At 35.1% G+C, this 144179-nt stretch overlaps 5 protein-coding genes and 1 non-coding gene across 11 annotated transcripts; 3 read left to right on the top strand and 3 right to left on the bottom strand.

Moving 5' to 3' along the window:
* Positions 1-24244: 24244 nt before the first annotated feature.
* Positions 24245-57982, bottom strand: rel (v-rel avian reticuloendotheliosis viral oncogene homolog). The gene is made up of 11 exons (XM_030155746.1): positions 57819-57982; positions 57345-57383; positions 51393-51532; positions 51159-51307; positions 48136-48227; positions 36549-36689; positions 31510-31614; positions 29953-30171; positions 29775-29840; positions 28016-28090; positions 24245-25476 (listed from the first exon to the last, which is right to left on the bottom strand). The coding sequence occupies exons 1-11, from the start codon at positions 57823-57825 to the stop codon at positions 24620-24622; spliced, it is 1890 nt and encodes a 629-aa protein (XP_030011606.1). The 5' UTR covers positions 57826-57982; the 3' UTR covers positions 24245-24619.
* Positions 57983-63320: 5338 nt separating this feature from the next.
* On the bottom strand, positions 63321-90353 carry papolg (poly(A) polymerase gamma). Of its 3 annotated transcripts, none has more exons than XM_030155743.1 (24): positions 89988-90353; positions 87929-88087; positions 87746-87812; positions 87421-87502; positions 85980-86089; positions 84397-84450; positions 83787-83898; positions 81487-81576; positions 79999-80137; positions 79727-79799; positions 77307-77427; positions 77135-77219; positions 74539-74592; positions 74288-74407; positions 72065-72174; positions 71043-71164; positions 70783-70940; positions 70545-70645; positions 69456-69658; positions 69261-69344; positions 68540-68599; positions 68324-68427; positions 68128-68228; positions 63321-64348 (listed from the first exon to the last, which is right to left on the bottom strand). In XM_030155743.1, exons 1-24 carry the CDS (start codon positions 90002-90004, stop codon positions 64107-64109), a joined length of 2568 nt encoding a protein of 855 aa, XP_030011603.1. In that variant the 5' UTR covers positions 90005-90353; the 3' UTR covers positions 63321-64106. The 3 variants fall into 3 exon arrangements, with proteins under 3 accessions (XP_030011603.1, XP_030011605.1, XP_030011604.1); XM_030155745.1 differs by having other exon boundaries at positions 63321-64261; XM_030155744.1 differs by having other exon boundaries at positions 70572-70645.
* Positions 90354-97455: 7102 nt separating this feature from the next.
* Positions 97456-110011, top strand: haao (3-hydroxyanthranilate 3,4-dioxygenase). The gene is made up of 10 exons (XM_030156340.1): positions 97456-97670; positions 97797-97875; positions 100408-100491; positions 100574-100680; positions 103381-103470; positions 103550-103593; positions 103678-103823; positions 106795-106863; positions 106959-107041; positions 109665-110011. The coding sequence occupies exons 1-10, from the start codon at positions 97582-97584 to the stop codon at positions 109735-109737; spliced, it is 864 nt and encodes a 287-aa protein (XP_030012200.1). The 5' UTR covers positions 97456-97581; the 3' UTR covers positions 109738-110011.
* A 3820-nt stretch (positions 110012-113831) lies between these two features.
* LOC115434404 (transmembrane protein 229B-like) lies at positions 113832-123498 on the bottom strand. Of its 3 annotated transcripts, none has more exons than XM_030156343.1 (2): positions 123345-123498; positions 113832-114611 (listed from the first exon to the last, which is right to left on the bottom strand). In XM_030156343.1, exons 1-2 carry the CDS (start codon positions 123379-123381, stop codon positions 114127-114129), a joined length of 522 nt encoding a protein of 173 aa, XP_030012203.1. In that variant the 5' UTR covers positions 123382-123498; the 3' UTR covers positions 113832-114126. The 3 variants fall into 3 exon arrangements, with proteins under 3 accessions (XP_030012203.1, XP_030012202.1, XP_030012201.1); XM_030156342.1 differs by having other exon boundaries at positions 123333-123431; XM_030156341.1 differs by having other exon boundaries at positions 113832-114622; positions 123345-123409.
* Positions 123499-129571: 6073 nt separating this feature from the next.
* Positions 129572-135356, top strand: hcar1-3 (hydroxycarboxylic acid receptor 1-3). Of its 2 annotated transcripts, XM_030156337.1 has the most exons (4): positions 130161-130436; positions 133611-134603; positions 134723-134725; positions 134964-135356. In XM_030156337.1, the coding sequence occupies exons 2-4, from the start codon at positions 133642-133644 to the stop codon at positions 134986-134988; spliced, it is 990 nt and encodes a 329-aa protein (XP_030012197.1). In that variant the 5' UTR covers positions 130161-130436; positions 133611-133641; the 3' UTR covers positions 134989-135356. The 2 variants fall into 2 exon arrangements, with proteins under 2 accessions (XP_030012198.1, XP_030012197.1); XM_030156338.1 differs by lacking the exon at positions 130161-130436 and adding an exon at positions 129572-129762 and having other exon boundaries at positions 133611-135356.
* Positions 135357-142223: 6867 nt separating this feature from the next.
* trnai-uau (transfer RNA isoleucine (anticodon UAU)) lies at positions 142224-142317 on the top strand. Its single transcript has 2 exons — positions 142224-142261; positions 142282-142317. It is a non-coding gene; the product is annotated as a tRNA-Ile (tRNA).
* The last annotated feature ends 1862 nt before the right edge of the window (positions 142318-144179 follow it).

Raw genomic sequence — 144179 nt, 5'->3', positions numbered from 1 at the left:
ATTGGCCTGAAACTTATCTGGGTACTTTTCACAAAAACTGGTTTCCTCTTTTTCTGGGCGAGTGCCTGTTCTCTTTATGGTGTGTTTGACAGAACTGCACTAAAAACACATGACAGAAGGGAAGACGGACAGTGTAGAAAAGTGGAACTGTCGAGAGAAAATATTGGTGGAGCATACAGTGTTTAACTGAATGTCAACATGTTACTGCCTGTTAAAAAGGAAATAGATGCTGCTGCAGAAAACCAGAACTGAAAACTAGTGTTGTTAAGACTGTTAAGTTGGTTTGTTTCTTCTTCTTAATATATTAGTTTAGGGTTCTGTTGCAGATTAGTTGGATATAGGCAGCAAGAGACAGAAAACAAGAAATTTACAACATAGAGAGGAAGGAAAAGTGTAAAAAAAAAAATAAAAAAAAATGGAACTGTCTGATGAAAATATTGCCATTTAGTTGAAATGTGTGTGTATGTTGACAAGTGTGAATGTAAAACTAAAAAGCAAACAGATGAGTCAAAACAGTATTCAAAATCTCTCTGACGGGACATTTTAGAGACAATTTGACAGAGTAGTGTCGCTAAATGACCCACATTTTAACTTTTAAATTCATTTTTGCTTTAGTTGGACCATTAGGAATTATCCAAAACAAAGAGCTACTTTATATTGACATAAATGTTTGAATGGCATCAATTAAAGTTTGCTCTCTGATGGGACATTACTGTGTTTTGACCCAGATTGTAGCTACAATAAATCAGCATTTAACACTTTTTTGTGTGAAATTTCTTGGCAGAAGAACATCAGATGTCAGCAGCATAAATGTAAATATGATATGAAACACAAAACAGTCAAATACCAGCCACTTGGTTGAGTTTGTAGTTCATGTATTTTTGCTCTAAATAAATAGATGTATATTACACCTTTTCAAGAGTGTAAACTCTGTTTCTCAGAATACCTTTACTATATTTATTGTATGTATTAATATATAGTTTTCATCTGTTTTGTTTTGTATGAAATAAAATCAATCATCATTGTGACTAAAAACAAGAATATTAGTGCTTTTTAAAATGTTATGGTACCTATTTGTATGAAGCACGCCAACAAAAACATTTTTATTTAACCTTTATTTAACCAGGAAGTCCCCAAGTGGTCCCATGAAAAAAACAGCACATACTATGTGTTGATATGAGTTTCCTATTTTTAGCATTTTATCTGTTTCATCTTTTTACATATTACGAGCAGGTAATGACCAAAAGGAATTCCTTGTTACACCACAACAATCTTACAGTTTAGAGAAAAAAAATACACAAATCTGTAATTATTTTAGTCTGACAAAATCTTGGAAAGTGAAAATGTTCCTTTTCTTTTGGCATGTTGCTGTTTTTTGCGACATAGTTTTGTCAGTTCAGCGATTCAGTGTGATCCACTTGGTTAAGTTGGGTCAGAGTGATTCTGTCCATGGCTCCATGACTTATTTTTGATAGTGTGCTGAAAACGCTCTTTTATACTTATTTTATATAAAGTTCAAAATGAGATGCTGCCTGACAGATGGAGGAAAAAAACAGAGGAAGGGGGTCGATAAATGTGGAGAAACAACGGTGAAAAATCGTACAGAAAGAAGCTGGAATTACATTCACATGACAAACTGGTATTTTCATTTGCTTTGATTGAATTTCATCCTACTTTTCTTTTTTTTTCGTTTTAAATGTGCACAAGAGGTTCAGAATTTACTCTTTGTTTCAATACTAGAAATGCCAAAAGTTCACATTTATGGCAACATTTATGCTATGGCTGATTTTCAGGTGTATATTGCTATATGACAAACAGGAAGAAAACTCCAAGGCACTCTCTTTAAGCATTAAAATGTCTTTATTCTCATGGCATGGTCATATATAGACCTTCAAAAACACTTCAACGCGTTTCAGCTTCAAACCTTCAATAGCCTTTACCTTTATGCCCAGTTGGCAGGTTCCTATTGGTCAGGACCGACTTTAAAAGAACCTACACTTTTCCAAGCTTCTGTTTTGTTTGATTCCCTGACGAAGGCTTCAAGTAAGGTTATAATAGTTTGGGATTTTTCATTATAGTTTAATTTTATTTAGTTTTGACTTTTTTTTTTCTCTAATTCAGTTAGTTTTAATTAGTTTTTAGAGCAGGTTTGCTAGTTTTTATTAATTTTAGTTTTTTTCTAAATGCTTAGTTTTAGTTTAGTTTTAATTTCGTCATATCTTTTATCTTTCTCACCGTCATATTCAAATAAATCCCATACAGGACTCTGCTGCTTTCTCCCAACTTCAGTCTCTGTTTCCAAGTAAAGTTAGGACGAGAAGACAACTAAACAACAAGTGATGAGAAGTGACGGACCGTGAAGTGTCATACGGTGCCGCTAGCTAAAATTGCTTGAATGAAATAAATCGATTTCGTATCAATCCAACATTGACAAAGATGAAAACTAAGGGAATTTTATCCATCATTTTTATACATTTTAGTTAGTTTTGTAAACACACAATACAGTTTCAGTTAGTTATCATTTTTTTCTTTTAATTTAGTTTTTATCTATTTTAGTTGACGAAAATGTTTTTTCAATTCTAGTTTTCATCATTTCATTAGCTTTCGTTAATGATAATAACCTTAGTCAGGACCTACTTTAAAAGAACCTATACTTTTCCAGGCTTCTGTTTTGTTTGATTTCCTGATGAAGAATTGAAGCTGAAACGCGTTGAAGTGTTTTTTAAGGTCTATATATGACCATGCCATGAGAATACAGGCATACTAATACTTAAAGAGAGTGCTTTGGAGTTTTCTTCCTGTTTGTCATCTACTTCATGAATGCCTTTTTCCAAAGAACACCTCGAACAAACTCTTTTTTTTCGTCCTAGAAGCATTCCTTCCCGTGATTTTATGTATACTGCTATATTTTGATAAAATACTGAAGCCCACTGGTGTTTGACTTTTCCTAAAACGGGTGGAATTTCACTCATTATTATTAGACAAGACATAGAACCATTTGTGTGACGCCTTTTAAGTTTTTACTTTGTTGTATATTTTCAGCTACTATGAGAAAATCCATTTTGTGTTCTAGCTAAAAAAAGGTATGTTGATTTTTTGTTATTATTATTATTATTATTATTATTATTATATGACAAACATGAGAAATATAATCATCATTGATTCCATTTTATTCTTTATACTCCTTGCTCTTCTGTTACCTCATGGCATATTCATTGTACAGTCATTTCATCTCATTATTGCAGCCTCATTCACTGTTATTACTACACTGCTATTATGCCAGTCATATTATTGCAGTCTTATTGCATTACTGTTTACACTGTTCATATAATTCATATCATTGCCACTTTATTTTGTATGCTGTGTACACTCTTTTTTATTTTTTCTATAGATCTGTTATCTTTCTATTCTATTTAGCATCATGAACCATTATAGTTGCTGAAAAGCTACATTAAAAGCAAAATTTTAAAGAGTCTAAAAATGAAAACAAAGTAAATTTTACATCCAATTCCAGCTCTAACTTTATTTCCATGCTTTCCAGCTTTATATTAGTACACATTATTTTGTAATGTCTAATTTTACTGTAGTTAGTCTTGGTTTCTATTAATTGTAATAAAAACCCGAAAAGTACCAAAACTAACATTTTAACTCCATGTAGTTTACTGCTTCAATACTCTAGTTAACTGATTTTTAAGGATGATTGCATCTTTTGTCTGTTCCTTAAATATGAAATCATTTCCTCCTAATCCATATAAACACACAGTATGTTATTGTTTACTGGCATGACTCACACAACTATAGAATCTGATTTTTACATATTTTAGAGCCATATATAAACACCCAAGAGCCACAGTGCACACAGAATATACCGCTTCTGGTCAAACATTCACAGTACAAGCGTAGTGGGATTTTCCCTCGTTCTGAAACATGAGTTCGGTCTTGCATGAGGAACCTTTCTATCTGCACACAAGGCACAATACCTATAATTAAAATGTGCTGCAGGAAGTTTGCAAATTGTAGGATCAGGGAAATTGCACTCAGAGAATGAAAGTAATGACTGCTCTCCATTTTTCATAGAGGTGTGGAAAAGATGACGGTGTGTGGTTGTGACATTGTTTGGACATCATTCCACAAGGTAAGTCAAAAACAAACAGGTTTATTTAAGCAGTTTACAGTCTGACGGGACCTGTTTTGTCAAATATCGCCCAGAATTCGGGAAGATCTTCAGTATCCTTTATGTATATTTTGAGAAATATAGTAAACAAAATGAAAACAAAAGGAAATGTGCATACAGTAAGACACAAAATACATATGAGTGCTTCTATGAAACTGGGTACATTTTGGTACCTGGCACTTTTCCAGCTTTTTAGACCCAATAATAAAAGGTAAATTCAGACATAGTTCCACTCAAGTGTCCCTAATGATGACCTCAGATAAATGCAAAAAAATTTATACTCCTGCTCTGAGCCATCCCAAAATAATTTTTTTTTTAAATAAAATATTGGGGCCAAAAATAGGACCAAAATTGGGACAGGAAAAACTACCTAGGTGTCAGTGCATTTTATCTGGATCACATGGTTTGAAATGGTCTTATACGCCGCTATAAATAAAGACACTGTGTTAAATTTGATGATCCTAGTGGTTTTTCTAATCTAGACATGCAGGTTTTTCATGAATCTCAGTCTCATTCCAGGTTTTGTATGTAACCCATCGTGTCCACTTGTGTTACATGCAGAACTTGCGCAGTTAAATGCATATAAATCGCGAACGATTTTGCATTTTTGTGAAACACTCTGCCTTGCATTATTAGTTGAATTCCCAAAATTTACCTGTGAGAGAATAAAAAGATACTCGAAAAAATAGTAGTGTGTAATTTTTGTGTCCTTCTGACCGTGTTACACGCGGATTTTTGGATTAAAAATAATGTAAAATAACATAAAAATGGGTTTTATCTGAAAAATAGTTTCTCTTTTATCTCAGCAAGTATTTATTTTTTAAACAGACCAAAAGTGCTTCCAAACTTGCTTCATAACATTAGTCTACATCTGGTTTGAATTTTTAGCCCCCATGTCCTGTTTTTAGGGACTAGTTTCATAGAAGCACCGATATGTATCTTAATATTTATGCATAAGGTGGTTCTATATAGTATTAGTACTACATACTCTCAATATCAGGGAGAATTTTTGCACCAGAGCCCCCTTAGGACTAACAAAACCACCAGCGAATCAACACCATGTATCCACTGACTATATCACTCACTTTAAACAAATTTAATGCCCATGTCCAACTGCAGATACAGTTTTATATACAGTTTATATGACAGTTTACTGTCGACAGGCTTTAGCCAGGCTCTGAATAGTTCCTCCTCCAATCACTTCTGCTGAAACTTGCATTTTCCCATTTTTCTGACATTTGCTAATATTCCCTCCACTCTTTCGCCACAGCATGAGCACGCTCACAGCACGTTGCATTCCAAGCATCCGGTGTTGTGACTTCGTGTATCGGCCATAAACAATAGCCAATTAAAGGGTTCATTGTCAATGTGATATCAATCATCACACTTTACTTCTGATCAAAATTATTAAATATTTATAAAATCAAAATAAATCGAGAACAATGCTTTTTTTCCCCATCAAGTGTATTTAATTTTTTAATGCCTCTGGACATCGAATTTAATGTTTTTTAATGCCATTTAAGGCTCTAATTTTCACAAAATCTGTTTAATGACTTTTAATGCATTTTAATGAGCTGCAGAAACCCTGGTTCAGCACACTGAAAAAGTATCATCATGATAATTTTATGCTTAATCAGTTGTCCCCATCAAATTAGTAAAAGTCTGAGACAGCAGTTGCAATATTTGGCATTACATCATATTCTTTTCATTTTAACGAAAAATTTAAAAATCTAATTGCCTTCACCACTCTTCTAGCTTGTAGACTATTCATTCATTCACTCATTCATTTTCTGAACCCGCTTTATCCTCACTAGGGTCACGGGGGTCGCTTGGAGCCTATCCCAGCTACACAGGGGCGAAGGCGGGGTACACCCTGGACAAGTCGCCAGTTCATCGCAGGGCTGAACATATAGAGACAAACAATCACTCTCACATTCACACCTATGGGCAATTTAGATTAACCAATTAACTTATCAGTGCATGTCTTTGGATGGTGGGAGGAAGCCGGAATACCCGGAGAGAACCCATGCAGACACGGGGAGAACATGCAAACTCCACACAGAAAGGTCCCACCCCCCGTCGACTGGTGTTGGAATCGAACCCAGGACCTTCTTGCTGTGAGGCACGAGTGCTAACCACTGCACCACCGTGTCACCCTAGCTCGTAGACTAATATTATTGGCACATTCTCTTATAGACTATCGGATTTTTTCCAATGTTAAATGATGTAAAAGATCCAGAAACCAAGATTTAAATGTTGGAGGTTGTTTATCTTTCCATTTCAGTAGTATTAGTCTACGAGCTACTAATACTACTAAAATGGAAAGATAAACAACCTCCAACATTTAAATCTTGGTTTCTAGATCTTTTACATCATTTAACATTGGAAAAAAATCCGATATTCTATAAGAGGATGTGCCAATAAGTCTTTCAGTACCTGGCAACCTGTTCTGAATCTCATAAAAAAGGTAGATCCCTCAGTTATTCCACAATAGTCTTATTAATACAAGTCTGTGACTAACATCTGTATTCCTTATTTATTTATTATTCTTACTGTCAATTTTTATTTATTTTTTGGTGCAACAGGGTGGGAATGTTCATGGGTTTGGGTTTAAAAACAAAAAAACAATGACTATTATATTTTTCTGTGACTCGATATGTAATAAAAAAAAACACTTTGAACAAAAAAAAAATTAGTAAAAGTCATGAAATACGAAGTAAAAAAAAAAGAAAAAAGACAACTATTATTTTTTAAATGATAAACATTGACTGGGGTCAAATTGACCCCAAGTATACAAAGGTTAATGAATGTCTTTGTTGTGTACACTTGCTCCTCTGTGTGTTCACTTGTTGCACTGTTTGGGTTCATCAGTGTCAGATCTGCCCTCTAGCAACCCTCAGCCACATTTGATGACACAGACTTTCATTCAGGTGAAGCGTGACCGGATGCCAACATCGTCATCTACTCTGCAGAGAGAGAGGCTTCAAAGAAAGGGGAGCAGAGGAAAGGGGGAGGAGCCTGAGCAGCAGAGGTGGGGCATTACTGGAAATGTGTGGCTAAACAGGTCTGGCTCGCCTTTTCCAGGACACGGTGAGGAAATATTGACAGAAACAGATGCATTACAGCGTCTGGGACACACACTCTGCATGTGTGCACAGAGACGCAAACATGACAGCATGCACATACACGACATACGACCTGCTGAGTAACTAATGTCACTGTGCAGCTCCATGGAGAAGTCAAATGCAAAGTGAAATGTCCTGTGACTGTGTAAGAATTACTTAACTGTTCAAGTTCTTCAGGAACATTTGGTTCTCTGAACATTAACCAATACATATGATGTCATGTTGCAACACATTGTTTCATTAGAGACTGTTTTTTTATGCTACAGAATGTCTAGGTTCACCTTTTTACCTTTGTATTCATTGTTTTCAGACAACAATAACTGGGTGAAGGGGAAGTCTTCATTGTTACCTGAAAAGCTTTGATGTTAGCGTGTGTCTCCATGAAGCTGTCGTAATCTGATGCACTTCACACTTTTCTCCCTGAGAGAAAAAAAATAATGTAAAAGGAGGAAATCAGCCACACAGTGACATCACTTTCAACGGTCTTTTCCAACTGGACAGTTTATGTGGTTTCTTTCTGATATGCATACATGTGTAAATGAGCATCTTGCAGTGACTAAATTAAACCAACAGTCATTTGTGCAGTTGTCTCATTTGTTACCAAAGGGAAAATGCCATGAGCTAAAAAAAAAAAAAAACACAGATTTGATATTAGCTCCGTTTAACCCATAAAGACCCAGTGTCATTTCTGCGGCAGCTCCTATATTAATTTTTCTGCCTATTTAACCTTTCTGATTTGGTTTATCACCATTTATTATAGTTTTATCTTCTGTATTTTTGCTTTTTTTTCAGTGAAAGCCTGTTATTTTCCTATATTTAATTTATTAATCATGTAGATGTTCATTAGTGTTCAGACTAAAGTAGACGGTTATACCAAAAACAGGGGAAACTGAAGAAAAAGTGACTTTTTCAGTAAAATATATCACTAACTGAACTTAAACCAAGTGTCTCCATCCACTGTCATTGACCCAACTCCATGGGTTTTACTGGTGAATCAATGTTGTAGAAGATGACGGTGTTTCCACGTTCACTACGGAGCCTCTGAACGTCCAAATGGGTCATATCTGATGACCATGAAAAGATGAAAAACTGCATTTGCATGTATTTATAGGATTATTGGATCAACAGGTATTAAACAGTTTAGATCAGTAGATGCCTTTGGTTGATGGCGGATGTTTGGGTCTTTATGAGTTAAAAATGCAGCTCCATCCCTCCTCCTAAAATATGAGTAAATGCAGACTTTACATGCATTAAATCAAAAGTAAAACTACGAATGAGCTCCAACGTTGCTCTAAATCTATGAGATCTGAAAATATGGTCCAGTAGGAACACATTAAATGCTAAATTTCTGAGGTTGTAATGAGAGCGTCTCCAGGCTACTTCGATATTCTTGTTCATTTATTCTTCCTAAAAGAAGATGTGAGCTTGTGATTACAAATGGGAAGTTGTGGCTAACAATGAAACGAGTTAACGCAACATAGAGGATGCAAAGACACAATGAATGGATGGAGCCATAGGTCCAGGTTTCTTAAATGTTTTAAGTTGTACTGCTGTGCTTCTGACGTTAGAGATTTAGGTTTACTGGTTGTTTCCGTGGGAACGCTGACTCTAAGATGGATGCCTACCTTAATATTATCACCTGTAAGTGCAGTGGGAGTTTCAGGCACAGGGTGGCGTTGCGGGGGGGGGGTCAGTAAATAAAATATAGGAAAACTAGCATGTTGACCCATGGGAAACCACGGGTTCTAGATCCTCAGATACAGCTCATTCCTTTACTTTCTTGTCAAATTCCACTGGCATTTTCAGCTGAATAACCTCTCAGTCTGTCTGTTTCTGCAGATGAAATTTGGCACCATGGCAATGTGCCCCTATTGTTTATCTGTTGCTAGGTAACCCACTTTAATAATGATTCTATGATTCTGGGCATTTGTAAAGCTACTGTATTACCAAAATGACTAATATCTCCCAAAACACTGGTCTCATCAACTTGCCATTTTTGCTAGTCTCCTCCTAAACCAACAATACATAAGTATGCCAAACTGCAGCAGTCAGCTCTTTCTGAATTTTGTGTAATGCCCGAGATACACAGACAGAGTCCACTTCTCTTTTATTATATAAATACCTGATGTTCACTGAAAAAATTGAAAGTATAATGTCATAATAAATGGTGATAAATCACATATGAAAAGTTAAATATATACAAAAAAAAATGTTTTGGAACTGCCACAAAGGTAGCACTGGGTCTTTATGGGTTAAAATAACATTTACAAGACTAAACATGAAATATGTAGTGGTCATACCATCTACGGAATGCTTGTACTGCTTTATTTTTGTTTCCATTCTATTTTGTTATGTCATTATTTCCATCTTAACCCTGACTTTTTCGACTGAATTTGCAAAGAAGATGGGACGGACCTAAACCAAAAGCTGTTGCTTGTTGACAGTATCCTGTGTGTGAGCTGAGGTTAAATCAGGGTTTAGAGTGTTTCCTTACAACAAGACAGGAAGGAAGCCACATACAGCAGCTTCACCTCAGTCTCCCGGTACAAGAGAAAGCAAACAACTAACAACTCCAATGTAGCACATCCTGGGTTCCTAGGTAATGACGCTGCAGCACGCAGGGCCTGAAAAGTACCTCTGCCACAACGAACGTTTTCAAGAAACAAGATTAGAATCTCAATTTTCTGTCAATGCATAAACATTTATCGATAAATTGTGATGAAAATGTGATGCAAATATGAAACACTACCACAAATTCACAGGGTTTATTGGTGTATCTGATCAGCGAGTGGAAATGGAGGGAGTATTTTTGTATTTGCCGGTAAGCCTTCACCGTAAATTCATGGTTTTTGGCCAAATGAGTAATCAATCGCCTTATGGTTTGGAAAAAGAACAGCTTCAACTTGAATTGGACATCTTGATATTTCCCACTTTCATGCTGCCAGAGCACTGAAACATCATTTTATATGATGTAACATGACACATATCAATTTGCGATCCAGCTCTGAAAAAAAACCCAGATACATTACTTTAATCTGACATGAGGTGGAGTCTGGAAAATTTCAAGTGAGTTGCATCATGGTTCAACATTCATAAGGAACAAAGACACATGAAGCCGCTCTTTAGTGATTCAACCATTAACAAAACTCTGCTAGGAAAAAGTGCATTCATTTACTTTCTGATATGGATTTATATTAACTCAAGAAGACCCAAACATCCACTACTGACCAAAACCATCAACTGATCTAAACTGATTTAAAATCTGTTGATCCACTAATTCTATCAATACATGTAAATAATTGGTGTGTAATACAGTTTGTCATCTTTTCATGGTCATCAGATATGACCCATTTGGACGTTCAGAGGCTCTGTATTTACCGTGGAAAAACCATTATCTTCTACAACATTGATTCACCAGTAAAACCCATGGAGTTGGATCAATGACAGTGACTGAACATACTTGGTTTATGTTCAGTTATTGATACATTTGTTGAAAAAGTTACTTTATCTTCAGTTTCCTCTATTGCGGATATAATACAACTTTAATCTGAGATTTCTTGAAAATCTACATGATCAGTAAATGAAATATAAGAAAATACTTGAAATTCATTTGAGATCTACCACAAAAATCACACCAGGTTTCTATGGGTTAATATTATGGGTGTCAACTAATATATATATATATATATATGCATGGAATGGACTCTGTCTTTTACTTCAGCATTTCATTAAAGTTATAAAGATGGAATAATAAAGATTTAAAAAGTTTTTGCCTAAATGCTGTGTCCACTTACTCAACTGATGTTGCTTAACAGTTGCTGCTTCTTTTCCTTTATTATGCAACTACTGACAATTACATCCGACCATTTTCTGATACAGAGATCCGGATGTTAATCAGTGGACACACAGTTTAATCTAATATCAGGCGGGTGTAAGTATGGATTTTAGATAAAAACTGTTAAATTTGTTCAAAATACTTCATTTTTCTGTGATTTCCAACTAGTGATCTTGTTTACTGAAGCCACAAATGGCTGTATTTACAATAATTTCAGAAAGTTTATAATATTGAGATCAGTGACCACAGTCTGAAACACACTCAAGGCCGTTTGGCAACTCAGTGGAAATTTTACATTCGCATAAGAAAAAAAAAAAACCTTCAATGAGTGTTAAGCCTTGTGTCACCTACTCGAAAACAGATGTAGAAGCCACAAATACAGACGTTTTAGCAGCGCACAGCAACCAGGAAGTGAACATATTCTCACAGAAATGAACAAATACAGTTAAAAACAAATTCAATAAATGCTGATATGAACTACACGACACAGGATGAGTATTATATCATAATCGTTGAATTTTTTTGTTTGTTTAATTTCCGATAGATAAGGCCTTTCTGTGCTGGGTTTGCAAGGTTTTCCCTGCAACAGTCAGCAATGACGTCACAGCTGGGGGCGGGTAAATCTGAGGGGGAAAACAACCCCCTCCACCACTATACTGTAAAAATGCAGAATTTAAACTTCTTCTTAAAAATGACTTAAAATGATAAATTAAACATAAAATAAACATCAAAACAGTTGGTGACAGATTCAAAAGTTGTTGGTCCAATATGACGTGAGGTTCTTTTAGCTTTGCACAGAAATAGGCAATAAAAATGTCCTTCAGAGGGCTATATTTTGTGTGTGTATATATATATATATATATATATATATATATATATATATATTTTTTTTTTTTTTTTTTTTTTTTTTTTACATATACCGTACTCAATAAAGAACTTTAATCAGTACTTCTACTTTTACCAGACTTTTGTACACAAGTATCTGTATTTAAACTTAGCTACTGAATTAGGATGTCCCATTTTTGGGACTTCTTTTCCCATCAAGCTCATAATTTGACCAGTTAATCTCATATATTAGTAACTCCTGCTGAACTGAAGAAATGGGAGGGTACCAGATGGGTAATCTAGGATAAAATGTTCTCCAGTGAAAGCCCTGAGTGCATATCTTCGAAATAAAACTAGGCAATAAAGAAATCAGCAAAAACGTGTGATACTACTCATTTTTCAGAGTCAAATGACCTTGACCTTGTCTAAAATCATGTGATCTCGACCTGTACATGATTTGAGACCTTCATAAAAGACAGTGGCCTCGCCCAAAACCTCTAATATGACATTTGCATGAGCAAATATGGCATAACGAACCGACAAATGCTTGATTTTCCATTAAAAAATTGGTTTTCTGCACTTGGCTGATGGGCACCCTAAAGATGGCAGTAGGAGGGGTCCAAAATGTTACAGATTGGGCCAATTTTTTTTTTTTTTTTTTTTTTTTGGGGGGGGGGGGAGTTACTAATATATAAGAGATTAACTGGTCAAATTAAGAGCTTGATCAGAAAAGAAGTCCCAAAAATGGGACGCCCTGTACTGAATGTGTACTTTAGCACATGTTGCGAGGAAATTTTCACAAATTACAAATGTAGTACAAGGTTCACAAGCATTTCAACAATTAATCTAATACTCCTGATACCCCTGATATAGTCTACGATTGTTTGGAAATGGTTCACATCACATTAAACTTACCTGAAATGAAGTGCTGATTGCACACATACTCGTTTCGTTGTTGGGTCCAATAATCTGCCAAACTCGTCCTCTGTTCTGACAGCTTGGAGCCATTTTGTCCTCCTTTGTGGTTCCGTTTTAATATTTGGTAAAATGTAAAACTTTAAGTGGTGATTTGTTTTATTTATTTGCAGTGCAAAAGGGCACACAGCATCTCTTCGGCATTATGGCTAATAGCAGACACCGGTTTGTTTTCCCCCCTCGGCTCTAACCGGATGTGACGTTTATGGGCGTTCCCGGTGTTGCCGACTGTATCTATCCGGATGTGACGTTTGTAGGCGTTCCCGGTGTTGCCGACCGTATGCTAGCTTGGATCTCCTGTCGGTGCTAGTTACATAGGCACCGTTTTGTTTGTTTGTTTGTTTGTTTGTTTGTTTTCTCAACTTTATCAAAATTTGGACATACATTCTAAAGAATTCCATAGAGAAATGCTTTTTTTTTTTCAGACTGAGCATCAACATCAAACATATGCTGAACAGTCTTTGTAAACAACATTATATATATATATATATATATATATATATATATATATATATATATATATATATATATATATATATATATATATAAGATAAATAAAATAAATAACAAAAATAAAGTCAGAGGTCTAATCAGGTATCAGTATATTCAAATTTTCACAAACAATCAAGGCTTGTTTGGTAAATTCAGTATTACATAGGTACAGGTTTGGTTCTAGAGTTAGCGCTGGATTAAATGCAGTGGCAGAATTTCCCAACAGACATTAAAACTGAATTTTACTTTGAAGTAGATAACACGTCATTTGAAAACTCATTTCCTCCTTAAAATGTTGTACAAGGTCCCTTCTCACATACTGATGCTATTTATTTTATTTATTTAACCGGGTTTAACTGGGTTATAGATAGACATGAGTATACTCAGGCATCGTATGAAATAAAAGACAAATATGAAATGATAAATGTAAAGAAAACCGATGACAGACACCAGGAAGTGTTATGGATGAGGATGGTTAATTCAAAACACTAAAGTTTATTCCTATAATGATGTTTTCATTTTTACATTTATTTGGTCAAGAAGGTGCAGGACTAGAAAAGCTTTTGCTTCTTTCTGTCCCTTCTCAAACTGTGCATTATGAGTATATGTTACATTTATTATATTTTGTTACATTTTCTGTGATTAATGACCATTGATGGGTGCATATGTAACTGATGTCTTCCTTTTATTGTTTTTTTTTTTCTTCAAAGTTTGAGACAAATAAACTAAACATTTGCTCTGTCTTTCTTATTTCAACCCTTTAAAAAAAAAAAAAAAAAATCAAACATCAAGCACCCGACCCTCAGTTTCTCCATAATAACCCCATCTCGAGAAAACACAAGTGACATTCTGGTGATAGATGATCTTTTTTGTGAAGATAATGACATAATAAACCTGTTACCAATGGAATAGTAGCTCTAATATTAAAGGTTCAATGTATAATATTTAGTCAAATCAAGATGTGGATTCGCATGTTGTTTTCTCCATCCTGGGATTTTCACTTTCCACATTCAACCCTCAACTTTCGATGCTGAGATTATGGAATTAAAAGCATAATTGCAAGCACCGTTGTCATGCTCATAAATATTTGCTGTAAATGTCACTGAGTGAAATCATTTGTTTGGAAAAGATAAAACTCATTCGTACAGTCATCAGATATTTTATACGATAGCGGCCTTGACAGGAAAGCAAAAGCGCTTTTCTGCTTACATGGTTTTGTTGCAGTTGCTGTTTGGTTTTATTAGAAAGGGAAGAGGGTTTTTTGACCACGGGACAGGAGTGTGCATCTCAAAATGAAAGTGCAAAGTCATGCGGCTCCTTCTGATCATGTTATTGTGGTGATGTAGGAACATTGAGAGCCTTGTGATCAATGTGTGAAACAGATAATCACACCTGAAGACCACAAATACTTTAACCCACACAAATTACGGACATATTGAGGCCATATTTAGGAAATCTACTTTCCTGTGATAAGTAATAATCTCTATACCTATCTTGTCTATTCCCACAAATGCTCTTGTTGTCATGAAATTATTCAGAATTACAATTCAGAATTATTCAGATGCTTTTCTTGTCACAGGTTATGTCATTGGTCATATTAGGAAGTACAATTTTCAGCCACTTCCAAAACATAACTATGAGGACATCACTGAATTACTTGAATCTTATTGCTTTTAGTTACTTGTAGACTCATAATATTCATATAACATAATAATATAATAGTGATCATGTACATTGTAATGAATTATTTCTTGATTGAGCCATGAACACTATATACCAGGGGTTTCAAATATATGGCTCACGGGCCAAAACCAGCCCACCTAAGGGTCCAATCTGCCCCATGAGATGAATTTGTAAAATGCAAAAATTACACAAAGATATTAACAATCAAGGATCGCAAACTCAGTTTAGTTCAGGGGCCACATACAGACAAATTTGATCTCAAGCGGGTCAGAATAGCAGAATAATATCAGTGAATGTTAATTATTTCATTCATTCATTTTATTTTATTTTGCTCATCACCAAATACATGGTATGGAGCACAAACACCATGTCATAACAGAAAAAAACAATATATATTCAACAATAAGAAAAATTCATTAAAAAAGAAGTAAAGTAAATCAAATTACATGAAAATGTTTATATTTACAAACTATCCTTTCACAAAAAATGTGAATAACCTGAACAAATATGAACAATGTGAAAAGTCTTAACTCTATATAGGGCACTCATTGAAACTGAAATTCAAAATTTCAACTTTAGTGTGTTATTGGATATCATCATCTATCTCCTCATAACAACAGCCTCCCTCCTCTTGCCATGAAACATCCAAGCAGCACTTGCTAAAAAGTGAACACATGCAATAAAACATAAACTGGCAAAAAAATTACTCATATTCACTATTTACAGCTTCAAACTGTGTATAAAATCTCTCTGAATCACTGTAGAGTTTTATAAAAACCAACATGCCATCCCCTTATTTAATGTTTGTGGAAATTCCCAAGAATAGTCACTCGTCCGATAAAAGGTTAACAAAAATAAATGCAATTTTAACAATATTCTGCCTGTTACTAAATGTTATGTGCATTTATAGATCCACTGTGAACTGTAAGTTGTCATATACATGTGTAAATGATAAACTCAGACAAAATATTAAGAAATCTCCCATTGTTCAGGATATTCAGATTTTATGAATGAAAGGATAGTTTGCAAATACGAACATTTTCAGAATGAAATTTATTTTTTTGGACTAAAACAAAGAATAATTTGGAGTTCTTATTATTTATAAGCTGTAATTTTATTCGTCTGACCCCCTTTAGATCATATTGGGCTGAGTGTGGCCCCTGAAATAAAATGTATAGACACCTCTGGTCTAAACTCAGCTCATTATCAGTTGAAGGGGTAGGAAGAGCTGACACTGAATGATCAAAAAATGACATCAGTATGAACACATGGATGATACAAGACAGTTATCGCTGTGGAAACTTTTCTGACACCTCCTGCTTAAAACCTAAAAGTCAGAAGGATCCCACTTTCATCCTTTATTCATCCTGAGCATCAAGATGAAGTGAGCTTTAATATTTAATTTATTTTTTTTGTATTTTTTTTTACCCCGTCCTCCAAAGGGGAGGCAAGGGGTACTGTTTTTGGTTTGGTTTGCTTTGTTTGTTTATTTGTCAACACTTTAGCAGCAAAATCATGGGTTGAATTCATACCAAACTGGGTTTATAGATTAACAGTGACCCAGAATAGATCTGGTTACATTTTGGGAAAAGTAGGTCAAAGTTGTTGTTTTTTTTTGTTTGTTTTTTTTTTTAATTTCTTGAATCTTTTTTCTTCTCTCATTTACTTATAATGGGCAGAATTTCACATGTCTATAAAAACATCAATTTTGCTTCAATTTACTTCAAACTTGGCACATATATAGAGGCAACTGATATGCTGACATCAGCACACACAGACATAATGACATCAGCTGGATCGATGCCAAAATAAGATGTATGAAAGGCGGCGTTTGTTGTGCCTGGCACCACTTCTTAATTTTTAATTCAAATTCTTCAAATAAATTTTTATATAAATATTCTTTTTTTTTCTTTTATATTTTTCATTTTCACTTGTATGGTTTTTCTACCTGACTTTTCTCTTCTCTTCTCTTCTCTTCTCTTCTCTTCTCTTCTCTTCTCTTCTCTTCTCTTCTCTTCTCTTCTCTTCTCTTCTCTTCTCTTCTCTTATTTATTTTGAACATTTAAAGAAACAAAATAAAACAAACCGAAGCAAATTAAGACAAAAACAAAATAACATTTAAATGAACAGAATCTATCTTCAAGTACATACAAGTCTGAATTTTACATGGTTGAAAAGGAGTAGGAAGAAGTGTAAACTTATTTAATCCCACCCCTCAAGTGCTTTTACATCTTTATCACTAACTTAATACAACAGTCGAACAATTCATTTTTCCTAATTTTTGCATCGAACCACAACAAATACATAATGCAGTAATTGAATTACACACAACAATATGATCATGGCAGTACAGTCATACAAACAGACTCAACAATTTAACAATTTTCTTCAATAATTACAGCAGATTAATCAATACAACATCATCCATAAACAAACAGCCCTCATTGTCATTATTAAATACTGGACCTCACATGAACCTCTTTATATCTTTTTTTTAAACGGAATTGTCAGATATTTGTTTTATCTCCACACATCTTATCTTATCTTATCTTATCTTATCTTATCTTATCTTATCTTATCTTATCTTATCTTATCTTATCTTAACTTATCTTATCTTATCTTATCTTATCTTATCTTATCTTATCTTATCTTATCTTATCTTAACTTATCTTATCTTATCTTATCTTATGCCACAGGAGGTTTCTGTCCTCTCTGAGCTCACCTTAGGACACCTCTGTTACTGTTTGACAGGTTTACTGCCCCAGTCAAACTCCCAGCATGCCTCTGTGGTTCACACTGGACCCAAAAACCGTCACTGGGTTAGTGGAAAAACAAAGCAGTACTTCTGATCACCTCTTTAAGCCAAGAAACCTGAATACTCCCTCAACCACTGAACATTTTATTTTAACCCTTTCATGCATGAATTATGAGAACCTCAGTCAATATTTTTTTCTTGAGTGTTTTATTCCTCTTTAGGCATGAAAAAAACAATGCAAATGATTTTTTTTTTTTTTTTATGAACCTATTTTTTATGGAGTTACAAAAATGTCCACTCAGCTGGACACCATGCGTTTAATTTTTGAAGCAAAGAAACATGTATTTAAAACTCATCATCAGAAAGTGATATACTGTGTGAAAACTATGAAATAAAAACATTTTTAATGCCACTAATTGCTAAATCGTTAATGTTTTCTCACATTTTATCATACCCTAATATTAGTTATTACTCATTTCATGGAGATAATATCCTCCTGAGACCCAGGAATTTGACAGTTTTAGCTTTTTTACATTAAAAAAAATGTCTTGATTGGAAACTGCATAATGCAACAGTTTTTTCAGATACATTTTTAAAATTATTTGTATTTACGGATTGATTTTTTTAATGGAATGTCCTTCATAATGCACAGCATTTTTAAAGTAAACTGTCATACTTTTGTCCCCTACAGAAGACAAAATGCATCGCTGGGTCTCAGGAGGAAATGCAAATAAAAAACAAACAAACAAAAAAAACAACTTTTTGTTTCAGAAAATTGTTAATTAGTCTAATCAGTCTACAGCAACTGATTTACACTAAAATGTGTTACTGCAGATCAGGGTTTATCATGAGCAGCAAAGTTACAATAAGTGTATGAACTGCAGTGTTTGAGATGATGCATAAGTGTCCACTGTGTTGGCTGATATGGAACTAAAACAATAAAACCCATGAATATACAAGAGAGCAGCTGTGAAATATCTGTCCACTGTAGTGACCACTATGAATGAAAGGGTTAATCATCATTCATCCAACTAGTGTCTGTACATTCTGTTGGGGGTCAATATAACAATAAAAGTTCTATTATGTGAACATGAATTGACTCATAAGCAACCATCACAGAATGTGATAGAGTTCCCTGTTAGTCTTCTCATGAAATGACTGTGACAATATGATTTATTCCTGTTAAATAAAGTGTAACTGGGACTCAGTTTGTAATTATTGTACCTGGTCAAAGATGTGTGATGTATGACGAATAGAAATAAAAAGAGGAACAAAATTATTCCAACTTTATGGGCATTAGTGTATCATAAATAGTCTCATAAAATACGTCACTTGTATTGTTTTACATTGTAGGTGGAGAGATGAAATATAACGTCAGTGGAATGTATTTAAATCATGATAATTAAAGGACAAACAATGTGGGAAAAAGATTCCGTTTATTAAGAATTTTATCCTGTAGAAAAATCCAAAAATAGCAAATCTTACAAAGTAGTCATCAAAATATTTCAGGACAAAACATTTCAGGAGGTGAACGAGTAATAAACAATGATAAAGGCTGAAGGTGACGGAGAAGCCCTGCAGGTTAAACAGTGACCTGAACCTGAATAAAAATCATCAGCCATGTGTCTCATTGAGCAAGACGCTCTCTGTAAGGATCCTCAAGAGCAAATAAAACACAATAGATACACCTGTACCTATAAACACATCTGTTAAATGCTCAGAGAACTGTGGACAACACATGTGATCACTGGTATGACATAGTCATTACAAAGGAAAGACACCACTGATGTGCTTCCTCCCACTTCCTCAATGGAAATTTCAGTACCTTGCCAGTTCTTGAGCGCTTTAGCATCGTTATTGCGTTCAACTGTGGCTCAACTATGGCTTATAGAGTGCACTAGACATTAAAAATACTCTGATATAAAACAAAAAACAACAATAACAAACCAGAAAACACACTTTAACCGATGTGAATACGTATAAATCTTTCACAAAGCAATCAAAATTAAATCCATAATTACGCCATAATGTCCATTTAAACCCCACCCACCCACCCATCCACTTTTATTACAAGACAAAAAAAACCCCTAAACCATTTCTCACTATACAGTATGTTGACAGTGAATCAAACTTCACCTGAGAAATAAAAATAAAAATAAAAACAAAACAGTAGTACATTCACTTCATCATAAATCTGACTCTGGCTTGGAAAACAAAGGGTTAGTCCATGTACTGGTCTTAATCTTGCTGAAACCAAAAGTAGAATCCAATGAGAAACACCAACAGGAGGAGAAACAATCAGTAAATGTTAAGGGATACTTTAAATAACAACGATCCTCAAAAGTCTACAATAATGAGCTTTTTAAACATTTAACGGCATTTTTTTGGTCGTATTTGTACTGTTTTTAAAATGTCTTGAGGGGAGTTTGAGATGAATCCAACCAGATTTTGAGAAATTTGTTACTGTCTGGACGCTTTGATTAAATTTGATTTCCAAGTTTATTTTTACATTATTTGAAATGCGACGTTGACTGATAGAAATACTGAGAAGAATCCATAGTGCTACAAGTAGAACTCTATTAGCTACCTGGTGATTCAACCCTCAAAGACCTGAACAAGCACAAGTGACTAGAAACATATACTGATCTAAAATGTTTCATAATTTAAGAATCACTAATCTTATCAATACATGGAAATAAATCAGTTAAAAAAGCAGTTTTTCAGCTTTTCAGTTTTTTGTCGTCATCATATATGACCCATTTGGACGTTCAGACGCTCTCAAATGAATGTGAAAGCACCCTCATTTTAAACCCATGTAGTTTGAAAAATGTCAAACATGTGGCCCGGGGGCCAAATCCGGCCCTCCAAAGGGTCCAGTCCGGCCCTGGGGATGAATTTGGGAAATGCAAAAATTACACTAAGATATTAACAATCCTTTTAGTTCAGGTTCCACATTCAGACCAATTTAATCTTCAGTGGGTGGGACCAGTAAAATTCGATCATAATAACATATAAATAATGACAACTCCAAATGTTTCTCTTTGTAAATGTAAAATATTTTCATGTATTTACACTAAAACAAAGTATAATTTTGCAAAAAAAAAAAAAAAAAGAATAACCTGAACAAATATAAACATGAAACCTGAAAGAGAAGTAAGTACAATTTTAACAATATTCTGCCTGTTATTAAATGTTTTGTGTGTTTGTAGATCCACTGTATCTGTAAGTTATACATGCACATGTGTAAATAATACACTGAGGCAGAATATTATTAAAATTACACTAATTTTTTCAGTTTGTTCATGTTATTCGCATTGTTTGAAAGGATAGTTTGTAGATGTAAACCTTTTCATAATGTAAATTTACTTTTTTCGCTCTAAAACATAGAGAAAAGTTTGGAATTGACATTATTTATATATTATTATGTTATATCGTTATATATGTTATGCTATTTTACTGGTTGGGCCCACTTCAGATCAAATTTAGCTGAATGTGGCCCCTGAACTAAAATGAGTTTGACACTCCTGTTGTACACGCTTTGTTTTATGTTCAATTTATGATGTATTTGTTTAAAAAAATGTCACCTTTGCTTCAGTTTCCTCTGTTCTGATACAATAACCTTTCATTTTAATCGGAGCTTTTAGGAACATCTGCATTGTCAGTAAATTAAATGTTGGGAAATATCAGATTTTTACTTAAAGATGCAATGGATAAAATCATAAGTAGTAATAAATCGCATTGGGAAAGGTTAGATCTAGAGAAAATTTCATTTCACTAGTAAAAGTTGCTTATAGTACCTGTTATTATCAGTACCCCAGAGAATTATCACAATAAATGCTACTTTATTGTACAAAACAGGACTGATCAATCCTACCATTTTTAAATAGCTTACTATGTCCATCTATTAGCTACTGTTATATTCATTCATTAACTTAAAACCCATAATCACTGCAGATTACATCATGGTGGTTTCATGTGCTGTTGTGATCATCTACTAAAACAGGTGTCAAACATGCGGCCCGCGGGCCAAAACCGGCCCGCCAAAGGGTCCAATCTGGCCCATGGGATGAATTTGTAAAGTGAAGAAATTACACTGAAGGTATTAACAATCAATGATGTTAAAATCATTCTAGGTCAATTTAATCTAAAATGGGTCAGATCATCATTATAACCTATAAATAAAGAAAACCACAAATTTCTCTCTTTGTTTTAGTGTAAAAAAGGTAAAATTACACAAAAATGTTTACATCTACAGACTAGCCCTTTACAAAAAATGTCAATAACCTGAAATGTCATAAGAGAAGTATGTAGAATTTTACCAATATTCTGCCTGTTACTACATGTTTTGTGTATTTGTAGATCCACTGTGATCTGTAAGTTATAATGCACATGTATAAATGATAAACTAAAGTGTAATATTGCTAAAATTGCACTTATTTTTTGTGAGAATTTTCGGGCTGTTCATATTTGTTCATGTTATGTTCAAGTAGAGTTTGTAGATGTAAACATTTTCATTATGGGATTTGACTTTTCTCACTCAAAAACACAGAGAAAACTTTGGTGTCGACATCATTTATCAGTTCTTATCCTATTATTTATATTATTTTACTGGTCCGGCCCGCTTTATAACATATTAGTCTGTATGTGACCCCTGAACTCAAATGAGTTTGACACCACTGATCTACTATATCTGCAGTGGAAATGAACCAAGTACCAGGTCTCATGTTTTTTGGAATAAGTGCCATTAACTTGAATATTCACTTTCATTTCAGCTCTGTTTTTGGTCTCCACCCACTCCTGAGTTAAACAGTAAGCTCTTTTGCTGCTAAAGGCTCCACTGTGTTTATGCATAGGCAGGTAGGTCCTTCTTTATTGAAAACTACTGGCTGTTGCAGCTAAATGTTACATTTCAAAAGATTTTATTTGATCTTAACAAAGCAAAATTGTGCCAAACATGTTGAAACGGCCAAAACCATTCACACATATACACATTATTGTAGTTATGTGGAGCTGTGAAGTACTTATACACTCTGAAACCAATGACATAAAGTTTTTAAAACCTTATCAAATGAAGCCTAATTTTGCAGAAAATCCATTTTTAACTTGGCTAGATCACTTTCACAATGAAGGCAACTGTCATGTCATTATCAGAAAAAAACATGACACTGATATGACATTTAGTTTCTGTGTCATTTGTGTTTATGTTTCAACTAAAAAAGAACTTCTCCTTATTTAATATGTTAGCCTGGCCAGCCATCCGGTTTTCTCAGTATATTCAATACTGAGAAAACAGTCTAAAATTGGGCCAGTCACTGTGAAATATGCATAATCTATTCTATACCGAACCAATCACAAGTCTGGGGAGGGTGTTTCGCAATGACTCATACGCGCCGACTTCTTTTTTTGTCACGAGTCAAAGTCAAAACTCTTTGCAACTGTTGTCGGTTGTTTACTTGATTCAAAAATAAGGACTGAATTACAGATTACACCCTGTATTCTTAGAGTTCTCTGACAAAAGTATCACGTTCGTCTCATCTGTGATTGGTTTACTCGGCACTAGGGATGTAACAATTACCGGTATAACGATGAACTGAGGTAAAATTCCCGACAGTTAGTATTACCGTTTAAATTCTAATTATCATGATAACCGTGTTTGATTACCACACTATCTATCTACCTATCTATCTATCTATCTATCTATCTATCTATCTATCTATCTATCTATCTATCTATCTATCTATCTATCTATCTATCTATCTATCTATCTATCTATCTATCTAAAAGGAACTCAAACCACTCAAACTTGATATGGAAAATGGTCAAACAGTGGCCATAATGTTCCATATTTAATGCACATTTGTATATTTGATTGTTTATAAGTTAATATTTTAATGTTTCTACCAACAGAAAGTACAGTGTGGCTATTATTTTATTTAATTAATTTATTTATTAATTTATTTTTCAAAATACAACTTGGTTAAATTATTTCAGTGTGTGTATTAGTAGTTTTTGAACATTTTGAGGACAATTTCAACAATATCGCGATAATAATGATAACAATAACCGTGATATGAAATTTTCATATCGTTACATTCCCTACTCAGCGCCTGTTAGTCCCGCCTTCATATTCAGATTCAAGTCCTGAGATTCCTGTTGAATTTCTCATTGAGAAAGATGGATGGCTGGTCAGGCTATTCATATATGTCCAAGATGTCATATGTCATAAAACACTCATGGTATTTATCACAATAGAAGTTTATATCATGATAAACTCCATTATTGTAAAGTATATTTCTGTAGTCTTTAGGGTTTACTGTATGTACATTTTCAGTTAAAATAGTTACAAAATGTTTCAGTTTTTTCTGTCTTTCGCATTTTTGTGTAGCTGAAAAAGAAATCCGATTTCTTTCATTTCTGCTATTTTGAGCACTGAATCATAAAATCTTTGTTCCATATTGTCACGTCTTTTCTATTCTTTGTGCAATTTTTATCTTGCATCTTTTATCTAGTTTTTACCCTGTCACGTCTTTTACATTTCCCTGTTGCGTCTTCGATGTTTTAGTCTTGTTCTGACATTTAACATGTAATTTATTGGTCGAATCGCCCCGTTCTACAATAGAAGGACGACGATAAATTTAGTCTGAGTGCAAATGAACGCAAATGCTCACAGACTTTTGCGACGCCAGAATAAAAGAGGTTAAAATTCTGACTTTGCAAAGCGGATCCAGACCAGCGTATTTGTGGAGCTGCTGTCGTCACTCCTTGTAGTCATTGTGTTGTCCGGCTTTAAACCACTCCACCAAATTTGCATAGTGGCCCTCAGATGCCATGCCGTTGTTTGAGTATGGATTATGCAGGTTTTTAAGAGACTGGCCTCTGCCTTCTTGTCTCATCGGATCCATGTTTGTTCCGTTGCTCATGGGACGAGGAAGCAGGTTGGTGTAAGTGTTTCCTGGACTTTCTCGTGGCGAATGCATGAGGGAGCCGTGAGTCTCTGCAATCTGAGGCTCTTGCTTCATCTGGAACACAGGTGGAGACCCTCCTCCCACCAGGCCCTTCAGAAACTCCTCCCCCTCTTCTAGCAACGGGAAAGACGAAACCAGACCCTGTGACCCCCCTCCGCCTCCAGGCACAGACCCGTTGAAGGTGTTCTGGATTGGATTCAGGGTGCTGTAATTGGGCCACATAGTCTGGAGACCCTGGTTGGGGTTTGCGAGCTGGTTCTGGACCCGGCTTTCAGACACCAGGTCTTCCCTTTGGTGTGGGAGGTGGTAGAGGGGCTGGGACTCTGGCTGGCTCATCACAGGGGCCTGGGGGCCCGGGTCCAAGCACTGCAGGTCCCTTATGGAGAGTTGAGGGAGGGTGTTGGTATCACAGCTGCTCTGGTCCATTCTGGTGGTGACGTCAGATCCACGGGTGGCCTGCTGTTGCCGAACGTGGCGTGGCATGTTGTTCATGGCACCCGGCTGGTTGATGGTGACCGTATCCATTGAGAGAGCTGGGTTGGGAGATGCCCAGGACACATTCGGAAGGCCTGGTTGGTAGGTTTGGTTGAAAATAGGTGACGGTTGCTGTTGCATCGGAGATTGCCTCAGGTACATGTTGCTGAGATCTGGAAAAAATGTAGTGACTTTAATCCTTTGATGCATGAATTATAAGAACCTTGGTCAAGATTTTTTTTTTCCTGAGTGTTTTTATTCCTCTTTAGGCATGAAAAAAACAATGTGACTGAATTTTTTTTAACCCTTTCATGCATGAATTATGAGACCCTTAATCGAGATTTTTTTTTTACTGAGTGTTTTTATTCCTCTTTAGGCATGAAAAAAACATGCCTAAAGAAAATTTTCTTCAGAACCTATTTTTCATGGAGCCGCAAAAATGTCTGCTCAGCTGGATACCACATGTTTAATTTTTGGAGCAAAGAAACATATATTTACTGATATATTTTGTGAAAACTATGAAATAAAAACATTTTAATGCTCATTGTAGGTAATTCATTTATCAGACAGGGGTAGTTGTTTGTTTACCTGCTTTACTAGTTTGTCTGATAAATGAATTATCTGCAAAAATTATATGCGGAAGAGAGTATGAACCTTTACCAGACATTTTTAATGCTGCTAATCTGATGCTTTCTCACATTTTAACATGCTAATACCAGTCATTACTCACTTCGTGAAGATAATATGCAAAAAAAAAAACAACAACTTTTTACAAAAACTGTTAATTACAGATTAATAACAATAACAAGCAACTGATTTACACTTGAACATGTTACTCTAGATCAGGTTTATCAAGAACTGCAAAGTTACAGTAATGGTATGAATTGCAGTGTATGGGATGATGCATAAGCGTCCACTGTGTTGGCTGATATCAAACTAAAACAACAAAATCCATGAATATATAAGAGAACAGCTGTAGAATCGCTGTCCACTGTAGTGACCACTATGCATGAAAGGGTTAATACGACAGCAGATCTGGATCTCACCTCACTGACTATGGTTACATACAGAAAATTCAACAAGTTCTGTCAAGCCCTGAGAGGCGACTTTGTTGTGATATTGGGCTCTATACATGAAATTGAATTGAATCTCATTCTGAAGGAGCTAATATTCCTACGAGTGTATTATTCATTTTCATATCTACTAAAAATTAATAATACCCAAATGCTCTTTCCACTGTTTGTTCTAAGTGTTTTAAATTCAGATAAATGTCTCTTAAAGGGTCATATTTTGCTAAACCCGCTTTTATTAGTCTTTGGTGCATTTATTTGTGTATTTGGGGACCTTAATAGTTCAAAAAGTTGGATTTTGAACCCTCCAGGTGCTGCAAAGCTATCTTTATATTCATTTTGGCAAAAATCGAGTGGATTTCTACAACCCGTTTTAATTCCTGTTTAATTTGTTACATCTATAACTAGTTACATCACAATATTTGCACATATAAGGTCAAGACTTCCGATGAACATTTCTCCGAGTACGACATAATTGTTTGTCAGCAGCAGCGGTTGTAGTAAAAACTGAAAATATGTCCAAACTTGGAGCCGATTATGTAAAATGTTCAGTTGTTGGTTGAACAGGACAGAGCAGCACAGTCAACAACCTGGAGGGGGTGGGGCATGTGAATTTAAAGGGCCAGCGCTCAAAACAACCTTTCTGGTGTCATTACTCAGAAATAGGGTTGAAGATGGACCTGTGGAGTTGAGTTAATAAAGAATTCAAACCCAAGAATAGCATTTACAGTTTATCTAGAACACAGGGAAATGTTTTAAAATGCATAATTCCATTTAAAAAAGCTAAATATCACTCCTTTAAAGTCGGTAATAAACTGCCTGCAGATGAGTTTGACTTTCTGTTTTATACATGTACTTCCACTTCCTTTTTCACACTGAATGTCATCTGAATTGTTTTCAAATACAAGGATGGAAGGACTGGGTGGAATTTGTGGCTTATAGTGCCTTTCATTCCATCTAGCCCAAGAAGAGGTGAAAATCCCCAAGTCGGCCCAAGCTGATAGATATCTGTGACCACGATCGAGTCATTTGACCCTGGAATGAAAGCTGATTGTTGCCAGTTGTACTCTTTCACACTGAAGACAGAAGCCAGGTTATGGTTCTGTTGGAGGGTTTTCCTTCTGCAAAAGAAGTTCTAGAGGATTTGCTGGGTTTTCTTTCCATAGAGTATTTTTTAAGGCTTTGACCTGAATTCACGCCTTGAGATAATCATGTATTGTGACTGTCGCAATATCACTAACCCAGAACTGAACTGAACTTGTGATGTTTCTATTAATATTCCTATTTGCATGACTGTGAACCCCACCTAACTATTTGGTCAGTGTTGCGATGCAGAACAAATCCATAACCAAACACTTGTTGATATACAAGGAAGTTTGTTTCTCATCTTAAACTCAAATATGGGCTTTTTTCTTTAGGCATGCATCCCTATTACAGCCTAAAAAACACTTAGCTACTTACTTTTGTGTGTAATGCACAGATCGAAATGAAAACAGGTAGTAGTATGTCACAAACCGCCATAAAAACCCCAGTTCAGATACCTACTCTGGACATGCTACATGTATTTCCCCTTGTGCCCTTTATATATTCATAAAAATAGTGAAATAGCAGTGAGGATGTGCTGATTATCTGTTCTACTCACCTTTTCTCATGTGACTCATGGTAGTCTGTGGTACTGCTTTTGGCCGGTTCATGGCCAGGCTGCTAAAAGGACCAGCTAACAATGAAAAAAAAAAAAAGAGTAGAAACAGTTATTTAAGTATGCAATTTGTGCTTCATATTAACAAATAACCATTATTTTCCTGGAATGTACATCAATCAGCTGTAATATTTTGACCGGTAAAGTGGTATTAATGTTGATTATCTCATTATAGTGGGACCTGTCAGTGGGTGGGACATATATTAGGTAGTGAGTGAACATTTAGCCCTTGATGTTTTGTGAGAAACAGAAAAATGGACAAAAGTAGGGGTCTGAGCAACTGTGACAAGGGAGAAATTCAGTGGGTCAGACCATCTCCAGATCGTGTTGTTCATTACCTCCGCCAAGGAGGTTATGTTTTTGCCAGGGTTTGTTTGTTTGTCTGTTTGTTTGTTTGTTTGTTTGTTTGTTTATCTGTCCGTTAGTGTGCAACATAACTCAAAAAGTTATGGACAGATTTGGATGAAATTTTCAGGGTTTGTTGGAAATGGGATAAGGAAGAAATGATTAAATTTTGGTGGTGATCGGGGGTGGGGGGGCCCACGGGGGGGGCCACTGATCAGCCTTGGCGGAGGTCTGCGCTCTCCGAGTGCTTCTAGTTCTCAATGTAAAGTGTTAAGTATTGACCAAAAAATCAGAAGAACAAAAAAAAGATCGAGCATCTATGGGAGCAGAACATTGTCACCACCTGTCCTAGACTCCACCAGACCACTGCAGGTGTGTGTGGTATCTGGACTAAGATCCCTGAAGTCCTGCATGGTAGAGATGTGGACCTCCATGGATTGTATTTATTTGTCCTGCACCTCCCACAGATTATCAGTTATCAACAAAATGAACAAAAATGACAAAAAATGGACAAATACTGACCAAACTATCCAACAAAATAATAACAAATGAATGCAAAAGAATATGATACTTAACGGAATGAACTCAATAGTCAACACAACGAACAAAATGGAGAAAAATAAATAATAAATAAATAAATAAATAAACAGAAACTAACCACAATATACAACAAAATTAACCAAAAATTATATAAAAAGGACCATGACCGTCAATAAAATGAACTAAATCGCCAACATCCTGAACAAAATTAACAAAAAATGAATGCAATCATAAACTAGAAGCACTCGGAGAGCGCAGACCTCCGCCAAGGCTGATCAGTGGCCCCCCCCCCCCGTGGGCCCCCCCATTCCCGATCACCACCAAAATTTAATCATTTCTTCCTTATCCCATTTCCAACAAACCCTGAAAATTTCATCCAAATCTGTCCATAACTTTTTGAGTTATGTTGCACACTAACGGACAGACAAACAAACAAACAGACAAACAAACAAACAAACAAACCCTGGCAAAAACATAACCTCCTTGGCGGAGGTAATAAAATGAACCAAAGTTACATAAAAACAAACAAAATAATCAGCATTCATGGATTAGATGTTTTCGTCCAACACCTCCCACAGATGATTAATTGTCCTGAGATTATGACGTCCTTCCTTAGTCCATGTTTGGTCGGTACTAACCACTGCAGACCAGGAACTAAAACATTACCTTCGAAGACTAAATGTTCACTTGCTGCCTGATGTATCCAACCCAGTGAAAGGTACAATTATAATAAAATAATCAATACTATAACCACTTCTCCTTTCGGTGGTCAGACTGTTATGGCTGATTGGTGCATGTCATACAGTATATGTCTTACTTGATAGTGCTGAGATCTTTATCAGATGTTCTCTTCTGCGCTTTTTCTCATTGTAGCCGTACGGATCTAAACGGAACACAAAATATTTAGAACAGAATGAAACGTGCCCACTGAGATACATTCAGTTCAGGCTTGGAAAAGCAAACACCACAGTATAATCTAACCTGATCATTCTTACCTTTGTCGTCTGGCAGATATCTGAAATCCATGGGTTCGCTCACTTCCTGATCAGACGGACGGCGCAGCTGCATGTGCACGGTGACCGACTCGGTGATGGAAGTGTTATAGTAGGGCGGAGTCTTGAAGACGATGGCCACTTGGCGATGGACGTCGGCCTGCGAGAAGGAGCCTTTGGCCTCCCAGCCGTCGGAGGAGAAAAACCGCACCTCAATGTCATCTGGGAAGAGTGATGATGGATGACAGGAATGGAAAACTGAATGAGTATGAACGGATGAGGACTATTTCGAATGAGTGTAGATAGAAAATTGATGTATATGAACAGGAAAGAGAAGACCGTTTTAATGATTAAGACCACAGGTGCCAAACATGCGGCCCGGGGGCCAAAACCGGCCCGCTAAAGGTTCCAATCCGGCCCGCAGGATGAATTTGCACAGTGCAAAAATTACACTGAAGATATTAACAGTCAAGGGCGTCAAACTCGAAAATAATAGCATAATAACCTATAAATAATTACTAAAATTTTCATCTTTAATATGAAAAAAAAAAAAATAATATGACAGTGTTCCTCTAAATAATGGCAACACCAATTTTTTTCTCTTTGATTTATTGCAAAGAACATTAAATTCTGATATCCTTTAACAATAAAATGTCAACAAACGGAACAAATATGAACAACCTGAAAAAAATAAAGAAAAAAAAGTTCAATTTTAAAAAATGTTTTGTGCCGTAGTAGAGCTGATCTGTAATGCACATGTAGAAGTCATGAGTTGAAGCAGAATATTGAAAATTGTGCTTATTTGTCTTCAGAAATTTCTTTTTTTTTTTTTAGATTATTCACATCTTTTTTGTTTTGGATAGTTTGTAAAATGTAAACATTTTTGGAATTTAAGTTATTTAAGTTATTTTTTGCACTGAAAAATTTGGAGTTGTGATTATTTATGGATTTTTATGCTATTATTTTATTGGTTTGGCCCGCTTGAGATCGAATTGGGCTGAATGTGGCCCCTGAACTAAAATGAGTTTGACACCCCTGATTTAGACTGTTTTAGGCTGTAAATCAACTAGTGAATGTTAACCTCTCAACAAAAAGCATCTACTGATCCAAAATAATGAATAACTTTTGACTCACTAATCATACCAATATATTTGAAAAAATAAAAATAAAGGCAGTTTCTCAGCTTTTTAACAGCAACGTTCTTGTGTAACATTGATTCATCAATAAAACCCATGCATTTTGACAACGACAGTGGTTGTAGACACTTGTTTTTATGTTCACTTACTGATATATTTGAACTATATATATTGGTATTTGACTTGGAAAGAGTCACTTTTGCCTCAATTTTTTCTGTTCTGATTTAATAGCCTTTGAATTAACTCTGAGCTTTTATATACATCTACACGATCAGTAAATTAAACATAATTTTTTACTGAAAAATGCAAACTTCAGGGGATAATACCATAACAAATGCTATTAAATGAAGAGGAAATTTCTTTGAAAGTCGTCACAAAAACAGTCTTTAAGTGTTAAAGCCAGGTAGTCTATGTATTCATGTACCTTTTTGTACTTTGTCGCACAATAAGAAGATCTCGTCTCCTCCTCGAACGCTGCCGCTGTTCCTGTTGACCCGACAGATCCTCAGTTCTGCTGTGTTTGGAGCTCCTGTTGACGCACAAACGCAAAACGGTAAACATGCAATGCAACAAATCTGTCAAATCAAATCACTTTGTTGTCTCAATTTGTCGGGGCTTAAGCTACTTGTTATTTAAGCATTTTTATGAAGAGAAGTGGGTATTGAACTCATTTTTACTGAATCAATTCAATTCCAGTTCACAAGGCATCAATTCAATTAGCATTAAAATTTGATTTGATTTCATTCAGTTTGGGACACGAAAAGCAGCAAAATCAATTTTACTTGGGCATGAAAGTGATTCTCAGATAAATTCCACAAACTGTGCGAGGAAATATCTAACTTATTTTATTGATGAAATATTAATATTTATAGTAAAGGAGCTGCATGTATGTGCTTTTATTCACTAACACCAAATGCAAATCAGTGCTGTCTTTAGTACCAAGGTGACGAATGAGGTTAAGGCTCAAATTTTACTCATTCACAAGGTAATGCATGTGTTAAAAAACTGACTTTAAGTTTTATTAATTCATATCAGATCATTCTAATGAAAATTTAGTAGAATCTGAAAACACAGCCCAAATCAACCACTGAATTTCACTTTCTTGTGTTAATGTTTATACAGAATGATACCAGGCAGATTTCTGTTTCTCTGACTTTATGCGACACTCTTAATTCCATTCAATGCTTCAAGTTCATTATTTTTAACAGACAAATGTGAATTTACTAGGGGGGTGTACTGGCAAGAATCTGGCGATATGATACAAATCACAATACTAGGATCACGATACGATATATCACGATATATCATGATACTGTTAAAAAAGGCAATTTTTTTAGTTGTTTCTTTTCTTTTTAAAGATTATTTCCCGGAAGAATTGAATTACACCAGAAATATGCATAAATATTAAACACATTTTTATTTGATCAGAACAGGATCTAATGCTATATCACAAAATGTTTCTAATTCTCCTAGTTTCCAAAGGAACTAAGATCTGCCACTCTTAGTAAAAAAAGTAAAAAGTGCTATTAGGATGTTTTAAATAACCATTATTTAATAAAACAGGGTTCAATAATAATAAATAAGATATAAACAATAAAGAAAAACAAAAAACAAAAATGAACCTCCACAATATCTGCATTTGAATAAATACCTAAAAATATCGATACAGTACTTTTTAATATCAATACAGTATTGTGAAATGAAATACCACGATATATTGCAGAATCGATATTTTCTAACACCCCTAGAATTTACACATAGTAACTGAACACTGAGCGCTTTTTGTCCTGTCTGGAAGCTCGATCAAGTACCTGCCTAACCGGTTCAATGTATGTCTTGCTGTAACGCAAAAAGCAATCACCTCATCTGCAAAACAAATCTATCCACAGGTACAAATAAAGTAACCTTGAACCTTGAACCTTGAATACAGGTTAACATAGACACAAATGTCTTTCAATGATGGCAACGATTATTATTCTGAAATCATAAAAGGGCTTTAAGATTTGTTTAATACTGGAGGTTTTAACGTCTTTCCTACACTGATTTTTTGCAGAATCAGCCTGCAATCTGGGCTTCAGTTTGTTAATTATGGGCCAGTCTTGTAAAATACAAACTTGGAACCAAATATTTTTTACCCGTTCTAATGAAATGATTGTGACAATGTGATTTATTCTTGACAGATAAAGTGTAACTGGGACTGATGTGAATTTAAAGAGAGGAAGGTGCCTGTAAACAAAATTGTTCCAACTTTATGGGCGTCAGAGTGTTATAGGTTCATTTTTGTTTTTCCAGCTCTTTTATTTGTATATTCACACGGGTATTTTGTTCTGTTGTTTGTATACGACAAAAGTAGTACTGCGATATTGCAGGTCATAAATGTAGTTTTTTGAAATTGATAATGCTGTTTTGTTAAATAATGGATAATTCAGTTCATCCTAAAAGCACTTTTTACTGTCTGAAAGAGGCAGATTGTTTGTTTTTTATTGGGAATGCACAAAAATAATGTTCTGATGTTGGATGGTTCAGAGACTGAACACGATGTATTCTTTTCGCAATGGAATATGAACATTTAAGCAGGATCTTTAACTGTAATGTCTGTAAATATTTATTTATTTATTTGTGTGTGTGTGTTTTTGTACTGGTAAAGCCGCATGTTCAAACTTTGTTTATCCAAATGCTGCACTAAAGGTTTTTCCAGGAAATAATGTTTTAAAAAAGAAACAAAACAAAAAATATCACCTTGTTAACAGTATCGTGATATATCGTGATATATCGTATTGGGAACCTATTATTGTGATTTGTATTGTATCGCCTGATTCTTGCCAATACACAGCTCTATGTATAAATAACAGCTTCTAGTCTTGAAAATCAGCAAAACGCTTATTCTGTACAGCTGATTAAACCAACACAGGTTAACATAGACACAAATGCCTTTCAATGATGACAACGATTATTATTCTGAAATCACAAAAGGGCTTTAACATTTGCTTAATATTGGAGGTTTTAACATCTTTCCTACATTGATTTTTGTTGCAGAATCAGCCTGCAATCTAGGATTCAGTTTGTCAATTATGGGCCAGTCTTGTAAAATACAAACTTGGAACCAAATATTTTTACCTGTTCTCATGAAATGATTGTGACAATGTGATTTATTCTTGATAGATAAGGCGTAACCAGGACTGATGTGAATTTAAAGAGAGGAAGGTGCCTGAAAACAAAATTGTTCCAACTTTATGGGCGTCAGAGTGTTATAAAAAGTAATAAACAGTAATTTAACATTACTGTACAGTCATTAAGCTTTAAGCCGTATTCCCAATTTAGAAACATTATCCAAATCCAATACATTACATCACTAAAATAGTAAGAATTACATTTTTTATCTTGTAGCTAATAATCTACGGCCTATAGCGTTTTTTAAAAATCATCATTGACACCGGATATAAAATACTTAGCTAATCTGTGATGAACTCCCAAATGCAACAAGCATCACAGGTCGACAGATCATGGATTTTCAAAGGTCATTATATATAATAATACTGATAATTTGGAGCTGATCAAACATTTCACATTTAAGTAAAACCTTCCCATCACTGCATAGGTAGCTGAATTTCAGAGCTAATCTTTCCTGCAAATATTATGATTTATAATAGTTGAATCATAATAATGTTAATAATAAAATGTGATTTGAAGTCACAAAGTTTATTCTATTGACTGATGAACTGTCAACAAGTACATTAATCGCTGGCTGTATTAACTGATCAACTAGTTTGAGGAATTTGAATCAGGGAGTCAGGGATTTTCAAAGTGTACCTGCCTAACTGGTTCAATGTATGTCTTGCTGTAATGTAAAAAGCAACCACCTTATCTGCAAGACAAATCTACCCAAAAGTACAAATAAAGTAACCTTGAACCTTGAACCTTGAACATAACATTGAAAGACACACTCCAGGTATTTTTCGCTGAACTCTGTGTTTGCCTACAGACCATTTCATGACAAAGTGCTGCACAGTTTGTAAGTTATTAGCTCGTTAGGTTTCATTGTTTTCGTTTTGTGACAGAATTATCAATTACTGAGTTTTCCATAAAAACATTAAAAAGATACTAAAGTTAGTATAAAAAGTAAAATAAAAGTAAAGTCACCTTCATAACCTAATCTCTGTAAAAATCCCATTAGATATACTATAGCCTTTCAATTCATATAATGGGATTTCTTTTCTTCAAGTCACGTGGATGTGTCAGAATCCTTCATCACATGATAGACTGTGTTTATGCTCTGATCTGTGCTTCAGCTGCTTATCGTAGAAAACACCACGATCAGTTTTACAGTTGAAGCCTCACCAGGTTGAGTCACATGTCACATGTCTGCTGCCAGAAGAGGAAGTGCTCCATGGTAACGCTGTTGTTTGAGGGTTAGAGCTTGTAAAGAACTTCCCTTTTTCTGTCTGAGTGTGAGGAAGACTGAGCTGGTTTACTGAACGTAACACTTGAAGTACTCTATGTTTGATCAAATGCTGGACACACGTGTGCACGTCTTGCAACAAACGGCTGGAGAAACACACATACTAATGCAACTTCCCAACTGCTGCATATCAAAAGGATTGTACAATATATTGTAGGTCTAGAGTAAAACCTGTTTTCAATATTTGCACAAAATACATGCAGGTTAAGTTGTAACTGTGCTTTTTAAATCCAATATAAGTTGAGCACCCTTAACCTTATAATAAAAATCACAAGAAATTACAAATTATTTATAGTTAAGATAGAATTTATTCCTTAGTTTTTTGTTTGTTTTTTTCTGTTTTTAATTTGATTTTGCTAAATACTGATATTGCAGTATTGTTATTATTGTTAATGTTGTTTTGTTTGACTGTTGAGTGCTCTTAAGAAGGAAATATAAGGGTGAATCACATTGTTTTTATGCTTGTAAATGGATACTGTATATGTGTTTGGAATGGGAGGACTCCAGGAAGAGTAGTTGATGTCCTGCATCAGCTAATGGGGATCCAAATAAATAAATAAATAAATAAATTTAAAAAATAAAATAAAATAAAATGCAAAGGAGGATAAAACAAGAAGGTGAAAAAATTGATAATTGATCATTAATTCAATTGATAACCGAAAAAGGAACCACTAGAAAAGCTGCAAAATTGCAAAAAACAAACCGTTTCAAACAGAATAAAGGATGCAAAATGGTAAATTTCACATGCTAAGACAAGAAGAAGAGATTAAAAAAATGCCCAATCTTAAAATTGAACCATGCAGATATGAGAATTAAAGCAACAAAAAGGTGGCCTCGAATAAAAGGAAGTGGACAAACAAGGCCTTTAGAAGTGGTTTTTTGAAAAAGTCACTGTGAATCTTATCTTCACATACAGGTTGTTCTAAAACGGACCCGTACGTGTCATTAAACGGTGATTCTGACATGCCATCATCACTGTAAATGCCTGAGATGATGTCACTCACTGTTGTCGTAGATGGGGTTGGTGATAACGGGGTTGAGCTTGCGGGTGTAGTGGCCGTTCTCGTCCTGCAGGAAAATCTGGATGCACAGACGAACCACGTTCAGGTCGTACTCCTCTGTCTGCAGCAGCTGCTCTCGAGGAACTGAGGACAAACATACAACAAAACACTTCAACACACTGGGGTAACACGTAATAATAAACAGAACAGAGAGACAACCGATAAACACAACCCTATGTTACGCACTTGTTATTCGGCTAAAATTTACTTAGGGGTCAAATGAGTGGCCATTTTTGTCAAAAAAAAAAAAAAGTTGTAAGAAATGCATAGAACTGTGTTGAAATAATGCTAATCCATTTGTGCACAGACTACTGATATTATTTGACAGTGGAAGCTCTATTTTCAGAAATATTGGATTTTGAATAGCACGTGTATGTGAAAACTTTTGCTGGTGGACAGACGTGACATTACCCATGATGCTCTGGTCAGTACCAGTACTTTATTAGGAATAAACTTATATACTTACTATTGCTAATTCTCCTCTTATTCATAAATGTTAGTATTGTGGATCTAAAACAATAACAGCTGACACAAAAACAGAAAATGTGGCAGTGGATGGATGTGACATTGTTGTTACAGATCCCATCATGCTGATGCTCGGCAGCCATGTCACCGTTTCCACAAATGATCCCTGTGCAAAAACTAGTATCAGAATTATTTATTATATAGTTTATCATCATACTAAAGAGTAAATAACAACATAGAATTATTTCTTCATAAAAATGCTTATTATTAGAAAACTGTTGATTTAAAAAGCGACGTGTGACATTCTTAATGTATGTATTGGCGTAACATAAGCAGGATGGATCAGCACCATACTCCATATTGCAACCTGTAAAAATAAAACATGTGATATGTAGTTTATAATCTTGTAAGAAAAATTGGGGAATCTAAAAGAATAGAATATTTGTTTTTCAGGTAAATTCAGTTAAAATATAACTTGGCCATTTGTGACATGAAAATATAGCATTAATTGTGATGAAATTGGAAATTTTTGACCTGAAAAGATAGTTCATATGACCATCAACATGTTGCAACAGAACAGAAATCCGGTAAATTTGCATAACTTACATTTAGTTCCTCTGGGGATTCACTTATATTGATTTCTTACGCACAAAGACATAAGTAAGACCTCTAAGCAAATTTTAGCCGATATACTTTTTTCACTCTGTAAGTTTGTACTTGACATTACTTATAGGTTATTATGCTATTATTTCACTGCTCTGGCCCACTTGACACCCCTGTTCTAAGTACTTTTTGCTGATAACACGAACACACTGTTGTTATATTAAGGTTGTGAAAGCAGAACTTGCAGTGGAGTATTTTCAAAGTGTGGTATTTTTTACTTCCTTTTCGCTGCAGAGACATTAGAACCAAGTACAAAGTATCAAAGCGGTAATAGAACTGAAGCTGCAGCTGCGTGTTAATCGATATATAAGGATGTCTTGTATGTAGACGGGTCCTCTTTAAAGTTCTCATGGTGGTGTCAGATCTGTAGGATGTCCCATAAACCTCAGCTTTGGATGAACATGAATATGAACACGTCACAGCCGCAGCCTACATTTGCACACACAATCGCTCACACACTCAGGCATACGAGCGTCACACATCTCGCCCCCGGAGGCAACACGCAAACAGACACACACACACACACACACCTCACAGGGAGAGCTTTAACTGAGAGACGCCCACACACACACACACACACGCACACACACACACACACGCACACACACACACACCAGGCTTTCACATCTGCCTACTTTCTCTTCCTCCATCTCTCAATTTCTGTCTTTCGCGCTCACTTCGAGGCCATCCCCGCCTACAGGTTTGTCGCTATGGTGACGTTCGCCGACGTCACCTCAGGGTGGAAAGAAGTGTGTATGTGTGTGAGTCTCTGCACAGCATACAAGTAAGATATGACACTGTCTGCATGAGTGACCACGGCGGCTTTTGACGTGTATGAAAGTGGTGGGACACGAGTGAGATTCAAGTCAAATTACGTCCAAAATTATGATCTTTTACTGCATTAAGAGGTGTTTTCAGTTTCCCTTTACCACATAAGCGCCAACAGACAGCAGTAATAACAGTATATTTGTGAGTTTTTTTTTTTCTTGCTAACAGTCGTGACGGGAGAAAATACTCAAAAGTATGCAACAACAAACAAAAACTATTGTGCACATGAGATGTAGGGAAACTCCTCAGCCTGATTGGATGTGTCGCTGGACATGTTTAGTGCAAACACCTGCGCAGGTATTCTGTCTGTTCTGTCTCTGCATGTACTACTGGCATTGTCTTCTCAAAGGCTCGTGTCCAAGTGAAGACACAGGTCAGCGCTTTTTACTTCACATTTGACGCAAAATGTAACATTTCGAGCAGGAAAACATAAGCTGTACTTACATTTTTTCAGGTGTTGCAGTTAATCTCAAATGATCCGTGAGTATATTTTTTTTACCCTCAAGACGTTAAAATACATCAGTTTGAAGCTTCAATCCTTTTTTTTTGCTTTACTTTAAGACAGGAAAATTAAGGAACTGTGCTGAGTTCTGCATATTTTATTGAATACATCATGACAAAGCAGAACAGGATAAAAAAAAAATGCAGTTCTGAGGAGTTCCCTTTCTGTTACTGAGAAATCTGCCTTGTTGTTGTTGTGTTATAACATGACTGGTTCCATGTGACACAGTCCCATAATTCACTGCAATCAGTCAAATCAATTATACAAACTCTGCATTTAAGTGTATAAACAGGGGTGTAAGAAAATATCGGTATCGCAATATAACGTGATATTTCACTTCACGATACTGTACCAATATTCAAAAGCACTGTATCGATATTTTCAGGTATTTATTCAAATGCAGACATGGCAGAGGTTCATTTTTGTTTTTCCAGCTCTTTTATTTGTATATTCACATGGGTATTTTTTTTCTGTTGTTTGTATACAACAAAAGTAGTACTGCGATATTGCAGGTCATAAATATAGTTTTTTGAAATTGATAAGGCTGTTTTGTTAAATAATGGATAATTCAGTTCATCCTAAAAGCACTTTTTACTGTCTGAAAGAGGCAGATTGTTTGTTTTTTATTGGGAATGCACAAAAATAATGTTCTGAAGCTGGATGGTTCAGAGACTGAACACGATGTATTCTTTTCGCAATGGATTATGAACATTTAAGCAGGATCTTTAACTGTAATGTCTGTAAATATTTATTTATTTATTTGAGTGTGTGTGTTTTTGTACTGGTAAAGCCGCATGTTCAAACTTTGTTTATCCAAATGCTGCACTAAAGGTTTTTCCAGGAAATAATGTTTTAAAAAAGAAACAAAACAAAAAATATCACCTTGTTAACAGTATCGTGATATATCGTGATATATCGTATTGGGAACCTATTATTGTGATTTGTATTGTATCGCCTGATTCTTGCCAATACACAGCTCTATGTATAAATAACAGCTTCTAGTCTTGAAAATCAGCAAAACGCTTATTCTGTACAGCTGATTAAACCAACACAGGTTAACATAGACACAAATATCTTTCAATGATGACAACGATTATTATTCTGAAATCACAAAAGGGCTTTAACATTTGCTTAATATTGGAGGTTTTAACATCTTTCCTACATTGATTTTTGTTGCAGAATCAGCCTGCAATCTAGGATTCAGTTTGTCAATTATGGGCCAGTCTTGTAAAATACAAACTTGGAACCAAATATTTTTTACCTGTTCTAATGAAATGATTGTGACAATGTGATTTATTCTTGATAGATAAAGCGTAACTAGGACTGATGTGAATTTAAAGAGAGGAAGGTGCCTGAAAACAAAATTGTTCCAACTTTATGGGCGTCAGAGTGTTATAAAAAGTAATAAACAGTAATTTAACATTACTTTACAGTCATTAAGCTTTAAGCCGTATTCCCAATTTAGAAACATTATCCAAATCCAATACATTACATCACTAAAATAGTATTACATTTTTAATCTGGTATAATCTATGGCCTATAGTGTTTTTAAAAAAAATCTTTACTGACACTGGATATAAAATACTTAGCTAATCTGTGATGAACTACCAAATGCAACAAGCATTACAGGTCGACAGATCATGGATTTTCAAAGGTCATTATATATAATAATACTGATAGTTTGGAGCTGATCAAACATTTCACATTTAAGTAAAAACCTTCCCATCACTGCATATGTAGCTGAATTTCAGAGCTAATCTTTCCTGCAAATATTTTGATTTATAATAGCTGAATCATAATAATTCATTCATTCATTCATTTCCTGAACCCGCTTTATCCTCACTAGGGTCACAGGGGTTGCTTGGAGCCTATCCCAGCTACATAGGGGCAAAGGCGGGGTACACCCTGGACAAGTCGCCAGTTCATCGCAGGGCTGAACATGTAGAGACAAACAATCACTCTCACATTCACACCTATGGGGAATTTAGATTAACCAATTAACCTATTAGTGCATGTCTTTGGATGGTGGGAGGAAGCCGGAGGACCCGGAGAGAACCCACGCAGACACGGGGAGAACATGCAAACTCCAATCATAATAATGTTAATTATAAAATGTGATTTGAAGCCACAAAGTTTATTCTATTGACTGATGAACTGTCAATAAGTACATTAATCGCTGGCTGTATTAACTGATCAACTAATTTGAGGAATTTGAATCAGGGAAAAAAAAGTGTTTTTTTCTGATTCTAGGAACATTTTCTTGTTTCTGTCCTTCTTTGTGAAAGTAAACTTAATATTGTAAAGACTGTAAAGCGAGCAGTGTATTCGAGGACATAGCCTCCGGCTTTGGGAAACACTTACCCACTATTTTACGACATTATAAAGCTCAAGCATCTGGTTGAGGAAATAACAGCTCAACTGACACTGCAGACAGTGATTAGCTGCAGTTCTAATACCATTAAATGAATATATCAAGGCTCATACAAGGTTAAATAGTTTGTGTTTAACAACAGAGCCAGCCTTGTTCTGTGTTTCTGTTTGGTCATCAGGTTCTTCAGCTGTAGGAGGTAGAAACACACAAACACACAGTGGAGAATCTGAAGGAGGCAGAGGTGAGACTCACTCAGAGAAACACTGATGGAACATATAAAGTTGCATGCGTGTGTGTTGGTGCATTGTGTTGTTGTTGCACCGCAATACCGGACAGGTGCAGAGTGGGCTGTAGGTAAGAGGACAGGTGGTGGTGGTGTGGTGGAAAAGGAACCAGGCCTGGGGTCGGCGGCACTGCATCTGCCGGTTCAGGGTCCTAAACTATGCGTGGGCGAGGGGGTGAGTGGGCGGGGGGGGCTGATGGGTAAGTGGTATAATGTGAATGTGGGAGTAGAATGTGAGAGTGAAAATGAAGGGGAGGCAGGTGCCAAGACTCACCACAAACAATGTCTCCACCGATGACTCACACTTTAACTATTTTTTTTATGACATGCATTGTTCAGTTGGTGATAACTAAGGACCTTTTATAATCTGTTGGTATCAGCAGAACTTGGCTTCACAACTGGACAGTGAAGGATGTGAACGGTTTGTATGGATGCTTTGTGTTATTGTAAAAATATACGGAAAAAAAGTTTGTTAACAAAGCAAAGGAAGCGGAATTAATTTACTTACAAGTTTGTAAAAAGGGGTGGGAATCTATAAGTTATTCTTCTTTCCACTCCTTTACGAGGACAGAAAAATTCTGTTTGACCATACTGTATAGTTCTTTGTTATCTGATGATTCTATGTGCTCGAAATAAAACTACACTAACTTACTAACTAACTAAATCCGTGTGTCATTCGTTCATTCGTTTTTCAATTTAAAACCAAAAATCAAAAAACAAAAAACCAACTCGTTTTTTTGTTTTTCATTTTCAAAACCAGAATGAAAAATGGATAACGGTTCGTTTTTCCATTTTCCGATTTTGTGCTTGAATGAAAAATGGAAAAAACGGGTAATGACCATTTCATCCGATTTAGCTATTTTCAATATAGTTAAGTTGTCTGACCTGGAAGTAGTCGTTACAAGGGAAAAAATAAACAAATGGAATCATGGCTGGACTGGAGGAATATTTTGCTATAATTAAGCAGCTGTTTGATACGTACGGAAGCGTATTGCATTCACACAAAAAACTGATTCAGCTCTGTTTTTCTGAATTAATTAATTCAGAAAATCAGAGTTTAAATTTTTTCAGAAAACAGTATCTCATTAATTCGGAAAATTCTGTTTATTTTTTCCCCAGTAAAGACTACTTCCGGGTCAGACAACTTAACTATATTGAAAATAGCAAAATCGGATGAAACAATCGTTATTTGTTTTTTCCATTTTTCATTTGAGCACAAAATCGGGAAATGGAAAAACAAACTGTTATTCGTTTTTCATTATCATTTTGAAAATGAAAAACAAAAAAAATGAGTGTTTTTTTGGTTTTAAATTGAAAAATGAATGAACGAATGATACACGCATTTAACTAAAATAATCAGTTAAACAACCAAGCTCGCTCCAACTATAGGGATATCTACAAAAAAAAGGATAATGCGACAGAAGTGACTGAATGTATACTTGACTTGCATCCATGGTAACATCCTATACTCTGATTTTTATTTTAATTTCTTTATTTCTTGGGTTGAAAAGTCTGCTAAATTATCCTGCTTGTTCTCTTCACTTCCACCACAGCCTCTAAATAGAATCAACTAACATCAACAATTGACCAGCATGACATAAACTGCAACAAATTTCAGATATTCACACAAGCACGTGTGAAATTTACACTATTCTCCTTTAAATAAGCCTGTGAAAGAACAACTAACCTCCAAAATGAAAAATAAAAACAATAATATGCACTCCTACCCAAATTAAAATAATTATTCATTATGTAAATGTTGGGGTATCAATGATAAATTGTGTTCACACATTGCAAATTCTGTTAAATTTATGCCTGTATGTACAATAGTTCAATTATGCACATAATTTGGAACACATATCGGTCATATTATTGTTTGTCCGGTGACTTAATAATACAAAGCACATCACCGAAACATTTAACTAAATAAATCCTGCAACACTGGTTCTCCATTAAACCCATAACAGAAAAATAACGCTCGGTGAGATGTTATATAAAACAGAATCAGTCAAAATATGGCAAACAATGTCAAAATGATAAAAAAAAAAAAAAAAATCATGTTATTCCTGCTAATTTTGCAGTGAAGACAATGTAAAAGTATCTTAAAGTTGTAGTACTGATAGCCACTTAATGATGCTCCAAAAGGCAGGTGAACAGGAGATTATAGCGTCTATAATAAGGAACGAACACATGAGTATGAGTGTGTGATGACGATGGTGAGCAGAGGTTATATTAATCACCGCTGACCTCATCGGCTATAATCTCATTAAGAAGCCTCAAGTACATCAGTGAAACCCAAACTAGACATGAAATACAGGGGGCTCACAGCAGTTTGATGGTACGTATGAGTGTGAAAGTGTGTTAGAGTCTGGAGTGAGGGGTAGTAGTAGTCGTAGTAGAGAGGAGGGTTGGGGGGGGGGCTGCCGACACAGGAAGCAGCTGAGTTTCACAGCAGAAGTGAGACATATAGACAAGATAAACAACTATCATCACAATGTTTGATCTAATGTTATCTTTATTTTATGACTGGTCAAAGTCTGTGTCATCTCAAACTACTGTGTACAGACCCAAAATACACAAATCATCATAATATCCTCTTATAAAAATCCAGTGCTACAACAAGAAACCATGGACTGCAATTAGCAAAACAATTACAACAACTCCATATGGAACAAAATTCAACTATTATTTGTATTTATGTATGTTCGGTTAAGTTTTCGGCCATTTTACAAGTGAATAAGTGACACTGTATTCAGAGAAAATAACTCAAACTCTGAGTCAGTGATCAACATAGAGCATCTCTTTTTCACTACAACTCCCAGGATGCATTTCAGCAACAAACTTCAACTGCAGAGCTTCAGATTGTTGAAATGTTTCTATGATGTGCATATGTGTAGCTTCAGCTTGCCAATACAGTGAGTTGAAGCTACAGTTTGCACATTTAGAAGCAGTTTGAGGCCTCTTCTCCATGGCAACAGTAGCTGAGAACTGTGGGTATTGTAGTGTTTTGAGTCAATGAATGATTTTGGATGACTCTCTCTTTACATGTTAATTTCTCTTAAGGCTTTCAATTGAGTTTTTATTGTTTTACTGACGCCAATGGCCACAACCATGATTTATGTATCATATTATCTATTCTATTCTATTCTATTCTATGCTAATCTATTCTATTCTTTGTTTTTTTTACAATAAGAATAAAAAGTAGATCTGTTTGCGTCTTGTGTTTCCACCCAGGCCTGTCTCCATGCTGTCATGCTGCTGTTGTCACTGTATTGAATACTTTTTTTTTTTTTTTTAAATGTTTTGCATATTTTATTACTATTCTATTTGCATAATATACCACACCTTTAGAGAAAGCCGGAAATAATTTTGTTGTGGGAAACTACAATGACAATAAAGTTCCTTACATCCTTACGCCTACAATGATTATGAGATAATCATCTGATCATCACAATCCTTGTGTACTACCGTTAGAATCATTTCCGTTTACTTGTCTGAAAACAATGGGATACAGCTACAATAAAGGTTCACATATCTGTAATTAGTTTGTTATCTAAGTCTAAAAGACAAACACAGAATTAATTTTTACGTATGATCCAGTGTGCAGTTCCAATAAACTACTCGTCATCATGAACTTTTCAGGTTTCTATTACACTATTAGCATTAAACTGCAAAAGTGGCCTAAAGTAAGCAGAAAAAGACCTTTAATTCCAATAAAATCAATAATTATTATTCTGACAATCTCTGACTGCATTTGCATCAGCTGTCTTTTGACATTTACCTATTTCACTTTGTCAGACTGAATGCCTTCTGACAAAATGTTTTCTAACTACTACTGTTACATAAAATGTAGGAAGAAACACTCCAGATCAGGCTGTATCTACTGACATTTATCCAGTAAATGCAGTTTCTGTTCAGCTACAAGTTGTGTGTGAAATGCAGAACTTTTAAAACTCATGTTAGTTCCTTAACTAGAGACGTATTTATACACAGTGATTAAAAATGTCAGCTAGGGTTAGAGGTTCCTGTATCTCTACACCACTGCAAACATTTCTTATGAGTCTCAAACATTCAGTCAAGCAGCAACAGTGGAGGAGGAAGTACTCAGAATAAGTCTTCCATTTAGTGGTATTCGCACCAAAATAAGCTTGAAGTGCAAAAAGTGAAAGTGCAGAATGGCTCATTTCTGGATATTACTGAATTATAATTACTGATGCATGAATGCGTTCATCTCTGAGGTTACAGCCATTAATGGCGGGATCTGTTAATTCAAGCAAAGTTGCCTCTAATGTATAAAACAGCACATAAATAAAAATAATACTTGAACATTGCACTGCATCAACAAACATGTATGATCATGTTTTGTGTCTGTAAAAGCCATAAGATATAGAACCAGCAACAAACATGAGATTGCATGTTTGAAAGTCAAGAAGCATAGCCTAATGTCTTGTCATAAACCTTCCTCTTTTTTTCACAGACCTGTTTGACTCCAAACCCTACTTTTATCATCATCTCTCAGTGCTGGGGAAGCCCCTTGGCCCACCCTCCCCCTTATAATGAATCCTGCATTCCCAGTTCTCACGTGGCATCCTGCACTGTGCTCAATTGAGCAACTGTGAACAAGAATGGGGAAGTAGCTCAACGCCTGTTTGTACACGAGAACGGCGGTCTGTCTGCACAGGACGACCGCAGAATGAAAGCGCACTGAGGAAATGGCTTTAGTGTAGAGTGCGGTGGCATAAGAGCAGATTTTTGACTTGATGTTAGGAAAATCATATCGACTGCCTGAGAACTGGGTCAACCTGCATCTGAAAACAATTCTTATGAACTGCTTTAAGCCTGATTAACAGTAACAACAGTAAAACAAACAGCTGTGGCATTAACAGTATGAACAATGACATCAAAAGAATTCAGTCTGATCATACTGATGGCCTGTTGTTAGCTTATCATCATTATCACATAAACTAAATAATCATGTAAAAAAAACAAAACACTTTCAGACATCTGTAATCTCCAGGCATCATTGCTATTCAACAATAAGCTAATAAACATGTAAAAACAGGGTAAAAATAGGGTAAAAATCAACTAAATAGAAGATTATTGTCACATAGCTATGCTAATCATATGTAAAAAAACCCAAAACAAAACACTTTCAGACATCTGTAATCTCCAGGTATCATTACTATTCAACAATAACTTAATAAACATGTAAAAAGAGGGTTAAAATCAAGTAAATCGAAGATTATTGTCACATAGCTATGCTAACTTTAGCTAAATTATATATTACATTGCCTTTACTTTACATTTAAAGCCTAGTCTTATTAGCATCACGTGGACTGAATAATGATACATAGCTATGCTAACTTTAGCTAAACTTAGCTAATTTTCATTGTATGGTAAACATTACCTTAAATTTACATATGCAAGAGTAAAATTACATTGCTCCTTGTGACAGAGAAGTACCTATTTTTTCCATTTTTGCAGCTAAATTGATGCTAAAATCTTCCATTACTTTTTTGTTTGTGGCACTAATAGAATTTTGAAAGGTAATGTTAGCTACCAGCGCTAAACATGTTAGCAAAAGCGTAATACAATTACATAACCTTAAATATGGTCTAAAAGTACGCTAAAAAGTCAGTTATATATAACATACAATATATTTTTACTTTAATTAGCAGATAAAGAAATGGATGTATTGGTAGCAGCTAGCAGCTAATGATTGTGAGATTCTTTGACTGAGATCTTTTAGGATTTATTCCCCAAAAAATCTCTATCAATACAATACTGAATTCACCCCCAATGTTAGAAAACTTGCAAAAACTACAAATTTCTATATAAATTTTTTTCAATTGTTACATAGGACCATATGTTACAGGTCTGTTTTAACTTTCAGAAGGAAATATATATAGCATTTAAGTTTAGATTTAATAATAAGTATCAGTCATATTATAGTACTATATAGTACAGATATGCTTAGACTTGGAAGATTATTACTGTTATTAATTATTTAAGGAAAAGAGGTAGGGGTTTATAAGTTATACTTCCTCTCACTCCTTTTTGAATATGTATTATATGTCTTATGTTTTTTTATTTATTTATTTTCTTCTGTTTTGACACTTATTTTCAAAATAAATGCATCAATCAATCAACCAGTCAATGGTAATCGACACATATTTGGTGGGATTAAGTCTCATAAGCTCCTAATCATGACAAACAATGAATAATAAAGAACATTTTTGCAATATCATTGAGTCTAAACAGGCCTATTTCTTGAGGCTCCACATAGCTCAACTGTGTAATTTGCATACTTCCATTAAAATGCAGCATAAATCAGGTTCCAGCTTTTATAATGCACATGCACACAAAGTTTGAGCCATCAGTGTTGGAGGGAAGAAAAAAGCAAAACAGGAGGACTCACCATTGAAGGGGTTGATCCCTCTGATAATCCTCTGTTCGATGGCGTCTTTCACTTCCTTCCTCCTCACACACTGGATTCCCAGATTCTGGAATCTGTGATAAAACAATAAAACAAACCTCACTCATAATATGTCAAATTAAGAAACAAATAATGATGCATCTGATCACACTAACATCTGCTGGAGAAATTCTTAACATGCATACGGAAACGCTGGAACTATAAAATAAACCCAAATTTACTGCTAAATTCCACATGAGAGATTCTCAAATTATACACCCCAAAAGATACTGAGTCATTCACACTCTCACACACACACATGCACATGCTGTTTTCTCTCAAACACACAGTAAATATGGGTGATGTCATGTGGGGAATTCCCATATCGCCATCCTCATCACAGACATGGTTTTACAAATATGCTCTGTGTGAGTGAGTTTGTTCCGCTGTAACTAAGAGGTCACTGATTTACACTTCTGAAACTGTCAAGTGAAAGGCGAAATACTGTTAATAGCGAGCAAATTGATTATATTTTGGCGTGTGTGTGCAACACAGAAAGTGTGTTTACTCATTTTGAAGATGACGTGCTGATTAAAAGCGCAACTGAAGCAATAATTACTCTGATGACAACATTGGTAATAAATTCTAGCGTAATATGGATCATCTTCGGATAGCGGCGAGAAATTAAAGGGAAGTTTTACAGGATGGAAATAAGACCCGTGGTGTTGTACAGTTTAGTTCAGGGGCCGCATTCAGCCCAAAATGAGCTCAAGCGGACCGGACCAGTAAAAATAATAACATAATCACCTATAAATAATGTAAATTCAAAACTTTTCTCCATGTTTAAGAGTGAAAAAAGTTCAATTATGATATGAAAATGTTTACATCTACAAACTATGCTTTAAAAAATAAGCGAAAAACACACACAACCATGAACATCCTGAAATTTCTTGAGAAAAATAAGTGCAATTTCAACAATATTATGCTTCAGCTTATCCTTTGCACATGTGCATTACAACTTACAGATCACAGTGGATCTGCAAATATGCAAAACATTTATTAACCGGCATAATATTGTTAAAATTGCACTTATTTATTTACATATTTGTTCAGGTTATTAATATTTTTTGTGAAAGGAGAGTTTATAAATGTAAACGTCATGTAATTTTACTTCTTTTTAATGCTAAAACATAATTATTTATAGGCTATTATGATAGTATTTTACTGGTCTGACCCACTTGAGATCAGATTGGTCTGTATGTGACCCCTCAACTACAATTTAGTGTAATTTTTGCATTTTACAAATTCAACCCATGGACCAGGTTGGACCCTTTAGCTGGCCAGTTTTGGGATGTGAGCCATATGTTTGACAACCCTCGTTTAGAGGAAGAAGATGTTGAGTTTTGGTTTTTTTTTTGGGAGTGACAAGGATGGTCAGGATTAATAAAAAGCTCATCAGAGGAATAGAACAGATTGGACGTTTTGAGGCCAGATTAAGAGGCAGGATAGTGAATATACCGGTAGAAGGATGATGAAGATGGAGGCAAAGAGGAAGAACAAAGAGGAGATTTGCAGATGTGGTGAAGAAGGATATGAAGGTAGAAGATGAAGGAGTCAGATGGAAGACTGGAAAAAATCTAAATCTTCCGAAAAGTATTTTTCTCATTTCTAGTCAAGATATCTCATCACACTTAAAATCAGACAAAATAACCTGAAGAGTAACTTTTCAGTGAGATAATAAGAACTTATTTTTAGACGATAGATCTTGAAAATCTTATTTCAAGAAATCCTAACATGAAAATTTCCACTTGATCCATTCATTGGCAGATTTTTTCGCTTGAATTAAGCAAAAAAATCTTGAATTAAGCAAAAAAATCTGCCAATGGAACAAATGAAAATAACCTTTGTAAAATTTCTTGAAATAAGATTTTCAAGATCCATTGTCAAAAAATAACTTCTTATATGTCACTGAAAAATTACTCTTTAGGTGATTTTGTCTTATTTTAACCCTTTATCGGGCAAGTGACTATTTTTGGTAATTTCTGCAGACATTACAAGACAGTGACAGCAACAGTTCCAGTGAAGTCAAAAATCTCTTGTTCAATGTGGTCTCCAGGGTCTGTAAGGTCCACCTCTGCATGAACAGTGAGTGTACCTGCTTTGTTTGGTACCATGAAGTAATGGTACTAATATAAGGAATGATGTTGATTAATCTTGTGGATGTGGACAGGGGTCTGGATCAGCACTTATGTTGTTATAATGGTCTAAAAGTAATGTCATGTTCTAAAATACATGTTCCTTTCACTTTACATGTGTTTTTCTTACATTTTTGTATATTCTTCATGGATTATTATCATTTTTTGCCACTTACAGGTAAGAAACTAAATATGCTAACTTGATTTTTCTACATAACCGTAAAAATTATGAAAAAATTCACAAAAGTAATAAAGTCTTGTTCGGTCCTCCAATAACACACTCAGGTTGAAATTTTGGATTTCAGACTATTTCTATGAGTGAACTACAAAGGGTTACGCGTGATGACATATTTTGACTAGAAATCAGAAAAATACATTTGGTAATATTTGGATTTTTTGCAGTGAAGGAGATGATCTGATGTGGAGACATAAAATGATTCCATGAGAACACTGTTTAAAAAACCTCGATGGACTAGTGCAAGTGAGTTATTCTGCAATGCAGGAGTTAACACTTTTCAGGCTCTTATGAGAAACTTAATGTACAAATTTATCTGTCGATTGAATGATTCTCAGAATTCCATCATTAGGCTTTTGACAAATCCCAGTCATAGTTCGGTGCGATACCAGTCATCCTTGTGGTGACACTGCTACAGTTGTCTTTTATAATATTGATGTTTTGTCTGTGTTTTTAACCTGTGTTTTTAAATTTATTCTGTTTGCTGATTGCTTGTTTGTTTGTTTTTAAATGGACTCCCAAGTCTGCAAATAAAGATGATGATGATGATGATGATATAAGGTGGTAGTGAAAGGTGGTGAAAGATGTGAACTCACGCGATGACCCTGCGATCCGGTCCAAACTCGGCTTCATAATATCCATCCTTACAGTCTTTTCCAACCAGGTCATGCGGATGCGGTCGGTACGGCTCGTTCTTTGTCACCAGGTAAACGCGCACCTTCCCTTTACCGTAGTAATTCAGGATCTGTGGAAGAACAGCGGCTTTAAAATCCCATTCATTAACATTTAAACTACGGTTTTCTGAGTCGCTGTGAGCTCATCCCACTGACCTGAACGCTGGGGTAGGTCCTGCTGTTGTCCGAACTCCTCTCTCCGGGGATGCTGCCGGCCGATCGACCCTCACACTTGTACCGGAAGCGCATCCCCCTCTGCTTCGGCTGCTCGAAGATCTGGATCTCCGGCTCCGCCACTGAGATGAAATAACAAGAAAAGTTTGGATTTTATCTGGTTTGAAGTATTCAGATCCTGAACATCCTGAGCACTAAAGTAAATACTCTTCTCTCTTTTATGTAACACTCTATTTTTTTTACAAATGTGTATCTGAGCTGCATGTGCAATAACTGTTTTCTTGTATGTTTTAGCTATGTTTTATGTTTTGTATGTCTGTTTTTTGTCACAGCTTTACTTTTTGTTCAAGCTCCCTTTTCTGACTCAGGGAAACGCACAAGAATTCCAGTGCGCCTATACTGCTATGTATCTGTGCATATGGCAAATAAAGTCTATTCTATTCTATTCTATTCTATTCTATTCTATTCTATTCTATTCTAGTCTAGTCTAGTCTAGTCTAGTCTAAAAGAACCAGTGCAGCTATGTAAAAATACTACACAACAAGAAAAAAGGCTGCATGGAGTAAGTTCTTTAGCAAGTTTTTTAGAGTATATATGAACTGTAGCGGCTATTTGTGATCAAAATGAAATCAACTTAAAGGTGACTGAACTTCAGACTTTAACATAACTCAAATAACCACTAGATGCACCATGGGTTTGTGGTTTACACAGTCAAAAACACAACGTCCATACCATAGACGTATTTCAAGTGCTTTATTTTCAGGCTTTTTGCAGGCAAACAACAACTAAGGCCTTTTGTGCTGTCTTTCCTGCTCATCCTGTCTGTCTGTCTGTCTGTCTGTCTGTCTGTCTGTCTGTCTGTCTGTGAATGACTGGTTATCTGGTTGTCTGGTAAAAAACCATAGGCCCACCCAAGTGCTTGATGGTCTAACTTGGTGCTCCCTATTGATACCCAGGTGCCCATGGTCTAAACCAATAAGAAAACATAAACAAAAAGGTGCTAAATACTAAAGAATAAAAGCAATAACCATGAAAATCAAAAAATATAGTCTAAATATTAAACAAAAAGTAAACAAAAAATAAATTAGCAAAAAACACTAAATTAGTAAACAAAAAAGGTAAATTAACTCATGCTGTATGCAAAGCTATCTATCTATCTATCTATAAGTATAAAAACATCAGTGTCTTCGCAGTATGTTACTAGAGGTGAAGTTGGTTTGATCTACTTAAATCCAGTTTTATGAGCGAGAAATTGGAAAAATCCAAGGCCTCATCACATGATTAACCCTTAAAGTCCTACAGCTATTTTGGTGGTGACTTCCAATGGATTTTTTTCTCTACATTAAACCTCTCAAGTGATTCATCAGCATTACGTACTATACTTATCTACTATATGTTATATACTTTGTTTATTTTTTATTTTATTTTTTCTGCCTTTTCTACCACAGTGTTTGCATCTGTCAAGGGTTTTTTTTCTCTACATGAAACCTCTCTTAAATGATTTATCAGCATTATTTACTATATTTAAAATACTCAGTTTATTTTATTTTATTTTTTTCTGCCTGTTCTGCTACTGTGTTTGCACCTGTCACCAAGAAAAAATCCTCATATTGTAAAAATATTCCTTACTGTACCTGGCAGTAAAAACTATTCTGATTTATTATTATCATATTCTCTGTATTTTTCAACAAAAAGCATGTATTTTTCTACATTTAATTTACTGACTTTGTGGATGTTCATAAAATCTTAAAGGTTATTTTATGAGAACAGAGAAAACTGAGGCAAAAGAGACCTTTTCAACCAAACCAAATGTAAAAGCAAGCGTCTCCAACTACTGCTATTTATCAAACTACATGGGTTTTACTGGTGAATCAGTGTTGCTGTATTTTACCTGAATTATTTACATGTATCGATAGGTTTAATGGTTCAAAAGTTGTTCAACATTTTAGATCAGAACATGCTTTTGGTGACTTTTTAGATCTTTGAGGGTTAATATGAGAGCAAAGAAGATAAAAAATACAAAAACAAATTCTTTCTTCTTACACTTTTTCTCTAATCTTTTATTTGTGACATACTGGATGATAAAACTATTTTTTAAATGAAATTAGCTACATGACGAGTTTAGAGGGAGAAATCCCTGTCAACAGACGTCATTCTGTTGTCATGTTTAAGTGACTTAATGAAGTTTTGTCAAAGTATAAAGCTGCAGAAAATGGAAATATTAGATTGAAAGTCCCCGTCACATGTTTCATATATATCAGTTTAATAGATACAGTTCATTTTAGTGTCGTTTTTTGTTTTATCTTAGAAATAAAGGTACCGCTTTCCTCGATCAAATAACCACTGACACTACAAATACTGGAAACAAGTGAAAAATGTCCATCACAATTTCATGTTGCCTTAAGATTTTTAGGACGCCATTGCTTTCAACTGTAATGAGAGCAGAAATAAAACTGGATGAAATCTGATTCTTCCAGTTTCCTCTTGAGTTTCTGTTCTGCTTTTGTGACAGAAGCCTGTGTAGATGAATATCTGTCTGTGTTTACCTGCCCACTTCACCCTTACCCTTATATCGCTGTTCTGCTCATGCACATTTTAACAAAATAAAAAACACAATTTCTTGAAACCTGAGGTGATATCATCAAGTTTTCTGTTAAGTCACAACTTCTCAAAACATAAAGACAACCATTTGACTATCACATGATACGAACAGAGCAGATGAGGGGGATTTCAAGTGATTAGCTAAACACATATTTTGTTTGTTTCTTATTTAATAATTACTTAAAAAATGACTGTATTCATTTCAGCAACAGCCTGGTTTAACCCTTTCATGCATGACTTATGAGAACCTTAATCAAGATTTTTTTCCTGAGTGTTTTTATTCCTCTTTAGGCATGAAAAAAACAATGCGATTGAAAATTTTCTTATGAAAAATAAATAAATTAAAAAAAAGTTTAAAAAAAAATACATTTTAAAAAAACAGTACTAATAATAAAAAAATTCTTAGGAACCTATTTTTCATGAAGTTGCAAAAATGTCCACTCAGCTGGACACCATGCGTTTAATTTTTGAAGCGAAGAAATATGCATTTACTGATAACTGCGTGAAAACTACAACTATTACACTCAGGGGAGATCTACACAATGTTACCAATTCATGTCAGAAACGATATGTAATGTCTTAAAACTTTAATAAAGATATGTGTAAAAAAACAAACAAAAACAAAACAACAAAATCCATGAATATACAAGAGAACAGCTGTAGAATAAGTGTCCACTGTAGTGACCAGTATACATGAAAGGGTTAATATGCTGTGCAAAAGACAGGACATGAGCATAGTTTGCAGTGATTCGGTGGATAAAAAACTTGATCTTATAGAATATGATGCCTGTAAATCAGCTCAAACGAGCACAGTCGTAAAAATCCACAGCAGTAAAATGCAACTTAAACATAAATGCAGCGGTGAAATGAATCAAAAGCATCACTTGTAATAGTAAATCACTGACATTAGCACAATGAATGTAGGGCTGAAAGATACACCGTTATCGTATCGATATCTAGATATGAACATTCAAGATATTAATATCGAAAAAGCAATGATATAAACGATAAAGATTTCCCCCGCTCTCGCCCTGCGTGTACAGCTCTGGAAGTCACAACAAATTTCATTTATTCGTACTTTATGTTAATGTTGATGACTGGCAGTGAGTTCTTATACATAAAACTGCACTTTCCACATTCTTTTGTATGTTGTATTTTTCTGAAAAATGCTTGATTTTCACCAAACCCGTAGTCATATCGTATCGATATCGAGATATCTGGCATGAATATTGAGATATGAAATTTTGTCCATATCGTTCAGCCCTAAATGAATGTTTTGTCTTTTTATATTTTGGGTACTAAGTACAGCACAGGTGTCAAACATGTGGCCCGGGGGCCAAATCCAGCCCGCCAAAGGGTCCAGTTCGGCCATTGGGATGAATTTGTGAAATGCAAAAATTACACTAAGATATTAACAATCGTTTTAGTCCAGGTTCCACATTCAGACCAATTCAATCTCATCATAACCTATAAATACTCACAACTCCTAATTTTTCTGTTTGTGAATGTAAATATTTTCATGTATTTACACGAAAACAATGTCTTGAAATGTCTTAAGACAGGGGTGTCAAACTCATTTTAGTTCAGGGGCCACATTCAGCTAAATTTGATCTGAAGTGGGCCGAGCCAGAAAAATAATAACATAATAATATATAAATAATGTCAACTCCAAAATTTTCTCAATGTTTTAGGGTAAAAAACCTAAAATTAAACAATGAAAATGTTTACATCTACAAACTATCCTTTGAAACAATGTGAAGAACATGAACAAACTGAAACAATAAGTGTAATTTTAACAATATTCTGTCTCAGTTTATCATTTCCGCATGTACATTATAACTTACAGATCACAGTGGCTCTACAAATGCACAAAATGTTTAATATCAGGCAGAATATTATTAAAATTGCACTTAATTCTCTTAAAACATTTCAGGTTGTTCATATTTGTTCAGGTTATTCACATTTTTTTGTGAAATTATACCTTGTTTTAGTGTAAATACATGAAAATATTTGCATTTACCAAGAGAAAAAATTTGGAGTTGTGAGTATTTTTATATTATTATGATAGTATTTTACTGGTTTCACCCACTTGAGATTGAATTGGCCTCAATGTGGAACCTGAAATAAAAGGATTGTTAATATCTTAGTGTAATTTTTGCATTTCATACATTCATCCAAAGGGCCGGACTGGACCCTTTGGCGGGCCGGATTTGGCCCCCGAGCCGCATGTTTGACACCTGTGCCTTAAGAGAAGTAAGTGCAGTTTTAATAACATTCCACCTGTTATTAAATGTTTTGTGTATTTGTAGATCCACTGTGATCTGTAAGTTATAACGTACATGTGGAAATGATAAACTAAAGCGTAATAGTGTTAAAATTACAATTTCTTTGTTCATGTTATTTACATTGTTTGAAAGGATAGTTTGTAGATGTAAACATTTTCATAATGTAATTTTGCGTTTTTCACTGTAAAACATAGAGAAAAGTTTGGAGTTGACATTATTTATATATTATTATGTTATTATTTTACTGGTTCGGCTCACTTCAGATCAAATTTAGCTGAATGTGGCCCCTGAAGTACAGAGTCTGAACACTTATTTCAGCTATTTCATCACTGAACATGCAACAACCGAGTGTTTACGTATTAAATAAGCCAACATCAACTCTTCCACATCAAAACGAAGCATTAAATGAGTGAACCTTCAGCATGAAACAGGAACTCAAACTGATCTGGGGGCTGTAGATACTCAGAAGACACAACTTTCAAAGACTGTCCACCTCTGAAGGAAGACCCTCAGATGAACGAGGTGTTAAACGTCCTCAAGAACCAAAAATCAGCCCAGTAGAGCAGACAATAAAGTAGTTTTTTTTTTTAATAAGCACATGACAGCCCAGTGAGGTAAACGCACTGATCTTAAACAAGTCCTGTTACATTTCTGGCATAATTATGACATGTACGCTTGCCAAAGAGAAAAAAAAAAAAAAGAAGAAGAAGAAGAAGAAGAAGAAGCTACTTGGCCATGGTCCTGCCTTCCTGTTTTTGCAGTGACGTCCCAACCATAAACCAGGGAGACAACCCAGCACATATATTCACATTTATCCCACAGTATACGCTCATACTGTACATATAATAAAAAATCCTAATAAAAAAAAATCTTAATGTCATTTCCAGGTTTAATAAAGTAGCTCAATTTGCTTCTTACCAATAAAATCAAATGAGGAAGTGAAGAAACATACTGTACATTTTTTTTTTTTTTTTTTGGCACTGATTAACTTTGACTTGTGGAGACAGGCAGCAAATTTTGACACAAGACAAATAAAAAATGTACTTACTCATATGTGGATCGCCCCTTAGTATGGACGGCCCAAGAACTGGAAGGGGTAGAATGAACATAAATGAACAAATGAGGCAAAATATAAACACAAATGGCATAAAAATGACACTTAATGACCTGTTTTGGTTGAAAAAAGTGGTAATATTTCAGTGTAAATGTGAATATAGAGTTTTGTGGGCTGTGAATGGGTTATTGGCACCAATAAGAATCATTGCAACAAAGAGGAAGTATTGACTTGTGGTGCATTATATGTATTTTTCTTTTATTTTTTAAGTTTTAACATTGTTGTTGCTGTTCTACATTAAAGCTTCAAATATAAATTTACTCTTAAATGTTACCAAGCTTCACATAAATGTCTGTTATTGCTGTTGAATGTTGTTTTTAATTCGGGTTGTTTATAATAGCGGCGTTAAAGAAAAGCGAGAGAGAGAGAAAATGAAAAAATAAATAAATAAATAAATGTGTTACTCACCATCCATGATGCACGCGCGCACGCAAACACACGCTCGCGGGCTGGTCGCAGGTTATATTGTGTCTGTGGAAGAGGCTCGAGCTCAATGAGTGATCGTGGACTGAAGCTCGAACTGAATGAGTGTTCGTGGACTGAAGGAGAACAGATATTTGTCAGAAGCTCAGACGAAAAAAAAAAAAAAAAAAAAAAAAAAAAAACTTCTGCCGGGGAATTCCCCCCTGGCCCCGCCCCCCCAGAGGCCGAACGGACCAATCAGAAGACGCCTAAGTCCTAGCAGAGAGAGGTGAAGAGCCAAGAGGATTCACCCACCTCCCCCTTCATCATCATCATCATCAACAACGCATGAATATTTTTTTTCCTTTTTATTAAATTATACATTTTCACAAACACGTATTTTGATAAAAAAACAAACAAACAAACAAACAAACAAAAAACACAATTACAATCCAAAAAACAGATTACATAACAAACATACAAACTTATTAAACTAAACTAAACAAGGCAAAACCACACAAAAAACCCCAAACACGAACTTCTCTTTACATGCATACACGTAAGAATACGTTTACACAGCAGAAAACACGCAGACAGATGGAACCTGAACGCATCATTTTAATCCTTCAGTGCATTTTTCACTCATGTTTTGGCCCTGAACGCCTCATTAAATATATCTGAATGCAGGGGTGTCAAACTCATTTTGGCCCAATTTGGTCTCAAGCGGGCCAGACCAGTAAAATAATAACTTAATAACCTATAAATAATGACAAATCCAAGTTTTTCTTTTGTTTTAGTACAAAAGAACCCCAATTAAATTATGAAAATATTTACATTTTACAAAAAAAGATGTGAATAACCTGAAAAAACAGAAATTTCATTTGAAAATTAGTGCAATTTTAACAATATTATGCCTCGATTTATTATTTATACATGTACATTACACACAGTGTTACATAAACATTTGGTAACAGGCAGAATATCATTAAAATTTTGGCGTTTGGAACTAAAATTTGAACAATTTCTACAATATTACATCTTATATTAACACAACTACAGATCACAGCGGATCCATAAATGCACAAAACATTTAGTAACAGGCAGAATATTGTTAAAATTGCACATTTCGGGTTGTTCATCTCTGTTTTTATTTATGTATTTATTTGCATTTTGTTGTGAAAGAATAGTTTTGTAAATGTAAATTTATTTATTTATTTATTTCCACAGTATAATATTATTTTCACTTAAATTTTTTCCATTTAATTTATCACAAAGAAAATTTGTAGTTGTCATTATTTATGGGTTATTGTGTTGTTATTTTTACTGGAGATCACATTGGTCTGTATGTGGAACCTGAACCAAAATGATTTGGACAACCTGGACTGTTCAGGTTCATTTTTGCACTTTCATCCTGTGGGCCGGAACAGAACCTTTGGCGGGCCAGATTTGGCCCCTGGGCCGCTTCTTTGACACCTGTGTCTTAATGTAAAAGTAATCAGAATAAAAACTGAGTCAAAATGTCATTAACATGGACTGAAGAACACAAATATAAGACCACATTAGACACTTATTGAAAGTGATCATTCTAACACTGAATAAAATATAAATTTATGTCAATCACATATTAATCATAAAACATATATTTATTGGTGAATACATTGTAAACTTGTCAAAAACATAAATTTAACATTTAATGCATTAGAAGCTTGATGAAAATGGAAAAAAGAAATCGAATGGATTGCAAACTTATTTAAAATTATACTTTTAACACTGAATACAATCTAAAGTTGCTGGAAATTATAAATTTAACATTGAATATGTTATAAACCTGTTGATAAGTAACAATGAACAAGTTATAGACTTGTTGAAAATTATAAACTTAATGTTGAATGTTTGTAAACTTGCCAAAAATTATAAATCAAATACTGAATACATTGTAAACATGTTGAAAATAATTAAATATGAAATACATTTATAACATATTTAGTATTATATAATATTGTGTATATGTATTATTAATATTAAAAATAAGTCATTGAATACATAATGAACTTAAAAATGTATTAATTTAACATAATACAGTGTGATTAGAGTAAATTTAATTAAAAAAAAAAAAAGTCTAACAGAAAATGCTGGCAGCTTTTTAAATATGATGAATCTGTCACTGAATACATTATTACCTTTAAAATTATATATTTCTGTTCTGAATAGAATCTAAACTTACATAAAATGACACATGGAACTATGAATACTTTGTAAACCTCTTGAAAATCAAAAATTTAACATAACATGATAAATTTAACTTTTTAATGAGCACACTGTAAGCTTATTCTATCAACTTCAACAAAAGTAAAAAAATTCATGTGGATTTAAGGAAAATACTAAAATGATCAAAGTTAGAATCCCTAGAGAAACAAAACCATCAGAGAAACAACTTTTTTTTTATTTCGCACCCAAACAGTTTTCTATTATTATTTCAGGCCATGTATTTGTTTCAACTGTCATTCTTTAATCCCTGTGTACATTCACTTTTTTATAATGGTGTCAGTTGTAGTTTGGTGAAATTAACCCATAAAGACCCAGTGCTACTTTGATGTCAGTTCCCAAATGATTTTTTCCCTCTATTTAATGTTTCTTAAATTTATCACAATAGAATTTTATCCTCTATATTTTGAGGGTTTTTTCCAGTCTAAATCATGTATTTTTCTGTAATTTACTGATCATGTAGATTCTCATAACAGCTCAGATTAAAATTGAGGATTATATCAGACTTTTTTCTCGACTTTTTTTCCTCTCAGTCTTGACTTTTTCTGTTTCGACTTCTCATAGTTTCAATCTTTTATCTCATAATTTCAACTTTTTATAATGTCAACTTTTCGTAATTGTCATTTCATCTCAAAATTTCGCCTTTTTACCTCACAATGACATTTTACCTCATAATTGTGACTTTTTATCTCAATCATGACTTTTATCTCAAAATTGACTTTTCTCATAATTTGCAGTTTTTAATCTCATAATTTTTGCTTTCTTATTTCTTAAATTACGATGGGCTTCCTATGTATGAAAGCTCACTTCTGCCACTGAAAAAAAAGGTAAGTGGTAACCATGGTTAAGTCATAATTAAGAGATAAAAAGTCAAAATGATGCTCCCTCAGCCAGGGGAAACGATTCTCAGCAAGTATACGCACCTTGGCACAACACCGGCAACCAGCGACTAAAACAGATCGGAACAAAAAACTCAAGACACAGACGTAGTTTTTAGGGGTTTAATGGGTGTACGGATTCATTTAAAGGAAGTGATAAACACATACAAAAATACCCTTTCAATACATTTTAGAAACAAACATCTAAATGACCTTTTTTTTTTGTTAAATGTTTCTGAACAGCAAAACATTGAAACAGAGTGGTGCAGATTTCATTCAAAAAAGACCTACCTGCTATGAATGCTATTAAAAAAAAGATCACATGGTACAAATATGCAAATATAAATAAAGTGATAAGAAAACCCCCATTAATGAAGAATATGCCTTTTGAAAAACTGTTCTCTGTACATTGAGTCGGGGAAAAAACGGATGCTGGAAAAAAGAGCCTGTGTTGTCGTGTCTGAGGAAAGAGGGCGCTTCGTTGGCGTCACGTGACTGTAGCAGCATGTTGTCGTACACCGAGATCCACTACGAACGCACCCAGATTCAGACCAGGACTCAGAACATTGGGACACAGGACAGGAAAAAGAAGAAAAAAAAAAAAAAAAAGTTGTCTCCTGACCCCCTCCCCCCCTCACCAATGGCCCCAGGAGATGCCGACTAAGAACCTCCACAGGAGGCGCAGCGGGTTAAACACCCAAAACTAAGGGAATTCTCTGTCTTTGTCCGACACAAACACAACCATCTATGCATGCACGCTCACACACAGTCAACCAGAAACGCATGCACACACACACAAACCAGCAACTTGGCAAAAAAAAAAAGAAAAAAAAAAAAAAGAAAAAAGAAAAAAAAAAAGAGAAGAAGCTTGGAGCCATTTTTTTTCCACAACGCACCACAAATTCTTCCATGAGCATGCTCACGACCAGGACCTGGCTTCATGAGGGTCGACAGGTCACATGACGAGGGGTGGGAGTGGGGGTGAGGGGGGGTCAAGTGTGTTCTGTTCCAGGCAGATGAGAAGGCGGAGGATTATCAGGTGCCAGGTAAAGCACCAGTGAGTTATAGACCGTGGATAGATATTCGTAGACGCGTTGTCGGTCGGCGGGCTCTACGTTCACGTGTCGGCCATATTGGATGCAAACACGTACAAGTAAACAAAAGAAATGCAGGTTTGGAGGATTAACACATTTCTCTCCCGATTACAGCCGGTCGTTTTTACATTCAAGGGTTTACGTCTGTAAACGCCTGTAGGGGGACGAACATCACGCTGAAGACTTTTCTGCTTTTTTTTTTTTGTTTTGCATTCGACACAAGCTGCAACTTTGAAAAAGTAATGCTCGTCTTAACAGTTGTGCAATTTTGTCATTGATTGTTACTTGAAATTATTTGTTAGTGATTAAATTCAGCGGCACAGACCACTCAGTATTTGGGGGTCTATCTGTTAACGCACAAAGACACAAACACCTGCAGAGCGAATACGCACACGTCCACATATGCAGTATTTTATGTAAGTAAATCTGTCTCATCAGATTTTGAATTAAAAAAGCCACTGAATTTCTAGCACTGAATTTCTTTGCACTGAAATTAAGTGTCTGATTTTTTTTTTTGCACTGAAATTAAGTATCTGGATTTTTTTTTTAATTCTAAATTTATGAACATAGTTGAATTCAGAGACAAAAAAATTCAGATACTTAATTTCAGTGCAAAAAAAATTCAGTGCTAGAAATTCAGTGGCTTTTATAATTCAAAATCTGATGAGACAGATGTACTTCCATAGTATTTGTATTTATCACAACATTGTTATCACATGTCATATTTTCCTCGTATCGGGGCTGAAGAACGGGACTGAGATCAGCTGAGAAATGCGGACATTCTTGAGCTTTCTGCAGCTTCTACGTCTACCTGTGTGCGTATCCAGGCCGCTGAGACCGATCCAATATGGCCGACACGTTGGTATATCCCATCAACCACTGCAGCGTCTACACATATGTTTATATATATATTTATACGCATATGGTTAAGACATTCACTTCTAGGGCCAACCACACCTACGATCTGACATCTAAGGCTCAAACAAACCTGAAAGTAAGCAGAAAATGAGTAACCATCGACAGTCAGACACTGAAGCCACATAGGACCAAAGGGATTAGCGTGGTTGTCTCATCTCCACGCTAATCCTTCTAAAGAGCTAAACAATGACTGAAAACGCCACTTTTCGGAAAAGCTGTTTTCCTTTTTAAGATCCATTTCTTACCGGCACCCAACGAGCGGCGGGCGGGAGTGGGCGTGGTCTCGTTGCGCAATCACCCACGCGCTTCAAGTCCGACCTGGAATCCTCTGGTGGTGGTCCGAAGAGTCGTGGTTTTTTGCGATTTCCGCCAAGAAAACCCTCCTAAACATCCTCCTCTCAACTGTATCCAAATCTATACAGTGTTTACAAAATATATCCAGGGCTGGAGACAATTTTTTTTTTGGACAAGCAATAGAGAAAAGCAAAAGAATTACAATTTTTTTAAACTTTTTTTTTTTCCATTTTTAGATAAAACTACAATAGAATGATCAAAAGACTTAACAGCGATCTTTTGCTTTTTTTTTTTTTTTTTTAAGACAAAAAACTTATGTACATCAACATTTACTGTACAGGTTTCTGTTTGGGGGAAAAAAAAGAAGAAGAAAAAAAAAAAAACGAAATCAGCATACACCAGAAGTGTGTGTAGCAAGCGTCGGTAAGTGTTCTGGGCTGTTTTAAAACATGTTAACCGGAAAAAAAAAAAAAAAAAGGAAAATGAAATGAACAGCTCATTTTCCATCTGCACTGTGTACATCTCTAAACACTGCGGGAGAAGACGAGTAAAAAAAAAACTGCCGCTTTAGTTCTTCTGCCTCCGTGACGTGAACCGCTGAAGGTCGTCGGGCGTTGTGACAGTGGGCGCTGACAACGTCTGGTCTGACCGAATCACCGGATCCGCTGGCGAACCTGTACTGACTGGAGATCTGAGGTGAGGTGTCCGCCCGGCGGCTTCACACGCGGGATCGACCGAACCTGGAAACGCGCCCGGGGTCCAGTGTTAAGTCCTCTACTCGGTGTTGGACTGAACCGCGAAGCCTCACCTCTGTGTGTTTGTGTGTCCAGTCTGTTTGGTGGTGTTTAAGCTATGTGGATCCTAGCCTTCTCTGTTTCTTTCAGCCTCTTGGCCTGTTCCTCCAGGGATGGGGAATGGGGTCTCTTGGATGCGGCTCCGTTCAGCGGGTCGGCTCCTCGGCTCACTAACGTGGGGATGGAGCTGCCGACGACCATATGTTCTACGGACAGAAACACGAACGGTAACAGAAGAACAGGATTCCCACTCGGCTCTAGCCTCTTGAGACCCAGCAATGCATTTTTGTCTTCTGTAGTGGCCACAAGAGTTTGACAGCTTTACTTAAAAAAATAAATAAATAAAACACTGTCCACTACAAAAGACATTCCACAAAAAAATGGAACATAAAAAAGCCAAAACCTTTACTTTCCTGGGTCTCAGGAGAAATCACAACATTTTCAGTGATGATCTAAGTCAGGGCTGTCAAACTCATTTTGGTTCAGGGGCCATATTCAGCCCAATTTGATCTCAAACAGGCCAGACCAGTAAAATAATGACTTAATAACCTATAAATAATGACAAATCCAAGTTTTTCTTTTTGTTTTAGTACAAAAAAGCCCCAATTAAATAATGAAAATATTTACGTTTTACAAAAAAAGAGGTGAATAACGTGAAAAAACAGAAATTTCATTTGAAAAATTAGTGCAATTTTAACAATATTATGCCTCGACTTATTATTTATGCATGTGCATTACACACAGTGTTCCATAAACATTTGGTAACAGGCAGAATATTGCTAAAATTTTGGAGTTTGGACTAAAATTTGAACAATTTCTACAATATTCCATCTCTTATTAACACAACTACAGATCACAGCGGATCCATAAATGTACAAAACATTTAGTAACAGGCAGAATATTGTTCAAATTGCATATTTGGGGTAGTTCATCTTTGTTTTTATTTATGTTTATTTGCATTTTATTGTGAAAGAATAGTTTTGTAAATGTTAATATTTTCACAGTGCAATGTGATTTTTTTCACTTTAATTTTTTCCATATAATTTTTCGCAAAGAAAATTTGTGGTTGTCATTATTTATGGGTTATTGTGTTGTTATTTTTACTGTAGATCACATTGGTCTGTATGTGGAACCTGAACCAAAAGGATTTGGACAACCTGGACTGTTCAGGTTCATTTTTGCACTTTCATTCTGCAGGGCCGGAATGGACCCTTTGGCGGGCTGGTTTTGGCCCCCGGGCCGCATGTTTGACACCTGTGATCTAAGGCTACATTCAGACTGCAGGCAAATGTGTCCCAAATCCGATTTTTTTGCCCATATGTGACCTGTATCCGATCTGTTAAGGACAGTTTGAACAGCACTAATCCAGTTTTTTCAAATCCGACCCAGGCCACTTTCATACGTGGTCCTAAATCTGATATGTATCAAATATTTTGCAATGCGACTTCAGTTTGAACGACCAGGTTATGTTTATCTGACCTTTACATCATTGAAATGCAGTAAACATCACGATTCTGCATCCCAGGTATGTTACTTCCGTAAACACAATGCATACCTGTATGGTCACGTATTACATCAGGACCTCTTTTGCGTATGCGGGTCACTTCAGGGTCGCATCCAGTTCATACTCAAAACTGATACAAGTCGCATTTAATGTGTAATATGAACGAGGACACAAAAAAAATCGGATTTCATCCAAAAATCTGAATTGTGTATTAAGACCTGCTGTCTGCACGTAGCCACAGAGACCATGGGTTTAACTTACACCATATGGACAAAAGTATTGGGACATGTTGAATTCAGGTGTTTCTTTCATAACAGGGGTCTGGGATACAAAACAATAAAGGCAAATGTCATAATATAGTTTTATATTGTGATAAATATCATTGCATTGGTTAGTTTTGTTTAGATTTTTATCTTTGTTTCCAAAATGCCTCAGAGATGGTTTTCACTTATTTCTCTCACTGATTTATTTTATTTTTATTCCAAGACTATCATTTTTAATGTTCTACCTCTAAATTCCAAAAAAATATTTTTCATGCTCTGATTGTAAATAATAACTTTCTATCAAAACTAACCATCTACTTTCTTCACATCTCACATAGGAAGAAAAATCTCCCATTAAACTTTAAGGAAATATTGATGTTTATATCTCAAATCAGCATAAAAAGGACATCCTACAGCTGCAGCCATGATGTGTCCCAATATTTTTGTCCATATGGTTAATTAACATCAATATTTTGTTAAAGTTTAATGGGAAAGTTTTCTTCCAAAGTGAGATGTGAAAAACAGTAGATGGTTATGTGTGGTAGAAAATTATTATTCATGAAAAATCTTTTAGAAATTTAGAGGTAAAACATTTAAAATCATAGTAATGGACAAAAAAAAAAAAATTAATGTTGAGATAAATTAAGTAAAAACCATCTTTGAGGCATTTTGGAAGCAAAGATAACAATTTAAATCAAACTAACCAATGCAATGATATTTATCACAATATAAAACCATATTATGACATTTGTTTATTGTTTTGGATCCCAGACGCCTGTTAGAAAAGAAACACCTGGATTCAACGTGTCCCAATACTTTTGTCCATTTACTTTATCTATGAAATTATCTCTTTAATGCACAGAAAGGAAGACTAACTGATAGTCAATAACAAACACTTCCTTCTGGAAAGTAATTTGTACTCTATGTTTGTTAAGTTTTACGTAAATAACAAGTGTAACAATTAAATTCAACATGGAAGGATTATGTCAACAACTGCTTCCCAGTGAAAAAATAATTAAAGAGCATGAGCATAAAGGACAAACAGTGCCATACAATGTTTCCTACTGACGAATTGTGGCTGAACCTTTCACACATGAATGTAAGATCTGAAGGACAGCTTCCTACGCCTCACCTCCCACTTCATCCTTTAGCCACGTTACTACTAATATTAAGTATCTGTTTGCCTTCATGTCTTTACACATGGGTTTTTTTGTGATTTATCTGCATGTCAGTATATTTTTCCAAACTATTGTATATGTCACGACAACTTTCACAAAGGAAATTATTATTATGTTGTCAAAAAGTGACCTTTTCACTATTTTTGGTACGACACACTGTTTTGATAGCAGTGATAGACCTGTTGATTTCCAGCTACAGTGAACAGTATAAACTAGAATAGAATAGAACATATTATCAAGACAATGAACTGAAGAACTAACTAACTTTGTATGAATTGGATCCTAATATCCAATCCAATCCATTTTTATTTATAAAGCGCAAATTTAAACAAACACAAAGGTTTCCAAGGTGCTGTACAGTAAAATAAATGCAATAAAACATAATAAAAAGGTGAAATACTAAGATAAAAATGCAATGAAAAATATTAAATACATAACTAGACTGACCACCCCAGATAAAATATTCATGCATGTAAAATCAAAATCCTAATTAATAATTAATATTATTGTGACTTTTTACACAGACCTGAACTCTACATTATTTCTGAAAATAATCTGGTGTGAATATACAGTCACGGAAAAAAATATTAAACCATCAAAAACAATGGTTATGCAATCAAGTACTAACTCCTGTGTGTATAATGTGACTAAAACACAAAAGAAAACATGAAATGCTTAAAAGCACTGTTTTTGTCAGTACAATGTCATAGATATTGATGTAAGAACTGAAGTGATTTTGGTTATTATCAAAAAAACATAGAAAATGGCTAAATATCAGCTCTGAAATTGAACTATTTTTGTTGTTATCATTGCATTTGTCCAAACAAATGTACCTTTAGTTGTACCAGGCATTAAAATGAACAAGAAACTGAAGTGGTCTAATAATTTTTTCCGTGAATGTATTTGGACTGTGACTGAACAAGTGCTGAAGCTACATCACTGTGTTTTGATACATACATTTGAAACCATGCTCCTAAAGCCAGAGCTCAATCTCAAACCTCAGTAGGAAAACATCTGAACCAAATATACAACCAGTTTAACTCCAATATCATTCTACTGAACCTGAAAAACAGTAGAGACAATGTTTTCATGCACTTAATTGATTCGTATATTAAAAGCTCACTCACTTGAGCCAATGACAGGAATGGACATCCCCTTTTCCTCGGTGGCAGGAGGAGCGTCAGTGGCGATGGAGCCCTCGAACACCGTGGGCTTTGGAGGTGTGATGCTACGTGACATCAGAGCAGACATTTAACACATTTGAGAAACAAACAAGATTACAATCACTTTCCGGCTGATGCAGAAAAACAGGTCGAGCCTCACTTGTGGCGGTTGAGAGCCAGCTTAATGGAATTTTTCACAACACGACAGCTGTTGCTGGCTGGGAGAGGCGAGGAGGCGTCTGGCAGCTCCATGCTGGGAAGTCTCTGCAGAAAAAAAGACATGCGTTATCATCGACCTGACCTCCAGTTTATAGTAACAGCTATTTATTGAGAAATAAAATGTACCAGAAACTGAAAACAATCACCAAGTTCTTACCTGTGTTCTTGAGGTATCGATGGTTGGAATGGGCTTAGCTTTTGATCCAGAAAGAGGAGTCTAATGTAGAAAGACAAAGTGTTAAAATACTGTTTTTGTGCGATGAGGATTTACCCAGGGTTTTTGCAGGTATCAGCAATTCTAATTTAATGCTTTTTAATGGCCTTTTTCATGCCACTTTAAACAAATTTAATGTGCATGTCCAACTGCACATACAGTTTTATATATATATATATATATATATATATATATAGTTTACCATCGACAGGCTTTAACCAGGTTCTGAATAGTTCCTCCTCCAATCACTTCGGCTGAAACTTTTCCCATTTTTCCAACATTTGCTAATATTTCGTCCGCTCTTTTGCCACAGCATGAGTACACTCACAGCATGTTGCATTCCAAGCATGTGGTGTTGTGACTTCATGCACCGGCCGTAAACAATAGCCAATTAACGGGTTCCACCTGTCAATCACCACACTATACTTCTGATCAAAATTATCAAATGTTTATATAATTAAAATAAATTGTGAACAATGCTTTTTTCCCCCCCATCAAGTGAATTTATTTTTTTAATGCTTCTGGACATCGAATTTAATGCTTTTTAATGCCATTTAAGGCCTTAATTTTCAGAAAATCTATTTAATGACTTTTAATACTTTTTAATGACCCGCAGAAACCCTGTTACACAAACATCGATCCTAAACAGCCGCAGTAAACATACAGCGTTAGGTCCATCTCCTTGTGTGTAGGCATCGGAGGATGGTGGATAAGGCTCTTTGAAAGTTCCATCATCACTAGATGCCACCTGTAACAACAACAACACAACTGTTACAAGTTGAAATCTAACACACAATGGACACAAAACCAATCACGAGCATGTATGTGTGTCGTCCCCTTTGATGAGGACGAGACCTGCCTCTGCGTCTTTGTGCCTCTTGGCCGGGTCCTCTTGTGTAGGTGAGTGTGGTCTCTTGGTGGGAGCTCCGTTGACTGAGTCCTCCAGGCCGTTGGGTTCCTCTTTGGGGCTGCTGGCGGCGTTGGGCTTCACATTCCCGCTCAGCGTGGTGCTGATGGAGCTACTGGCCGGAGGGGAGGGGGCCTTCACTTTGACTGGGGGCTCTGGACAGGGTGACGAGGGGACAGACACAGAAATCAGAGAGGGATTTGTGAGCAGGTCCTACATCAACTGAGTTTTGACTGAATGAAACCAATTCCAAACTAAAATGTGTTACGTGAATACAAGCAAACGCAGGTCTGTGCAAAGTCAAAGCTTCATATTGTTCGAAACATTTGTGTGAAGCTGCAATTTTCCTGATTTCACAGAGAATCAAAGACGAATTAATAGAAACTGATTTAACTTCTTTGATGCACAGATGTCAAACAAAACAAAAGGGTTGGAGAAAAATGAGTGAAATCCATAGAATGACCTGGATGAAGCAAGAGCTGAGCTACTTTTATGTATTTTTCCTCCAGTAGTGGCATAAAATATAAAAGGCTGACAACACAGGATGTTATTAATCCACCTAATAATGCTTTTTAACTGTTGTTTAAAATGAAGTTGAACTTTTCCTGAAAAAAGATTTGTTTTCTCATTTACACAGTTGTTTTTGCTAAATAAACTCACATATTTACATTTGGAAATGATAAGACCTTCCTGACAGATTAAAGACTTCACTTAACCTCCTGAGACCCAAGAAAGTGAAAATTTTTGCTTTTTTACATTAAACAATTGTCCTGATTGAAAACTGCATAATGCCACAGTTTTTCCAGATACATTTTTTAAAATAATTTTTATATATTTATTTGGAATGGACAGCATTTTTAAAATAAAAGTGTCAAATTTTGTCCCCTACAGAGAACAAAAATGCAGGGTCACAGGAGGTGACACATCAGTGATCTTACTGTTTTACTGTTATTCGATTCAACTTGAGTAACATGAGAAAAAACATAACTGGCTTTGTCTCAGGCCTGAACACGTCATAATAACAGCACAAATGTAACTCACTTGAACCGATGACCGGGATGGACATGCCCTGGTCTTTAGCAGCTGATGCAGCACTGGGTGTTGGCGGACTTTCCACAAAAAGCTGCTTGGGAGGGCTGACGCTGCAAAATACGAGGATAATTACACACTTTGAATCCGGTCTTTGTAAATATTAGTAAAATACGGAGGCAGACACAGTAGCAGGCAGACACATGCTATTCTATGAGCAGTTTAAAGAGCGAACGGCGACTCGTCCTACCCGTCATCTGTGTCTGATGTCGGCTTGGAAGGTTTGCTGGTCGGGGAGCTAATGGGGGTTCCTGAGTCTGTGTTTGTGGAACTGTCCAGGTGACTGCTGTCCAGAGAGATCCGCTTGGAGCTGCCTCCGTTACTGCTGCGGTTCAACTCTGCTATGCTCTGCAGAAAAGAGACGAAGGACGAAGGCAGGGACAATAAACCAAGATGCAAAATTAATCACAGAATTTTCCCAGATTTGACTTGTGCAGAAGTACAACTCACCCTCTTCTTCTTCTGCACCAGTTCGGGTGGAAGGTACTGATGCAGCTGTTTCTTTTTCACGTGTGTTGCTTCAATCTTCATCCCGTCCTTCAGCATGTTGATGTTGTTGGCTTGTCTGTACACTGCGGGTGAAACAGAACAGACTTTATTGTCATTGTGTATTCCGGGTTTCTGCAGGTATCAGCAAATCTAATTTAATGCTTTTTAATGCCACTTAAAACAAATTTAATGCCCATGTCCAACTGCAGATACAGTTTTATATATACATACGCTTTACCGTCGACGGGCTTTAACCAGGTTCTGAATAGTTCCTCCTCCAACCACTTCTGCTAAAACTTGAATTTGCCCATTTTTCCGACATTTGCTAATATTCCCTTCGCTCTTTCACTACAGCATGGACAAGCTCACAGCACGTTACATTCCAAGCATCTGGTGTTGTGACTTTGCGCACCAATATCCAATTAAAGGGTTCCAACTGTCAATCATCACACTATACTTCCAATCAAAATTATTAAATGTTTATATAACAAAAATAAGAAGTGTATTTAATTTTTTAATGCCTCTGAACATCAAATGTAATGCTCTTTAATGCTATTTAAGGCCTTAATTTTTGCAAAATCTATTTAATGACTTTTAAGGCTTTTTAATGACCCGCGAATAACCCTGGTATTACTCCATTCAGTGCAACAATATTAATAAAAAAAACAACCCACAAAACTAAAAAAAAAAAAAAAAAAAAAAAAAAAAAAAGATAAGGAAATAAAATATAAAATTTTCCAAAAAGTTAAATAATAATAGACATAAAATATGAATAGACAATATTTACAGCGTGTATATAAGTCTATGTAAAAGTAGTGCATTTATGTTTGGATAAATATTGAATAAATATTGCAAGAACAGAGGATTTTGCACGAACTGCAGTAGATTACTGCACGACTTATTGCAAATGGAGTCTTGTTAACGTCTGCTGACTGAAATGAGTGTAGAAAAGTAGACGACACTGAGAAGTGAGGAGGACATACCGGTGTCTGTGAAGGACTGGATGTCGTACGTCAGGTCGATGTTCACACTTTCTGCGTTCTCCACCTTCTTGAAGATAATCCCGATGAACCACATGGACACGAAGTCATTTCTGCGGTAAACAAAAATAATGTCATTTTCTACTGACCTCAGAGCAAAGTGGACGTGTGCTCAGTATTTTTGACATAAAACTCTCTCCTCTGTCTACAACACAAGGCCAACTAGAATTATTACGCAACAGCTTGTTTATGATAATTTCATCTCATTGTCAAATGGCTAGAAATTCCAAAGATGTGTACAGTTGGATAAAAACAAATATAACACTTTCACTATTTCCACACTGTTTGAGACTTGACTGGCGTTTATAGTGATTCATTTCTAATACTAATTTTGGTATACTACATTAGCTTCATCAATGGCGCCTGTCACTGTCAGTAGCTTCTTTTCTATATTTCAGAAATAGGCTCTGTATACTGTGATTACTTGTGTCACTAGTTTAAAAAGCATGAAAATAGGCCATCAGAAAAGGCTTTTAACCATTTAACTTGGTTAATTTATTTGATTTTATTGTTTTTTAATGCCTTGATTAATTTTTTATTGTGCTTTTAGTGTTCTGTACAGCACTTTGGTCCACTATGGGTTTTTTTTTTTTTTTTTTTTTCAAAGTATTTTTATTACACATTGAGTCATCCAGAAAAGCATAATACAGTCATCATCATTTTTTTAATACCCAAACCTATGAACAATCCCACCCCGTTGCACCATAAAAAAAGGATAATAAACAATAATAATAAATAAGACTACTCTGGGATAAGTGAGGGATTTACCTCTTTTATGACTCCACGATGGCTGATTGAAGGTGCTTTATAAATAAAGCTGGATTGGATTTAACCCCCTGAGACATTATTCCAGGTAAACGTGCTGCTGTGAATTTGTAAAAGTGTCATAAAAGCTGCTGTGAGTATGTGCTTGTGTTTGTTTTCTTCAGTCATTTTGCTTTACTGTGTGCTTTAGGGTCAAAAAAGGGTGGAATAACAGAAAAAGACACAGAGAGGAACTGAAGTTTGAATGAGTGAATAAATGATTTATTTATTTATTTATTTTTAAAATGTGACAGTTCACATTAATGAACATTTACACGTAAATACGAGAGATTATAACCATATGGCTAATTTCCATCTCAAGTCCCAGTCCAGTTTGACAGGTTTTTACGAAATTAGGCACTCAGAATGTGCATCAATAAGAGATTTAGGATGTATTTGAATTTTGGTCCAGGAGTTTTTGTGTTGGGGCTCTTTTTTTCTAAATCAGTCCAGCTGCTTTTTGGCACCAGTTGAACTCCAAAAGTTAGCAGTTATACCGTCAAAACTCGTTAAGAACACAGTAAAAAAATATAAAAGAAAGGAAAATCATGAAAACTCTGCAAACACCAGTAAAAACATAAACAAAAACAGTGTTAAAAAAAAAAAAAAAAAAAAAACCCCAGACTGTCTATTTTCATAGTGAGTCAGTGTCACTCACTACTCTGTGATTGACCCCCCCATTCCGCAGGCAGCGGGAGGTGCACTGAGCATGCTCACATGTCTATGAAAAGAACAAAGTATTCTATCAGCACGTTTTGAAGTTTTTCTTATTGAGCAAACGGTTGAATTTTTATGAATATTTAAAATAAATCATACATTCAGAACACTCACCACAGACAGGGGTTAAAGCAGGGGTGGGCAATCCTGGTCCTCGAGGGCCGGTATCCTGCATATTTTAGATGTTTCCCTCTTCCAGCACACCTAAAGGTCATTATCAGGCTTCTGCAGAGCTTGATGATAGGCTTATCATGTAAACCAGGTATGTTGGAAGAGGGAAACATCTAAAACATGCCTCGAGGACCAGGATTGCCCACCCCTGGGTTAAAGGGTTAATCAGCTGTATGTGTATTAATGCTATAGTAGGGCCATAAAACTTGCTAAAATAAAAAATAATAATGGCCATATATGACTCAAGAGCCAGTTATTTGTGTTGCATTTGGAGGTGTCATTTTTGTTTTGCTTTTAAATGACTGTATGTACATAACTCACAATATCAAAACCACTTCTGCCACCGATGACTGCATCCATCACGTGAATAGTTCCACTTACACAAACCAAAACTACACTAACAGATCTCCTTTTTTGATGAGTGGTGTACCATTGCAACTCAAGGTGAGGGTGTTAAAATGGATGAAAACTCACTCATTGCGGTTCTCTTTGTTCCCGGGGAAGGACTGGGGGTTCACATGAGCCAGAGTGATGTACTCATTCCTCTCCAGGTTTCCCACCAACACACGGATCTTCGACTCCACCAGACCGATCCTGTGGGAAAACGAGTCAGTGTTTATGTGACCTTTCCCTCCACAACCCTAGCCGTTTAGCAGAGCCAACAGGATTTGTCGCCAGAATAGGTTTTCTGGACTCGCAACACAGTCCAGATATTTGGAACTCACCATTCTAAGTGGTTTTCTTCTGTTGATGCACTGGCAGTTAGAACAATGTAATGCCTGCAACAAAAACAAAGAGCCAAGAATTCGATCAAAACACTACATTTTACAAAGCACCACCTTTATGACTTACATTTTCGACCCCCTTTCCAAGTCTTTTAGACCAATACAGGGGTTGTACACATTTCAAGGTCAAATTCAAGCACAATTTTTTCCAGCACAGCACCTGATTGCTGGAGTAAAATACATATCTACAGGAATACATATACTCATGATTATTTTTTTTCACTTTTTAATCACAATGATGTACATTGTATTATGCTATAAACACCTAAAATTATATTTGATAATATCAAAAAGTTTAGAGAACACAAAGTTTTCTCCCAAAAAAGGGAAGCCACTATGTGTTTTTCAGACACACTCACACTGAGGCAAAGATTAAGATAAAAATGTACCTGGAGTCGACCTGAGAACACTTGCTAATTTTCTTTTTTGACAAAGTTTTATTTTTCAAAAAAAAAAATCCCCTCACTGTAAGTAGCTTTGGCTTGGCATCTAACCTGGCAAAGCGAATATAAAAATAAATAAATAAAATCACAGTTACAATTGCAAGCACTTTTCAGACCTTGAAAACACAACATTGAAATTCAAGCATTTTCAAGGATTTCAAGCACCCGTATGAACCCTGCTAATAATTTTACATGACTTTCCATTTAATTGAACTTCTCAAACTTGTCCACCCTTGTTTGATTGTATGAGTCAATCTAAGACCAAGCTCTGGGAAAAAAAACCAAACCAAACCCAACCAAAACAAAACAATCAACCAAATCTATAGATCAGAATCTCATTGAAAACCAGGGGACATGATCAAGAAGATGAATCATCATGAATCACAAAACAAAACTAAGTTGCTTTATTTTAGTTCCAGTAGTGGAATAAATTGGCATTAGAACAGCAATGTGAAAGACAGTTTACTCTGAACCAGGAAAGTCTGATTTCACTTTGTGTAACAGACATATAGTAACCTAAAGTAACATTTTCAAATAGACCCTCATCCCCCTTGAATGGTTTTAAAACACTTCTCACCACATGTAGCCGTTTTCACTTCAACATTTTCAACTTCTTGTTTTTTTTGTCAAGAAATGTCTGTATTTTATTGTAAATGAAGGAAACCTCAATGATTGGAGGCTGAACTAAAGGTTTGAATGAATGAAAGCTGTTTAAGAATCAGGGTTTTTCTGTTTTTAAAGACAATATGACCTAAAACATTGGTGTCAAACATATGACTTGTGGGCCAAAACTAGCCCGCCAAAAGTTCCAGTCTGGCACGCAGGATGAATTTGTACAAAAAAAATGACACTGGCGAGATTAACAGACAAGTGTGTCAAACTCATTTTAGTTCCAAACTCCAAATTCAAACTATATTGCATCTGTTACTAAATGTTTTGTGCCTTTGTAGATCCACTCTGATCTGTATACAGTATAATGCACATGTAAAAATGATAAGTTGAAGCATTGTTAAAAACACACTTGTTTTTCTTAAGAAACTTCAGGTTATTTGCATTTTTGGGAAAGGATAGTTTGTGATTGTAAAAAGTTTTTGCACTTAAACCAAGAGAACAATTTGCAGTTATTATTTATGGGGTATTATGCAATTATTTTACTGGTCTGGCTCACTGGAGATCAAATTGGGCTAGATGTAGCAATATTGTGGCCCTATAACTCACTAAAATGACTTCAACACCACTGACATAGAATAAGGGAAAATATCAGTAAGTCCAGAATAAACAAAAAAAATAATAAGTTCATTTTACTCACACCTACAAAGAGTAAAACCAGTACTATAAATAATTTATTGCAGAGGTGAATATGCTCTTATTCTGTTTTTTTTTTTCTTTTCTTTACTAGTTTTGCTCATACAAAATACGAGGCATTTTACATACATAAACAAATCTAATCAAACATCCCCATATGGCATATATGAAAAAAATATGGATATCTGCTGTAGATATTGATTACAATTAGTCACAAATGAAACATGAATGACACTATAAAGGGACAAAAACAAACATACATGTAGATGACTACTTCTGAATTCTTATTGCATTAAAAGGTTAATAATGGGACTCCATCTCTTCATAAATAGCTCTCCCTGAATTCTAAGTACATAAGTAATTTGCTCCATCTGATAGATTTCCCTCACTTTCTCAATCTAAATGTTACATGTTTTCTTATTCTAATTTAACAAATAAATTAATCCTACTGTTCTTTGACTCTAACTTCAGCACATTCAGTCACTTCAGTGTACATCATTAACTTCTGTGACTCCAAAACTGGAGCTACAGCACCACCACCAGCGTTCAGCAGATAATTCAGTAGCAGCCGTTTGTGTAGGAGGGAACTTTCATAAACAAAATGACTCAGCCATACTGCGCTGACCACAGCGAGGATGACTCAAATTTACCCAAACCCCAAAAGTAAAAACAAGTTGGTATGGAAAATTACACGATTACAGGCCAAAAAACATCAGTCAAACAGCGTCAAACTTCTCATTTGCAAATCTCATCGTTGCCACTATATGACCTGACGGATTCACACTTACTTGTACTTTTGGAAAAAGTTGGGTGGCTCGAAGAGTTTGGACCATTCCGCTTTTCCCTGAAGAATCTCATCTGTGACGCTGAGACCTGTTTGTATCCCAACAAAACAAAAAGGTCATTAGAACTCAAGCAGAGTACAAAAACAGCATCCTACAGAGCTGTACTCTCCGTTACCGTATTTGAACTCCTCGCTCATGATGGTGCGTGTTGACGTGGAGACGTTGTATGTGGAGTTCTGCTGGGGATAGGCAGGCGTGATGATGGGCATCAGGTGGTATCTGTCTGATGGGTTCACCTAAAAACGCAAACACGGCACAGGGACTACGGTTGGTTTTGTTGCTGCATAAATCAAAGACTTCAGACTTCACACATGTGAACACTCCGCACAAAGTTAACTGACTTCACACCTTTGAAGTAAGAGGCGTCAGAAAACTATGTCTAACACGCAAACAATAACAGACAGGGTATATCCCAGTTCTGATGTGCTTCCTTCATTTGCATTTGTTCATTGTGTCTAAAGTGATGTCAGGAATGTGGACTAAAGGCAATATTAGCCCTTCTCACACCAACATCTACAGTGACTTAAAACTACTGATAACACCTATACAGCTGGGTGATGCATCTGTGGGCTCTCTGTGACCTTTAAGAGTGCTTTACAGAATACGTCATAACTTATTACTGTCAGTACTGAGTATTCTACAATGTACACTTTTACATCCATTTAATTGTAGGGAATTGTTTGTAAGCAGTTAACACTATTACAGGGTTCCCACTCTTTCCCTGAAATTATTTTCCAGAACATTTTCAGCTGCTACAGAAACAAGTCAAATGTCACACACTTATCCATTCCCCCTCATTCTTTGGAAGTGTTCTTTTCTACAGATGTAACTTGCTTTTACCCAGATTGTTTCCATGTTTATTACTCAGATATCTGATGTGCAGTCTGTGGCTATGGTATAGAAGAATGCCTTTAATGTCATTATACATATGTAAGACAAAATTAAAAGAGACAACTCTCTTGTGGTGGTGCGTAGTGCAAAACAGTTTAAAAGAAAAGTATATATATATATATATATATATATATATATATATATATATACACACAGTATAAAAACAAGCATGTCAACCAACCAAAAACTGTAGAGATAAATATATTGCACTTTGACCCTGGCTGAACACTGGGGATATATGTTAAATATATATCCTTATTCAAGTTATTGTCACTATAATGTGTTCTATAATTTATCTATGGAGAATAATTATGACAAATGTACCACAGAATAATGCAAACACACCAACAGATTACAGCGCAGCACTTCACTAGCATGAAAACTGGAGTTACAACTTTCAACTAGGCAATTCCCAACTCAACTTGCACTTTCTCTAAAAATACTTGGATATTTTCAATAAGACACTGAAAAACTATTTCCTTTGTTTCATCTCAGTTTAGCCACACAAGTTCACAAGGCAGGGGGAGAATAAATAATTTTCCAGGATAACTTAACTGTTTCCAGGACATTTGACCTTTTTTCTTATTTTACATATGTTTTCCATTACTGGAAAATTGGTCAATCATTTTCCAGGTTTTCCAGGATGCATGGGAACCCTGCATTAGTTTCTCCATTCCAAAAAACTCTACATAAGAAAATAAACTCTCGGTATATTAAAGATATTTTCAGGGAACAAGTAGAGGATTAAACACTTAAAGCTTCTCAGCAGCAATGGAAGCAAACTGAAGTTTAAAGTTGATGCAAATAATTCCTACAGGTATCCTGACTTTTTTTTTTTTATTACTTACAAACCCTATGCTTGTCAGAACAGGCAGTTACTACATCCTCTTTAGTGTTGGTGTACTATATAAATAATGTAAAGCACTTTGGTTGCCTTGAAAAGCACTATAGAAATCTAATCTGTTATTAAACCAAGTCCTATACGGCCAGAAAAAAAAAAAAGAAAAAGACAATTTTTAACCTTAAAAATATATGTTCTCCCTTCTAATTTAACACCTAAAATATAATAAAAAAAACAAACAAACCCTGAAACATTATAAACAATCTATGTCAATAATGCAAAGATTAAAATACAATAGTTACATATAGTCAAAATTATACAGCGATTAAATAGAAGAAAAATCAAAATTTAAAATGTGATATTTATTAAATTTTTATTGTTTTTTTATGTGGATACAAAGTTTATATAGTTTGTGATGACTGAACAGCTGTGTTAAAGTTTAGGCGGAAAAAAATCTAATAACTTTAATCTAATAAATTCCAATAATCAGATTTATATTTTCTTCTCAGTTGTTATTGGCTTTACTTGGACTGAATGGAAAATGACACCGACAGACGACTAGAATGTGTTTATTGCTGACAGAACACAACAAACATGAGAAGCATTTACAAACGATGAAATATAATAATACACTGATTAGTTTGGCAGAAGTTGTAAATCTCAGAGTAGAAATAAAACAAAAAAGTGGGAACTGTAGGGATGCTGCAAACTATAACTATCAAATTTAGCTGCGTATAATGACAAAACTAACATGCACAGCGCTACACATAAACGTAACTATTCACCACAGATGTCATACTCACTCTAGGATCCCACACAGGTAAATTCAGATTACTGTCCTCAGGCTGTTTCAATAGTACAGGATTCGGCCACTCCCTGCAGGAAAAGAAAACAAAAGGTAGGACATAAATGTAGCTTTTTAATTAAAAGGTTGACATTGTGAGCACGAAACTTTTCATGATGTTCTGTAAAGGTAAAAAAAAAAAAAGCCCCAATGCTGTAATGAATATGCTCCAGGACTGTGAAATACTGCCCCCGTGTGGAACAGGAGGTCTCTACAGATGAATATTCTCACCATTTAGAAAAAACAAGAAAGAATTTGTGGACCAGTGTAGCAGCCACAGCGTTGGGGTAGAGCTGGCAGGTCCTGGCCACAAGCATGGCCCACGACACTCCACCCAGAAAACCCAGCATGTTGGAATAGATCCCACGACCTGCAGTGACAAGAGCAACAAACAACATCTGAATCCGTGTCCAGGTACAACACTTTAGTGATTACTTGTCAACTATTAAATTAAATGACAACTACTTTGGCAATTGGTTGAGGTAATTTAACCCACAGAGACCCAAACCTCCACTGGTGTCCAAAACCATCTACTAATCTAAACTGTTTAATACCTGTTGATCCACTAATCCTATCAATACATGTAAATAATTGGTGTAAAATGCAGTTTGTCATCTTTTCATAGTTATCAGACACGACCCATTTGGACGTTCAGAGGCTCCGTAGGGAACATGGAAACACCATCATCTTCTACAACACCGATTCACCAGTAAAACCCATGGAGTTGGATCAATGACAGTGGATGGACACGCTGGGTTTATGTTCAGTTAATGATAGATATGCTGCAAAACTTGCTTTTTCTTCAATTTTTTTCTCCTTTGATATAATAACCTTTGAATTTACTTTGAGTTTTCGGAAAATCTCAATCAAATATAGGTAATTAAATCTAGGAAAATACATGATTTACAGTGAAAAATGGAAAATGTAGAGGATAACATTATAATAACTGGTGATAAATCACTTAAGAAAGGTTAAATAGAATGAAAAATTCATCTGGGAACTGCCACAAAAGTAGCCCTGGGTCTTTAGGGGTTAAAAAAAAGATTTAGTAGATTTCATCTTCTTAAATGGTAACGTGATTAAACAAGGCATTTAACGTCATCATGCTTGGGGTTTGGGAAACACCTTTTCACTATGTTCTAAGGTGATGAAAATCTAATCAGTGGATTAATCAACACTGAAAATCATTAGTTGCAGCTCTGGATTCATGGAGCCATAATATTTGGGTGTTATCCCACATCAAAACATTATTTAACTAAAAATACATTTCATTTTCATTTATTTTATACTATTACTTCATTTTCCCATAGTTTGAGGGTGATTTCGGTGAACATTTTGATTTATGGGTCCTGTTTCAATTAACCCTCATAATGTTAAATGAAAAAAAAGCATATATATTTACAGTCACATCATCTGTACCGTTGTTTCAAAAATAATGAATAAAAAATTACTCAAGCTGCACATTTATAATAAACAAAAACTGACAATACTGACACAAATGGAACAAGCTCAGGGGAAAGGTTTTTAGTTGCTTTTTTTTCTCAATATTCATTTAGCATACATTTACCTTATTCAAAGGGTAGGGAAACGCTGCATTATTCAAACATGTCTGTGGAGTTACTGTTTGTTTGATGGCCAATATTGAAGAGTATTTTCTGAGTTTTGGTTGATATTAAGTAACAGATAAACAGATGTACTGTATAAATGAGATCCACTTACGTTTCGCCCATAGTTTTATGGCTCTTAATGTCAATCTGAAGTTTTCTTTGTTTGGCACCAGATACAAAATTTCATCCGTTACTCGGCAGCCTGTAATAACACAAAACATTCAACTTCAGACATAGTACGTTCTTTACACACACAAGTGTTGCACAACTTCATGGCAGGAAAAGGTTTACATTTAAGATTAAAACAGTTCTTCAGATTTCTAATCACAGGCCAACCAGCAGCTACACACGTGACACTACAGTAAACTCCACTTTAATATACAGGGCTTGTGCATGTTTTTCACGGTCAAATTCAAGCAATTTTAAGGGTAATTTTCAAATTGTTTAGCCCCTTATCAAGATATCTACAGGAATACATATACTCATGATTATTTTTTTCACTTTTCATCACAGTGATGTACATTGCATTATGCTACAAACATCTAAAATTATGTTTTATAATTGCAAAAAATTTAGAAATTGAAGGAGAAGTGCGATCACCTCTCTGTAAGTAGCTTTGGCTGGACATCTAACCTGGCAGAGTTAGTCTTAAAAATAAATTAATTAATCACATCACAGAGTTAGAATTGCAAGCACTTTCAAGTACTTAACCTAAAACTCAAGCACTTTTGAGACCTTGAAAACACAACATTGAAATTCAAGCATTTTCAAGGATTTCAAGCACCCATACGAACTCTGAATATAAAAAGATGAACATTAATAGCAGGTCAGCACAACAAAATAAGGAAACTATAGCGGTATGTACTGTTCAGACACTTCAGTTATAGCAGTAAGAAACCTGTTGCATAGTGTGTTCAATAGCTTCTAAATTTAACATTTAAAGACCCAGGATTCAATGTCTTCAGGACCCGAATGCATGAAAATATGTAATGAATTACCATAATGTCTACATTTTTACTGAATCTTCCACCAACCACTAAATCTATATTAGATCACTTGGTGAGCTCCAAGTTTCCGAGAAGAGGACTGACCTGAAGCACTTTTATATAGCATTTATCTGAATTTAACCACTCTATGAAGTATTTGTTTAGCAGATCTTATGCAGAAATTAGGTGACAAAACTGATTTTTTTTTTTGTTTCATAAAATCATGATTGGATCTATATTGTACTTTAATCATGTGACTAAAAACAGGAGCAATAAACTGACAATGATATGTACCAGAAAGAAACTACCACAGTAGAAATAAAAAAAAATGTGTGACAAAATGTAATTGATTTTAAAAAAGGCAAATAACAATGAAAGCTAAATAAATACTAAACAAACATGCAGGCTCTCTATCTGGTTTATAAAAAGGATAAACTATATTTAGATAATAGTGTGCCATGAGTCAAATGCAGAGTTGAGTGTTTAACAGGTGGTTTGTTTTACATCATCACTTTTATACTGGTGTAAAGTGATATCAACTGATGGAACATGACTGAAAAACTGTTCACGTAATATAGGACGGACATGATAAGTTATTTCTGTCGAACAGGGGTCGAAAAAAATTTACTGTCTGATGAGTCATTTCTGGCCACAAAAAAAAACTCCCAGTCTTAAGCAACAAAAAACATATTTAAGCCCTGTAAATAAAGGCAACACATGACAAGTAATTCACATTTTCATTAGGAAAATAGTTTAAGTTTGCCCGTACGGTAGTGTACTTGTGGGCTATGTCAAGATTATAAGGCTAATGAAGCTAAGGGTTCATATTGAAACTGTCACCTTTCTTGACGTGAAATTGAATTTTTATTGAATCATTATAGATATACACACATTAATATTGTGTCTATTCATATTTTTTGTCTATGTTTATTTTATTCTGCTTTACTTCTAGTCTTATTTTGCTTTTTGTGAAATTTATATTCTATTTTCTTTATTACTTTTTGCAATTTTATATTTACTCGAGTCTTCTTTTTTCTTCTCTCTCTATATATTTTTTATTCAAATTGTTGTGCTGACTGCAGTAGCATTCCTAATTTCATTACACACAATGACAATAAAAGGCTATTTTAGTCTGAATTTGTTCAAAAATTTTCTACAGCCACAAGGTTGCCCACTCTAGAGAATAATCAGACAGATTAGTAAAAGCTAAACTCCTGGGACTATGTACAATGAAGATTACATTACATACACAATTACATTACATGATAATGTTATCATTTGGACTTTTGCTGTATGTTCTACTGTATTTGCCTGCGTGCCTTGACAAAGTGGTTAAATTTAGGATAAAGCTCATTGATACATTTTATCATGATACATTCTTCAGCTATCTTGTCCAATTCTTTTTAACAGAAGTCATGCGGTGTACCATTAAGACTGCGGATACACCGGATGTCCAAGTTCCTCAGGATGGAGTCCCCCCTTAGGTCCAGGTTGTCTGGAATGGACTGTAAGGCCAATCTGGCAAAAAGCAGGTCAATCTGAAAAATATACACAGAATCTGTCAAAAATGGGCATCTCTGTAGTCCTGCATTTTCCTGTAAAGAGGTACAGGTACAACCAAAAAAAGCAGGTAAGTCAGTGGATCGAAGAATCAAACTACAGGGCAGGAAATAAAGGTCATTGTTTCCTCAGTTACAGCTGAGAGGATTAATGTCAGAATCAAATGGCATGAGGAGTACACCATAGACGGCTGTGTGACATCTCCAAGTTCAGCTAAAAACCTGATGAACTACAAAAGCACTCAGAGAGCGCAGACCTCCGCCAAGGCAGATCAGTCGTCCCCCCCACCCCATCACCACCAAATTTTAATCATTTGTTCCTTGTGCCAGTATCAACATTTCCTGAAATTTTCATCCAAATCCGTCTGTAACTTTTTGAGTTATTTTGCACACAGACAGTCAAACAGACAGACAAACCAACGCCGGCAAAAACATAACCTCCTTGGCGGAGGTAATAAACTCATGGAAATAACTCACCTCTATTCCATCAAATTTGAATTTTATCACAGGTACAAAAGCGTCTTCGACAGCCTTTTAAAAAGAGACAAAAAAGAGACAATGTCACTGACAAATCTGGGACGAGGCTCAGTCACATGATTATCTGATGTCATAAAGTGAAATGAACACCGAAGGAACAAATGGGTGAAAACAAAGAGATCCGTATTAAAAAAAAAAAAAAAAGCTTTGAAGGTTGAGAACTTTCCTTTATTCTCAGGCTCTTTAGATGAAGCATTTCAAGTCATTTGTGGGATGAACATACAAGTTGGGATATAAACTTTCAGGTATATTTCCCTTCATGCGCCACCAAACATAAGACGACTTCTATGCAATGTTTTGATTTAGTGTCTTATTTCTTTCATACCTTTACTTGGCTACAGTAAACTTAAAGTCATGTTGGTACAATTAGCCGATACTGTTGGCAATCTGATGATTTTACATGGTGATCCATCTACCGGATGCCTAAAACCTTCTTTCAATGATTCATCGAAATACTTTACTTTGACCAAGTCCTGTTTTTGTACTTCAAAGAGCATTTAATAATGTGGATCCACACTAAATGCACTGTACAACAATAGAAAAACGACTTTGTGTCTCTTTCCTCTCGGATGGGATGCACAGGAAACAACGCAACCCAAATAGCAGCAGTTTGATGAACAAAGATCTGCCTCAAAAACCAAAACATGTGTCCCTGTGTGAGGTGTTTGAGAAATCTAACCACAGAAGTAAATTCAGGTAAGAGTTGAATGAATCTACAGTCACAGAAAAAACTATTAGACCACCCTTGTTTTCTTTAGTTTCTTGTTCATTTTAATGCCTGGTACAACGAAAGGTGCATTTGTTTGGACAAATATAATGATAACAACAAAAACAGCTCATAAGAGTTTAATTTAAGAGCTGATATCTATCCATTTTCAATGTTTTCTTGATAATAACCAAAGTCACTTCAGTTCTTACATCAATATCTATGGCATTATACTGCCAAAAACAGTGCTTTAAGGATTCCATGTTTTTTTTTTCCTGTTTTAGTCACATGATATACACAGGAGTTAGTACTTGATTGCAAAACCATTATTTTTGATGATTTCTGATGGTCTAATATTTTTTTCTGCAACTGTACTTATTGTTTAAGGTAATGTGAGTTTTAAAATACAAATCAGCGTTACAACAGACCGCAACAAACACTTTCCATTCCCATCATTCCCTTCACTTACGCCGAGTCTCTGAGGACTGAAGATGAATATCTGACTTAAAGTTCAAATGTGAGATTTGCATCTGCATGTGTTCTCACGTGGAGTTTGTGTTCGTCTGTTTTGCAGTGGGAGCCTGTTGTTTGTCAAGTTCAGCCAAGTCCATCTGTCTGCATATGAGAAGTGCATGCTGGGATGCCATGTTCAAATGTCCTTCTGAAGAATAGCTGAATTGTAACTCAAGGCCTTCTTCCATTCGTAAACATCTAAACGCGGTGGTTCCTCGTGGAATGTGGTCACTAAAGCCCATAAAGTCACTCCGATGCTCCATGTCGTAATGACAGATGTTGGTGAAACACTGCACAGACTCACCCTCAGGTCTTTGATCTCTTCGTGTTGTTTCAGTTTCTCAAAGAACGACTGGAAAAAGTCACTTCTCTCTACATGGCGTGGAGCCACACATAAGGCATCAATATCAGCTCCTGGAACAAAACAGTCACTTTGATCAGTGTAATCTGGGTTGCACAGTAGGTTAAACGGTTCATGACAACAATACTATGACGCTGATAAGTGTACTGAACAAAGCTAGCCAAGGTTAATAAAATAGCTGTGGAATGAAGACAACTGACTGTATGATGAAAACATTACGTAGATTGTGGAGTGTACCAGACTCGAGATAGTCTCTAGCAGATTTCTCCATGAAAATTACAAAGAAGTGGAGCTGAAGTATATGGATAACATGTCGGTCCAACTGAAAAATCCAGTCTAGATAACCTTAATACATAATAACAGTATAAACCAAATCAACACTAAAAGATGTACATATTCTTGATCAAAGCTTTGATCAAAGTAGACTAAAAATCCACCTGAATATGTTCAACCTTTAATGTGACCTATGATCTGTTTGAAGAATACAGGAGCTTATTCATTGGTGCAAGATAAATATCTGTTCGAAACATTATTAGAAAACAGCAATAAAACCCTGATATAAAGCTGGTTGTAGAACAAACCTCACACTGGATGGATACCGTGAGTCACGTTCAACATATGAGGACAACTGTGATTGAATTTACTGGATAGTAAATTAATCTAACTGCAGTTGATTATTGACCTGTATTTAATAGGTGTGATTCTTAAAAACACGCACAGCTGTTTGGTCCAATATGTTTTGTCATGAAACTGTAGAGAAAGATTTTAACAAACAAAATGCACACAGGTCTGAATCCTTCATTTTTAGTCCTCACCTTTTGAGGGCTGATTATATTCTAAAGGAGGATCTGACAAGGTTTCTTTAATATAAAAAATAAACACTTCCTTTCATTCTCAGGGGTCAGAAATGTCTTTTTAGAATATCGTGCCTCATGCCCAATATGAAACAAATTAGATTTATCATAATATTCTTTATACATGTATAGTTTCAAGCTTGCTTTCTTCTTTTTGTAAACAGACCACATCCACACAAAGGCCTTCTGTCCATAACAAGCCAGTGTTGACAGTTTTTCACACCTCAAAACTGGGCTTTTCAAAACCACTCCACATAGCTGTTAGGTTCATACTACAATGCCGGCCTCATGTTTGACTGCTTGACAGGGAAAGCGTTCCAAAAACAATGACACATGCTGCTCAAAACAGTTAACAGCTGTGTGTGTGTGTGTGTGTGTGTGAGTGTGTGTGTGAGTGTATGTGTTAGTAACAATACTAAGGCTGCCTCATGTTGCCTCTATTGCTACAATCACTGGTCCAGAATAGCAAATCATAAAACACAGATTTAGTCATCAATCATTTATGAAGGACTGTTTACTTAAATACATACCTTTTGTGTGTACTCCAAGTCTGTATGAACCAAATGTAAATATCTTGCCACCAACACAACTTATTGCTGACGGTGGAAGATTCTGTAAATGCAGCATACAAAATAAAGTCAGACTTTTTCTGAAATTTTAAAGACACAATAAAAGGTAGTTATTCCTTCATGATTTAGTTTAGTTTATTTCAGACACAAACATAATACAAAACATATGGAAGAGAAAAAAGTAATAATAACAAAAACAATACAAAAACAAAAAAATCAAATAATAGAAAAAAGATGAATGACTTGTCACTGCTTTTAAGGTGTCCAATAACACAACAGGACCTACCTTTACTTCACTGATCTCTGCAATCCATTCTTTCACAAAATTATTTAACTTTCCAAGAACTGCAAGTCTGAAAGAAGATAGATCGAAGTTTTAGCATATGCTACATTCAGAATCAAGACCTCTTAAATGCACACGCAGATATAATTAAGATAATATTGTTTCGAAAAGTATGTCGCTCCTCACCTATGGTTCAATTCTTCCTCATCTTCAAACACCCCAAAGGGTTTCATAGCATCACAAAGCTTATTGGTGTACTGATGGTCTATTTCTCGTGGGGGTGCAAGGCTAATGGCAGAGGTGATGCCATAGTGTTTCTGAGGCTGCTGCCCACTAGGCATGGTACTGCAAAGGAACACAACACAGGATATAAATGTGAAATGACACCTACTAGTTCACTAGACTCTAGTAAACACTCTTCAAATACTAAAAAACAAGCCAAGAGGTTTGGATCAGTTGATTAAATCTATGTGAAAAATATAACACCAAAAAAGTCACAAACAATCCAAAAGATACCACTCATTTGTTAACTAGTAAACAATTCACAATACTATTCATGGTGAAAGTGAAAAGAATGTCAGCTTTGGTCTGAATACAATGCCCATTACCCAGACACCTGTGGACATTTATGACCAGCTGACACCAAATTTACTCATGTTTGGGTCTGCACAAACATTAAAACTATGCCAAATATTCTTAACAGGTGAGCTGGTGAAGGTCTCTCAAATGCAACAATCTAATCAAGGCTTCTTACAGCAACAAAATTAAAGGTTTTCCCCAACACTTAAGAGACTGCTTGGGTGGTGTGATGTCTATTTGTTAGTTATGTCTACAAAACATACTTTTCTGCATAATTATGGATGAAAATTAGAATGAAATATTTAGAAAACAGTCCAAAAACGTGAAAAAATAATAATCTCATTAAAGAAGCCAACATGCAAGTCTAAGGTCATATCTACACTTTAAAACCAGTCTGTTTTGGCTAATATTCTTAAGCATAATATTCAGTGTGGTAGGGCAATCTGGGCAGATATTTGCTTCTTCAGCTAACAGTAGATGTTGTGCAAAATGTGCAGCACCAAAGTCTTTTAATGGTAGGAAACAAACTTAAATTTGCAAGGAAATAACGTTTTTGTTGTAAACCAATGTGGATTTTATATGTAGCTACAAGTAAAAGAGGAGATGCAATGGTAAAATAAACATTGTTTTAGTTCTTAATAGCAAAACAAATAGATTTGTATACATGAATATATTGCTCGACAATGACAAGGCACTGCTAAAAGTACTAAGGTCATATCTACACTTTAAAATCAGTCTGTTGTGGCTAATATTTTAAGCATAATATTCAGTGTGGTAGGGCAATCTGGGCAGATATTTGCTTCTTCTGCTAACAGTAGATGTTGTGCAAAATGTGCAGCACCACAGTCCTTTAATGGTAGGAAACAAACTTAAATTTGCAAGGAAATAACGTTTTGTTGTAAACCAATGTGGATTTTATATGTGGCTACAAGTAAAAGAGGACATGCAATAGTAAAATAAACATCGTTCTTGCTCTCTATAGCAAAACAAATTGATTTGTATATATGGATATTGCTCGACAAAGACAAGGCGCTGCTAAAAGTACTAATATTGTGCTCCTACTTCTACTGTGAGTAGATCAAAACACAGATCAACCACAGTCACCATATACAACCTGTTAGGATTCCCTGAAACCTGTTCATCTCCATAATATTACCGCGAAGCCATGTGTAAACACTACATGCACACAACAAAGTACCTTATGTAAACTACTCGGTTGCCACACGTTTAACAACTCCGTAACGTGTGTAATTCTCAGCATGACATACCAGTAAGGTTAAATAAATATACCGAAACGTGTCTGAAGTGTGCGTTAGCCGAGTGGCTACAAACAGGCTGAAGCGGTAACAGATGTAAGCTAAATTAGCCTGTTAGCAACCGTTAGCCGCTACGGAAGAATCTGTTTAACAAACGAACCGCTGTCAAGTCATACCTGTTTAAAAGCTGATATTTTCTCAAACACGGATATAGAGTGAAAGCAGTTGGGATTGTCGGGTTAGAAAGCCGACCACATGCGCACGCTTGGCTCAAAAAAACCGGAGCTGCAGGCCTTGTTTGGTTGTTGTGACAGTTAGCTACCGTTAGCATTTAGCCTATTCTTCAGGACTCTGTGGAGAAGCGGGCGATAAGGTTGACAAACGGCGAGGGTGGCGAATGCACGACTTACCTCGACATTTCTTTCATGACACTTGAAAAAGCCCGCGCTGTTTTATCCGCTGTAAACCCGTAAAAAAAAACTAAAGAAAGTCAGAAGTGGAAATGATAACAGCCTCGACCTGATTACAACAATGGTCACTTTCCAGAGCAGTTCAAACCTTCCCCCTGAACCGGAATCACTTCACACTAAACACGTCGGCTCCGAACCCCTACGCAAATGAAAGCTACATATCGGACTCCTGTAAGGGGGGGAACACACGGGTATAATGGATGCTAGCCGCTCAACACGCGTTAAGTTTGCAATATGGAGTTTTCTTTATTATTTCAGGACTATAAATCGATCGACGTCTGCGTGTTCCCACCGGCAGGAGGCTCCGCACCGAGGCCACAGGTCACGTGACCAGCAGAGGGCCCCAAGCCGCTGAGCTCAACACATTTCAGACTGCAGCAGAGAACTCATGTGGAACAGAACTAACCAAATAATAACCAAAAACACACTGTGAAAGAGAAAATATACACACACACAGACCATGCATGTGCAGAGGAGCATGTCTGCAGTAGAGGTATAGGTATAATGATATATTATTAGCTAATCTAGAACCAATAATGCACTCTAAAATCAAAAAAAGTATGCACGCAGACCATGTTTGCAGCTAAATATGGATGTAATGATGTAATATTAGATAATCTAGAACCAATAATGCACTCTAAAATCAAAAAAAGTATGCACACAGACCATGTTTGCCGCTAAATATTGATATAATGATGTAATATTAGTTAATCTAGAACCAATAATGCACTCTAACATTTAAAAAAATATATACACACAGACTACGCATATGCAGAGGAGCATTTTTGCAGATAAATATGGATATAATCATATGTTATTTAGTTCATCTAGGACCAATATTGCACTCTAAAATAAAAAAAAAAGTATACACAGACCATGTTTGCCACTAAATATGGATATAATGATGTAGTATTAGTTAATCTTGAACCAAAAATGCACTCTAAAATAAAAAAAAGTACACACACAGACCATGTTTTCAGATAAATATGGATATAATGATGTAATATTAGTTAATCTAGAACCAATAATGCACTCTAACATTTAAAAAAGTATACACACAGACTATGCATATGCAGAGGAGCATGTTTGCAGATAAATATGGATGTAATGATGTAATATTAGTTAATCTAGAACCAATAATGCACTCTAAAATAAAATAATCAAAAAACAAAAGTATACACACAGACCATGTTTGCGGCTAAATATGGATATAATAATGTAATATTAGTTAATCTAGAACCAGTAATGCACTCTAACATTTAAAAAAGCATACACACAGACTATGCATATGCAGAGGAGTATGTTTGAAGATAAATATGGATATAATGATATATTATTAGTTAATCCAAAACCAATAATGAACTCTAAAATGGAAAAAAAAAGTATACACACAGACCATGCATATGCAGAGGAGTATGTTTGCAGATAAATATGGATATAACAATATATTATTAGTTAATCTAGAACCAATACTGCACTCTAAAATTAAAAAAAAAAAATATAAACGCAGACCATGTTTGCAGATAAATATGGATATAACAATATATTATTAGTTAATCTAGAACCAATAATGCACTCTAAAATTAAAAAAAAAAGTATAAACGCAGACCATGTTTACAGATAAATATGGATATAATGATATATTATTATTTAATTTAGAACCAATAATGCACTCTAAAATAAAAAAAAAAGTAAATACACAGACCATGTATTGCAGATGAGTATGTCTGCAAGTAAATATAAATACATTTTAATTTATCACTTAACTTCTTCCCATACAATGCTTAATATTTCTTTCTTTCATTCATTTTCTGAACCCGCTTTATCCTCACTAGGGTCACGGGGGTCTCTTGGAGCCTATCCCAGCTACATAGGGGCGAAGGCGGGGTACACCCTGGACAAGTCGCCAGTTCATCGCAGGGCTGAACATATAGAGACAAACAATCACTCTCACATTCACACCTATGGGCAATTTAGATTAACCAATTAACCTATCAGTGTATGTCTTTGGATGGTGGGAGGAAGCCGGAGTACCCGGAGAGAACCCACGCAGACACGGGGAGAACATGCAAACTCCACACAGAAAGGTCCCACCCCCTGTCAACTGGTGTTGGAATCAAACCCAGGACCTTCTTGCTGTGAGGCACGAGTGCTAACCACTGCACCACCGTGTCGCCATATTTCTTTCTGTTCTTCTATAATATTGAAACGTTAGTCGTAAAAAAAAAAGGCAATATGTCAGAATAATGATCACCAGTGTAAACTGCAGTTTTAACTGGAGGATCAAATTCTCCAGTGAATAATGCAAGAGTTGTGATAGTATCATTAATTGCAGCAAGAGCATTTGTTATGTCCTCCTGACACTCAGGAAAGTACAAGTTTTGTTTTGTTTTTTTTGTTTTTTACATTAAATAATTACCTTTATTGGAAACAACATGATGGAACAGTTTTTTCAGATGCATTTTAAAAAATTTTATAGAATGTCCTTTGCTGTAGACAGCATTTTTTTTTTCTTCAACAAAGCTGTGAAACTCTTGTAGAGGACAAAAATGCATTGCTGGGTCTCAGAAGGATATATGACAAATGTCACATATTGAATAAACTAGTAAAACACTTGCTGAGTTAATAGTGAAGGACTGGCAGAATCAGCTGATAATATATATATATATTTCAGTAAATTCAATATACACTAGCAGGTTAAACAGCTCTATCTAGTGGACTGGATACATCACTACATATAATAAAATTTAACCTACATTGACCTTTTAACGTCTGCTGTTTTCATGCAACTTTAATTTAGGCTTGAGGTAATAAGAGTAAAAGGGGAGAAGTGTAAAGTACGGTGGCCCAGAGGTGCAACAGGCCAAAAAATTATCCACTAGACGAAAAAAATTATCTACTACAAGAAAAAAAAAGAGAACAGCCTAAAAAAATTATCCACTAGATGAAAAAAATTATCTACTACAAGAAAAAAAAGAGAACAGCCTAAAAAAATTATCCACGAGATGAAAAAAATTATCTACTACAAGAAAAAAAAGAGAACAGCCTAAAAAAATTATCCATGAGATGAAAAAAATTATTTACTACAAGAAAAAAAAAAGAGAAAAACAGCCCAAAAAAAGTATCCACTATAAGGAAAAAAAAAGAGAGAACAGCCTAAAAAAATTATCCACTAGACAAAAAAATTATCTACTGCAAGAAAAAAAGAGAACAGCCTAAAAAAATTATCCACTATAAGAAAAAAAAGAGAACAGCCCAAAAAAAATTATCCACTAGATGAAAAAAAAAATCCCCTATAAGAAAGAAAAGAGACCAGCCAAAAAAATTATCCACTAAAAGAAAAAAAAGAGAACAGGCAAAAAAAAAATTATCTACTAGCCCAAAAAATTATTCACTATAAGGAAAAAAAAAAAAGAACAGGTGAAAAAAATTATCTACTATGAGAAAAAAAAAAGAGAGCAGCCCAAAAAAATATCCACTATAAGAAAAAAAAAACATCATCCACCTTTTCAATTACGGGGGCGCTGTTTACCCGAAAGGTGCCTTGCTTTAAAATTAAGGCCACCACAAAAAATAAAAGGATAGGCTGAAAAATTTTAAGGCTTTCGGCTAATGTGGCTAATGCTAAGGAAGTACCCCACCGGAAGTGGAGGTCGTGCGCTAAAAAATAAAGTTATTTTAAAATATAGATATTTCCATTAATATAGTTTGCAAAGCAGTTAAATGATTAAATACGGTTCCAGTGTCTGCTCAAGGTTAGGCATGGGCGTTAAATGGTTAAGGTTAGGGTTAGGGTATGGTTGGGGTTAGTTTTCAGTGGTAAATGGCCCTTGTGTGCACTGTGTGAAGGTTCGTTGCTAAGCTAATGCTAACGCGAAAAGTTGACGGCAACTTTGTGAACTACCAGTGCGAGTAAACAATTGTGTGATTACGGTGTTGAATTGTTCAACTGCCTGACATTCAATATCATTTTTGATGAATATTCGCTACAAGAAGTTCTAAAATTATTTTATTTTGAGAGGAGGAGAAGAGGAGCTTCCTGTGGAGCTCCACTATCATGGCATCGCCCATTTGTTGAGAGACAGCGAGTGCATATTGTGGCACCGACACCTGGTGCCGTGGCACCTCGGGTGGTGCCGCGAGGTACCGCGGCACCTCGGCTGGTGCGGCACCACGGTTGATGCTGCGAGGTGCCGTGGCACCTCGGCTGGTGCCGCGACGTACCGCGGTACCACGGCTCGGTGCCAGGTACCCCAGCACGGCACCGCGTACCATGGCTCGGTACCACAGCTCAGCTCGTTGCCAGGTGCCGAGGCACTGCGGTACCACGGCACACATCTTTATCTCCACAAAATGTCCTTCTTGATCTAGTGTTAGTGAAGACACTCCGTTTGAGTTGAGGAGGAGAGGTCTACCTGCAAACAAACGGGCGATGCCATGATAGTGGAGCTCCACAGGAAGCTCCTCTTCTCCTCCTCTCAAAATAAAATAACACAAAGTTGCCGTCAACTTTTCGCGTTAGCATTAGCTTAGCAACGAACCTTCACACAGTGCACACAAGGGCCATTTACCACTGAAAACTAACCCCAACCATACCCTAACCCTAACCTTAACCATTTAACGCCCATGCCGAACCTTGAGCAGACACTGGAACCGTATTTAATCATTTAACTGCTTTGCAAACTATATTAATGGAAATATCTATATTTTAAAATAACTTTATTTTTTAGCGCACGACCTCCACTTCCGGTGGGGTACTTCCTTAGCATTAGCCACATTAGCCGAAAGCCTTAAAATTTTTCAGCCTATCCTTTTATTTTTTGTGGTGGTCTTAATTTTAAAGCAAGGCACCTTTCGGGTAAACAGCGCCCCCGTAATTGAAAAGGTGGATGATGTTTTTTTTTTTCTTATAGTGGATATTTTTTTGGGCTGCTCTCTTTTTTTTCTCATACTAGATAAATTTTTTCACCTGTTCTTTTTTTTTTCTTATAGTGAATAATTTTTTGGGCTAGTAGATAATTTTTTTTGCCTGTTCTCTTTTTTTTTTTTTTTTTAGTGGATAATTTTTTTGGCTGGTCTCTTTTTTTTCTTATAGGGGATTTTTTTTTTCATCTAGTGGATAATTTATTTTAGGCTGTTCTCTTTTTTTTTCTTACAGTGGATAATTTTTTTTTGGGCTGTTCTCTTTTTTTTCTTGTAGTAGATAATTTTTTTCATCTAGTGGATAATTTTTTTATGCTGTTCTCTTTTTTTTTTCTTGTAGTAGATAATTTTTTTCATGTAGTGGATAATTTTTTTTAGGCTGTTCTCTTTTTTTTCTTATAGTGGATAATTTTTTTAGGCTGTTCTCTTTTTTTTCTTGAAGTAGATGATTTTTTTCATCTAGTGGATAATTTTTTTAGGCTGTTCTCGTTTTTTTTTCTTGTAGTAGATAATTTTTTTCATCTAGTGGATAATTTTTTTAGGCTGTTCTCTTTTTTTTTCTTATACTGGATAATTTTTTTGGGCTGTTCTCTTTTTTTTCTTGTAGTAGATAATTTTTTTCATCTAGTGGATAATTTTTTGGCCTGTTGCACCTCTGGGCCACCGTAGTAAAGCCAGAATATGGGTATTTGAGTTAATCTGAAAGAGAATATCTTCTGTTTGTAACAAGTGGCTAAAATGCAGCTTAAACATCTGATTAAATGCCTCAAATGTAACCGCAACCCTGTCATGTGATACAGATGACCTGGTGGATATTAAAGTGATGATACTGAAATACTGTACTGAATGTTAATGAAATACTAATCATAATGGGTCTTAACACAAAGCATCTACTGATCTAAAGTGTTTAATACCTGTGGATCCACTAATTCCATCAATACTTGAAAATAATTGGTGTAAAATGCAGTTGTTCATGTTTTCATGGTCATCAGATACGAACCATTTGGATGTTCAGAGGCTCCATAGTGAACGTGGAAACACCGTCATCTTCTACAACACTGATTCACCAGTAAAACCCATAGAGTTTGACAAATGATAGACGGACACACTAGGATTATATTCATTTAATGATATATCTTACGGTAAAAGTCACTTTTTCTTCAGCGTTCTCTGTTTCTGATGTAATAACCCTCAACTTTAATCTGAGCTTTAATGAACATCTACATCACAGGTGTCAAGCATGTGGCCCGGGGGCCAAATCTGGTCCGCCAAAGGTTCCATTCTGACCCATAGGATGAAAGTGCAAAAATGAACCTGAACAGTCCAGGTTGTCCAAATCATTTTAGTTCAGGTTCCACATACAGACCAATGTGATCTCCAGTAAAAATAACAACACAATAACCCATAAATAATGACAATGACAAATTTTCTTTGTGAAAAATTATGTGGAAAAAATTTCAGTGAAAAAAATAACATTACACTGTGAAAATATTTACATTTACAAAACTATTCTTTCACAATAAAATGCGAATAAATACATAAATAAAAACAAACTTGAACAACCCAAAATGTGCATTTTGAACAATATTCTGCCTGTTATTAAATGTTTGGTGCATTTATGGATCCACTGTGATCTGTAGTTGTGTTAATAATAAGAGATGGAATATTGTAGAAATTCAAATTTTAGTTCCAAACTCCAAAATTTTAACAATATTCTGCCTGTTACCAAATGTTTATGTAACATTGCGTGTAATATACATGTATAAATAATATGTCGAGGCATAATATTGTTAAAATTGCACTAATTTTCAAATGAAATTCCTGTTTTTTCAGGTTATTCACATCTTTTTTGTAAAATGTAAATATTTTCGTAATTTAATTTAGGGTTTTTTGTACTAAAACAAAAAGAAAAACTTGTATTTGTCATTATTTATAGGTTATTAAGTCATTATTTTACTGGTCTGGCCCGCTTGAGATCAAATTAGGCTAAATATGGCCCCTGAACCAAAATGAGTTTGACAGCCCTGCTCTACATGATTAGTGAATTATTATTATTAGTAAATAAATGTAGGATAATACCTGATTTTCTGAAAAAACTAAAAATAAAGAAGATAATATTCCAATAAATGGTGATAAATCACTTAAGGAAGGTTACATATATAGGGAAAAAAAATCACATTACTGCATTTTAGAAACCCTCACAACTTTTCAGGGAATGGACTTTATACAAATATCAATACCCCTCCACTGAGTTTCATCAAAAATGGTGCAACAATTTTTGCAGATTCATGCTGACAGACAAATCACCCAACATGAGCCATAAACATATGTGTGTATTTCTCATTTATATAAAGTTCTACAAAGTTCTAATCCTAATACAGCGATAGTCACCAGCCTGGACTCATATTGTCTGCAGTGCATTCCTAATAGGTTAGCATTATGTTACTTATTACAAGTGCACAAACAACCTTTAACATGACAGAACTGAGCAGAACGCCTCCCCACGTGGCCAACACCCACTTCTGCTTTTTGCTCAGTTTTAGTGAGCGTTACATCAAGTCACACTTGTCTAGTTCTGCAGAGTGGCACAAAGACAGAAAGACTTTTCAATATGACTGACAGCTCTCTTCTTGTCAACGTGAAGAAATGGATTGCAGAGAACCAGCATGCTTTTAATCCACCGGTGTGCAACAAGCTCATGTGAGTCAGTGGGTTGAATTTTATAGAAGCTGCATGGATGGATTTGTTTTTTTTACACTTTGCAGATCTATATTAGCAACAAAAATGGAGTGAGTAAATGATTGTGAACTATTTTTCCTCCCTCAGGCATTTCAAGCAATTAAATGTAATGTTTGTTGGAGGTCCTAATACGAGGAAAGATTATCACATAGAAGAAGGAGAAGAGGTAAGAGAATAAGAGAACAGAGCTGCTTTAATTCATAGTCAGTTTAGATTGCAAACAAGAGTCAGAAGACACAGGTACAGAACATTTTGTCCATTAATTGCATATTAACTTTGACTTCAGATCTTCATTGAGGTCTTTCTTTTTTATCTTTGGCCCTTGCCCCAACTATCAGGACAAAGTCCATCATGTATTTACAAAGCTTGATCCGATCATTTGCCCCGTTTACTCTGCATGCTCAGCTGACAGACACATGTATTATGCAACATATATGTGGAGTGGACAATCACAAGTCAGATTCTTGAGTAAAAGTACCAATATAAGATGTGAACGTATTGCTTCAATGAAAGTTTAGAAGTTTTAGCAGTAAAATAAAAGGCCTTTTCAATAAATATACTCAACAACATTGCAGTTTTTTATGGATCAATTCACTACAGTTAATAATTAACCACAAAATCTCAGATCAAAACAAGGGAAACACCTCAGTTTTGCAGCAAAAGTAAAAAGTTATTGTAAAGCTCATTAGATTTATTTATTTATTTTTATTTTATTTTATTTTTTTTTACACACAAACCCCCTTTAGAATACACACACAAAGCCATAACTACACACTGACAGGTTGAAGGAAAAACCTTTGTTTATGTTCACATACATACAGTAAACATACACAGGTTTCAAATATCTGAAGTATGGTATTCCTACAATAACACACAATTTAAAAAAAAAAAAAAGGAAAATTAACTCATCGAACAGCAAAAACACAATGAAGGACTAAAACATTTGTGCTACAAAAGAGAATAAAACAAAGAGGGTAATTTTTGTCCTGTTTGAGTGTCTAACCATAAGATTATATACATACATTATATTTATAGCTGTTGAATATGTTCTGGACATGTGTTTGACTGTATTATTTTTATTCTATTGTTTTATTTGGTATTGGTTTATTGTTCTTATTTTTATTGTTTTTAATTGTACAAACTTTTATGTTTTTTTAATCTATTCTTATATTTTATTCTTTTATTTTGGCTTTATTTATTCTTCTGTACAGCACTGTTTTTTTGTACAGTTGTTTATTGTCTTTTTAATCCATTCTTATATTTTATTATTTTGTTTTAGTTTTTATTTATTCTTCTGTACAGCACTTTGGTCCACTGTGGTTGTTTTAAAGTGCTTTACAAATATAGTTGGATTGGATTGGATTGTTCATTGCACACAGGGCTGTTCTTTGAGCATTTTTTCCTCTGTGGCTTTGTTTTTAATCAATAATGGCAAAAATACACCCATTATTTACCACAGTAGAAGGACAGATACTGGTTAAATAGATTCAGCTAACTCAAGTAAAGGTGAAACAGTACAGGCTTTGAAAAGTCAAATTAAAGAGTTAAATCAAAAAGTACAATTTTCTAGATCAGGGGTGTCAAACTCATTTTGGTTCAGGGGTCATATTTAGCCCAATTTGATCTCAAGCGGGCCAGACCAGTAAAATAATGACTTAATAACTTATAAATAATGACAAACCCAAGTTTTTCTTTTCGTTTTAGTGCAAAAAAACAAAAACAAAAAAACCAAAAAACAATTAAATTATGAAAATATTTACATTTTACAAAAAAGATGTGAAAAACCTGAAAAAAATGAAATTTCATTTGCAAAATTAGTGCAATTTTAACAATATTATGCCTCGACTTAATATTTATACATGTACATTACACACAGTGTTATATAAACATTTGGTAACAGGCAGAATATTGTTAAAAGTTTTGAGTTTGGAACTAAAATTTGAACAATTTCTACAATATTCCATCTCTTATTATTAACACAACTACAGATCATAGTGGATCCAACTGCACAAAACATTTAAAAACAGGCAGAATATTGTTAAAACTGCACATTTCAGGTTGTTCATCTTTGTTTATATTTATGTATTTATTTGTATTTTATTGTGAAAGAATAGTTTTGTAAATGTAAATATTTTTACAGTGTAGTGTTATTTTTTTCACTGAAATTTTTTCCACATAATTTTTCACAAAGAAAATTTGTAGTTGTCATTATTTATGGGTTATTATGTTGTTATTTTTACTGTAGATCACATTGGTCTGTATGTGGAACCCGAACCAAAATGATTTGGACAACCTTGACTTTTCAGGTTAATTTTTGCACTTTCATCCTGCAGGGCCGGAATGGAAGCTTTGGGGGACCAGATTTGGCCCCCGGGCCGCATGTTTGACACCTGTGCTTTAGATCATTCACTGACACTGATAATTCTCAGATCTCATTTCACAATTTAATGGAGAGGAAAGAAGACATTATATCATTTTGTGTCGCTTTTCTCTAATCTTTGATTTTTACTCAGATATTTGATAATTGGAACATTTCTTGAAATAAAACAATAAGCACAGTCCACCAGTACTGACAAAACCACGTCAGACTTTGTCATAGTTGATCCTGTTCGAAAAGGAAGAACATTTTCCATGTTTCCAGATGTTTTTACCTGTGTGTGGTGGTCCGGTCACAGTATTATCTGTTCATTTTCAACAGCTGTTCTACCAGGTGAAGGGGGACATGTGTCTGAAGGTGATTGAAAATGGTAAACACAAAGACGTGCACATCAGAGAGGGAGAGGTGAGTTCTGGTTTGTCCTCATGTGACCCTTACATTTATTGGTTGATGGTTGGTTTTCCATTCAAACCTGAGGTGTTTTCAGATGTTCCTGTTACCTGCGAGGATACCCCACTCCCCCCAGAGACAGGCCAACACCGTGGGGCTGGTGGTGGAGAGGAGGCGACTGTTGACTGAGACAGACTGCCTAAGGTAAAACATACTCTATATCAGGGGTGTCAAACACACGGCCTGCGGGATGGAAGCCCAAAAATTACACTGAAGACATCAACAGTCAATTAACAGCCGTTTTAGTTCAGGTTCCACATACAGACCAATGTGATCTACAGTAAAATAGTAACATAATAACACATAAATAATGGCAACTACAAATTTTCTTCTTGAAAAATTACATTAAAAAATGTAAGTGAAAAAAAACCCATTACACTGTGAAAATATTTACATTTACAGAACTATCCTTTCACAATAAAATGCAAATAAATACATAAATAAAAACAAATATGAACCTGAAATGTGCGATTTTTCCAATATTCTGCCTGTTACTAAATGTTTTGTGCATTTGTAGATCCACTGCGATCTGTAAGTTGTGTTAATAATAACCTGAGATGTAATATTGTAAAAACTGTTAGTTCCAAAAGCCAACATTTTTACAATATTATGCCTGTTACAAAATGTTTTTGTAACATTTTGTATAATGTACATGTATAAATGATAAGTCGAGGCATAATATTGTTAAAATTGCACTAATTTTTCTGATGAAATTTCAGTTTTTTCAGGTTACTCACATCTTTTTGTAAAATGTAAATATTTCCAGAATTTAATGGTTTTTTTTTTTGTACTGAAACAAAAGAAAAAGTTGGCGTTATCATTATTTAAGATAAGATATGCCTGTATCTGTCCCACATGGGGAAATTCCATTTGTTCGTTATTATGTCATTATTTTACTGGTCCTTGGGCTAAATGTGGCCCCTGAACCAAAATGAGTTTAACAGCCCTGCAATATACAGTATATGCTCCATACCTGTCCATGTGCTTTATTACAGCTAAACATTGACTATTTACTTGCACATAGAGCTGGTCTTTGAACACTCCTTTCTGGGATTTTTTTTAGCAGCAGTGGTAAAAGCATTTATGTTTATTTTTTTTCCTAAAAAAGACTTTGGTAAAAAAAAAAAAGACTTTGGTAAGACTAAATTAACAGATTTACTAAACTCAATTAAGCAAAAAAAATTACAGGCTTAGAAAAGTCAAAACAGGCTAATGAAGAACTTGCAAATGAAAGTAACCCAGTAACTAGAAGCACTCGGAGAGCGCAGACCTCCGCCAAGGCTGATCAGTGGCCCCCCCCGTGGGCCCCCCCACCCCCGATCACCACCAAAATGTAATCATTTCTTCCTTATCCCATTTCCAACAAACCCTGAAAATTTCATCCAAATCTGTCCATAACTTTTTGAGTTATGTTGCACACTAACGGACAGACAAACAAACAAACAAACAAACAAACAAACAAACAAACAAACCCTGGCAAAAACATAACCTCCTTGGCGGAGGTAATAATCAATAATTCCTTTTATATGCATGAAAATATAGCTTATAACTCATTACACTCACAAGTAGGTCAAAGTTCAAATTTTTTATGAATTTTTAAAAAGTTTTTTCTTTTCTCCCATTTACTTATAATGGGCAGAATTTCACATGTCTATAAAAAACATCGATTTTGCTTCAATTTACTTCAGACTTGGCAAATATATAGAGGCCACTGATATGCTGACATCAGTACATGCATAGACATGATGACATCAGCTGGATCAATGCCAAAATAAGCTACAATACATGTGAGGGGTGGGGTTTGTTGTGCCTGGAACCACTTGTTAATATCTTTACTGAAATGTCACTTTTTCTTTATTTTTCTGTTTCTGATGTAATAACCTTCAACTTCAATGTGAGCTTTTATGAACATCTACAGCAGGGGTGTCAAACTCATTTTAGTTCAGGGGCCACTTTCAGCCAAATTTCATCTCCTGTGGGCTGGACTAGTCAAATAATAACAGAGAAAAAAGTAGAATTATGTCATGATCAGGTTTACATCTACAAAGTTCAAGGTAAAAATCTGAATAATATGAACAACTTGAATTGTCTTAAGAAAAAATGGTTCAATTTTAACAATATTATGCCTTGGTTTATCAGTTTATCATTTACACATGTGCGTTACAATCACACAAAACACTGAGTAACAGGCAGAATATTGGTAAAATTGCTTTTACTTTTCTGAAGACATTTCCGTTTGTTCATATTTGTTCAGGTTATTCCCATTTTTTGTAAAAGTATAGTTTGGTAATGTAAACATTTTCATGTAAATTTACTTTTTTACACCAAAAAAACAAAGAGAGAATTTAGGGTTGTCATTATTTCTAGGTTATTATGAGAATATTTTACTGGTTCTGACCCACTTGAAATCTAATTGGACTGTATGTGTCCGTATGTGGAACCTGAAATAAAATGATTTTGACACCATTGATTGTTAATATCTCCAGTGTAATTTTTGCATTTCACAAATTTTTTCCAGCGGGCCAGATTGGACCCTTTGGCGGGCTGCATGTTTGACACCTGTGATCTACATGATCATTGAATGAAATATAAGAAAAATACATGATTTTCATTGAAAAACCCAAAATACAGAGGATAATATTATAATAAATGGTGATAAATCACTTAAGAAAAGTTAAATAGAGAGAAAAACTCATTTGGGAACTGCCACAAAAGTAACACTGGGTCTTTATGGGTTAAACTTGACACACTTGTTCATTTCATTGTATTGTTGTTTTGCTCAGTGTCTGCACTCCTGTATTTTACCAATTTAACATTAACCCTAAACTGTGTTGGTGTTTGCAGGTATTATGTGGACAACACAACTGACATATTATTTGAGAAATGGTTTTACTGTGAAGATCTGGGATTCCAGCTAGTTCCAATCATCAAAGAGTAAGACTCCACTCACCTCCACACAGTCTGAACAAGTGTTTCAGTGCAGAAATCACAGTTCAACGTCTTATTTATGCAGGTTTATGGCATCGAAGCAGGCCAAAACAGGAAAACCAGATCCCGGTGAGCTCCTCTTGTTGATTCTTGTAAAATGTACCAAATATAATTCACATTACGTTCTAACGGATGGTGTCTTTGGTTGAACAGACGAGGTGTTCAGGGAGCCTCCGTTCCAGATGAACACCATGAATGTGATGTCGCCCTTCTTCTTTAAAGAATGGCTCGACAAACAGAGGGCGTCCCTGGCCAGCGGAGGTCCCATCGACCTGTTTGGAGCTCAGTTTGAGACAGAGGTGACAGAAAAGAGGCAACAGGACTGAATTTGAAGGATAAAGAAGAAGAATGAACTCTATTTACAGTTGTGCTCATAAGTTTAAATACACAAGCAGAATTTGTGATTCTTTGGCCATTTTTCAGAGAATATGAATGATAATACAAAAAGTTTTTTTCACTCGTGGCTAGTGGTTGGGTGAAGCCGTTTATTATCAAACAAATGTGTTCATGCTTTTTAAATCAGGGGTCTCAAACTCATTTTCTTTCAGGTTCCACTTTCAGCCCAATTTGCTCTCCAGTGGGCCAGAGCAGTAAAATAATAGCATAATATCCAAATTTTTGTCTGTGTTTTAGTGCAAAAAAATTCCATTAAATTATGAATACACTTGCTTTTACAAACTACCCAAACAAAAAAGATAAAAAAATAGAAAAATAAAAAAATAGAAAGAAAGAAAAATAAGTGCAATTTTAACAATATTATGCCTCACCTCATCATTTCTACATGTGCATTATGGATCAGATCTACAAAGACACTAAACACTGAGTAACAGGCAGAAAATTGTTAAAATTGTTCTTAATTTTCTTGAGACATTTCAGGTTGCTCAAATTTGTTCAAGTTATTCACATTTTATTGTTACAGGATAGTTTATAAATGTAAATATTTTCATAATTTAATGTTATTTTTGGCTCTAAAACAAAGAGAAAAAATTGAAGTTGTCAATATTTATAGGCATAATGTAAGATTATTTTTTCACATCAAACCGAGAAGAAAATATGGAGTCATTATTTTGTGTAGATTATTATGCTATTATTGGTCTGTGTGTGGAACCTGAATTAAAATGAGTTTAACAGCCTTGACTGTGGAATTTTTACACTTTGCAAATTCATCCCACGGGCTGGATTGGAACCTTTGGTGGGCCGCATTTGGCCCCCGGGCCGCATGTTTGAGACCCCTGTTTTAAATCATACTGACAACAGAAACTATCCAAATGACCCTGAGCTAAAGTTGACATACCCTGGTTTTTCATACTCTGTATTGGCTCCTTTAATATGGGAACGCCATGGCTCAGGAGGTAGAGCTGGTCGTTCAATAGCTGAAGGGTTGGCGGTTCAAATCCCACTCTGTCCTAATCAGTTCGTTGTGTCCTTGGGCAAGACACTTCACCCTCCAGTGTCACTCACACTGGTGTATGAGTGTTCGGTGGTGGTCGAAGAGGCCGTTTGGTGCAAATTGACAGCCAGACTTCTGTCACTACATATGTAGTTTACCACCAAAGTGAATGAATAATGGATCAATAATGAAAAGCACTACAGAAATCTAATCCATTATAGTTATTAACATCAGTGACAGCTTTAAGTCTTTCGTGGTAGTTGTGGATGACGCACCTTATTTTCTCAGATTTCATTTCATTTCTTTTATTTGGATCTCCATTAGCTTTGGCTCAGGCCAGGGGTGTCAAACTCATTTTAGTTCAGGGGCCACATTTGGCAAAATTTGATCTGAAGTGGGCCGAACCAGTAAAATAATAACATAATAATATATAAATAATGTCAACTCCAAACTTTTCTCTGTTTTAGAATGAAAAAAAAGTGAATTTACATTATGAAAAGGTTTACATCTCCAAACTATCCTTTCAAAAGATGTGAATAACATGAACAAACCGAAAAAATAAGTGTAATTTTAACAATATCACACCTCAGTTTATCATTTACACATGTACATTTTTAACGTACAGATCACAGGGGATCTACAAATACACAAAATATTTAGTAACAGGAAGAATATTGTTAAAATTGTACTTACTTCTGTTAAGACATTTCAGGTTGTTCATATTTGTTCAGGTAATTCACTTTTTTTTTAATTTTTATTTTTTTTACGAAATTATACTTTGTTTTAGTGTAAATACATGAAAATATTTACATTTACAAAGAGAAAAATGTGGAGTTGTCATTATTTATATGTTATGTTAAATGTGGAACCTGAACTAAAAGGATTGTTAGTATCTTATTTTTGCATTTCACAAATTCATCCCAAGGGCCAGACTGGACCCTTTGTTCGGCCGGATTTGGCCCCCGGGCCGCATGTTTGACACCTGTGGCTTAAGCCATTGCTATTCTTCTTGGAGTCACACCCAACACAATTGTCTTTACACTGCAATACACAAATGACCAAAAACACCCCCACACAAAACAAAACAACACAAACCACAACTAAAAACCATTCATCACTATTGCAAAACAAAAACAATATACATCTTATACAGGACCTAGTTCAATTAACAGTATTAATAGTATACAACAGTATACAACATTAACCATGTCACATCCGTCCACTGCCACATTTTGTATTTTTGTGTCAGCTGTTATTGTTTTAGATCCACAATACTAACATTTATGAATAAGAGGAGAATTAGCAATAGTAAGTATATAAGTTTATTCCAAATAAAGTACTGGTACTGACCAGATCATCATGGGTAATGTCACGTCCGTCCACCTGTAAAAGTTTTCACATACACGTGCTATTCAAAATCCAATATTTCTGAAAATATAGCTTCCACTGTCAAATAATACCAGTAGTCTGTGCACAAATGTATTAGCATTATTTCAACACAGTTCTATGCATTTCTTACAACTTTTTTTTTTGACAATAATGGCCACTCATTTGACCCCCTAAGTAAATTTTAGCCGTTAAAGAGAGCGACTTGGAGTTGTCTTCCTGTTTGTCATCTACTTTATGAATCCTATTTTCCAAAGAGCACCTCGAACAAACTCTTTTTTTGGGTCCTAGAAGCGTTCCTTCCCATGATTTTTTAAATCATATCTAATCGTCCAGTGTGGGTAATGTATTCGTCATCCATTTTCCAGTGAAACCAAAGTGACACTTAAATTTTCTTAGAATCTAGACAAGATAGAATGAAATCACTGTGACTAAAATAAAGTGGAAACATGGCCTCATGATGCTTTAATACCACTTCCCTTTCCCATTTACAGGCGATGGTGTTTGGACCCGGGCTGACACTGACCACGACTCGACAAAGTGATGTGTGGATTTGGCAAATGGTATGAGGTTTTACTGGGCCAACAGTCCCAACAGTCTGCTGGGAACATGATACTGACATCCTTGTCTAATCTAAATACTGTGTGTCTTATTTTAGGAGGGATCATCCAGGGTCACTATGAATGACCAGGAGTTCACTCTTGGAGAAGGAGACAGTTTGCTCATTCCGGAACAGAACCAGTGAGTTCATGAAGTTTAACAGCACATATTTATAAAAAAAAAAAACCAACAACAACAAAAAAAAAAGTATTTTAACCCATAAAGATGCCGGGCTACTTTTGTAGTAGTTCCCACATGACTATTTCTTCTATATTTAACATTTCTTACATGATTTATCACTATTTATTATAATATTATTTTACATTTTTTCCAGTGAAAATCAGGTATTTATACTGACCATACAGAGCTCAGATTAAAGTTAAGGGTTATTATATCAAAAACAGAGAAAACAGAAGAAAAAGTGACTTCTTCAGTAAAATATAGCAGTAACTGATCATAAACCAAGTGTCTCCATCTACTGTTATTTATCCGACTCCATGGGTTTCACTGGTGAATCAATGTTGTAGAAGATGACGGTGTTTCCACGGTAACAACGGAGCCTCTGAACGTCCAAATGGGTCATATCTGATGACCATGAAAAGATGACAAACTGCATTTTACACCAATTATTTACATGTATTGATAGGATTAGTGTATCAACAGGTATTAAACAGTTTATATCCGTGGATGGTTTTATTTGGTGGTGGATGTTTGGGTCTTTATGGGTTAATTTATACTTGGGAAGCTTTTTAGTTGAATAATCATTAAGGACATGATCTAGCACACTTTCCCCCTTAATGAAGATCTAATTTGATGCACTTGAATTGTAGTATTTTTATTTCATACTACTTTATCCTTCTACTCCACATCTCAGAGGCAAATATTGCAGTTGTAGTTGTAGTTTTAACACATTTGTAACTTTTCAGATTAGTTCTTTCATTCCTTCCTTGTACAGTGAAAACCACATTCAGTATTTTAACCCTCTCATGCATGAATTATGAGAACCGTAGTTGCGATTTTTTTCCTGAGTGTTTTTATTCCTCTTTAGGCATGAAAAAACAATGCAATTGAATTTTTTTTAATAAACCAGTTTTTTTTATGAAGGTAGATTTGTTTCTTTTTTGCTTTAACTAAAAAAAATTTCAATAAAAATAAGTGATTGAATGAAAAAAAAAATTATGACCCAAAAAATTGCATTTGAACACTTTTTTCTTTGATTGAAGTGATTTTTTTTTATTGATTTTTTTTTTTTTTCTTTTTTAAATGAAAATATATTTTTTTTGGTTAAAGCAATAAAGAAACAAATGTACCTTCCTAATTTTTTGTGGAGTTCCAAAAATGTCCACTCCGCTGGACACCATATGTTTAATTTTTGAAGGAAAGAATGCAAATATCAGGAAGTGATATACTGTGTGAAAACTATAAAATCAAAACATTTTTAATGCAGCTAATCTGATGTTTTCTCACATTTTATCATATTCCCAATTTTTATTAGCAATTGATTTACACTCAAACATGTCACTGCAGATCAGGTTTATCAAGTGAAGCAAAGTTACAGTAATGGTATGAATGTCAGTGTATGTGATGGTGCGTAAGTGTCCACTGTGTTGGCTGATATGGAACTAAAACAACAAAACCCATGAATATACAAGAGAACAGCTGGAGAATAACTGTCCACTGGAGTGACCACTATACATGAAAGGGTTAAATTAAAAATTTAAAAACTGTGGTTGAAGACAGACAGACAGACAGACAGACAGACAGACAGACAGACAGACAGACAGACAGATAGATAGATTTATTTGCCATTTGTAAACATTCAGGTACATAGGAATTATTATGCAGAGTAAATATGGGGGTTAAAAGATACAATCAAATAAGAGTCAAAGATATAAGCAGTATAAAAGTATAAAAATGTATTTAAAATTTTATATATATATATATATATATATATATATATATATATATATATATATATATAAAATATTAAAATGTGCAAAGAGACAGACCAACATGTATGGACGATGCCATCAGGGTCTGACTGCCTATCATTATACTGCCTATTTATGCAAAGAATTTTTTTTTAAAGTGTTTTTTCAGTGCAAGACAGATGATCATATTTACTGGTATATATTTTTTTTCCTTTCCAAGAAAATCTGAAAGAATCCCCCCTTTAAAAAAAAAGTATTTATGGTCTATCATGACCAAAAACAGATCTGAGAGATAACAAGTTAAAGTGAAAAATATTTTTTCCACTGTGCACCAACGATGTCCTTTTATTTAATTAATTTTGGTTTTATTATTTCTGACACAAAAGTATCCACGCAGACACTTCACTCAACAGCAATATTTTTCAACCACATATTTAATAATAAATTGTGGAAATTCTGCTAAAACGTAAAACAGTTTGAATTAGAGTGGATTATGTTGATGTTTTTCTCTTATCTTGGTAAAATTACCTGGTGTAAGAGCAAAAATATGAAAACACTTGTGAATCCAACAAATCTATGGGTACTAATGAAATAAGATAATATAACATAAATAATAAAGAGACAATTTGTTTGTATATGGTTTCTTGCAGATCAGATCCCAATTTATGACCAATTCATGCAGAAAACAAGGAAATTTAAAAGGATTCACATACTTTTTCTTGCCATTATAGTTCTAGATTCGTAACATTTACGTATATTTCATTGGAGTATTATTACTTTTGATTAGTACTGAGTCCCACCATAAATAAAAATACACATGTTCTGTCTTGTAGGTACAAGTGGGAGAGAGATGACGGAACTGTTGTACTGTTTGTGGTTCAAAACCCTGAGAGGAAAAGATCCTAATCGACACTTCCACACAACAGAAGAAAAGACTCACAAAAACAATATCTGACATGAAGGTAGATGTAATGAGATGCAGAATGGAATATCGTTGACACTACACCACGCACATGTAATGACGTAAAAGTATATTCATTTGATCCTTTCTCAGGAATGACGCACATAGGTTTAGTCATTAAAATTAACTGTGAAGTGCACTTTAGAAATAATTTTCACTATGTATGTAACTTTTTTGTTTTTGATGTTCACAGAAATCAAATAAACACATGAAAGGATTTTTCCGTCTTTTATGTTCATTGCTTATGAGTCAGTTTATGTCTCACCTCAGAACGTCTTATCTAGAATAAATGTCTGAACAAGTTTTTATACAAAGTGATAAAATCTCGTGGTGATGGATTACAACACAAACCTGTTGATGTTGAGATGCCCAGGCATGTTTTTATGATGTGGTTTTAGTTTCAACATTAATCCATCCTCTGGAAATGATACAGAGACAAAATAATTTGTTGTGCATCTCAGACTTCTATTGTTGGCTCCAGGCATCACTGAACATCTCTCACTCCTACATGACTTTTCCCAGGACTGGGAAACTTCACCCAATGTCTTCATGGTCAAATACTGACCTCCTGAGAAGTGGATGCTCATTTTTGGATTTGTTATTTACATAAAGTACTGTGTAAAAGTCTTGGGTCACGTCTAAGATTGTTGTTTTTGCAGTGTTGAAATGAGCATACATATTTATATCTCTTTTTGTTTTTCTTCAGATACAACAACAAAATATAGGAAATATGCGCACAGCCTTAAAAGACACAAAAATTGAACTAAATGTGTTCTAATGGTTAAAGTAACTGTTTAGTGTGACCTCTGACCCCATGACAAGAAACCGGGGAATCAATTAGAAACATCTAGCATGTGTAGAATGAAACCTAATAATAATAACTAATGCAACAAATCTCATATTGGGAAAAAAAGGGTTAAAAAGATGTTAAATACAAAGGGAGGTCACACCAAATACTAACACGTGGGTTTATAGAAGCTGTTTTTCTCTGAAAATTTTTTTTTCTGCTGTGCATACTTCACATATATCAAGATTGGAGCTACATACAGACTGAGAAATGCATGTGTGTGGTCATTAGAACTTTATAAAAACAATCAACCCTAATGTTGAGATACCCCAAAAAGGAAAAAAAAAAAACCCCCTTTTTTTTTTAATAATTTTATTTCTCTTACTTTCTAATTTTGTCATTCACAAATGTAAGTTCTGTAACACAAAACCAAATATTATTTATTTTTTGAAAGATGTTGAACTTTATTTAACCTCCTCTTAGGGGGTTATATATGAAACACGTGCATCAGATACACACATCACACACAGACAAGCGTCACCTGTTGATGTCGACCACATGTTGAACAGACATAGACGCTGTTTGTGGATTTTGTTTTTTAATGTCTTTGTCATGATTCAGCGCATCATAGCCAAACTTGTTAAGTGATGTGTATTTTTACCCTGACTACCCAGCACAAATGGAGCATGATCACTTGCTTTTAACTATAAAACAATAATGAAAAAAATCCAAAAAAGTATCATAATATTCCTTCTACAAACTCTCTTAAGTTACACACACACACACACACACACACACACACACACGCACCCTCACACACGATAATAACTCACACAGTGCATGTATTTAACAGGGTGGTGGTGTCTCAAAGGAAACATGATGGTTCATGTCACTGTCAGCCCTTCTCACCACAGTGGAGTTTCCCATTAATATGCTGTCAGTACACTGTAAAAAATGACTGTAGAATTAACACCAAAAAGTTGTAAAATTGCAACATAAAAAAACTGTAAGTGACAATACAATGCAAAGTTGTTTTTTTGAAAAGATTTTTGTGTTAATGATTAAATCAAATATAGCTGTAGCTTTTACAGGAAGAGTATGTTAACAAAACCAGATTTGTGTGTAGAAATGATGTATTTCTATTGTTTTTTTGTTTTTAGAAAATAAAACAATGCACTGCCATTTAAATTGCAAGACCATAATGTTGAAATAATGGTGTATTTGCTTTTTTTTTTTTTTTTTAATAAAAAAGTTATAAAAAAGTAAACATTTAACAATGTAACATTTTAAACTTGTAAATTAATGGGTTGGTAGAGTTGGTAGAGCGGCTCGTCCAATAACCAAAGGGTTGGTGGTTCGAATCCTAGCTCTGACTGTCCATGTCTCAAAGTGTCCATGGAAGACACTAAACCCTAAATTGCTCCCAGTAGAACCTGGTGGCTTTGGAAAGTGCTTTGGACACCATGAAGATGTAGAAAATGTGCTAAATAAGTGCAGTCCATTTACCATTTAAATCCAGTGTTAAATCTACATGTTTAAAATGTTAAATCTACATGTTTAAAATGTTAAATCTAAATGTTACTTCGTAAATATGTTTACAGCTGGATGTGTTTTTTACAGTATTGTTCTGGTAACCACAGCTGCCAGTTTTTTTCTGTAAAAACAGGATTTTTTTGTACAGTGTATGATACAGATAACTCATCAATATTCTACTTTTGTACAATTACCTGATAAGTTGAAGCAGTCGGGTGAGTTTCATTAAACCTTGAACTGACAGTGTGAGGGAGAACGAGGGAGAGACTGAGGACCAGAATATATTTTGTTCATGTCCATTATACACACTCAGATGTTGTCCAGACATTGAAACTGTAATGAAAGGTGTCAGTTATGTAAAATATTGCTGGCAATAGGCTGTGTCAACTTCACTGTCATCTGAGCTCGTCTTGTTCTGTTGTATAAATGATGCACCTGACATGCACCTCTCATGCAGCCGCTGTGGCCGCTCCTATCTATTAAAATGAGCACTGAAATGAATATCCAAAAAGTATGCAGTCACTATAAGCAATTTTTCTTTATTTTACTGTAAAAAAGTCAAAGTACATGAAAATGTTTACAATTACAAACCATCCTTTCTTAAAAAATGTGAATAACCTGAATGAATATCAACAACCTGAAATGTCTTAAGAGAACTAAGTGCAATTTTAACAATATTCTGCCTGTTACTAATAGTTTGGTGTCTTTGCAGATCCACTGTTGCAATGCACATGTGTCACTGATAAGCTGAGCATTACTAGTTAAAATTATTTATCTTATACCATTTCAGGTTGTTCATGGCTGTTCACATTATACACATTTTTTTTTAAAAGATAGTTTGTAGATGTAAAGATTTCATTATGTAATTTTACTCTGTCACTCTAAAATAGAGAAAAATATGGAGTTGTCATAATTTATAGGTTATTATTATACTGTATAGAGCAGTGGTTCCCAACCTTTTTTGGCTCGTGACCCCATTTTAACATCACAAATTTCTAGTGACCCCAGACATTCAAAACGGAGACTTTTTTTTTTTTTCTAAAATTAATTTGTTTTTGATCGTGTAATAATTTGCTATACTATGTTGCAAATATACGTTAATTTTAGACAACATTTAGACTATATAATGTAAATTTTTATTAATAAGTTTTAATTTTTTAAAAATAAATTATTAGAAATTTCAGCCGACCCCAGACATTCAAAACGGAGACTTTTTTTTGGCTAAAATTAATTTGTTTTTGATCGTGTAATAGTTTGCCATACTATTTTGCAAATAAAAGTTAATTTTAGACAACATTTAGACTACTGTATATAATGTAAATTTTTATTAGTAAGTTTTAAGTTTTTTTGAATAAACTGTTAGAAATTTCAGCCAACCCCAGACATTAAAAACATTTTTTTGGCTAAAATTAATTTGTTTTTGATCGTGTAATAGTTTGCTATAATATGTTGCAAATAAATGTTAATTTTAGGCAACATTTAGGCTATATAATGTAAATTCTTATGAGTAAGTTTTAATTTTTTATCAATTACTCGAAATTTCAGGCGACCCCATGTGGGGTCCCGACCCCAAGGTTGAAAACACTGGTATAGAGGTTATTATTATAGGTTGTTATTGTAAATAGATTGATATAAATAGCTCATATTCTACTATAGTTTATTCTTTATACCACTTCCTTATTCTCATTCTATTTTTACCTGTTTTTAAAAAGATATATGTTATTTAACAAAGTGAGAGAGAAACGATATCTCAGTTTTCTGTATGTCCTGTGCATCTGGTGAACTGACAATAAAAATCATTGAATCCTTGAATTACGTTATAATTTCACTGGTCTGACCTGCTTGAGATCACACTGGGCTGGATGTGGCCCTTTAAATAAAATGATCTTAACGCCCCTGATATAGGTACTTAAAATTCACTGCATTTGGGTTTAAACATACTTGCACTCACAACAGCAGCACTATGAGACTCAATGATTGTCTTTGGAAGCCCTTCTGTCAGATCACAGTCACCTCAGTGGTGCAGTCTTATCCTCAGAGTGTTTCTGATGACGTGCTTCTCTGCTATAAAAGCTGCCACAGCCCAGGGTAGAGCATATTCCAGTGTAATCAGTCCTCCAAAGTTGTACCTGTAGCCTGAGTAGTCCCAGGGACACGCCCCCAGCAGTCTCAGCCCCGCCCCCCAGCTGAACTCCCACAGGTAGATGAACACGGTGTACGTGATCAGGCGCACAGGCAGTGGGTGGTGCCAGGCCAGCAGCCGGGCCCTCAGACTCTCCATGACGTAGATTGCGACGGCGTACATGGGCAGCGCCCACAGGCTGCTGTGTCCCGGCAGCCTTCTGTCCTGGGTGCTGCACCAGTCCCACACGGCCGTGAACACCACCTCACACAGGCAGCCGTGGAGGGCGTAAACGTAGAGACGAAAGGAAGGAGACAGAGGATGGCTGGAGATGCTCCTGTCTGACTCAGATGAGGCTCCAGCGTCAACGCCAGTCCCTGCAATGAAACTGGATTTACTGTAGGTTATAGGCAGGGTCACAAAACTGGATATGACATTAACCCTTTCATGCATGAATTATGAGAACCTCAATCAAGATTTTTTTCCTGAGTGTTTTTAGTCCTCCTTAGGCATAAAAAAAACAATGTGATTGATTTTTTTTTTTTTATGAATGTATTTTTCATGGCACTACAAAAATATCCACCCAGCTGAACACCATGTGATTAATTTTTGAAGTAAAGAACATGCATTTACTGACATACTGTGTGAAAACTATGAAATAAAAACATTTTTATCCTCCTGAGACCCAGCAATGCATTTTTGTCCTCTGTAGGGGACAAAAGTGTGACAGTTTCACTTAAATTGCAAAGAACATTCCATATAAATAAATAAATAAATAAATAAAATGTATTTGAGAAAACAAACCAAAAAAAAACTGTTGCATTATGCAGTTTCCAATCAAGATAATTGTTTAATGGAAAAAAACTAAAATTTTCATTTTCCTGGGTCTCAGGAGGTTAATGCTGCTTATCTGATGTTTTCTCACATTTGAACATACTATAATACCAGTTATTACTCACTCAGATAATATGCAAAAAAAACAACTCTGTAAATTACAGTCTAATAACAATTAGCAATTGATTGATTTAGATAAAAGAACAGGATAGTCACAGTAATGGTATGAATTGCAGTGTATTATGGGATGGTGCATAAGCGTCCACTGTGTTGGCTGATATGGAACTAAAAGAACAAAACCCATGAATATACAAAAGAACAGCAGTAGAATAGCTGTCCACTGTAGTGACCAGTATACATGAAAGGGTTAATAATCACAAGGTCTTCATCTGACGGGGTAAGGAATTAAAGGATGTACTTGTAGGGAGTGGTTTCTGCACACAATTTTCTCAGAATTTAACAATATTGCATATCCTCATAGCGTAATTGTCTAAGGCAGTGGTTCCCAAGCTTTTATGGCTCGCGACCCCATTTTAACATCACAAATCTCTGGTGACCTCAAATATTCAAAACAGAGACTTTTTTTTTTTTACTAAAATGTATTTGTTTTTGATCATTTAATAGTTTGCTATACAATGTTGCAAATAAATATTAATTTAAGATGTCATTTAGTCTATATAATGTACATTATTATGGACGGAGGCAGTAAAGTCAGGTGTAGATTACTAAACAAAGGGAGAATTTTCTTTTCCTTGGTCAGGATATGTACAGTCAGTCCAGCTTGGATTTCCAAGGCTGACAATTAATACTGAACAAACAAGAACTGAAACTATGAATTATGAAAGAGCTGCAGCATCTGAAACCGACCACAATGAACATTTGACAGATAAACAGTACCGCAGTGCTTCAGTTTCAGCTTCACAGTTTGTCATGTCTTTTATGGATTGTGATTGTCTCTCTCAACTCACCAAGTATTTTTTTATTAGTAAGTTTGTTTTTTTTTATTATTATTTTTTTCAATTGCTAGAAATTTCGGGCGACCCCATTTGAATTCCAGGTGACCCCACGTGTAGTCCTGACCCCAAGGTTGAAAACCACTGGTCTAAGGCTACATTCAGATTGCAGGCAAATGTGGCCCAAATCCAATTTTTTTTTGCCCATATGTGACCTGTATTTGATCTGTTAAAGACAGTTTGAACAACACGAATCCCATTTTTTCAAATCTGATACAGGCCACTTTCATATGTGGTCCTAAATCCGATACGTATCTGATATTTTGCAATCCGACTTCAGTCTGAACGTAATTATACTTCTTTTTTTTCTTTTGTTCAGACAAGGTATAGCTTGTTTTAGATGTTACCTGCTTGACAGTTTTGACTGTGACTCCAGTCTTCCTCAGAAGCGTCATCCGAGTCTTCCTCAGAGGCGTCATCCGACGTGCTGCTGCACATCAGATGACGCTTCTGAGGAAGACTGAGGAAGACTGGAGTCACAGTCGAAACTGTCAAGCAGGTAACATCTAAAAAAAGCTATACCTTGTCTGAACAAAAAAAAAAGAGAAGTATAATTACATAAACAGAAGACAAAATGAACGTCTTTAGCCTTATTCAGTCTGAACGGCCAGGTCACATTTATCTGATCTTTACGTCACTGAAATGCGACAAATGTCACAATTCTGTGTCCCAGGAGGAGGAGTGGCGGGAAAATATATTTACTTCCATAAACACAGTGCTGGCTGCGTGGTCACATATTATGTCAGGACCTCTTTAGCGCATGCAGGTCACTTCAGGGTCGCATCCAGTTCATACTCAAAATTGATAGAAGTTGCATTTAATGTGTAATATGAATGAGCACACAAAAAAATTGGATTTCACCAAAAAATCTGAATTGTGCATTAAGACCTGCTGTCTGAACGTAGCCTAAGTCATACTCTATATCAGGGGTGTCAAACTCATTTAAGCTCAGGGGCCACATACACCCCGATATGATCTAAAGTGGGCCGGACCAGTAAAATAAAAACATAATTATGTATAAATAAGGACCACTCCACTGACCCCTGCCGATACGCCCTTGATTGTTAATATCTTCAGTGTAATTTTTGTACTTCACAAATTCATCCCATGGGCCAAAATGGACCCTTTGGTGGGCCGGTTTTGGCCTGCAGGCCTTATGTTTGACACCTCTGGACTAGAGGAAACATTCATGGACAGTTGTCTCATATTGTCTCTGCTCAACCCCTGCATGATTAACCCTTTCATGCATGAATTATGAGAACCTTAATGGGTCAAAACACAGTAATGTCCCGTCAGAGAGCGAACTTTAATTGATTGCCATTCCTACATTTATTTCAATATAAAGTAGCTCCTTGTTTTGGATAATCCCTTATGGTCCAACTAAAGCAAAAATGAATTTAAAAGTAAAAATGTGGGTCAAATTGACTCTAAAATGTCCCGTCAGACAGATTTTCAATACCATGTTTTAACCCTAATCAAGTTATTTTTCCGGAGTGTTTTTATTCTTCTTTAGGCATGAAAAAACAATGCGATTGAAAATGTTTTTATGAACCTATTTTTCATGGAGTTGCAAAAATATCCACTCAGCTGGATATCATGTATCTAATTTTTGAAGCAAAGAAACAGGTATTTACTGATATACTGAGTGAAAACTATGATTTTTTTTTTTTTTTAATGCTGTTAAGCTGGTGTTTGTCACATTTTAACATACTCTAATATTAGTTATTACTCACTTCATGGATAATATGCAAGAAAAACAAAAACAAACAAAAAACTACAGTCTAATAACAATAACAAGCAATTGATTTACACTCAAACATGTTAGTGCAGATCAGGTTTATCAAGAACAGTAAAGTTACAGTAATGGTATGAATTGCAATGTATGGGATGATGCATAGGCGTCCACTGTGTTGGCTGATATGGAACTAAAACAATAAAATCCATGAACATACAAGAGAACAGCTGTAGAATAGCTGTCCACTGTAGTGACCACTATGCATGAAAGGGTTAATATGCATATTGATTCTACTGGTCATGTAACTGTCTGTGTTACCAATCAAACTTATGTAATCACCTGGGATGACTGGGACGTCACTGTTTACCAGACTTGCCTTTTCTCTTTAAATAAGCTGAATTATGTGTAACTATTGTGTGATGAAAGTCCTTCTGTGGTTGTTATTGTGAAGAAACAGAAAGACATGCTGCTGGGAAGTCACTCTAGTTCTAACCACTGTTCAGTCTGTGGTAATGACAGTGTTAAAATAGAGGGTATGCACGTGACCTCACAGGTATCTGAGTCAATGCGGTTATGCCCACTGAGTGGCAGAAAGAGTTGGCTTCAATACTGTCTAAACTTAAGAACAATATTTTAAAAAAATAGGGAAGAGCTGTTGTGTGATTAATTGAACGAACAGGTTTGAAAAGCAGTCGGAGCTATCGTTTTACAGGCTAACGAAAGCCAAAGAAAAGAGAAGCAGGTGGATCCACAAATCCAGGCAACAAAACCTGGATTTGTGTATCCCATTTTGTGTCGGGTAACATTAATTTATGCTGTATTTTTGGGTAAAATCATACTTTAAATTACGTATCATTTTGGCTAACGTTACTTCTTAGTAAAGCTCTTGTTAGCATCTTTCATATAGCTATATTTTTCATAAATGAAAGGTTTTTGTCTTCACTGCAAAAATCTAAATCTTACCAAGTGTCTTTTTCTCATTTCTAGTCAAAATATCTCATCACACTTAAAATGAGACAAAATAACCTAAAGAGTAACTTTTCAGTGAGATATAAGAACTTATTTTTAAACAATAGATCTTGAAAATCTTATTTCAAGAAATCTTATCAAGATAATTTTCACTTTTGTTTGAATTAAGCAAAAAAATCTGCCAATGGAACAAGTGGAAATTATCTTGGTAAGATTTTGATTTTTGCAGTGTTCATTTGTGTGATTATGAACCTTGTATTCTACATGATTTCTAAACTAACTTAACCTGAGGCTAACCCAGTTTACCAAATAAGGGGGTACTGGAGCACAAAGCTACAATGGCGTATTAGGGCAACATTAGGAAATAAAAACTTTTGTCACTACGAGAATAGTCATAAAATATAAAGATAAAACCCGTAATTTTATGAGAATAAAGTCGAATACTAAAAGAGTCATAATTTTAAGAGAATAAAGTCAAAATATTATGGGAATAAAGTCACAGTTATAAAAAAACATAAGGATTTAACAAAAATAATGTCATACTTTTATGAGATTCAAGTCGTCATATTCCGAGAACAAACTTCTTCTGTCTGAATTTGTACTGTATGTTGTAATACATTTCTATATCATAATAAGCTTAAATATATGTGTATAATTAGAAATGTTCACTAAAACCACTAAATTAATTCATTCGTATAGCCATTGAAGTGTTTATTTTAGAGTTGCTGGACATCATAAACATAAATTCTACCCTAAACTATGGAAAAATAGGTTTTATGTATTTATTTTCTAATATGTATATTAATTTGGGAATATTTGTAACAAAAACTATATAACACTGAATGGGTGAAAACAGATTGCAGTAAAGGTTATGGGATTCAAATCAGTAATATATATATATATATATATATATATATATATATATATGTATATGTATATATATATATATATATATATATATATATATATATATATATATATTAGTAAATAACAGGTGTTAATCACAGATTCACAGATATATTTGTGCTTGTACATTTGTGCAATGCATGATAAATAATACATTTTTGTGCTTTTCATAACATATTTTCTGTTTATATGTTACTTAAATAAACTTTTTTTTTATTTTTATTTTTTTTACAAATTTGGTGATTAATTGGGCATGGGCCACTTTTCCACTGCGGTCCCTTTTCTATCTGACACCTGCAAAATCTTTATCTGATGAAAGTCAAATTGGTTCCAGTGACATGAAGGAGAAAACTGATGGTATTTTTAGTCAGGGGAACTTTCTGACAGAAAATGTATATCGTCTGTTTGCAGCAGGAAGCATGTTGCAACTTCCTTCGTATAACAGCAACACCCTTCTCATCTGGGAACATCAAAAACATTTAGCAAGATACCAGCAGAATTCAGTTTAAACAGAAATGAACACTAAATAAAATGGAATCATAGAAATAGCCATGTTTAGAACTGCGACTACAACAGAAGGAATTGCCCCCTGGGGACAACAAAGGTCTTGGAAAAAAAAAAAAGGCTGGAAATGACATATGCTGGTATTAGTGATTTACTGGGAATTTCGATCGACAACTAACTTGGAGTACAGATGTTCCATGTGAATGTATCATTAGTGGAATATCTATTTTTGTTGGTTGGAATATTCTGTTTTTTGTATTACCACGCAATGTCCACATCCTTCCAGTTCTTTTTTTCTTTCTTTTTTTTGGGGGGGGGGGGTGTTCTGTGTATGAAATTAATATGAATGATATACCCGGCCCTCAAAGTCTCAGATCATAACTTGGCTGAACACTAGGAGATTTTAGGGCAATACAGTAATCAATACTTGTGACGAATGGTACTGTATTGCTTTTTAATGTCCAGTGGTTAAAATAGTGATTACATTCTCAATGAATGTAGAAGTAAGTCTGATGTGGGTTCTTTAAATGATGGAATATATCAACCGAAACACAGCATGTTACAATAATGTACTTAACCCTTTCATGCATGAATTATAAGAGCCTTAATCAAGATTTTTTTTCCTGAGTGTTTTTATTCCTCGAGGCATTGAAAAAACAATGCGATTGAAATAGTTTTTATGAACCCATTTATCATGGCGTTACAAAAATGTCCACTCAGCTGCACACCATGCATTAAGTTTTTGAAGCAAAGAAACATATTTACCGATAAACTGTGTGAAAACTATGAAATAAAAACATTTTTAATGCAGATAATCTGATGTTTTCTCACATTTTTAACATTAACTAATACTAGTCATTACTCATTTCATGGAGATAATATGCAACAGAACCACAAAAACCTGTTAATTGCAGTTTAATAACGATAACAAGCAACTGATTTACACTCAAATATGTTAGTGCAGATCAGGTTTATCAAGAACAGTAAAGTTACAGTAACAGTATGAATTGCAGTGTATGGGATGGTGCATGCACTGCAAAAATCTAAATCTTACCAAGTGTATTTTTCTCATTTCTTGTCAAAATATCTCATCACACTTAAAATAAGACATAATCACCTAAAGAGTAAACATTTTTTTGCTTAATTCAAGCAAAAAAATTCTGCTAATGGAACAACTGAAAATGATCTTGGCAAGATTACTTGAAATAAGATTTTGCAGATCTATTGTCTAAAAATTAGTTCTTATATCTCACCTAAAAGTAACTCTTTAGGAGATTATGTCTTATTTTAAGTGTGATGAGATATTTGGACTAGAAATGAGAAAAATACACTTAGTTAGATTTTTGAAGAGTGAGCATCCACTGTGTTCGCTGATATGGAACTAAAATGACAAAATCCATGAACATGCAAGAGAGCAGCTGTCCACTGTAGTGACCACTATGCATGAAAAGGTTAAACACCGGGTGCCATTTGCTAAAAAATAGGAAAAAAAAAAGTTTTTTCTGAGCTACACTAGAAACATTGTTTGACGTGATATGAATGAAATCGCGTAAATATGCACAACTCTTTTAATTGGTGTGTTATCTGTGCACATTATAAGCTTTCCACATGTATGTTCATACCACATCAAATACCACGTACTGGTGGTTGGGGTTAGCAGTTAAAGTTATATCAATCGGAGATCTTGGCGTACATTGACACAGGATCAAATGGCGTCAAATAAGATGCGAAAGGTCGAAAATGTGTACGTATAGCACGCCAAATGCCATCAGAACTGGCGTGACATACAATGCGATTTCGTGAGATCAGTGTCTGTGGGACGACAAAATGAACTGTAAGTAAGTAGTCGCTTTTCCATTGACCCTCACACTACGCAAATATAACTTGCGCATAAAAATTTACTGAATGGAAAAACGACAATTTTGCCAAAAGTCTCATTTTTTGATCAAAAGTTTTTGCGCTGGCGAGAGGTGGTTTTTCGGGCGTAGCGCAAATAGTATATCACGCAAAACTGCAATGGAACAACCTTTTTTTGCAACTAGAGTCAGGTTAATTAAAAAAATGGATGTTGACGTATGTTACAAGAAGCGAAGAAGAAGAAGAAACATGTCGTGGTATGTGTGGACACACCAGGAAACGCAATCATTTTTTTAATTTAGTACAAGACAGAGGGGTAATAAATAATAATAATGAATATATCTGTAAATCAACAACATATTTACGTTCATCGCCATGTTTATGGAATGACTTCTTGCGTCATCTCGCAAAAATTAAAATAAACAAAGCATTGCATTTGTGATTTAATGGAAAAACTGACTTTACGCACTTGTTTTTTCGACATTTAGTAAACATTGGTAAAGTTTTGCGCAGATGTCCAATGGAAAAGCGACTAGTGACCTGCTCCCTCTGTAGATAGGAACAATTCATTCTCAATTCTACAATAATAGAAACATAAAACCCTTTTAAAAAGTCATTTATTTAAGATTACTTTTAAAGTGTCTTTAAGTACCATGAAAAGCACTATACAAACATTATTATTATTATTATTATTATTGTTATTATTATTATTATTATAAATATACATATTATATCGCATTTTTGCTTTTAGATCTTCTTAAAAGTTACAACGTGGATGTTTAAATTTTATGTGATCTGCCAGGCAATTATAACATACAAAATGTAGAAACAAAAAGGCAGAAATTGAGGGTAATTAAACTATAAAACTAACAGCTTTTTGATGAGTTGCCCTCATAATGCAACGCCTCTAATGTGAACACTCCCATCCACTTCTCCACATGACACAGTGTACATCCTCTACTGTGGATTAACACGCTAATAGCCCGGCTTAGCAAATTAGAGGCTTTGAAAAACATCAACAGGTTTTCAATTTGTACTAGAAAATGTAGGCATTTTTCACTGACAAATCTGCGTGACTCTAAGTGGAACTTCATTACATCTCCTTAGATAGATTGATTTAACAGTTAAGTGACAGCAGCCTTCAGTTAAAGCTCCATCAGTTGACTATGTACCCACATTAAAACAGAGATAGCAATGCGGGAAAAGTAAACTCATGGCTCACAAAGCAGAATTAAATGAATATATTTCTTCTTAGTGTCATTAACAGAAACAAGTCAGACCTTGGTTGTTACCTTGGGTTCTCCTCGCATTTAGTTGCGTCCCCTCCATCCCTGGGCGGCATATGGATCTGTGTGGCTTTGTAATCCCTTAGCTTCCCTTTGTATGTGCATGTGTGTGTGTGTGTGTGTGTGTGTGCGGATCTTGGGCTAAACATTAAGCTGCTGCATGTTATCAGACTGATGTCTCTCCAGGAAGCAAACCTGGACCATTGGCGGTGTACTAGTACCAGTATTGATCCTGCATTGGCGACATGAATGTCCTCTTTTAAGCCCACACAGTTAGTGTAAAAATAAGGGCATTCATGAGTGCATTTGACTCAGGTTTGAGGTCATCTTAGAGTTTATCAGTGAACAACAGATGGGTGTGGAGACCTAAACTTACTGTGAAACTTCTATTGGATTTTCATCGGAGAGTGCATCCTCAGATACTTCAAATATTTCTATTTGCAACGGCATATTTTCACTACATATGTATTTATTTTAGTTTAGCTTTTGTTAGGTGTTATCAACTGAAAATGCACTAATAACCTAATGTGTGTCAGTGCAAAGTAAGGTTGTAATGGTACAGAAAAATTTTGGTTCGGTACATTTTCGGTACAGGCATCGTGAAGGGGGGCGGGGGTGTTCTGTAACTACTGAAAACCAAAAGTGATACTTAACATGCTTCGCACGTCCGCCCCGACTTCTGTGCCTCTGTTATACTACCTATTGTCATGTTTACCCCTGGGTGAAGTCACGCGCCTATTGACTTTAAATCAAAAAATTAGAATTGAGATAATGATTTCAAACTTTTTGTAGTTCAATAGTATAACATCTTAAGTTTCTAAATCCATTAAAATTTTTGTCAAAAAAGGATTTTCAAGAAATCTACAGAACTTTTTCTATGAACTAATTCAGTCCCTCAGAAAGTTCCCCAAGAAAGAATAATAACAGAACTTATCATTGCTATAATTTGAAATCTCAATGATATATTTCTATTTTCGATATAGTTTTATGACCTTTTATACATCCTTTTATCATTATAAAAATCATTTTGTCTGAAAAATTGGTGTGAATTGCTTTTTTAAGTATTTTAATATCAGATGGTGCCGGTTATGTAGGGAATTTCACTTTTCTCAAAAAACATGTTTTTTTAATCACTAATTATTCAAATGAGCTAAACCAATGGAAATTTCTGAAAGTAAGCATTTAACCCTCTGCTTAAGCATGGCTTCATTGGAATTTAAGATTATTTTGTCACTAATCTAAAAAAAAGATTTCTTTTTTTTCCCTGCATAACCAAAAATAGGTCTCGACATGAAATAGCTAGCTAGTGAAGGATGTTTTTCTTTCACTTTCTACAGATTTAACTTTTCAAATCAATACTTATGATATTTTATTGTCTTCATATGGATTTGGTATACATGAATATTACATTCTCTGGAAAATATTTCCTCTTAATTGAGATCAAAGGCAAAATTTTCGGCAAATTTTCATAGTTAGGATACACTTGCAACCCACTTTTAAAATGTTGAGAAAAAAAGGAAAATTTAGATGTTGATTTTTGTTCTCTACATAACCATGCAGTTTTCCAAATTTTTATGGCAAAAGACGGCACTATATCTTTTGTTTCTTTTTATGAGCTTCAAGTACTAGTTAATACCTTTAAAATGATGCATTATTCATGTCTCTATCTTAAATACTTTTTGAATTACAGTATAAAATGTAGTCGGGCACTCCTTATAGAACCGCGGGACTTGACCCCCCTCCTTATCGGCACCCCAGCCTCAGAGAAATGTATTTATTTATTTATGTTTTTGCAGAGGTGTTGAGAATTCTGCAGTGGTGTGGCGCCACTGCAGAATGGGTTCTGCTTGCAGCCACCCTGCTTCCTGTGTGTTTGCCTTCTTCACATAGGCTACACGTATTCGTTTGTCACTGTTACACCCCTAGTGCAAATGTCTATAATCTATTATCCAAAAAGCCTCAAAATAAAAACTTCTTATACTGCTTCATAATCAGACTTACTTTTACCAGGAAGTGCTATTGACCTGGCCATGATAGCAACTCAGAAACTCACAAAATACACTGTTGCCCATAAGGCTGGGATAATTCTGTTTTCAGACACATTCCTCTTGTTTTTCCTGTTTATACACATCAGTAAACAACTTTGACCAGGTGCAATGATTACATACTGAGTCCCAGTTGCACAATCATTTCATGAGTAGAGGTAAAAATAGTTTATTCCAACTAAAAATATGACAAATATGACAGAAAAATACACAGTAAAACCAAAAACAGCCATCTAAATGAAAGAGAAACTACCACATGCATCTTACATGTCCTCACATGCAATCTGAGCTCTGACTCAACATGATTTGGTAAGTGCTTCAATTCCCTGTTGAAAAATGAATCCGGTTCAGCAGAAAAGAGTATGTGGGCAGCACATAACTGACTGGAAGCATTCTAATATTGACTTTTTAAAAAAAATTAAAATGTCATGATGTAGACTAATCACAAATGGTTGAGTGTGGGAAAGCTAAGGTTGATTGGCCATTTTCACCTATAAAACATTTTTTTTAACTCAAATTTTTCAATATTTACACCAATATTATATGTTTTGTCAAAGTAGAATTATTGTTTACTACTTCTTTAATTGTTTGTCATACAAAAGTAACATACATGACAAACTTTTACTAAAGAAATATTCTTTATTCTTTAGTGACAGATGTTTAAATATGTTCAGCACAAAGGGTGAGTAAAATATGCTCTGGCTTCAGGTGACACCTTTGCAGTCAATATTTAGTTTTTTGTTCAATGTCACAGTGTCTTGTTGATTTTCTTTTACATAAATTCTGTGAAAATTTCAATAGACATAGGAATACATGACTTGAACTGAAGTAATATTTGATATTTTTCCTGTAAAATAATAATTTTCACTTTTTTTTTTTTCCAAGAACCATCAGACCCAAAATGTTCTTATTAAGTATTGATCTTTTTCTTTTCTTTTTTATTGTTTTCATATGTGTAAATCATTATATTGCAGCTTAGTGAGTTTACAGGGAGGGGAAGCAAAATTTACAATATTTTGAGGCAGGGATTGAAAGACAGTGTATGACCAATTAGTTTATTGAAAGTCATGAGAATTTATTTGCCACAAGAAAATTTACATAATAGAAAATGTTTTTATTCTATGTGTCCTCCTTCTTTCTCAATAACTGCCTTCACACACTTCCTGAAACTTGCGCAAGTGTTCCTCAAATATTCGGGTGACAACTTCTCCCATTCTTCTTTAATAGTATCTTCCAGACTTTCTCGTAATAGTTTTGCTCATAGTCATTCTCTTCTTTCCATTATAAACAGTCTTTATGGACACTCCAACTATTTTTGAAATCTCCTTTGGTGTGACGAGTGCATTCAGCAAATCACACACTCTTCGACGTTTGCTTTCCTGATTACTCATATGGGCAAAAGTTTCTGAAAAGGTATGGATAATAGTGCTAGGTATGATTATGACATCAATATATGTTTGGTTTCAAAACAATTGACGTAGTGCCTGCTGAGAAAAAACAACTAAATGTTCATTGTAAATTTTGCTTCCCCACCCTGTAAGTAGCAAGATATGCTGAGATACGTCTCTTTCCTCAGCCTTAGAGCAGGCAAAGATTACTTTCCATTTGTTTTCAGTGTGTTTAGACCTATCATTTATGTCCGTTCTGTTTGTATAATTTAACCGTTGCATCAGTGTAGGCTGTGGGCATAGTAAAAAGATTTATGGTGCATTATCATCATAAATGGCCATTCATTCCTGATAGACTAATGCTTAGAGACAAGCTAAAAAGGCAACAAACTCACAAATGAGTTAAATGGATGCAACATTTACCACTGCATGCAGTTTAACCATAAAGTGTCTCTGAAAGCATATCTCTGAGCAAATGTGATGCCACTGCTGCGTCCTGTGTGTTTGTTTTGCATGAACACTAATAAAACAGTCAGATGAATGACAGACTTCCAGATCAGAGTCCAGTGATTCTTCAAACACACCTCTGAGAGGGGGTGGGGGGGCTATGCCACAGTGTGGAAGTCAGTGATCATAAAGTCATTGAGCTGACAGGGGCTGGACTCTTCACACAGAAGTACATGGTGACTGTATAAGTCTGTGGCTGATTTGCGTTGTTGAAGTCAACAGGCAGTGTGTTTGACTACAGCTGTAAATACCTCACTCTTATATTTCTCTTAGGAAATTATCTGCTCTTTTTAGATCACACGCCATCAGTGCTGACTCAGATTGATATCTTGCATTAAGTGACCTCAAGTGAAAAACAGAAATGAATAAAACGAGGAAATGGCGTCAAATTAAAACACTCCCGATCTTGTTGCGCAATCTTACACGAGAATCTGTTTTTCAAAGTGACTTGTTGATCCCTGGATCAGAGCATCTCCTGATCCTGTTGTTCAGTCCCAGGGAAAAGTGATTAGTATCTACCAAAAGTATCTAAAGAACAAAAACTGGATCTCAACCAAGCCAGCATTTATGGGACCTAATATGGTGTAGGTTCCCCTTATTCCACTAAAACAACTATGATCTGAGGCCTAGAGTCCACCAGACCACTGCAGGTGTGTGTGGTATCTGGACCAAGACATTAGCAGCAGATCCCCAAAGTCCTGAAAGTAGAGAAGTGGACCTATATGAGAGAGGGGAAGAGAGAAGTGTAGGTGGGAACAAAGGAGAGATGGAATCCTGGTTTGTCTGTATGTGGAGGTAGAGAGAAAGAATGAAATTGATGTGAATGATGTAAATTAAAAAATGTGATGTGGTCTGATATGTGGTCCTGTACGTGGCTCTGGTTTTGGTTACTGCTTTGGTTTGAGCTCTAGTTCTAGTATCTTCTCTGGTCTGCCTAAAAAGTCTATCATAAAACTGCAGCTGATCCAGAATGCTGTTGCTCGAGTCCCCACTAAGACCAAGAGAGTGGACCACATATGTCCAGTTCTGAGGTCTCTACACTGGCTCCCTGTCTCTCAGAGAATAGACTTTAAAATTCTCCTGCTAGCAAATAAAGCACTGAATGGTTTAGGCCCAAAATACATCAGAGACCTTCTAGTCCAGTATGAACCATCCAGATCACTCAGGTGGTCTGGTGCAGGTCTGCTCTGTGTTCCCAAAGTCAGAACTAAACATGGAGAATCAGCGTTCAGTTTCTATGCTCCGTATATCTGGAACAAACTACCAGAAAATATCAGGTCTGCTGAGAGTCTGAGTTCTTTTAAGTCAAGGTTAAAGACTCACCTGTTCACTGCTGCCTTTGACTAAAAGGCTTTTTACTTTTTAAATTTTATTTTCTCTTTTGAAACTCTGCACTGCAACTCTTATATTAATTATATTTTTGGATTTTATGTGTTGTTTTCGTACTTGCTGTTTTAATCACCTTTTACATGTTTCTTTTATAATGTTTTAAATGTGTTTCTTTTTCCCTGTCGCTGTATTTCAATGTCCTGTGTGAAGCACCTTGAATTGCCTTGTTGCTGAAATGTGCTACACAAATAAACTTGCCTTGCCTGGATGGATGGACTTAAGGTAATTTTTGAATGTGTTCCATGTTTCCTCAAAGGCTGATATATTGTTTGTTGTGCAGGCTGTTCTTTTTTCTATTGATCTGTGTTCTGAGAGTAAATTGATCCAGTGGGTGATATGGCAGGAGTGTTTCGATTTCCAATTTTGAAAAATTATTTTCTTGGCGATAGTCAGAGAAATCAGAAATGGGTTATTGTGGTTAGTTGAAATTGTAATGTATGTCAAGTCCCCCAGCAAGTAAAGCAGACCGGATGCTGTTTAATCACATGACATCCTGTTATTGGGCTGTTCATGTGAAGTTAAATAAATGCACACTGTGTTAAAGCTGCACATTAAAAGTCCTACGTGAAGTTTTTTTTTTTTTTTTTTTTTTTAAATCAATGAGATATAAGTAACTTTGAAATTACAAGTAAATTTAGAAAAACAAAACTGGCTCCACTTAAATTCAAATAAGTCGGTAATATTCGTCTTCATCAGATATATAAAAGTAGAAAATAGCACTAAACATTGTAATTTAACCAATTTTATTTTTGCAATTTTATCAAAGAGGATCTTTTTTGAGTGTAAAAATGAAGAAGTGAAGTGGCATGAACTGAGCCCTGTTGATAAATTTAGAAGTGTTAAGTCAAATACCAGAAGTGAAGTTGACTAAGTCACAACATCACGTTATCATGGTTTTATCTGCAACAACGAAACTTCATGTTCATGCACGTTGTCAGAAGGGGCCGGTTTAACAACGAAATGCAAACTGATCTTAGTCTAGTCTCAGGTGAGATTTACTGCTGTAGTCATCAACGGCTGACTAAAAAATACCCTGGTTTGTGAAAAGAAGTTTAGAGAAAACCAGAGAGGAAGTGAAGAAGTGACTGCAGACTGGTGAGTACTTTTCACTTCAAAAACTGTTCTCCACATTTTGCACTTATATCCTAGGAAATTATAGTCCACTAGTGCAGGTTTAGTAGGCTTCATTACATTTTTTTTTTTTTTTTTTTTTACAGTGGGGTTATATGAGGTGCACTGGTAGCTGTGTATTTTTTTGTGGGAGATGAGGGTCAAAAGTTGTAAAAAGAAAAAAAAAAAAAAATCTAAATGGGGAAAGCTTTAAATATATTTCAACTGATAAAAAAAAGACTAATGGTTATAGAGATAATGAATCCTGATTGTAACTGTGTACAACTTTGGAGTCCAATTTAGATAAGTTCATGAAAGTGCTTTTGTTTGGTTGCCTATTTATCACAGTAGGAAACAGCAGAGTGGGAAAGTTCAAGAGTTTGTCATTAGTGTACCAAGAAATTCCAAACGCCTTAGGGAGTAAACTGTTGAGTCTGTAGAGAACTGCACTGAACTGTAGCCTCTGCCAAAGGACAACGGAAGTGACTGCAGATGATGCGTTTTAGGGAGGGGAAAAAGCAGCCAGTAAGGGTTTTAATGCAGCATTAACATCTGTGAGAGAACCACACGACAGTGCTATGCAGTACAGAAGGATTCTATCTATTGAGGAGCTGTGAGGAGCTGTATATCTACAAGAAGCCGTGGTGTTGGCAAACCAGGTGAGGTTATCAGAGATACAGTTGCAGAAAGAATTATTAGACCACCCCTTGTTTTCTTCAATTTCTTGTTCATTTTAATGCCTGGTACAACTTAAAGGTAAATTTATTTGGACAAATATAACAATAACAACAAAAACAGCTCATAAGAGTTTAATTTCAGAGTTGATATCTAACCATTTTTCCATGTTTTCTTGATAATCACTTATGCTCTTACATCAATATCTATGGCATTGTACTGCAAAAAACAGTGTTTTTAGGCATTCCATGTTTTCTTTTCTGTCTGTTTTAATCACATGATACACACAGAAGTTAGTACTTGATCGCATTACCATTGTTTTTGATGACTTTTGATGGTCTAATAATTTTTTCTGTGACTGTATATCATTAGAAAGGACATGTTCTAGTATCCTATCTATTTTGCCCACTTTGGATTTATTTTAAAAATAGGTGTGTCTGGCTCAGTAAAATGCATGATTATGTCTAGAAAATCATTTTGGACCATGTTTAGACTCAGTTACTGAAGGAAAACAGCATATCAAGGATCTCCAAAATTGATCCCTTTCAGCGTGATAATGTCTGCAATACTAAGTACGTAACTCTTTAGTATGAATAGCGACATGATTTACTCAACTGGAAAGGAGCTCCATTCCATTAAAGCAACAAATACTTACGATCATAATAACAAACATTTGTAAACAAGACATGTTAGGTGACCAGTTGGGATGTTCCATTCACTTCTGCACGCAGTGTATAATTTTGTAAACCTTCTTAGTTTACCTTAAAATTGAACATCTTGCCCTCCTCGAAGATTCTAAAGCTTGATTTATTTTATGTATAAATATAGTGTGTTTAACATATTTCAAGCAATAGAATCTACAAGGTGGGCAAGAATGTTCTTTTAGATTTTAGAAGTCAAACCTAATGATTTTGCTGTATTTTCCAACATGATATTCAAATGAGTTCAGGTCAAAGGTCACTCATGTTTGGTCATTATATGGAACTGGATATGTATTAAAAGCACTAATTAAGTATTACATGCATGAAGGATATATAAGTTGATATAATTGTATAAGAGGTTTGATGAGATTTTTTAGGAAATATTGCTGGTGTAAGGTGATGGTAAATGGGGGTGAGTTCAGCATCTGGAGGTTTAGATTGTTGGAGAATATCAACATATGGCATCATAACATGGATCCTTCTAGGAATCAAAATTTAAACTATTTCTGAGTAAGGGAGACAAACCCTTTAAAGATCGGTGATTATCAAGGCACAGAGCAGGTAAAGAAATGTACAGTTGTAATAATAACTGCAATTTTTTTTAAACATAAACCCTCTGTAATCACTAATTACAACATATTTTTTTACACTGAAGCCTGGCACAAAAACTACATATAAGTATTAAAACAACACCATAGAATTACTGATAATGATTTACATATTATTCCTGATTAGGCTAGAAACAATCATGATTACAGCAGTCAACAATTTTTTTTAGAAATTATGTGCCTCAGATATTTAATGTTCTAAATCTTATATACTTGAATTAGATGGAATGAACAAATGACAAAAGCATTAGTTCAGTGTACAGCATATTAGCTTATGTATATTAATACAATACATTTATAACTCTTCCACTAGATCGATCCTGTAAATTGCAATGTACAGACAGTGTTTTGAAGTAAATCTGGTAGCTCCTAGACAAACTGTCCTTTTGAGTAAAACCCATTTTGTCATTAATTCTCACAATTTCACATTTAAAATCAAAGACTGTATCTTGGAAACTACAGCCAACCAGAATTTTTTACTTAATTTTTACTCGTTAGTGTATCAAACTTGGTTTAGTTGTACTATTTTTATTCTGGAGACACTTTACAAGTAGAAATTCGTTCAAAAGAAGTGTTACTGATTCTCTATGTAAGATTAGTAAATACTGTTGTATAGTTTGTTGGGGTCTGTTGACAAGTAGCTACTGTTGACTACCTACAAAAGATAACATTATCTTTTGTTGCAGCTGTAAAGTAGTGACAAATAACAACTTGAGAGTGAGCAAAAAATATGCCCTGAAACCTCTTCGTACAAATCAGTGTATGTATTGTTAGCATCTGAGACTGTTGTTAACTGAAGTTAGGCAAATTAGCTGTTCCTAGCACAAAGCATCATATAAGTATCACACAAGCTTATGCAAATTTTCCATAGTCCACCTTCAATTAGGTGATACTACAATGGACATGAATATTTTGAATTTAGATATGACTGTCTGATGATGATTAAAGCTGCTGTAGACTCATAAAATATGGGTAATAGTTTGTTTTTGGCACGCCGTCCTTTCCCTAAACTGAAGGTGCTCAACTGTATTCTACTATACACAATACACTTAGAATAGTTAAGTATACCTCATGCAACCCTACTTTAAATATCCAAATTCACTCGGGGGGGAAACAACTGAAATTCTATTTGTATACAAATGTAGCGATGCAAAGTTTTCTAAAAGAATAGGCGTTGTGAAGGTGTAGCTTAAAGGGAAATTCAATTCACTTTTTGATATTAAGAAATTCAGACTGCCACATTATCTTCAGAACTGTTGAATTTATACAATTTATCTCCTTTTACTGGTCAGCGGGGGAAAAAGCAATGAGATTCCTTAAGTAAAAGCACTAAAATCACAGTTTTCCACTCAATCTCTTAGTTCAGTAACAGTATATATATATATATATATATATATATATATTGTAAATGTAAGTGAAACATGAAAAGTATAAGTAGCTGTAGTAGTGATATAAAATTGTACTTATTACTGTATTATATATGATGTTGGATTCATGTTATTGCTGTATTTGTTTATATGTTTTATTTTACTACTGTATGTTTAAGGTTGACATCATTGGACCTACTTTATAGACAGCTGGGTATTTGAATCTACAGTATATTAGTGGCATTACTGTCCTTTGAGAAATACATGTCTCTATAAAGTAAACTTTTCATGCACTCAGATAAACAGGCCTGTGTCCAGCTTTGTGAAAATATACTTTCCATTTCATCTGAGAGTTTGTATATCTTGAGAAACAGAAAAATTCCACAACCTTTAAAGGAATAGTAATTTAACATTAACATTTGGAGACTGGGCAGGAAGGGATGAACAACCGTAAACTAACTTTACTTTTTTTTTCTTTTCAGACACATGCGTGGATTTAAATAACTCCTGGAAATGAATTCCTCTGGAAAACCAAATGACTCTCACTGTCCAGCCAATCAAGACTCAGGAACCACATTCATGCCTGCAGTGATGATTGCTGAGATGATAGTGGGTCTGCCCATAAACATAGTGGCCTTGTGGATTTTCTGTTTCCGAATGAAGTTTTGGAAACCCCACGCTGTCTTCCTCTTTAACCTGCTCCTTGCTGACTTCCTCCTTCTTGTCAGTGTCCCCTTACGCATTGACAATCACCTCCGAGGTGAAAACTGGGTATTTGGACACGACTGGTGCCGCGTCAACCTCTTCATGCTGGCTGTCAATCGCTCCGCCAGTATAGGCTTCATGACGATTGTGGCTCTGGATCGGTACTTTAAAGTGGTCTACCCTCATCACTGGATCAACCAAATGACCTTTCATCAGGCTGGTTGGCTCACAGCCCTTATCTGGGTACTTGTGATTGTCCTCCGGATTCCACTGTTAACCATCAACCTCCTTTATGAGGAGGGCAACAGAACCCTGTGTCGAAGCTTCACATCCTCTGAAGAACCTCCTTTAGCAATAAAACTAAACCAAGCAGCCTATGTAGCAGAGTTCGTCCTTCCCTGGTTCTTGTTGCTCTTCTGCTCAGTTCGAACTGCCTGCTTCCTGCACCACAGAGGGTTGGACCGACAGAAAAAAGTGAAAAGGGCCATTCAAGCAGTATGTGTGATCAATTTGGTTTTCACCATCTGCTTCCTTCCAGGTATCTTCACAGGCCTGGTTGGATTGTGCATTAAGAAGTTCTGGCCCACAGACTGTGCATTGTTCAACCAGTGGACCAGCATCTTCATAATGAGTTTCGCCTTCAGCTATCTTAATAGCACTTTGGACCCACTTATCTACGCCTTCTCCAGCTCCATGTTCCGTGAAGCCCTTAAGAGTTCCTTCAGCTGTTTATGTTTTAAGAAGAAGAATACCACACCACCAAACCCTGCTACGGCTGAATTTAGTGCCACGTGCTGAACACTGGTTTAATCTCCAACCTGGGGGTCCCACATTACAATGCCCCAACTTCACAGTAGAAACAAAAATGCTTACAGCCTGATGCAAAGAACCTCTGGTCTGTATAGCTCATTTCCAGTTCTGTACAACTGTGCAGCAGTGAAAATTTATAAAATTCATCTGTTTTTGTGTTAAGGCTCAACAGGGATGCATAATTAGAGGGGCGGCTGCTGTAAGAGGCTGTGGAGTGTTTGATGTCTGCTGGGTGGGCTTTGACAAACAGAGTGATGCCAGTTGGACTTAAGACAGCTTGACTATGGTTATGGTTAAGAAGATAAACTAACAAGACTGACAGAGGATTCTGTCATGCCTGTTTGATGAATTTTACCAGTACTTAATTACAATACTCACACTGTTAGCATAGCTAACCTGCTCGCTATGATCTCCTAATGTTAGGATTCATTTGTACTCAATTCTATCAGCTAGTCTGCAAAATAGAGCTCAGTGTGATTATGGATAACACATCATTAGTCGCTTTTCCATTGGACATACGTGCAAAACTTTACTGATATTTACTAAATGTTGATAAAACAGAAGTGTGTAATGTCGATTTTTTGATTAAATCACAATTTCTGGTGTGTCCACACATACCACGCCATGTTTCTTTTAAAACTCTTCTTCACTTGTTGTAACGTCCATCAACATCCGTTTTTTTTATTCACGTGACTCTCATTGTGGAAAAAGGTTTTTCCATTGTAGTTTTGTATGATATACAAATTGCACTAAATTGTGAAAAACCACCTCTTGCCAGCACAAAAACTTTTAATCAAAAAATTAGAGTTTTGGTGAAATTGTTGTTTTTCCATTAGGTAAATATTTATGCGCAAGTTATATTCTCACAATTTGGGGGTCAATGGAAAACTGACTATTGACAGCTGTATACATAACCATTTAATATGGAGGTGGAAATTACATGGAAACTACAATGGCGTGTTTTTTTTTTTAACAGTGGTTACAGTTATCAGTGTGGCCGGACTTTTCAGGAATTTACCAGTGGTATTAACTTGGGGAGCTTCATATCTTTTCTTCAAGTATGCTCACATTCAAGACAATCAAATACCAAACTTAAGTCCTTAAAATGTCAGTCCATAAACCACTGGATGATGTCATGGTGGCTATATCCACGTCTTTTAACCTCCTGAGACCCAGTAAGTAAAAGTTTTGGGTTTTTTTTTTACATTACATAATCGCATCGATTAGAAACCGGATTTTTTTTTTTAATTTAAATAAATGTGCTTTGCAGTGGACAGTGTTTTTTTTTTTTTAATAAATAAAGCTGTGAAACTCTTGCCCACTACAGAGGACAAAAATGCATTGCTGGGTCCCAGGACAGCATTGACAGAATATCTCAAATATAAGTTTTCTGACTGAATTAAGGGTTAGGAGAGCAAGTTACTGTCAGAAGTCTTTTTTTTGGCTTTTGCTCTACTTTGACAAACTTAAATGTATTGCTCTGACAGTAAATGATTATGCTGTGTCCTTTACAAAGATGCTGGAGAAACATTTTTTACTTCAATAGAAGATCAGAATGATTTCTGCATCAAAGGTTATGCTAACCTGTTGTACTAAAACACCATTATGAGTTCACAAGCATGGAATTTATCTGTGTGAAACAATTGTAGTTTGTTGGAAGTGGTTAACAGTTTTGAGGAGAATCATCTATGAAACATCTTGTTAAATATTTAAACTGTGTACACAATATTAAGGTAATACTCATTGAAGTGCACTATCAGGTTCAGTTAACTAGACCTACATTTATCTGAAAATTATCAGTATTCATTTGAGAGAGAGCTTCATAGTACCATTCATAACAATGGTTGGTCACGACAGCTGTTCAGCATCTGATACATTTTTTTTGTATTGCCATAAGAATGCAAATGTAAATAAAAAAATAAGCCAGTTTTGTATATTTATGTACTTTTCATACATCCATCTTTTTGTATGCACATTACATATTCATGTTATTCTCAGAGCATTTTATAATAAAGGATTTTTTTTAAAGTCTTGATTTCTGTGGTAAAACATTTGCAACCACACATAACTGTACCATGTGTATAACTGTCACTCTAACATATAAAGATGAAATTCAGCTACAACAGACATAATGCAAATTCTAAGAAACAGATAATGTTTGTAAATAGACGTGCACATTTCCTGAAGGAAATGTAATCCGTGTGCTTGCCTCTTGCCGAATTTGTGGACTTGCGTCTACCTGCGATGTAAAAGCAAGAAATAGTACCAAAGAAGAACTGTTTATAAAAAAAAGTACAGTATATATTTGGATGAAAGTTATGTTGTTCTACATCGCATTTGTATGTATAAGTTATTACAAAGAATGTTTGCTGTAACTGTGTAACCGCACAACAGGAAAGAGAAAATTCCTTACTGAATTCCAATAAAGAGCCCTTTAAGGGGTTCTAATATGAGACTGACAATACAATTTACAATCGTCCACTGAGTCACAGAAACAGATAAAAATAAAAGATGGGTCTTAAACAGCATTTAAAATAGGAGTCAGTGGTCAGGATGGGGGTGGGGCAAACTGAGATGGGAGGGACAATCTCCTTTTAAAGACTTCAACTGACCAATTACAGCCAGGTGAGGAGAAACATGGCAGGTGCACCTGATAACCACTAATGACCTGTGGAGAAGATCCAACCAAGAAAGAAAACAACTGTGGGATCTGTGTCTGGAACAAATGACACTGAAAAGATGGGAATTCACTGAATCCACATTAATAATAATTAAAGCTGCAAGCAGCCTTGGTTGGGACCTCACACTCTGGCCCAGCTCTGCCCCTGTCCATGTTTTTTTGGCAGTTATAAATATATTAGTTATTAATATAAATATAGTTATTAATACTCATTATTTAGCATTTTTAATGAGGCTTTTATTTTGAAAAACCCTACTGTGTTTCTGTGTGTGTGCCCTGTGGGAAAGGCCCTCTCATGAGTGAGAGGGCCTCTCTTTGCGGGTTCAGTCCCTATTAACACATTCTGTCTACCTGCGCTCCCGTTGGCTGACCTGTCTACCAAGGTTATTATTGTTAATGAAAACTAACGAAATGACAAAAACTAGAATTGTAAAAACATTTTCGTGAACTGAAATAAATAAAAACTATAATTAAAAGAAAAAAATGTTAACTAACTGAAACTGTATTTGTGTGCTCACAAAACTAACTAAAACGTATAAAAAATTATGGATAAAATTCCCTTCGTTTTTGTCTTTGTCAATGTCAGATTGATATGAAATCGATTTATTTCTCGCAAGTAATTTTAGCTGCTGGCAACATTTGATATTTAATGGTCCGTCACTTCTCATGGTTTAGAGTCATCTTCTGGTCCCCACTCTACCTGGAAACATGGAGACTGAAGTTGGGAGAAAGCAGCAGAGTCCTATCTGGGATTTATTTGAATACGACGGCAAAAAACATAAAAGATACGACAAAACTAAAATTAATACTAAAACTAAGCATTTAGAAAAAAAAACAAAAACTAATAAAACCTAGCAAACCTGCTCTAAAATCTAATTAAAACTAACTGAATTATAGAGACAAAAGTCAAAACTAAATAATACTAAAACTTAATGAAAAATCCAGAACCATTATAATCTTGGTGTCTACCTGCGCTCCCATTGGCTGACGTGTCTACCTGCGCTCTTATTGGCTGACGTTCTGTCTACCTTCAGGGGGTGGGGTAATCATAATAAATATGACAAACAACAGTACCTTGCGCTTTGCATTACATGCAAGCACCCGGTAATAACAAAAAAAAAAAAATAATAATAGAAAGAAAAAAAAAATAGAAGGAAATGCAATAGTTGGATACATGCTTGCTTATGGCTCTAAATTTCTTATAGTTTCAGTAAATAACCACAAATGCCAAAGATCAAAGAGATAGCCACTGATTTTAGAAAGAATACCAAATGAATCTATTATTAGTAAAGGACAAACTATTGAGCTAGTTCAGTCAACAAACAATAAAAATACCTCATCAGTGACTCAGTCCACATTGACTTTTAAGGAGAAGAGTAAAGCAGTGAGCTGGAAGGCATACCAGCATGTTTTGACTGTGCAAGTTGTCCGGTTTCCACATTGATAAGACTATGATGATGCTGTTTTTTCTGTCCACTTTATCTTTTTTATGAGAGTCATGGTTTGGAAACCTGCCCTTAAAAGAAAGAAACTCACTCAACCAGATCATTAAATGGTCCAGTTGGCTGAGTGGGGAGTTACAGCTGAAGCTAGAGTCGCTGCACAACAAACAGTTGCAGTGATTAGCCTCCATCTCTGAGGATAATGTTCAGTCTTTAGTGCAAGGTGTCAAACATATGGCAAGCATATGATATTAACAGTCAAGGGTGTCAAACTCGTTTTAGTTCAGGGGACACATTATCACAAATGAGCTACACCAGTAAAATACTATCATAATAACCTACACATAATGACAACTCCATTTTTTTCCCTCTTCATTTTAGTGTAAAAAAGTTAAATTACATGAAGATGTTTACAAACTGTCCTTTTACAAAAAATGTGAACAACCTAAATACATATGAACAACCTCAAATGTTTTAAGAGATGTAAGTGCACTTTTAACAATATCCTGTCTGTTACTAAGTGTTTTGTGCCTTTAGAGATCTGTGAGTTGTAATGCACATGTGTAAATGATGATTTATTGTAAAATATTGCTAAAATTGCACTTATTTTGCTTAAGAAACGTCATATTGTTCATATTATTCATGTTTTTAAAAGAATAGTTTGAAGATGCAAACATTTTCTTAATGTAATTTTACTTTCTCACTCCAAAACAGCCAAACGTTTATAGTTGACATTTACAGTTGCCGATGCTATTGTAGTCTAACAGTAGATACTGTAAATTCTAATTAAAATACTAATTTAAGTGAAGTTCACTACTGCTCAACACTTGAGATTTAGTCATTTTACAGATGAGAGATTGAGAATTAAAAACTAAAGTGTCCATCACTAACATATACAGTGTATGTATGTTGAGTGTATGTGGTAGGTGAATGGTAAGGCATATTAAGTGTGTTTTAATACATTCAAACCTGTTTTTAGAGGCACAAAGCACTTCTAGTAGACTTTCTATCTATCTATCTATCTATCTATCTATCTATCTATCTATCTATCTATCTATCTATCTATCTATCTATCTATCTATCTATCTATCTATCTATCTATCTATCTATCTATTTTATGCTTGTTTGCACTGATAGGATTGCAAACAATTATTACAATACAACACATGTACAATGACAATACACTATATACAGTCGTGGATTAAAATATTAGACCATCATAAATCATCAAAAACAATAGTTATGCAATCAAGTACTAACTCCTGTGTGTATCATGTGACTAAAACAGACAGAAAAGAAAACACGGAATGCCTAAAAGCACTGTTTTTGTCAGTACAATGCCATAGCTATTGATGTAAGAACTGAAGTGATTTTGGTTATTATTAAGAAAACCATGGAAAATGGTTTGATATTATAGAATAGAATAGAATAGAATGCCTTTACTGTCGTTATACATATGTACAATGAAATTAAAAGAGAAAACTCTCTAGTGGTGCGTAGTGCAAAACAGTTTAAAAGAAATAAAAGAAAAGTGTAAATATATATACAGAATAAAAACAAGGTGTTCTCTTGTATATTTATGGATTTTGTCGGTTTATTTCCATATCAGCCAACACAGTGGACACTTATGCATCAATCCATACACTGTAATTCACACCATTACTGTAAATTTGCTGTTCTAGATAAACCTGATCTGCAGAAACATGTTTGAGTGTAAAAAAAATTCTAATTGTTAGTAGACTGTAATTACCGGTAACCTTTTTTTTTTTTTTTTTTTTTTTTAACAAAAAGGTCGTGGTTTTTTTTGGCAAATTATCTCCATGCGGGTATGTTAAAATGTGAGAAAGCATCAGATTAGCAGTATTAATGTTTTTATTTCATAGTTTTTATGCAGTATATCAGTAAATACATGTTTCTTTGCTTCTAAAATTAAACGCATGGTGTCCAGCTGAGTGAATATTTTTGTAACGCCATGAAAAATAGGTTCATAAAAAAATTCAATCACATTGTTTGTTTGTTTTTTCATGCCTAAAGAGGAATTAAAAACACCAAGGAAAAAAAAATCTTGATTAAGCTTCTCATAACACTGGTCAACAACAAATTTATTGTTTAAGTTTTTTGAGCTGATTTAAGATAATTTTGGTGTGCTGAATCCAAAAATCACATTAATTTTGCTCAATCAGGTCAACTTTCTGAACTACGCTACATATTGGCTTTTGAACATTTTTGCTTGCATTTATGGGCATTTTCACATCATATGATACAAAATTCTTTCATATTTCTTGCAATAAACGAGTTCTGAAGATTTTACTTTTGCCAATTTATGATTAATGTTTTTTTTTAATATTACAGGTGAATGAAATGGCTTCGACTAGAAGATCTTGCAAAAATAAGCCTGACGTATTCCGCTACAGTTTGTAACACTTAATAAATACATCCTGTTAGAAAATGATTTTTTTTTTTTTTTTCTCTTAAAACCTATTTTGGGTGAGAACTATATAAAAAAGTCAACTGATAAAGTCACAAAAATGTAATCAATTTTGTGAGAAGATCAAATTTTTCAAAATCAAATAAGCAAAAAAAAAAAACCCTGACCTGATTGAGAAAAACAGATGTCATTTTTGGATTTAGCGGTGCAAAATGGTCCTAATTCATTTGAAAAAACCTAGACAACTTGCAAAAAACATTTTTTTTTGTAACCCAGTGTAATTAATGTATGAAAGGGTTAAGGTTGTAGGCATTTGTTTTGTGGGCATTTGTCATGGAATCCTGTTATGGACTATATGTATGTAGCGCCCTCTAGTGGCAGACATACAACATTACAACAGTATAACCCTTTCAGTTGTAGCAGCTTCATTTAAACCAAACGTTTCACTTACCTAAATGAACTGGCTGTCCTCATCTTCAAGGTCTTTTCCGTTGTAAAAACCGACACACATTGCTTGATAATGTGTCCATAAAACGTACAATTTATCCATTTGCAGCCTGTGTTTTTTTTTTTTTTTTAACAACCGGCATCAACAACCAGCATTTTAAGCTAGCAAAACACACGCGCCCGTTTTAAAGGCACCATTTTCGTGTTTGGTAACTACACGTAACGTAAAAAAAAAGAAAAAACACTTATTAAATTCAGACTTCTTGAGTGTCCGTCTTGGTAATTTGTTCGACTCTTTAAAAAGTAGAGCACAATAGTTCCATTCGCTTTCGGGTCCGTCTTCCATGTGTGACCGGCCGGAGGTCTGATGCGAACCCGGGGTAAGATCACCGGAAAGCGGCGTCCTGTGTTTACGAAGCACCGTATGATAAGGCGCAGAAACCGGCTTCTAAAAAGGGCTTTTAAACAATAGTAACTCAGTGATACATAATTATACTGGCCGTAATCTTGAACTACCGGCGCAAAGAGGTAGCGGCAAACCGTGGTTTTGTTTATACACATATCTGCGGCGGAGAGATAGTGAGCTCCAGTGGCGCAATCGGTTAGCGCGCGGTACTTATATGACAGTACACTGTAGAGCAATGCCGAGGTTGTGAGTTCGAGCCTCACCTGGAGCAGTCTTTTGATGAGAAAACACCGGACCCAGCATTCTGTTTTTATCAGATTTTCAGAAATAAACTCTCAAACGTTTAAACATTATGTATTTGATTTTATTATCCCTTTCATACATAGTGGTCACTCCAGTGGACAGACACTCTACTGCTGTTAGTAAGTAAGTACATTTTATTTATAAAACACTTTTCACAGACAGTCACAAAGTGCTTTATCAATTCAAATCAGAATCAAATCAAGTTTACAGAGACCCAACAGAATCCTCCAGGAGCAAACACTTGTGATTGGTGACATGGTGACTGTTCTCTTATATAACACTGGGTTACAAAAACAGGTTTTTTGCAAGTTGTCAAGGTTTTTTCAACTGAATTAGGATCATTTTGCACCGCTAAATCCAAAAATGACATCTGTTTTTCTCAATCAGGTCAGGTTTTTTTTTTGCTAATTTGATTTTTATTTAATTTTATTTGTTTTTATTTTATTTTATTGAATTTTTATCTTGGTCACCAAGTTTAATACCAAAATAAGATTGGTAAACACACTTTATGAAACTTGTGACTTGATTCCTGTTAGGTACAATGGTGTATTCACCGCAGATGTAGCAGAATACATCAGGCTTATTTTTGCAAGATCTTCTAGTCATTCACCTGTAATATTAAAAAAAACATTAACCCTTTCATACATAGTGGTCACTCCAGTGGACAGACACTCTACTGCTGTTAGTAAGTAAGTACATTTTATTTATAGAGCACTTTTCACAGACAGTCACAAAGTGCTTTATCAATTCAAATCAGAATCAAATCAAGTTTACAGAGACCCAACAGAATCCTCCAGGAGCAAACACTTGTGATTGGTGACATGGTGACAGTTCTCTTATATATCACTGGGTTATAAAAACATGTTTTTTGCAAGTTGTCGAGGTTTTTTCAACTAAATTAGGATCATTTTGCACCGCTAAATCCAAAAATGACATCTGTTTTTCTCAATCAGGTCAGGTTTTTTTTTTGCTAATTTGATTTTTATTTTATTTATTTGTTTTTATTTTATTTTATTGAATTTTTATCTTGGTCACCAAGTTTAATACCAAAATAAGATTGGTAAACACACTTTATGAAACCTGTGACTTGATTCCTGTTAGGTACAATGGTGTATTCACCGCAGATGTAGCAGAATACATCAGGCTTATTTTTGCAAGATCTTCTAGTCGAAGCCATTTCATTCACCTGTAATATTAAAAAAAACCCATTAATCATAAATTGGCAAAAGTAAAATCTTCAGAACTCGTTTATTGCAAGAAATATGAAAGAATTTTGTATCATGTAAAGAAACATGCAAAGAAACAAAATAAAACAAAACAAAGCAAATTAAGACAAAAACAAAATAAAAAAAAACAAGAAAAAATTAAGTCAAAATGCAGTAAACTGTACAGACAAAAGACAAAACAAACAAACAAACAAGAGGTGTATAAAATATCTCCCATAAACAACAAAACAACAACTAAACAAGATACAAATGAATGACAATAAGTAATAACAACACAGTTTTTGACAAATAATCAATGAATGTTACATGCCCTTTAAGTGTACATGGATGTCAAGTCAAACTGAGATTTCATGAGATTTGTAAAAAGTTTAAATTATAGCAAAGAATAACTCAAAACAAACTAATACAAACCATCCTAACAATAAACAATACTTACATCTAACCATAAGTCAGCATCAAAATACACTGCTCCCTAGTGGTCACACCAGGTACTGACCATCAAACACTCAAACATCTAAATAGTATGTATTTGATTTTATTTATTTGTTTGCATAGTAAAAGAAAAGCAAAAAAAAGTCAAAATGCTTTAAACTGTAGACAAAAG

The sequence above is a fragment of the Sphaeramia orbicularis genome, chromosome 15 (assembly GCF_902148855.1).
Source record: "Sphaeramia orbicularis chromosome 15, fSphaOr1.1, whole genome shotgun sequence".
Classification (NCBI taxonomy): domain Eukaryota; kingdom Metazoa; phylum Chordata; class Actinopteri; order Kurtiformes; family Apogonidae; genus Sphaeramia; species Sphaeramia orbicularis.
This window is presented reverse-complemented; position numbering and strand designations above follow the sequence as displayed.

Bases quoted from the DNA above. Each gene is read 5' to 3' on its own strand.
- rel (XM_030155746.1), bottom strand. The intron at 28,091-29,774 runs GTAAGACATATA...TTTCATTGTTAG, and splicing joins AAAGATCTCAGCACTATCAA to CTGGTCCTTTTAGCAGCCTG. The intron at 25,477-28,015 runs GTGAGTAGAACA...CATTTTTTCCAG, and splicing joins CATGAGTCACATGAGAAAAG to ATCTCAGCAACATGTACCTG.
- papolg (XM_030155743.1), bottom strand. The intron at 77,428-79,726 runs GTGAGTATGACA...TTGCGTTTTTAG, and splicing joins TACCTGTGTGGGATCCTAGA to GTGAACCCATCAGACAGATA. The intron at 68,229-68,323 runs GTGAGGCTCGAC...GATGTCACGTAG, and splicing joins CTGGCTCTCAACCGCCACAA to CATCACACCTCCAAAGCCCA.
- haao (XM_030156340.1), top strand. From the start codon at position 97,582: ATGACTGACAGCTCTCTTCTTGTCAACGTGAAGAAATGGATTGCAGAG. The intron at 97,876-100,407 runs GTAAGAGAATAA...CATTTTCAACAG, and splicing joins ACATAGAAGAAGGAGAAGAG to CTGTTCTACCAGGTGAAGGG. The intron at 103,824-106,794 runs GTGACAGAAAAG...TCCCATTTACAG, and splicing joins GAGCTCAGTTTGAGACAGAG to GCGATGGTGTTTGGACCCGG.
- LOC115434404 (XM_030156341.1), bottom strand. From the start codon at position 123,394: ATGCCGCCCAGGGATGGAGGGGACGCAACTAAATGCGAGGAGAACCCA. The intron at 114,623-123,344 runs GTAACAACCAAG...CAGTAAATCCAG, and splicing joins AAATGCGAGGAGAACCCAAG to TTTCATTGCAGGGACTGGCG.
- hcar1-3 (XM_030156338.1), top strand. From the start codon at position 133,642: ATGAATTCCTCTGGAAAACCAAATGACTCTCACTGTCCAGCCAATCAA.